At 45.9% G+C, this 142,546-nt stretch overlaps 5 protein-coding genes, 1 non-coding gene and 1 pseudogene across 6 annotated transcripts; 3 read left to right on the plus strand and 4 right to left on the minus strand.

Annotated features, from left to right (window-relative positions):
- Positions 1–29,131: 29,131 nt before the first annotated feature.
- Positions 29,132–36,849, minus strand: LOC132585849 (phospholipase A2 inhibitor gamma subunit B-like). Its single transcript, XM_060257725.1, has 5 exons — positions 36,801–36,849; positions 36,172–36,288; positions 31,374–31,532; positions 29,643–29,786; positions 29,132–29,280 (listed from the first exon to the last, which is right to left on the minus strand). Exons 1-5 carry the CDS (start codon positions 36,847–36,849, stop codon positions 29,132–29,134), a joined length of 618 nt encoding a protein of 205 aa, XP_060113708.1.
- Positions 36,850–47,958: 11,109 nt separating this feature from the next.
- On the plus strand, positions 47,959–58,721 carry LOC132585851 (phospholipase A2 inhibitor gamma subunit B-like). The gene is made up of 6 exons (XM_060257726.1): positions 47,959–48,007; positions 49,436–49,546; positions 51,573–51,722; positions 54,438–54,578; positions 57,549–57,648; positions 58,568–58,721. The coding sequence occupies exons 1-6, from the start codon at positions 47,959–47,961 to the stop codon at positions 58,719–58,721; spliced, it is 705 nt and encodes a 234-aa protein (XP_060113709.1).
- Positions 58,722–63,570: 4,849 nt separating this feature from the next.
- On the minus strand, positions 63,571–74,406 carry LOC132586074 (phospholipase A2 inhibitor NAI-like). Its single transcript, XM_060258017.1, has 5 exons — positions 74,234–74,406; positions 70,550–70,666; positions 69,234–69,380; positions 66,627–66,767; positions 63,571–63,888 (listed from the first exon to the last, which is right to left on the minus strand). The coding sequence occupies exons 1-5, from the start codon at positions 74,280–74,282 to the stop codon at positions 63,665–63,667; spliced, it is 678 nt and encodes a 225-aa protein (XP_060114000.1). The 5' UTR covers positions 74,283–74,406; the 3' UTR covers positions 63,571–63,664.
- An 8,538-nt stretch (positions 74,407–82,944) lies between these two features.
- On the plus strand, positions 82,945–83,630 carry LOC132586085 (membrane protein BRI3-like; annotated as a pseudogene).
- Positions 83,631–84,669: 1,039 nt separating this feature from the next.
- Positions 84,670–106,941, minus strand: LOC132585852 (phospholipase A2 inhibitor and Ly6/PLAUR domain-containing protein-like). Its single transcript, XM_060257727.1, has 5 exons — positions 106,798–106,941; positions 91,515–91,631; positions 90,265–90,414; positions 85,982–86,122; positions 84,670–84,887 (listed from the first exon to the last, which is right to left on the minus strand). The coding sequence occupies exons 1-5, from the start codon at positions 106,844–106,846 to the stop codon at positions 84,670–84,672; spliced, it is 675 nt and encodes a 224-aa protein (XP_060113710.1). The 5' UTR covers positions 106,847–106,941.
- TRNAR-GCG (transfer RNA arginine (anticodon GCG)) lies at positions 97,416–97,486 on the plus strand. Its single transcript has one exon. It is a non-coding gene; the product is annotated as a tRNA-Arg (tRNA).
- Positions 106,942–123,434: 16,493 nt separating the features above from the next.
- On the minus strand, positions 123,435–142,321 carry LOC132586076 (phospholipase A2 inhibitor gamma subunit B-like). Its single transcript, XM_060258018.1, has 5 exons — positions 142,160–142,321; positions 134,626–134,742; positions 132,114–132,263; positions 130,009–130,149; positions 123,435–123,744 (listed from the first exon to the last, which is right to left on the minus strand). Exons 1-5 carry the CDS (start codon positions 142,206–142,208, stop codon positions 123,536–123,538), a joined length of 666 nt encoding a protein of 221 aa, XP_060114001.1. The 5' UTR covers positions 142,209–142,321; the 3' UTR covers positions 123,435–123,535.
- Between the last annotated feature and the right edge of the window lie 225 nt (positions 142,322–142,546).

A 142,546-nucleotide genomic window follows, 5' to 3' on the forward strand; every position in this document is an offset into this window, starting at 1 on the left:
CTTGGAGAAACGTCGACTGCGGGGTGACATGATAGAGGTTTACAAGATAATGCATGGGATGGAGAAAGTAGAGAAAGAGATACTTTTCTCCCTTTCTCACAATACAAGAACTCCTGGGCATTCGATGAAATTGCTGAGCAGTCAGGTTAAAACAGATAAAAGGAAGTACTTCTTCACCCAAAGGATGATTAACATGTGGAATTCACTGCCACAGGAAGTGGTGGCGGCCACAAGCATGGCCACCTTCAAGAGGGGTTTAGATAAAAATATGGAGCAGAGGTCCATCAGTGGCTATTAGCCACAGTGTGTGTGTGTGTGTTGGCCATTGTGTGACACAGAGTGTTGGACTAGATGGGCCATTGGCCTGATCCAACATGGCTTCTCTTATGTTCTTATGGATTTATATCCCACCCTATACTCAGAGTCTCAGAGTGGTCACAATCTCCTTTACCTTCCCCTTGCACCCCACTCCCCCACAACAGACACCCTGTGAGGTAGGTGGGGCTGAGAGAGCTCTTACAGCAGCTGCCCTTTCAAGGACAACTCCTACAAGAGCTATGGCTGACCCAAGGCCATTCCAGCAGGTGCAAGTGGAGGAGTGGGGAATCAAACCCGATTCTCCCAGATAAGAGTCCGCGCACTTAACCACTACACCAAACTGACTCCTACCCTGCCACAAATTTTGTTAGTCTTTAAGGTGCTAATGGAACTCAAACCTTGGTTTGAATATACTTATGAATGGATCAGGGAACCCCATGGTGCAGAGTGGTAAAGCTGCAGTACTGCAGTCCAAGCTCTGCTCACAACCTGAGTTCAATCCTGGCAGAAGCTGGGTTCAGGTAACCAGCTCGAGGCTGACTCAGCCTTCCATCCTTCCGAGGTCAGTAAAATAAGCACCCAGCTTGCTGGGGGGAAGTGTAGATGACTGGGGAAGGCAATGGCAAACCACCCCGTAAAATTGTGCCATGAAAATGTCATGATGTGACATGACACCATGGTTCTTAACAACTTGTTGCTTGCCCAGGGGACTACTTTTACCATTTACCTTTATGAATGGATCAAAATTCCTTGGGGAGGGGTAATGCAGGTATTTATCACTGCACACCGAAGTGCATTGGTAAAACACCATACATACACAAAAAAATCACTGCAGACAGATGCATAGCCACACACGTTTCTTTTTTGCAGCACGTCAGTAGACAAGAAGAAGAAGAATTACAGATTTATACCCCGCCTTTCTCTCTGAATCAGAGACTCAGAGCAGCTTACAATCTCTTATATCTTCTCCCTCCCACAACAGACACCCTGTGAGGTGGGGGGTGGGGCTGAGAGGGCTCTCACAACAGCTGCCCTTTCAAGGACAACTCCTGTGATAGCTATGGCTAACCAAGGCCATTCCAGCAAGAGGAGGAGTGGGGAATCAAACCTGGTTCTCCCAGATAAGAGTCCACACACTTAAGCACTACACCAAACTGGCTCTCACACACCTCAAGGAACTGAAAGAGGTGACATACATACACAACCTGCTATACAAAAGTTGAACATGCATGCTACTAGGGGATTCCCTAATACAGCGGCTCCATTTCAGAAAGACAGCCCATTTTGAACTCCAAATTCCAGGAAGAAACTTAGAGAATTTCAGGAGGATTTCTGGTTTCCATAGATGGCAGTAAACTTACCAGGAATTCTCTAAGCGCTGCTAAGATGGTTTTCAGAGAACAGAGCTGATTCGATGGATCTTTGAGAACGTGCTTTCTTTCTCAGTCTCACGGCCCCACTTTCCCTTTTATACAGAAGAAACATGATCACGTATTTCTCAACCTCCTCCCTTGACACACCGGTTGCAAAAGTTGCCACACCAGTGTTAATTTGCTTCTCTTTTGTGGTGGGATCAGCTGACCTTTTGATAAGGCTCCATGTAACATTTTTTTTTTTTGACGAATTGGTAAAATGTGCTTTGGATCCTGTTACGGTTAGGTTGATCTGTAAGCGGTTGAGTGATCACATCCCAAGAGTGCTTGCGAATGGTTCCTCCTTCTCTTGGAGAGGAGTGAGAAGTTTATACGTCTGAATATCAGAACATCATGGGGAGCCCTGTCAAAAGCTTTACTGAAATCTAGGTAAACAGCACCAACAGCATTCCCTTGATTCAGTAAGCTCGTTACCTGTCAAAGAAGGAAATGAGGTTGGTCTGACCTGTTAGGGACAAATCCATGCTAACTCCCCTGGCATACCAAATTAGAATCATAGAACCATAAAATCATAGAGTTGGAAGGGACCTCCAGGATTATCTATTCCAACCCCCTGCACAATGCAGGAAACTCACAAATCCCTCCCCCTAAATTCACAGGATTCTCATTGCTGTCAGGTGGCCATCAAGCCTCTGTTTAAAAACCTCCAAGGAAGGAGAGCCCACCACCTCCCGAGGAAGCCTGTTCTACTGAGGAACTGCTCTAATGGTCTGCAAGTTCTTCCTAATGTTGAGCCGGAAACTCTTTTGATTTGATTTCAACCCATTGGTTCTGGTCCTACCTTCTGGGGCCACAGAAAACAACTCCACACCATCCTTTTTATCACGGGTGGCCAATGGTAGCTCTCCAGATGTTTTTTGCCTACAACTCCCATCAGCCCCAGCCATCAGTCATGCTGGCTGGAGCTGATGGGAGTTGTAGGCAAAAAAACATCTGGAGAGCTACCATTGGTCACTCCTGCTCTATATGACAGCCCTTCAAGTACTTGAAGATGGTAATCATATCACCTCTCAGCTGCCTCCTCTCCAGGCTAAACATGGCCAGCTCCTTCAACCTTTCTTCATAGGATTTGGTCTCCAGACCCCTCACCATCTTCATCACCTACCTGTGGACCTGTTCCAGCTTGTCTATATCCTTCTTAAAATTTGGTGCCCAAAACTGAACACAATACTCCAGGTGAGGTCTTATCAGTGCAGAGTAAAGCAAAACCATCACTTCACGTGATCTGGACACTATACTTCTGTTGATACAGTCCAAAATGGCATTTGCCTTTTTAGCCACCACATCACACTATTGACTCATGTTCAGTGTATGGTCCACTAAGACCCCAAGATCCTTTTTGCACCTACTACTGCTAAGACGAGTCTCCCCCATCCTATAACCATGCATTGGATTTTTCCTACCTAAATGCAGAACTTTACATTTATCCCTGTTAAAATGCAATGTATTGTTTTTAGTCCAATTTTCCAGCCTATCAAGATCATCCTGGATCGTGTTTCTGTCTTCTATTGTATTTGCAACCCCTCCCAATTTAGTATCATCACCAAATTTAATAAGCACTCCCTCTATTCCTTCATCCAAATCATTTATAAAGATGTTGAACAAAACAGGTCCCAGGGCAGGTCCTTGAGGCACTCCACTTGTCACTCCTCTCCAAGAGGATGAGGAAGCAGTCCCAACCACTGTTTGGGTGCAACCTCTCAACCAGTTGTCCTTTAGGTGCTTGCAGATTCAACCCTTTAAAACCTGCTCCAGTATCTTCTCTGAGACAGTGGTCAGACTGACTGGCCTGTAATTTCCTGGGTCATACCTCCTCACTTTTTTGATGATTGGGATGATGTTCACCATCCTCCAGTCTTGTGACACATCTTCTGTCCTCCAAGAGGTCTGGAAGTTGATTGACAAAGGCTCTGCAAGATCTCTGGAAAGTTCTTTGAGCACCGTTGGGTGTGTACCATCAGGCCCGGGGGATTTGTACTCATTCATTGCAGCCAGGTGCTTCTCAACTACCACTTTGTCCATATTAACCAGCAGCCCGGATGCCGTGCCTTGCCTATTGCTATCTCTAGATGAGCCTGTACTCATCTTCAGGGGGAAAAAACTGAGGCAAAATAGGCATTAAGCTTTTCTGGTTTCTCTCTGTCCTCTGTCAGAATTTCTCCATTTTCACCCAACAGTGTTCTACAGAAGCTTTGCAGAATTTGTCTCCCAACACACATCAGGGAAGTTGAAGTCATCCATAACTACCAGGTGTGACGGAGAGCCCCCTATTTTTCATTTATATGGACATCGTGATCACTGGTTTGGTTGCCAGGATGCCTGGAGATGCAACTCTCACGCATCTGCTCAAAGACGTGGGTTTTACCTACCATTTTCTAAGAGACTTATGTGAATACTAACAGCCTCAGCGTTACAACAGCACTCTATATCTCTGGAAGGGTGCTAGCCAGGAGTAAAGACAAGCTCCCTGCCACTCCGTGCGTGCACAATCTCGGCCATTGCAGTGGAAGAAATCGCACTGCCAGGAACTGCCCAGGCAAGCGGTTTCCAGCCTTGTCCATGAAAGCCATGTTGGTAGGCTAACATCATCAGTGACCATTTTCCTGCACTGCCGGACTCCACGACAGAGAAGCAAGAGGCTCACGTACTCAACAGCTGTTTCAAACATCTACATAAGGCAATTGTGCTTGGCTTAGGCGTGGATCCTGCCGGACCACCCAAGTCTTTGTCAAACGGAACTTTAGACAAAGGACTGTGGTCACCAAAGAGCAAGAAGAGGAAGATCAGCTTCACCCAGAGGCAGAGTTCTTTGTGCAGATCGGGTGTCAGCTTAGGTACCAATTTGGCCCTCTAGTTCACTTTTAAATAAGTTTGGATAGCTAAACAAGCATATCACCTCCACCCATGCCTTGCCCTAACTGTCATTCTAGAACCTCCCCTTTCCCTGAGGTAATACACCATGTGACACCACATCATGCCCCATCTGACCCTGTGTCATAATCCTCTGCCCTCCTGCCCCCTAAGGGCTTAAGGGAGACCTTATAAACTCTGACCCTATACCCCACAAGTGTGCATCTGGCGGTACCCCTGCCCTGCCCCCGACACCTGATCAGTTGAGGGTCCTCCCCATCCATCCTTTTTCGTCGCCATTGGAGCCTTCCTTGAAGACTACGGTGGGTAATTATTACCCTGTTTGTCTACCTGTGTGTATACCCCTGTCTGTTTCAACCCTACTTTTATTAGGACTGTATGTGTGTTGTGTGATTTTATACCCTTGTATGCTTGCCTTTATTCTATAATAAACTCCCCCCCCCCCCCGATTATTAGAGAAATATCTCCTCATTATTGAGCGACTTCCAAAGGAGAAACCTTCTGTGTATACAGATTCTTAAGATCTCGCTAAAAGGCTGATTGCCCACCACGCTAAATTTCCCGGAACCCTATTTTTAGGGCAATTTGCCTAACCCAGGTCACGTTGTTTGAATACCCTGTCAAGCGGTTCAAGCAGGACAGTGTCCATCTCCTCATCCCGGTCAGGAGGTCTGCAGCAAACTGCAACCACAATACTTTTTGTCCTTCCCTTCCTTATCCTCACTCAGACACTTTCCACTGAACTGCCGCCCTCCTCCTCCAGTACTTCCTGACAAACCCACCCTCTCCTCACATACAACACCACTCTACCTCCTCTTTGACCCTTTTGGTTTTCCTTGAACAACTCATATCCATCCACTACTACATTCCAGTCATGAGAATCATCCCACCAAGTCTCTGTAATGCCTACTAAAACATATCCCTCTGTATGCATTAAAAACTCAAGCTCTTCCTTCTTATTGTCCAGGCTTTGGGCATTGGTACATAGACACCTGAAGCCTCAGACCTTTGGGTCCACTAGACCCGGCCCTCCCAGAGAGATCTCTGTTGTTTGGTCTACTTAATTTAAATCGCTATCTTGGTAATCTCCTTCCCTGATGCTGCCAATTTAAAGCCCTCTTGATGAATCTCTCCAGGTTTCTGCCAAACACCTTCTTCCTGGACTTTGACAGATGAAGTGAGTCCCATGGAAGAAGAAGAAGAAGAAGAAGAAGAAGAAGAAGAAGAAGAAGAAGAAGAAGAAGAAGAAGAAGAAGAAGAAGAAGAAGAAGAAGAAGAAGAAGAAGAAGAAGAAGAAGAAGAAGAAAATATTAGATTTATATCCCGCCCTTCACTCTGAATCTCAGAGCAGTCACAATGTCCTTTACCTTCCTCTTCCACAACAAACACCCTGTGAGGTAAGTGAGGCTGAGAGGGCTCTCACAGCAGTTGCCCTTTCAAGGACAACCTCTGCCAGAGCTATGGCTGACCCAAGGCCATTCCAGCAGCTGCAAGTGGAGGAGTGGGGGAATAAAACCCGGTTCTCCCAGATGAGAGTCTGCCCTTTCAAGGACAACCTCTGCAGAGCTATGGCTAACCCAAGGCCATTCCAGCAGGTGCAAGTTGAGGAGTGGGGGAATCAAACCCGGTTCTCCCAGATAAGAGTCCGCCCTTTCAAGGACAACCTCTGCCAGAGCTATGGCTGACCCAAGGCCATTCCAGCAGCTGCAAGTGGAGGAGTAGGGAAATCAGACCCGGTTCTCCCAAATAAGAGTCTGCACGCTTAACCACTACACCAAACTGGCTCTAACTAGTAGGTTATCATGCAGAAAAGGTAGCCTGTGGTCCCAGAATCCAAATCACTCCTGCTGGCACCACCAACGCAACCAGTGGTTCACCTCCATCATCATCTGCTCCCGTTGTATTCCCCTTCCCACAACAAGAAATGCTGACGAGAACACCATGTGCACCCCCTTTCCTTTCAGCTTCGTCCCCAGAGCTTCCAATGATGTTGTTAGGCAAATTGCCCTCAAAAGAGGTTTTGGGGGGATTTAGATTGGTGGGCAATCAGCCTTTTAGCGAGATCAAAAACCTTTTTTATACAGAAGGCGTCTTCTTTGAGAGTTACCCTCTTAATAACGAGGAGATTTTGGTCTAATAATAATAGGGGGGTTTATCATAAAATACAAGCAAACATGCAAGAGTGTAAAATCATACAACATACATACAGGTCTAAGAAAAACAGGTTTGAAATATACAGGGGTAAACACATGGGTAGACAGAGTTATAATTACCTATTGTAGTCTTTGAGGAAGGCTCCAACGGCAATGAAAAAGGGAATGGGGGAGATGGCCCTCAACTGATCAGGTATCGGGGGGGGCGTGTCTAAACAGCAGGATAGGGGTACTGTCAGAGACACACGTGTGGGGAGTTGGGTCAGAGGTTATAAGGACTCCCTTGAACCCTTAGGGGGTAGGAGGTCCAGGGGATTATGACACTGGGTCAGATGGGACATGATGCTGTACCACATCGTACATTACCTCAGAAAAGGGGAGGCTCCATAAGTGACCATTTGGGCAAGGAATGAGTGAGTCCTCTACTCAAATTTATCTAAAAAGGGACAATAGAGAGTCGAATTGAAACCTAAGGTGACACCCGATCTATACAATGGCTCTGGTCTTGGAATACAGCTTCTCTTCCTCTTCCTCCACTGGATGGTACCTTTCTTTGTCAAGAGTTCTGTTTGACAAAGACTTGGGCAATGTGGCAGGATGCACGCCCAAGATAAGCTTGATTGCCTCATGCAGATGTTTGCAGCAGCTGTGGTGTACATGGGCCTCTTGCTTCTCAGTCACGGAGTCTGGCAGTGCAGGAAAATGGTCACTGGTGATGTTAGCCTACCAACATGGCTTTCATGGGAAAGGCTGGAAACTGCTTGTCTGGGCAGTTCCTGACGACGCGACTTCTTCCACTGCAACAGCCGAGATTGCTCTTGCATGGAGTGGCGGGGATCTGGTCTTCACTCTTAGATTGCACCCTTCCAGAGCTGTGGGGTGCAATTGGGAAGCTGAGGCTGTTACTATTGACGTAAGTCTCTTATAAAGTGGTTGGTAAGCCCATGTATACAAGCAGATGTGTGAGAGCTTCATCTCCAGGCATCCTGGCAACCAAACCAGTTATCACGATGTCCATATAAATGAAAAATAGGGGGCTATCCGTCACAATGTTCATGGCTATGTCCTTGGTTCCTGCATTTACCATCCCAAATAGGTAGTGTTCTCTGGGTTTTATAAGTTTTGGGATCCTGTTCATATCTTTAATTTTCGCCTCAGGCAAGCAACACACCTCTCAGGCCAGAGGGTCAGGCCTGGATTCTAGACTTTCCATACCCCTCAGCAGGGAATCACCTATGACCAACATCTTCCACTTCCTGTTGCAAACCAAGGCATTCTTCAAGACTTCCTCCCTCACACACACCCTTTCTACACTGTAGGAATGTAGAAAATTCCAAATTGTCTCCAGAGGACAAAATCTCATCCTTTTAGCATCCCTTTGATGAAACTGGTTAACTTTGCATCATTTTGTAAAGTTTTGTTTTTATTCTTGATTGCTAAAAAGCATTCTACTTTCTGTGTCCAAAGCACCTTCTTTGCACAATGCATTTATGTATTAGTTTACCCAGTGTCGAACACAATGGAATTTGAACCCAGGGCCTTGGATAAACATCTGAAGCAGAGGTCCATCAGTGGCTATTAGCTGCAGGGTATTGTTGGAATTCTCTGTCTGGGGCAGTAATGCTCTGTATTCTTGGTGCTTGGGAGGGGCAACAAGGTGAGGGCTTCTGGTGTCCTGGCCCCACAGATGGACCTCCTGATGGCACCTGGGTTTTTTGACCACTGTGTGACACAGAGTGTTGGACAGGATGGGCCATTTGCCTGATCCAACATGGCTTCTCTTATGTTCTAGAAGGTCAGACTCTTATTGTTACACCATCTGCCCCCTCCCCCAAGACCTTTGCTTTGAAAGGGGAACTGCAGATGGCCATTGCATACAAGTGCAGATCAGCTATTAATCCTCCTTCTCCTGCTAGTCAGGCGATTCCGGAAGACCACTCAAAGGTTGTTTGCTATACAACCCCCCCCCCCCCCAATTGGTTTATTGGCCATTTAAATTGATCAATTGCTTATAGGGTGCAGGGGTGGTGGTGGTTTGCGGGGCTCAGAGGCTCACCTCCCATTTAAAGGACTTGCCCTTTGTGTATCTTAAAAGGAAAGAAGGAAGTAAGCTGTTGACAGGGCTATCTTAAGCAACAGGAAACCACATTCAGTGCTTTCTTGGTAAGGACAATCTGTGTTCAGAGGCCAGCCGCAGAATGCGGCTTGTTTGTTTTTCAGGTCCTCATTCCTCAAAAGAGTTGCCCTTCCTTGAACAGCACTGTGCCTCTTCTGCCTCTTAATCATGGGAGTGTTTAGAAATGCGAGGCTTTGTATTTTCGTCACCTGTGTGCCTATATCAGGGGTGGCCAAACCGCAGCTCGGGAGCCACTTGTGACCCTTTCACATATTGTGTGGCTCTTGAAGCCTCCACTTGGCCAGCTTGGAGAAGGCATTTCTCTCTTTAAATCACTTCTCCAAGCCAGCTGGCAGCTTGGAGAATGCATTTAATGTTAAAGTTGCTTTCTTTCTACCTCTCCCCCCACCTATCCCCCATCTATCTTCCTTCCTTCCTTCCTTCCTTCCTTGTTTTACAGCTCTCAAACATCTGACATTCATGTCTTGTGGCTTTCAAACATCTGACATTTATTTCATGCGGCTCTCACATTAAACAAGTTTGGTCACCCCTGCCCAATTTTATTTGGGTGTGTGTTTTACACTCATATTTTGCTCCCTCTAGTGGCCTCTTTCATATTACTCTGTGTGTCTCCCTGAAGCTTTGAAGTGCCGACCAGTGACAAGTTAGACTAGGCTTTGGTATAAATATATAAGATATATAGAGAGAATTATTAGGGGGACCTCTGGGTGGCTTTGCCCTTCTGAGGCTAGAAAAGTGTGTTCCCAGGGCTTTGCTTTTGTAGCAGAAACTCCTTTGCATATTAAGCCACACTTTCCTGTTGCAGCCAATCCTCCAAGAGCTTACAGGGCTCTTAGTACAGGGCCTACTGTAAGCTCCAGGAGGATTGGCTACATCAGGGGTGTGTGGCCTAATATGCAAAGGAGTTCCTGCTACAAAAACAAACAAAAAAACCCAAAAACCCTGTATGTTCCCTAGCACGGGGCTGCAGAAAGCCATGAATTCAGATCTAAGCCTTACCTTTAGAAGTGAATAGCTGCATTTGTTCTGATGAGGGAAGATAAAGCCCTGTCTTTTTAAACTTATATTCCACAAGTTCTCTCAAGGCTGTTCTGCTCAAGAGCAGTTTCTGTCAGAGCTCTCTCAGCCCCACCTGCCTCACAGGGAGGGCTTTTTTGTAGCAGGAACTCCTTTGCATATTAGACTACATCCCCCCCTTCGATGTAGCCAATCCTGCAAGAGCTTACAGTAGGCCCTCTAAGAAGAGCCTGTAAGATATTGGAGGATTGGCTACGGGGAGGGGGATAGTCTAATATGCAAAGGAGTTCCTGCTACAAAAAAAGTCCTGCTCACAGGGTGTCTGTTGTAGGGAGGGGAAGGGAAAAGGAAAGGAGATTGTAAGCCACTCTGAGATCCCTTCGAGTACTGAAGGGCAGTACTCTTCTTCTACTACTGATGGTCATTGGTTTTCCTGCTGCTTGTTACCCATTTTCCCTCAGAGGGGTAGAGAGAAATCCATCTGGAAGTCAAAGGAGGTCCCAAAGATAGAAACAAGAAGGAAATAGTCTTTGTTGATGAGTTGCATGTTACTGAAACTCTTTAATTCACAAATGCCCAGAGAGAGCTAAGAGAAGACATCCAGATGATTATTTATCCTAGCTGGCTGGCCGACATGGAGCTTTTATGGTAAATGTGTCACATATAATAAGGATTACAGCCAGGGGTAGGAATTCTAGCAGGAGCTCCTTTGCGTATTAGGTCACACACCCCTGATGTAGAAAGAAAAGAAAGAAAGAAAGAAAGAAAGAAAGAAAGAAAGAAAGAAAGAAAGAAAGAAAGAAAGAAAGAAAGAAAGAAAGAAAGAAAGAAAGAAAGAAAGAAAGAAAGAAAGAAAGAAAGAAAGAAAGAAAGAAAGAAAGAAAGATTTTCATATGGTACCATAGAGTTTTTCCTCCGAAATTGCTAGAGCGTCCAGGAAAACCAAAGAGTTTTTCTGGATGCTCCTAAAGCTGCCAGTGCGCAGTGTTCCTGGCGCGATGACATCACTTCTGTGTGACGTCATTTCAGTTCCTCTGCCAGAGGACGCAGGGGACTTGGCCACCCTATTTCTCAACAGGGCTGGCCTGAGACTGTCTGGCACCCTAGGTAAAGCAAACTTCTGCCCCCCCCCCCTCCTCCCCGTGCTCTGATAAATCCTTCTTCACTCTCGAATGACTCTTGGGAATGTGGAAGATTCTAGGACAGAAAGTCTCAGGTTTTTTAATAAGCAGAGAAGCAACAAACATTATGCTGGCTTGTTTCAAAAATCTACTGAAGCAAGCTGTAAGCTGTGATGAAACGTTTCTCAGTGTCAAAGTTTACACTTCCAAAGAATGCTTTTTGGGTTTGCACTCTGCACACGCTCAGAGGCAACAAGGAATGCTTTGCTGGTCAGCAGGACATGGTGCCAGTGGCTCTGCACTAGAGCAGTGATTCTTACAAACCTGCTTCTTTTCATGATTTCCTCCTCCTGTGGAAGCATGCTGACACACACAGCCTTTGCAAACACAAAGCCCTTGACCACACGCTCCTTCTCCATTGGTTCCTCTAGGACTTTTTTTGAGCAAGAACGCACAGGGATGCAGTTCCAGCTGGCTTAGCGTCAGAGGGTGTGGCCTAATATGCCAATGAGTTTGTGCTGGGCTTTTTCTACACAAAGCCCTGTGCAAAACAATGGTGGCATCAGGGGGTGTGGTCTAATATGCAAAGGAGTTCCTGCTGGGCCTTTTCTACAAGAAAAGTCCTGGCTTCCTCTATTCCCCCAAAGATCCTAAGAAACTCACTCTAGTAACTATCAAGACACATTTAACTTGATCAACACATATATGCAATGCAGAAGTAAAAAAAACCACCAACTAAAATACAATATGAGAGATATTGTTCCCTGCATCAGATCTTGGTTTCCAAAATGCAGCAGAGAGCAATGGAAAGGTCATGAGTGGCCACTAGAGTTTCTCAACTCACGTTTGGGTCCCAACCCAGAGGTTGGAAAACACTGACCTAGAAGACAGCAGAAGGTGCTTTGAGTGAGTTCTGCCTTCCAATGGCACATCTACGCATTTCTTCTGCTCTTCAATCTCATCTGTTCCAATAGGAGCCTCAGCACTCCAGAAACATGTTTACTGGATGTAAAAGTGAGATTACCATAAGCACCATGAGAAGACTGCTGACAGTCCAGGAAAAAAAATGGGTCTGGACTATTTTAGTCCCATTGGCAGGGGTTTTTGGGTAGCAGGAACTCCTTTGCATGTTAGTGAGAGGAGTGAAATAATGAAATGAGCTGAAGCAGAAGGAACCAAATGTAATGTCTTAGTGATTGTGACGATGCTGATTGTGAAGATGCAAGAAGCGGAACCGATACAAACAGTTAGTAACCATAGCACAGGTGTATTAGCCATTGTTAAAACGCAGAAGTGGAAAAGAAATAACACGGTTGAACAGGCCATGGCAATAGTAAAGATTAATAGCAATCGAGACTAATAAGTAGTGAGTACACAGGTGTAATCAAGTAATAAATATTAACTGACACATCCCACCTCGGGGAAGGGTAAATTTAAATGCACATGCAATGTATGTAACGGGAGGGGTACATGTCAAGGAGGGGGTATGAAGTAGGCATGCTGGGTAGCCTGTACCTTCCGAATAACTCAGCCTATGGGGAAAGGAGGAGGGACTCATCGGCCGGGAGTAGAGGATAAAAGGGCATGTATGGAACTGATCGTAGAGCTCGTTGCAAAGCGACTCCCCTCTTTCTTGATATCAATAAAGTTGTATATTTTAAAGGAAACTCCCGACTGACAGCTCTTTTTCTTTGAATCTCCTGGAGGGGCCAGGAGAGGCGGACAAATTGTCTCTAACATTAGGACACACCCACCTGATGTAGCCAATGCTTCAAGAGTATTCAGAGCTCTTATTACAGGGCCTACTGGAAGCTCCAGGAGAATTGGCTACACCAGGGGGTGTGGCCTAATATGCAAATGAGTTCTTGCTACAAAGAAAAGCTCTGCCCATTGGTACGCAGGAATCACCCAGCAAAATTTGTTAGAGAATGCAAATAAGCATTCTCGCCTGCTAATTATGTTGCTTGCTTCCTCTTTTGCCCCTATTTCACTACTTAAGAAGTTCTGGGAAATGGCTTCTTGAACATTTTCTTGGCATGTGTTCCTGTTCCACAGTATACTAACTTCATTCTATTGCTGCTACTCAACAATAAATGTTGGAAAAGGCAACATCTGGTGTACAAAGAAGAAGACCCTGAAGGGGGCAGCAAGAATACAATGAGGCTGCTTCTACGCTCAGGGTTGATTCTGATTTTATGAGCACTGACCCCGCCTGCAGAAAACTCCTGCTCAAAAGTACTCTTGCAAAGTGAGGAGCAGCTTCGGGGTGAAACCAGTTACCGTGCCAATTCAAGAAAATTAGTTTAGACAACTTAAGATAATGGAAAGCAAGACAGAAGTGACGGTGGTATGCAATGTAGATGAACATTTTAAACGCACACTGAGAGAGGATCTTCTGTCAAGTGTAGAAACAAACAGTGTTCATTGGAATACTGTGTGCAGTTCTGGTTACTGCACCTCAAAAAGGATATTATAGCATTGGAAAAAGCGCAGACAAGGCCAACTAGAATGATCAAAGGGTTGGAACACTTTCCCTATGAAGAAAGGTTGAAATGCTTGGGGCTCTTTAGCTTGGAGAAACGTCGACTGCAGGGTGACATGATAGAGGTTTACAAGATAATGCATGGGATGGAGAATGTAGAGAAAGAAGAACTTTTCTCCCTTTCTCATAATACAAGAACTCGTGGGCATTCGATGAAATTGCTGAGCAGTCGGGTTAGAACGGATAAAAGGAGGTCCTCCTTCACCCAAAGGGTGATTAACACGTGGAATTCACTGCCACAGGAGATGGTGGCAGCTACAAGTATAGACAGCTTCAAGAGGGAGTTAGATAAAAATATGGAGCAGAGGTATGTGTGTGTGTGTGTGTGTGTGTGTGTGTGTGTATATATATATATATATATATATATATGTATAATTTTGGGGGGGCATTGTGTGACACAGAGTGCTGGACTGGATGGGCCATTGGCCTGATCCAACATGGCTTCTCTTATGTTCTTACTTAGACAGGACAGTGAAGACAGCATCTTCTCTCTCCTGTTGAGTGTCAGTCCTTGTCTGTCTCCAGATTGCTACTCTTAGGCAGGGCTTTTTTTGTAGACAAATCCCAGCAGGAACTCATTTGCAGATTAGGCCACACACCCCAACATCACCATTGTTTCGCACAGGGCTTCTTTGTCGAAAAAGCCCAGCAGGAACACATTTGCATATTCGGCCACACACCCTGACACCAAGCCAACCAGAACTGCTTTCCCATGCATTCCTGCAAAAAAACAAAAACAAAAAACACTCTGCTCTTAGGGAAATTTCCTCTTTCTTCTCAAAAGTTCCATACTTCGGTTTTACCCTCTTTTAAAGCTAGAGAGGTAGTTAAGAACCTATCTCTGGCTGGATTCAGATGGCCAGTTTGAGCTGACATCGACACTTCCCCCAGCCAGATTAAAAAGTCAAGATCAGATCAGACAGGCACAGCTGCCACCCATTGCTTTCTCACACTCACCCCATCCTCCAGCATCTCTGAGACTGATCAAATAGCTACCAGTAGTGAAGTGGTAGCAACATCTTCTGTCAAACCCCTCCCGCATTTCCTGGTGTCTGACTGCAAGGAGGATTGGCGGTATGAATCCACCAATCCACTCTAGGCGCTTGCCAGCAAGCCTTTTTTTGTAGTAGGAACTCCTTTGCATGTTAGGCCACACCTCCATGATGTATCTAATCCTCCAGGAGCTTACAAAGGCTCTTAGTATAGAGCCTCCTGTAAGCTTCAGGAGGACTGGCTACATCAGGAGGGTGTGGCCTAACATGCAAAGGAGTTCCTGCTGCAAAATAAAGCCTTGCTTACCAGTATTCTTTTAAAAAAAAATCACTGCAACGGAGCGCATGAGCACGTAAGTTCATGAACTCATGGCCACTAAAAAGGTAAGGGGGAAAAAGAAACCCAAACTACACTAAGGGGATGGCGTGCAACAATCATGTGAATGCATCAAAACGCCCCTGTGTGATATATGGGCACCTCAGGCAGGAGTGTGTGAACGAGATTTGTCCGCTCTGTTTTGTGGCAGGGTGCGATATGAGATGCCTTCCATGCCCAGGGAGCTGCCCACCTGTACCCAGCCTCTGTCTTTCCTCTTTCCTATCAAGTATGTTAATAACTCAATAAACCTTTATCTACTCTAGATAAAGCTTTATCTAACCACTGCTGCATGAATTACTCTGGCAGCAATAACCATCTTATCAGAACAGGAGATTTGTTTGAGCAGCAGCTGTTCTCAAATCAGCCCAACCACTGAAATATTAAACTGTCTTAATCTTTAGTAGATAATTGTGGTCTGTTGCCAAGTATCCCCTGTGTTTCAGAAGCCAATGTGGGACAGGCTACTGGAGGGGAAAAAAAATGAAGACCACAGAAAGTGAAGGAGTGTGTGACTGTAAACTCACACAGCAATAGCTGATGTGAAATTGGGACTGTACAAGCCAAAAGCTGAGAACAGACAGGCATTTAAAGCTGCCCAGGGGGTGGGAGGCAGGCAGACCAAAAAAAGCAGTGCCTTTTCACTGGGGCACATACAAGGCACTTCCCCGACTGTCTGGAAAGCCAGAAAGAACCCGAAGAGCACCTGGGGAGCTGTGGGTGGGACGCATGAGCATTCCAGACACTCCCCAGGGGCCCATGGCCCATGCCTTTTCTGAGCACCGTCCAGAAACTCTAGGGCACTCTATTTCTGGCTGTCTCTCTTTGGGACGACTTCAAGCTGCCCCGAACCAGCCGTCTGGAATCAGCCAAAGAGTCCCTATTTTCAATTCAAAATAAAGTTGACTATATAAAAGAAGGAAAACACAGGGCTCAGTAAATTGGCCAATCTTTATTTTGATAACATAGCACCGATAGTAAGCTTTATGGCTTTTTAACACTATATATATTTGGCTACTTTGTATGCATTGCAATTGAATTTTGTACAGTTTTCTGCTGTGCAGACTGGAACGAAGCTTTTATTGAGCATTTTGTTCATTTCAATAAACTGCAGAAGACAAATCCTTTTCAAAATCCGAAGAGCAGAATGTAGAGAAGATGGCACAGAACTGAGGGGAAACTCCCTTCCAGGGGTGGAATTCTAGCAAGAGCTCCTTTGCATATTAGGCCACACACCCCTGAGGTAGCCAATCCTCCAAGAGCTTGCAAGGCTCTTTTTTTGTAAGCTCTTGGAGGATTGGTTTCATCAGGGGTGTGTGGCCTAATATGCAAAGGCGCTCCTGCTAGAATTCCACCCCCGCTCCCTTCCATGCTGTATTGATGCACAATGGATGTTAGAAGAAGACCTTCATCGCCAGGAGCCCAGAGAGAACCAGAAGAATGGATCCAGATGCTGGAGACCCCTTGTTAGCTGCTCGGCATCGACCTTTTGCATTTTCCCCTAAACTATTAATACCAGATTGTAACTCAGAACAGACCCGCTCAGAAACGCAGCCCTTCATGGTGTAATCCTTAATATAGAGACCTGAAAATGAAAATCACACATAAGTTCCCTCAGCTCTGGTAATTAGCATCTAAAGAACTTATATCTGTTCATCTGACAGATGCCCTGCTTTTAAATTTGCATGCACAGGGTGGATAACACAATCAAAATAAAGTACTTATACTAGAAACCAGGCCTCATTTTGGGCACGAGCTCACAGGAGCAGAGCTCCAGAACCTCTACATTTTATTATGCTCTTTCTTTCTCACCCCGCCCCCCCCACCAAATACTTGCTTCTGGGCTCCACTGTTCAAACTCCCTGTGAGAATTTTGCTGAACTCTAAGATTTGACAAACTTTCTAATATTTTCCCCACAAAAAAAAATGGGAGAAGAACCAAAACATATATAGCAGAGAGATGGAAATCTTCATCATGCCGCTATGGTCACATTTAAAAAGAATGATGGGAGTAAGGTTTTATTATGACAATTATAATTCAAGAAGCATTTTAAGGTAGATACTGAAGGCCTTTTTTTGTAGCAGGAACTCCTTTGCATATTAGGCCAAACCCCCCTGATGTAGCCAATCCTCTTGGAGCTTACAGAAGAGCCCCGTAAGAAGAGCCCTGTAAACTCTTGGAGGATTGGCTACATCAGGAATGTGTGGCCCAATATGCAAAGGAGTTCCTGCTACAAAAAAAAAAAGCCCTGTCATTTAGTACACTGTCCTGTGGCACATGCCAATGAGTTATGCCAATGAGTTGTGCTAATGAGCTCCAGCACCTCTTTTTCTACAAAATGACCCTTGCTAGCAACATTCTTGTCGTGGTATGTGTGCTTGTGCGCACACTTGGGTACATGTGGGAGGGTGGATACTAGAAAAACCTCTCCAAGATTTCTGACTGAGGGAATGGGAAAACCAGGGGCAAGAGACAAGTTTTGCCTTTACTAGCAACTCAAAATGTGATCATGGTTTTTTTAAAAAATAAAATAAAAAATTAAGAACTAATTTTCTTAAACCTGATTTTTGAAGAATAAAAAATAGTATGACAGCCAGTGTAGTATAATGGTTAGATCAGGGATGTCAAACATGCGGCCCAGGGGCTGAATCAGGCCCCCGGAGGGCTGTTATCAGGCCTCCGAGCAACTGGCTGTCATCTGCTTTCCTCTCCCTCTCTCTTGCTCCCTTCTGCATCACAGCTTGCTTTGCCAGGCTTCCTCCATCACACAGGAGCTACAGAGCAAAACCTCTATTTTCTCCATTGGTTGAGGCTGCTCCCTTGGGGAGGAAGGGGGGAAGGGAGAGCTTGTTTTACCAGGTTCTCTCAATCCCACAGCAGAGCAACTGAGCCAAGCCCAGGCCATTGAGATATGGTCCTCCACATCTACCGGGGCATGGTTTGATATCACAGACTACATGGTCCCATAGCCAGTTTGCTCTTTGTCAGCATGTCAATCATCACTGGGGATAAAATAAACCCAGACAATATTAAGTGGATGGGAGGAAATCCAAAGGCACACAGAAATCAGAATTACCATGCATCAGGGCATCATGTATCCGGGCATCGATGCAGTAGTTCTTGGAGCCAGTACAATATGCCACCTCTGTAACACATGAACTCTCTAAAGAAAAGCAGGCTGGGCATGGGTTTCTATTGGCTGTGTTGTTTATTGGTGGCACTGAAAAAGGAGAAGGTATCAGATAACTTAGTGGGAGAGAGTGCAGGAGAGTGGCTAAAAAGTGAACTATGAATCAAGAAGTTCCTGATGGGGCAGTGTTATCCAATGGGCAAAAGGGGCAGTTGCCCAGGGCCCACCAAAACCCATCTTATCAGGTGCTTCTAGATACCAGTCCCCTCAATGGATCACTGCCCAGCAGGCCTTTTTTTTTGTAGCAGGAACTCCTTTGCACATTGGGCCACACACCTCCAGACGTAGCCAATCCTCTTAGAGCTTACAGTAGGCTCTGTAAGAAGAGCCTTGTAAGCTCTTGGAGGATTGGCTACATCAGGGGTGTGTGGCCTAATATGCAAAGGAGTTCTTGCTACAAAAAAAAAGCCCCGCTGCCCAGCCATTGACAGTGAAGCAAGGTTGAGTTGAATAAACAGCCGTGAATCAGTCAAAGCTTCCAATCTGAACGGAACTTCTGGAAACAGGAAGCAAGAGACGACAAGGGAAAGTTTCGTGGCCCTGTGGCATTATGGTGGTGCCAGGAACTGACTTCCACCAAAAGGGTTTAAGCCACAAGGCATCATGGCCAGGGGTGGAATTCTAGCAGGAGCCCCTTCGCATATTAGGCCACACACCCCAGATGTAGCCAATCCTCCAAGAGCTTACAAGGCTCTTTTTTGTAAGCTCTTGGAGGATTGGCTACATCAGGGGTGTGTGGCCTAATACGCAAAAGAGCTCCTGCTAGAATCCCACCCCTGCTTTCCACCTACTGAATGGCCAACATGGTTGGATGCCATCATCCATGGGCATAAGAATGGCAGGATCTTCCCCAACCTTGTCTCTCCCCAGACCCATTTCCAGTCCCGGGACTTAAGTGCACTAAAGAGGTTAGCTTGGAGAAACAACAATTGAAGGGTAACATGATAGAGGTTTACGAAATTGTGCATGGAATAGAGAAGGTAGAGAAAGAAGTACTTTTCTCCCTTTCTCACTATATAAGAACTCATGGAAGCTCAACTAAAGTAAGGAACAGTAGGCTTAGAACCGATAAAAGGAAGAACTTCTTCACCCAAAGAGGAATTAACAAATGGAATTTACTGCATCGGCAAGTGGTGGAAGCTACAAGCATAGGCATATTCAAGAGGGGACTGGAGAAGCGTGGAACGGATGTCCATTGGTGGCTGTTGATGACAAGGTATAGATAAAACACTCTGTCTGGGACTGTGATGCTCTATATTCTTAGTGCTTAGGGAAGGCTTCTGGAGTTCTGGACCTGCAGGTGGACCTCCTGAGGGCACCTGGGTTTTGGCCACTGTGTGACACAAGAGTGTTGGATTGAATTGACCATTGGCCTGATCCAACATGACTTCTCTTATGTTCATATGCAATCGCTGCACCAGTTGGGTAGCTATCATGAGGAGGGTGAAGGTGTGAGTTGCTTCTTCTTTCCTCTTTATGAGCAGAAGTCCACTCAGGCAACAGACAAGAAGAGGGGTCCATTCTCTTCCCTGCCCCAACTACAGTTACCCATGCAAGCCCCATAAACTTTCCAGGGACTAGAAATAGGTCTGGGGCAGAAAGAAAAGCAGGAACAATCCCTGTTTTTGATCATTATTTGATTTCTGTTGCAAGCCGCCTTGAATCCCATAAGGTGGAAAGGTGGCTAAGAAAGATTTTCAATAAATAAAATAGTAACTAAATAAAACCCTGAATAAAACCCTAATAAAATCCTGAACCATCAGTGTGCTTTCCACTGGTGGTTTTTCGGATCAAACACAACGCTTCAAGATGCCGCAACTCCTGTTGTGTATTTCACTTGATTTGTTGGGTTTTCTATCCCTTATTAGGTTTTATTGTTCCGATTCTCAGGAAGTTTTAGAACCAAACTTTGAACCACTTCGGAGTCAGACACTACTGTATTTTCCCTGGAGACATCATTTTATTTATATATATATATATAAAGAGATAAATAAAAATATATATATATATATATTTTAAAAATTATTTATTTATTTATTATTACTTTAAATTTCTGTCCCGCCCTCTCCGCAAGCGGACTCAGGGCGGCTAACAACATACATTTTTACAATTTAACCAATAAAAACTACCATTTAAAATTGTTTAAAACACTTAAACATTTAAAACATTCCATTGCATTTTTGGTGCTGTATCACTATAATATAATTTAACGTAGATATAAACGTAAATGGTGATCATGGTACTCTGTAATGGTGTAAAGTGGCAGCTCTCTCCCAAATTAGGTTACGTCTCAAAGGCCTGTCGAAACAGTTCGGTCTTACAGGCCCTGCGGAAAGTAGAAAGATCCCGCAGGGCCCTTATGGCCTCTGGGAGAGTATTCCACAATTCTAGCGCTGCCACCGAGAAGGCCCTAGCTCGCGTCTGCCACAACCTAGCCTCCCTTGGTCCAGGGACGGACAACAGATTTTTTGTCCCTGAACGCAGTGCTCTCCGGGAAACGTGTGGGGAAGGGCGGTCCTGCAGATAGACAGGCCCCTGACCATAGAGGGCTTTAAAGGTCAATACCAACACCTTGAAACGACTCAGAACATAATAGGTAGCCAGTGCAGCTCTCTCAGCAGTGGCCGAATGTGCTCCCACCAGGGGAGCCCCATTAGCAGCCGCGTTCTGCACTAGCTGTAGTTTCCGGGTCAATGCCAAGGGTAGCCCCAAGTAGAGAGCATTACAGTGATCTATTCTTGAGGTGACCATAGCATGGATCACCAGTGCTAAGTCGTTGCGCTCCAGGAAGGGGGCCAACTGCCGCACCCGCCGAAGATGAAAAAAGGCGGATCTAGTTAGTGGCTGCTACCTGGGCTTCCATTGTAAGAGAGGACTCTAGGAGCACACCCAAGCTCTTGATCTTGGGGGCCGGGATTAGTGACACCCCATCAAGAGCCGGCAGAGGGATCTCCTCCCCTGGACCACCCCGACTCAGATAGAGAACCTCCGTCTTCGTCGGATTCTTCAACCGACTCAGCCTGAGCCAAGATGCTATGGCTTGAAGAGCCAGGTCTAGATTTTCCAAGGTACAGTCGGACTGACCACCCATCAATAGATAGAGCTGGGTGTCATCTGCATGTTGGTGACATTAATTAAAACTGGCAAATTAAAACATTAATTCAAACGAATACCCACACTGAGGATATGTCCATCCACAAGTCAACCCCGAGCAACAGAGAACACTTCCCCGTGCTTTTCCTAGGCCAAAATTTGCATATATCAGTCCATTTCCGCATGTCTTGGAAGATTCACAGCCCTTTGTCGTAACTAGAATTTTCACTTGATCTGAGAAGAAAAAAGAATGACGTCATTATGATGGAATTCCTGCCACCCTTTGTACACTGAACACAAGATGGTGGATTTCACCATTCCTGGGCTGGTCCCTTCCAGCCACACGGGAGCCCTTATTGGTTTATGATTCCTCTCGCTCACCTTTGTATATTTCAATCAAAGCCACAGCGCAGGTATCGTGGCCAGCAGGACAAGTTGTCAGGCTGCCGTAACAGTTCGTGCCGGTGCCAACGCAAGTTTCACATTTCAAAGAGGAGCCTGGAGGGTGGGGGGATGATATCTAAGTTAAGAGTGGAAGGGGCAGGCGGGAGACTTCCTCATAATTTCCCCGGTTCTCTGTCACAGCTTCAAAGACCAGCAGGGGGAAATGGGGGGAGCACAGGCATTGCAACAGTGCACAATGTCCCTTCTGGCAAAAATGGGAAGTGACATCATGGCATGACTTGATTTGAGCATCACTCCCAACATCATGATGTCACTTCCGGGTTTGGTCTTTTTCTTCTTTGTTGCCAGAAGATATGTTATGTGTTGGCACCCTGCTGGCATACCTTTACCCATTCCTCAAATTCTTTTTGGGTTGCCAACTATGCAATGCCCTGTCATCTCTAGTTAAGAGCCAAAGAACAAGACTGAGCCAGCTACATGGGTGGATTATGTGATGACCATCTGAACTGCCTCTGTCTGTCATTCACACTTGACACCTTGTGTCTATAAGAAGACATTGGATTTATACCCCGCCCTTCACTTGGAGTCTCAGAGCAATTTATAATCTCCTTCCCTTCCTCTCCCCACAACAGACACCCTGTGAGGTAGGCAGGGCTGAGAGCTCTCTCCCAGAACTGTTCTTGAGCAGAACAGCTCTGAGAGAGTTATGACTGACCCAAGGTCACTCAGCAGGTACATGTGAGGAGTGGGGAATCAAACCCGCTTCTCCCAGATTAGAGTCCACACACTTAGCCCCTTTGATAGACAGACATATATATAACCTTGCATATATCTCTCTTGCTCACTTTCTCATCTATCTATCCAGTGCTTTTTTTGAGCAGGAACACATAGGAATGCAATTCCAGCTGGCTTGGTGTCAAGGTGTGTGTGGCCTAATATGCAAATGAGTTCCTGCTGGGCTTTTTCTACAAAAATCTCTCTCTCTCTCTCTCTCTCTCCCCACTGGGAAACATTATTGAGGCACTCAATTTCTGATATTTCGAGAAGCACTGACTACCATCTTCATAGCGCTGAGGACTAGAAACTTTTAAAAAATCTCAGTAAGCTGAATTCTGCATCCCAATGTCAGCAGGAGGAAGTCAACAGTTGCTTTTTCAAGATCATATTTGCAGCCTGGTAATGGAGCTGAGCTAATTTAGGATTTTTTTTCCGGGGGGGGGGGGGTTAACCATTGCCCCCTTGAGTGGTTTCACCCAAAATAATATCACAGAAGTCTTTGCCAGGGATGCATTTGAACGGAGGCATGGTAGGGCTCACCCCCAGAATGAATTTTACCTTGTGGCCTGAAAAAAGTGACTTGAAGTAGGAAGAGTCTCTTGTGAATTTGATGCTTGTTTTAGCATTCTCTAGCTAGGAGCTGTTAATTAACTTGGTTGCACTGTGTACATACAGTGACAACAAATCATTTGTTTGAAATCTTCCTTGGCATCAGGGCGCTTTTTGTAGCAGGAACTTCTTTGCATATTAGGCTGCACCCCTCTGATGTAGTCAATCCTTCAAGAGCTTACAAGGTTCTTAGTACAGGGCCTACTGTAAACCCCAGGAGGATTGGCTACATCAGGGGTGAGTGGCCTAATATGCAAAGGATTTCCAGCTACAAAAAAAACAGCCCTGCTTGATGCCATTAATGTAAGATGCTGCAATCATCCAGGAAGTTCATGGTGATCTTTTTAATAAACATACAGTAACTGCATTCAGGATAAATGAGTGAAGGGACAAAGGGCTAACAAAGTCCTCCATAGCAGTTCCTCTAGCCAGCTTATCTTCAGACATGAGTAATACTTGGACTTCAACTAGGGTTGTCAGGTCCAATTCAAGAAATATCTGGGGACTTTGGGGGTGGAGCCAGGATGTGACAAGCATAATTGAACTCCAAAGAGAGTTCTGACCATCACATTTAAAGGGACCGCACGCCTTTAAATGCCTTCCATCCATTTGTAATAATGAAGGATAGGGACACCTTCTTTGGGGGCTCATAGAACTGGCACCCTCTGGTCCAATCTTTTTGAAACTCAGAGGGTGTTTTGAGGAGAGGCATCAGATGCTATGTGGCAGATTTGGTGTGTCTACCTCAAAAAACAGCCCTCATGGATCAATTTTCCATTATACCCTATGGAAATAATTCTCCATAGGGAATAATGGAGTGCCCAGCAGACATTTCCCCCCCCCCGCTTTCCGATGACCCTGAAGTGGGGGGAGGGCCTCCAAACTGGTGGATCCCCTGCCCCCACCTGGCAACCCTAACTTCAACTGCTCCAGAGTCCAGTGTCGTGGAACTAACAGAAAACATGAAATGGATCTCTGAACATTACAAAACCTCAATGGAACAAATCCCACCCAGCAATGGCGGAAACCACTTTACTCCTTACTTGAAGTTAAAAGTACAGAGAAGAAGAAAGGTTCCAGGAGACCCTTCATGCTTGTTGGAATAGCACCTGTGCTGGAGCTAATGCCGACCTTTCTTTATGAACAAGCAAATTCTCTGCCCAGGAGCAATCTACATGAACGGACAGAGAGAAAGCGCATAGGAGATTCAGAACAGGTCTTGCTACGGTTGCCAGATCCAACTCAGAAAATATCTGGGGACTTTGTGGGGTGGAGCCAGGAGACCTTCCAATTTCATAAAAAAATAAATAAAAATACAGCAGTACAGTTCCCCTTAATGCAGTCTTCATTTCCTTGTTCCCCAGCAGTCACACTTCCGCTAAATGAAAGTGAATACACACTCACAAACTCTCACAAAGCACCACTTTGTTGGTAAAGGTGCCACTGGATTCAAACTCAGTTCTCCCATCTGTTAAGTGCTTTATTATCTGTATACCAATTTACTGCAATTTACACATCTTACCCAATGTGTTATTCCAATCTTAGCTGGATTTATTGCTGAGTTACTTACTCCTCCCTTGCCTATATGTAATACTTGAAGAAATCTGTTTCAGTGAATCTTAAGGAACAGTCATACTAAGCTTCTCAGTTCTCACTTGTACCCATAATGGAATATTATTTGACTTGTAGGTGTCGCTGAACTCAAACCTCATTCTCATATCTGTTTGTTAACTCTTGTATTTGCATGGTAATTTTATGACATTCCCAGATCTTTCTCACATCCAGACACGGCTATAATCACCTAGTATTTATGCATCTTGGCTTTCCTGACAACCACCCAACCCCTGTAAGTAAGGGTAGAGGAAACTGTTTCCAATGTATCTGACAAAGTGTGCCTACACAGGATAGCTTATACCTAGAATAAAACTTCGTTAGTCTTAAAGGTGTCACTGGACCCAAACTTTGTTCAACTTGTTAATGACTGGAGAAGAAATTGGGAGGAAGAATAGCACTGTATTGCATACTTATTTGGGGGTTCTTTTGGTAGATAGATATTTTGTGCCTTCTTCAAGCAACTATTGGGGTGGGGAGGTGGGATGTGGCAGGAGAGGATGCTTGTAGGAGCAGAAGGGGTAATAAGGGACTGGGGAGAATTGTACTGTAATTTCTAATTTGATTGTGCTGTATTTTCTAAAAGTAATTTCTAAAAAAAAGTTTGCATTGTTAATTAAATATAAAGTTTGTATTTCAGCTGTCTTAAGAGCATCTGCTGAAGCCGAATGTGTTTTGCAAGTTGAACCTAAAGTGCAGAAATTTACCGTGTGCAGCAATGCAGTCATTTCCCATAAACTGAATCATGTGATTAAGAAGAAGAAGAAGATGATATTGGATTTATATCCCGCCCTCCACTCCGTAGAGTCTCAGAGCGGCTCACAATCTCCTTTACCTTCCTCCCCCACAACAGACACCCTGTGAGGTGGGTGGGGCTGAGAGTACTCTCACAGCAGCTGCCCTTTCAAGGACAACCTCTGCCAGAGCTATGGCTGACCCAAGGCCATTTCAGCAGGTGCAAGTGGAGGAGTGGGGAATCAAACCCGGTTCTCCCAGATAAGAGTCGGCACACTTAACCACTACACCAAACTGGCTCTCCATTAATGATTTGTTCTGATTGTCTGTGTTTCTAAGGTGGGATTTCTAAGCAATGTTCTAAGAGGGCAAGGTATATAAAATCCCAGGTGGTATAAGTACAAATTTTCTTTGGGGTCATGGCCATGGGCAGTGTTCTAAATTGCCTCAAAATGTACTTGCGCTCACTTGTAGGATATGAGTTCGAAGTGAGGACATTGCCACTACTCTGAACTTTGTACATTGCTCAGAAATTGAGTGCCCAGAAACTGTTTTGCATTCTGCCCTGAGTCAGAAACCCATGAATTTATCAAACAAAGGTATCTGCAATGCCATAGTTTTGTCAATTTCAGTACAATGTTGCCCTTATTAATGAGGCAGAAACAAGACACCTGTAAGTGAACGTACAGGGAAACTTATAAAATGTTCCCCTAAAGCTTTTCCGTACTGCCTTTTACTGTCAAATTTGTGACCATCGGTTTGTCCTATGTGCATGATGTGTATATTTGCAGATCTAAAAGTGAATTTCACAAACAGGTCACAGCAGGAGACCTCTGAGATACCACTATAACCACTGGCCGGCTCCCACTTTTTCCTGGGTTTGGCCCGGTGTCAGGAGTGGGTTCATTGAAGCTCACAAGTAACCAGACTTGGTATTTTGAAACAAAGTTGCATTTATTGGACACTTCAGAGTTACTCCAACAAGCCAGGTATTGGAACTGATGGAGATCAGGTCAAGCTATAGACATTTATTCTTCTGCTTCAAAGCAATCATTTCTACCCCTCATTTCCCAAAACAAAAGGTTGCTTTTGCATGTGAGACTTTTCCCAGCACTCCCCCCTTATCTTTTCAGTTGGTGGTTACTTTGCCTGGAGGCAGGCGCTGTCCTTGGGGCCTCCGGAGAGGAGGTGAGAATCTGGCACATACTGTCTACTTCAAAGGGACCTTGGCAACCTTTGATGTTCCTGGGAAGTTATTCTCTACTCTTCCCCCCTCCCTCCTTGCTACCCAGTTTCTATGTTAGTAGGCATTGCTATGCATTATTGGTTATGGTTAGTAGCAGCTTTTAATAATAGCATGAATGAACAGAGCCTGACACCCGGTCCGTGGGCATTGTTGGGGGGTTCTCCCAAGAGTCTAATAGTATTTTTTTAAAAAACCTGGCAGGGTATGAACTTTTGTGAATCACTACTCACTGCTACAGATACCTTCATTATCTGCAGGGATAATTAGCACAACTCATTTGCATAGCTCATTTTCATATGCTACACACTCTGACATCACCAGAAGGCATACTAAATTCTATCAGCTCTGCGTCTACCTTTTTTTTTTTCTCAATTTAAATTTTATTGTGTGAGAGAGAAAAGGACTGAGAGTTTGTTGCAGGTAGGGAAGGGAGGCTGGGTCTGTCCTCCTCAGCATCGCATTTGGAGAGGGGTGAGTGGGGAGAGATACAGTAAATCAGTTTTGCTAACTATTTGGAAACCAAAGAAGGGAACTACCTGGGGATCCTAAGCTTAAAAGGGTAAAGTCTAACCTAAAGTGCTAGACTAGGGTCTGGGAGACCTGGATTTGAATCCCCACTCTGCCAAGGAAACTTGCTGGGTAACATTGGAATACTCTCAACCTCTGATGGAAGCAGCTTTGGGTTCCCATGAAAGGTAGGATATAAATTAAGATTGCCAACCTCCAGGTGGTGGCTGGAGATGTGCTACTCAACAAATGTTTGAGTAGCAGAAAGCAATGTAAAGAGATAAATTTAAATTTGGAAGGAGGAAGTGACATCACAGGAAGGGAAGGCGTTTGGGTGCAGTGTGCTGAAAGTGACACCATCGAAAGAAGTGGAGCGTGGAAGTGACATCACTTGATCTTTGGCCTGGAAGTGACATCCCATGATATGAAATCACAAAGGTGATGTCATATCCTGCTCCACCCCCAAAGTCTCCTGGCTCCACCCCCAAAGTCCCCAGATATTTGCTGAGTTGGACTTAGCAACCCTACTCCTGCTAGAATTCCACCCCTGCTTAAGGGCCTATCTAGGTGTAATGACATCCCTGGATGCCTGACATTTTAAAAGAGACTTAAAAATATCACAAAGGCCCTCTGCCCTTCCTGAATCAAGAAGATCATACTTAAAGATGGCAGCATAAAACTTAGCCAGGTCCTGACCTGGGAAGCCCTGGGCTAGCCTGCTCTCCTCAGATCTCAGAAGCTAAGCAGGATCAGCCCCAGTTAGTATTTGGATGGGAGACCACCAAGGGTTGCTATGTAGAGGCAGGAAATGATAAACCACCTCTGAACATCTCTTGCCTTGAAAGTCCATGGTCTTCGGATCACCGTGAGTCCTTTGAGGGTTTTCCCCCCAGCTCGGGGGCAGTGTTCCCTCTAAGCTGAGTTAACATGACCTAGCTCACAGATTTTTAGCCTCTAGCTCACACATTTTGGTCTGAGCTCAGGAAGGATGGCCCCAGAGCACACTCATTTATGCAGTAGCTCACAACTTTGATGCCAGTAGCTCGCAAAGCAGAATTTTTGCTCACAAGACTCTGCAGCTTAGAGGGAACATTGCTTGGGGATTGGGAAATATGTGGAGATTTGGGGGGTGGAGCCTGAGGAGGCTGGGGTTTGGGGATGGGAAAGGTGGCCTACATCAGGGGTGTGTGGCCTAATACGCAAAGGAGTTCCTACTACAAAAAAGGCCCTGGGTGGAACCATCCAATTCTTTACCCTAAAGTTCTTTGCTTTATCAATGATGACGACGCTTCTGCAAGGGGTCATTCTGTAGGAAAAGAGGTGCCAGGGCTCATTAGCACAACTCATTTGCATCTGCCACACACCCCTGGCATCCCTGGAAGGTGTATTAATTACATCAGCTCAGCATCGACTTTAAAATGCTTCTTGAATTAGAATTGTCATCATAAAACCTTACTCCCACCATACTTTTTAAATTATTTTCTCCTATGCGGCCACAGTGACGTGAGGAAGCTTTCCATCTGTCTGCTTTATGCATTTTGGTTGTTTTCCTTTTTTTTTCTGATGGGGGAACATATTAGAAAGTTTGTCAAATCCTAGAGTTAAGCAAAAAAAAAAAAAAAAGAGCCCAACAAAATGTAGAGGTTCCGGAGAGCTTCCGCCCAAAATGAGGCCTGAATAATAGTAAGGGAGACAACCTCTCTTCCTGTTATCGATAGATTCACTTCATAAGTTTATCCCCTCATGGAACCAGTGAGTATTACACGTCAAGACCTTCTCAACAAGGAATGCCGTCTACAAAAAATAAAATTGTCCAGATTGCATCATTAATGATTTTTTTATTGACAGAGCGTTAAAGGAACCTGGTCAATTAGGGAGCCAACCAGCACAGTAGGTAAATTTTCAGTTAGCGCAGTATTGGGTAAGAATGGGAGGCACATCTTGATGGAAAGGCTTCGATTAGGTGCGCTGAATTCAGGTATGGAGGATTTGCTGGCTTATGGGGCTGCAGTGGCTGAAGCTGCGGTGCAGTTCGCTTTAGTCACCCAAGTACGCATTCCTCCAAAGACCAAAAAGCCTGTTTTTAAATGGTCACAGACACCTTCGTTAGCACAGCCTTTTGAGGTAAAATCCACGCTGACTAGATCTGCGCAAACAAAGAAAATGGTGGTAGTCAGAATCTCTCCCCTATATTGGTTTCTTATCTCATGACGTATGCTAACCTCATTCTGTCCTTACATCTATATCCCCACCAATTCCCTAGACAGGTTATACATCCTCTATTGTAAGCTCTTGGAGAATTGGCTACCTCGGAGAGGTGTGGCCTAATATGCAAAGGAGCTCCTGCTAGAATTCCACCCCTGTCTTGAGGTAAACATGTCACTCTATCTCAGCTGAGCCTACCTCCTGTGTCTGTCCTATGAAGACACGACTCCTCATTCTATACATTGTATAAACTCAGCAATAAAAGGAAAGCGTAGAATCAAGGCAATACAAAAATCTAATTACAGCTTGTTGTGTTCCCAGCTATTTCGATGCACTTGTTCTGGGATCCAGTGCAGGCAACTCGTTGTTCATAGCATTCAGACGAATACACTCCAAAACATCCAGGACAATGAAGTTTATTGGGGGTGTCATCTGAGGGGGGCAGCTCTGCAAACAGATGTGAAAAGGAAGACTCAGGCAGAATGTATTCCAGGACCCACCAGAAAGAAGATGGGGGTAGAAATATAGAAATATCTAAGTAAGAACGAAACTTTCCCTAGAGACGGTGCTGTCAGGTAACATATAGGGACTGCTTATCTGTAAAGTTTAACTCACATGCAATGAATAGTTTTCCTAAACAGTAAGAAAAGGACAGGTAAAGGTCGTCTCCTGTGCAAGCACCAGTCGTTTCCGACTCTGGGGTGACGTCGCATCATGACGTTTTCATGGCAGACTTTTTACGGGGTGGTTTGCCATTGCCTTCCCCAGTCATCTACACTTCCCGCCCCCCAGCAAGCTGGAAGGCTGACCTTGAGCTGGCTACCTGAACCCAGCTTCTGCCGGGATTGAACTCAAGTCGTGAGCAGAGAGCTCGGACAGTTTTCATAAACAGTACCTCCGTTTAAGTTATCTGTTATGCCTTTAAGAATCCTGCCGTACCCAATGGAGAAAAATATAGATACCTCTAAGTTTTCCCCGCCAGGAATAACTACACATTTGGGAGGCTTTTCCTAGCAAGAGAACAGCAAGGGAGGAAAGTGTTACAGCTCTTCTTTCCTCCTTCCCTCTATAGGCTGTTCTGCCCCTTTGGTAAAGCAATCTTAGAGGGTATAATTGCAATAAAAAGAAAAGGGAGTACCATTTAAAATAAACATAGAAGAAACTGCAACATGCCATTGATCCTTAAAATGTAAGATTGTTGTTTCATAAATGTAAGTGAAGTTCCAGAACCACTTTGAGTGTGTGTGTGTGTGTGGTGGGGGGAGGATTCTCAACAAATGTTTAAAAATTCATGGGGGCACCTGTGTGTTTCTCCTTCATTTCCCCCTTGAGAGTTTTGGCACCTCTTTTTCCAGAACTGTCACTAGCTCAAAGTCTATTATATAGTGAGTTCAGCCAGCTTGAGCTAAGCAAGAACACTTATTGAACAAGAGCAGAACTGAACACAAACAGGCCACCCCACTCCTTATATCCATTTGGTCTGAGTTAAACACGACCCCTTATGTGGGCAGCAATCCACCCTATTGGTCTCTCCAGGATCCTTCATTTGTATTTCCTAAGAGAAACGCCTCGTGTCCCGATTGGCTGGTTCTAAAAAAACAGCCAATCCGAATGTAGGCATCAGGGTCCTGGAAGACAATGGACTTCAAGGTCAACTAACAGACATAACAAAAGCAGCAGACAAAGCAACCAATACACAACAAGGTCATCCAGAAAGCTTACATGGCAGAGTGGAGATTCTCCCAGATATTAGTCCAACCAGAAGTTTTTCTTTTTTTTTGGGGGGGGGGGGGGTTGTAGCAAGAACTTCTTTGCACATTAGGCTACACCCCTCATGAGTAGCCAATCCTCCAAGAGCTTACAGTAGGCCCAGCACTGAGAGCCCTGTAAGCTCTTGGAGGATTGGCTACATCATGAGGGTGTAGCCTAATATGCAAAGGAGTTCCTGCTACAAAAAAAGCCCCGAGTGACACCCTAACGCCTACCACACACTGGCCCAGTACGATCATCCGCACTTCTATTGCATGTACATACCTGATGGTGAGGCTGTTTGACACGAATCCCCAGTGCAGCAAGTCCTGCTCACCCTCATTCGCATCCCTTTCCCCATATTTATCTCAGGGTCAGGAATGTTAACATTACAGACGCTGGAATTAGCACAGTCTTTGGAGACAGTCTGCGTAGTCACAGGAGCTGCAGAAAAGACATAGGGCGTTTTCGCACTTAGCATTTGCTACCGGTATTCCGCGGAGGAAATATGTCCGGATCATTTTCCTCGTTTTCGCACATTGCCTCTTTTGCGCAGTTGCTTTCCATGAAGCCCCGGCTCAAATCGTTTTCGCACTAGCATCGACTTGAGTTCGATGCCCTGTCAATCATTTTTTTTTAAGTGCAAGTCTGGTTGCGTCACTACGTAACAACGTAACAAAGCTTTACAGGCGCTGGAGGTGGGGGGGGCGAGGAAGAAGAGAGCCCGGCAGCTTAATAAATAGACACCCACTTTGGTGGGGAGGGGGAGGAGGAGCGGGGGGGGGGCGAGCTAGGCAGCCCAGCTGGATGTGCGTGGCGGCAACCAGGGCAGCTCCTGCGGCGCCCGGCCTTCCAGTGTGTTGCTCTCCTTGGTGCAGAGGCAGCTAACTACGTAACAACGTAACAAAGCTTTACAGGCGCTGGAGGTGGGGGGGGGGCGAGGAAGAAGAGAGCCCAGCAGCTTAATAAATAGACACCCACTTTGGTTGGTGGGGGGAGGAGGAGCGGGGGGGGGGAGCTAGGCAGCCCAGCTGTATGTGCGCAGCGGCAACCAGGGCAGCTCCTGCGGCGCCCGGCCTTCCAGTGTGTTGCTCTCCTTGGTGCAGAGGCAGCTAACTTTGCTGCCAGCAACACCGCGGCCGCAGCCGGGCGGGGATGGAAGAGCTCCGGATAAAATACCCGTCATTATAAGGTGCGTGCGCGCCTGGGTGTGCATCCATACATCCAGAGACGCATGCATGCACAGATCGCCGTCCTTTGGGATCTCTCCCTGGGCTTGGAGGGGGGGAGTTCTACACACTCTTGGGGAGAGGGGCATGACAGTTTTAGCTCTCGACCCCCTAACCCCCCCCCCAAAAAAAAAGAACGGCCACCATTCACTTCTCTGGTAGAAGTGAAAGGATGTACTCGGGAACACCGCCGGGACGTCGGTGCCTGCGTATGTGGGGAAGGCTCGCTGCCTGTTCCCTGGCCTGGTTTGCCCCAGCTCTTGAGCACTGGCTCGCCCCCCCCCAGATCCCGCCCCTTCATCTGCATAGGCTCGTCCTGGGTTCTTTTCCTTGGTCATGATGAGCCGCTGGGAAGTGGCGTTTCTACCAGGGAAGGGGAAGAAACAGCTGTGACGCCTCATTGTTACATCGCAATAATGCAATTAAAGAGAAGTCGCCAAAAAAATCAAGCAGGCAGCCGCCGCCTAACCGACAATGATGCAGGCTCGCTTCTAACCAACTTATGTGTGATCTGACGCATGTGTTGTGTATGCTGTATGGCACTTCATTGATTTTTTTATTCATTGAAATTGCGAAATTTTGTAGCTGTGAAATATCGCTATTACGCAAGGAACTAAAATGAAGGGGGAAAAAATGGCCGTGCGGGCACTTTGGGAAGCGCCGCGAACGGCTGATGATTGGCCAAGGGGGTGGATGCAGTGGGAGGACGGAAAGGCAGAGGGTGCCGCCCACAAAGCAGTCGATGCGGGGTGGATGAATTTTCCACAGGAAACTCCGCGGAGTGGATCCGGTGTGGATCCGCAGGTTTTCGGAAACTCCGGAAGCCTGTGGATCAAGAAACTCCGGGGTGAAACCCCTGAAGCCCCGGAGCAAACCGCGACCACGGAGCAACATGTGCGAAATCCAGGAAAAGATCCGGAGGTAAACGGGATGCCACCCCGGAGTAAACGCTAATGCGAAAACGGCCATAGAGAAACAGGGATGTTTGTTGCGGCTGGAGGAACAGGGGAGTATCTGGGGTTCTGATGCCAAAGGCTGTTGTTAATAGGATCTTCATCATTAACGAGAAGAATTACCTTGTTGGCTCGCACCAAGGGTAGGATCATGGGAAATGTGCACTATTTTTTTAAAAAAAATATATGTCATTTTTTTTTACTTATGTAAACTTTAGTCCATATATAAGTTTGCTGTTTAGTGGTTCTCAATCTCCATGGCTAATAGCCATCGATGGACTTGTCCTCCATGAATCTATCTAATCCCCTTTTAAAGCTATATATTCCTATGGCCACCGTGACATCTGTTGACAGCCAGTTCCACATTTAATCACTCTCTGTGCAAAGTAGTATTTCCTTTTCTCTATTGTGAACCTACTGCCCATCAGTTTCTAGAATTCATTTTTTGTAGATGCCCACAATTTCTATCATACCCTTTGTATGCAGGCAAGCCGTAAGGAAAAATATTTTGTCTGAATGCGTTCCTCCAGAAGGAAAACCGAAAGATTATTTGCACCATTTCTATTCCTGTCTGGGTATTTTATGTCAGCTTTTGCTTCTTTTATATCGCATTTTACTCCCCAACAGGAACCCAAAACAGTTTATATTCTTTTCCTTTTCTCCATTTTCTCCTCACAATAACAACTCTGCAAGGTAGGTTAAGTGGAGAGCGCATGACTGGCCCAAGGCCATGCAGAAACCTTCCGTGGCAGAGTGGGGATTCGTAACTGGGTCTCCCTGATGCTAGCCCAATGCTCTAACCACTCCACCACACTGCCTTTCTCTGGGACACTTTTCGGCGAATCAGTCCTAAGTAAAGTGACTCCAGTCTAAACCTACTAAAAACAATGAGTGTGCTGACACAACTCTGAAGGCAGTTGTTATTCTGCGCTGTAGTTCTGGTTGTGTCATTGTGAGGAAGGGGAGAATCAACAGGTCACTGAAGCTCTGCCGACTAGAAATGGTTCGATAAGGCTGAGGGACTTGGGAATGTTCAGTCTGGAGAAGAGGAGGTTGAGGGGGACATGATCGCACTCTTGAAGTATTTGAAGGAGGAGGACAAGGAAGAAGTAAGGTACACACAGGAACAACTGAAGTAAAGAAAATAAACTGTGCAAGCCAATATTCAAATTGTTAAATTATACACACTCATCATAGAAATTAATATAATATACAGAGAATTTACACCATACAATCAACAAGATTTACACAAGAATTCATAAACATCCAGCACTCAACATAAATCATAGTGTGTACAAAAAACTTTCCTCCATATTTTTTTTTTTTCCCAGGTCAAAAATCCAGTCCAACCTCAGGATATTGTATCTGTAAGCCTGGTAGGAAATCCACTTCAGTAGCTCTTGTAAGAAATAAATCCAGATCACTTAGAAGTCAATGTAGCAAAGTTCTGCCTATGGAAGAACATTGCTACATTGAATTCTATGCAAATTCTAAGTGCTGGATGTGTATGAATTCTGTGTAAATGATGATATTGGATTTATATCCCACCCTAAACTCTGAATCTTAGAGTCTCAGAGTGGTCACAATCTCCTTTACCTTCCTCCCCCCCACACACACAATAGACACCCTGTGAGGTGGGTGGGGCTGAGAGAGCTTTCACAGCAGCTGCCCTTTCAAGGACAGCTCTGCGAGAGCTATGGCTGACCCAAGGCCATTCCAGCAGCTGCAAGTGGAAGAGTGGGGAATCAAACCCAGTTCTCCCAGATAAGAGTCTGCCCACTTAACCACTACACCAGACTGGCTCTCTTGTTGATTGTATGGCTCTCTTATTGATTGTATGGTGTGAATTCTATTGTATATTATATTAATTTATATGATGAGTGTGTATAATTTAACAATTTGAATATTGGCTTGCACAGTTTATTTTCTTTACTAAAGAAGGGCAGGGAGCTGTTCTGTTGGCAGCAGAGGAGAGGACTCACAATAATGGGTTTAAATTAAGGGCAGGAAGGTACTGGCTGGAAATTAGAGGTGGGGGGGGGACTTTTTACAGTCAGAGTTGTTCAACAGTGTAATCAGCTACTGATGGAGCTGGTGAGCTCCCCCCCACTGGCAGTGTTTAAGCAGCGGCTGGACAAAGACTTGTCAGGGATGCTCTAGGCCAGGGGTGGAGAACGTCAGGCCTGAAGGCCGTTTACGGCCCTCGATATCATTTAGTCTGGCCCTCAGGGATAGTTGGCCCAAGTCTCTCTCTCTCCCCCTCTCTCATGGGCATTGTGAAGGACTGCTGCTGGGGTATGTGGGTGCCTTTAAAGATCTGCTGGAAGCAGTGGGTGGAAGGGAGAGCTGGCAGGGGTGGGGGGTGGGAGCCGGCTATCACCAGTTCAATTTGCACATGATTATCCCAGATGGTGTGGCCTAATATGCTAATATTAGGAGTTGTGGTCTAATATGCCTGGACCTAGGCATTTGCCTAGGACAGCAGGCCAGGTTGTGTGTGTGTGTGTGTGCTGAATTAGGCTCTCCCCATGTGACTTCAAATAGAAAAACCATTATTTGCATTAATTTTGCCAGCCTGAATCAGGCTTCCTCGGCGGAGCACTGTTTTTTAAGTTGATAATTTTTTATGGCCCGTGAATGATGTTATAAAAATCCAAATGGCCCTTGACAGAAAAAAGGTTCCCCACCCCTGCTCTAGGCTGATCCTGCATTGAGCGGTGGGTTGGACTAGATGGTCTATATAGCCCCTTCCAACTCTGTGCTTCTATGAAACAGCCATCTGCCAACTCTCAAAGGTTCTGAGATTTTGTTGCCACAGCGCTTGAAGCATATTGCTATAGCCACAGGAACGAGACACTTTTTAAGAAAGGAGAAAAGCTGAGTGCTGAGATTCTCACGTACGTTGTACAATCACTGTCCGCAGGATCATGCAAGTATCTTCACCGGCTCCACAAGTCATCATGGGACCTTTACAAGTGGTTCCTATGCTATTGCAAACCTCACACTTGAGACAGGTGCCTGGGGAAGGAACAGCAAAAGGTATCAGTATCCATTGGCTCATGGTGTTCTACCCCCTGTATCACCCTCTGGCCCAGATCATGAAGTCCTTGATGTACATCCTTTGATACACAGGGCCATGAAGGCCATGATGTGCATCCAATTTCAGAAGCCATAATGTACTTCCTTTGTAGCAGCATACCATGGAACCAAGATAGGGGTTTGCAGCCTATGCTTAGATGTGTGTGGGGGCATGAAGTAATATACAAATAGCAGAAAGAAGAACATAAGGACGTAAGAGAAGCCTTGTTGGATCAGGCCAATGGATCATTCAGTCCAACACTCTGTATCATGCAGTGGCCAAAACCCAGGTGCTCTCAGGAAGTCCGCCAGCAGGACCAGAACTCAACAAGCCCTCCTACTGTCGTCCCAGGATATCAACTCCAGAGGAGGGTAAGACTGTGAGAATGGATCCCACTGGCTGCAAACAGATCTCAACTGGACAGTTCCCCAGGTGGTTCACGGTGTCTCACCTGTAGCTAGGAGAACTGCAAAGAGGCAGCAGCCTAGAAGAGTCCACATGGTGCACAATGGAAGATGCCCAAAATGGTGACCTAGAAGGGATTTCTGCTGAAGAAGGGATTCGCCTAGGCTCTAAAGGGACAACAGACACAGATAATCCATTCACATTTGATTTATTTTTAACTTTTAAATCACTGGATTACCAAAATTCAAAGCTGAGATTTATTTATTTTTTAATCACAATTGCAAAACCTATTTGAATAAATATTGTTTACCTTTGGGGCAATATACTTCTAGGGAAATTTATTTACTACACTAAGTATCATACTTCTGCGACTGGGTAAAATTCTGCTATGTTAACCAAATAGCCCAATACTCAAGTCTCCTGAATTCTAGCTCAACATACTAACCACTACACCACACTGGCTTTCTGTTTAGTTATGCTTACTTACCGAGGCCTTTGATAAGCTGCGGGTTGAAATAATGTTCTTTTCTTTCTCAGTGTCTTTGGAGTCTCTTGGTATCCCTTTTTATACTGGGGCTGGCATATCGTCATTGTTTAATTGTCACATCTCTTCCTTGTTTATATGAACTGCCAGCTAGGACACTTGTCCTGTTCAATTCAGAAGGAAAACAAAACCAGTTCTGGGTGGGATCCCAACTGTCCTCTTCAAGGAGAGCACAACAGAATGAGTCAGGAAAAGGGACTGTGGAAGGGAAAATTCCTCTTCCTGCTTTGCTTTGGGATCATTTGCTAAGTCACCAGCCTTCCCTTCCTTCATTTAGAAAACTGCAGTTGCTCCACAGGCCTCAGCCAGTGATAGATAGTAAGGGACGAAAGAAAGAAAGAAAGAAAGAAAGAAAGAAAGAAAGAAAGAAAGAAAGAAAGAAAGAAAGAAAGAAAGAAAGAAAGAAAGAAAGAAAGAAAGAAAGAAAGAAAGAAAGAAAGAAAGAAAGAAAGAAAGAAAGAAAGAAAGAAAGAATCAGCTTTCCTTCACTTCATCTTCTCTCAAAATCCCCTCAAGTGATTTGTCATTAACAGAACCTCCAAATCCACTTCAAATGTTGTGCCAAAACCTGGTGGCAAATACAAGATTCTAAAGAGCCTTCTGAGAAGTGTTGCTTGTTTGGCATTATTTGCCCTGACTGTTATAAAGAAAACCACAAATTCCATGTCTTTGGTTGTGAGGGGACCTTAAAGTGACTCACAAATCTAGGGTTCAGGGCAGACAAAAGGAAATACTACTTTGAAACTGTATGTTCCATGTCATGCATTCGTTGGTATTTATTCCTCACTATATATACACGATGATCAAGTAGAATGCATCCTAGTGGTTATTAAGGTGAGTTCTTAGAATCTAAGGAAGAGGGGATTAGAAAGAGATATAAATTAGTACAGGGTGGTCAAAGGCTCCACATGTAACCGCCACATGTAAAGGTTGTGTATGTTGAAATGCCACTTGCTTGGGATTCACAGCAGGGTCAACTGTACATATTGTGTGATGTTTGTTGGCTTCACCAAAACATTTGGTTAGCCATTGCAGAAAATGAAACACTAAACAAGATGGATGCCAAGGTCATAGTTTGCATAGGGCACCCAAAAACATTGGATGCTCCTTTGCTACGTCACCATGCCAAGCAGGGCTCATTTTGGGCAGGAGCTTATCGGAGCAGAGCTCTGAAACCGCTAAATTTTATTGTGCTCTTTATTTCTTACCACCCCCACCCCCACCCCCAATAATTGCTTCTGGGCTCCATTGTTCAACCCCCCCCTGTGAGAATTTTGCCAAACTCTTAAGATCCGACAAACTTTCTAATATTTCCCCTCACAAAAAAGGGAAAATAACCAAAAAATATCTAGCAGAGAGATGGATATAAATATAATAAAATGAATAAATAAATATTAGGCCACACACGCCTAATGTAGCCAATCCTCCAAGAGCTTACAGGGCTCTTCGTACAGGGCCTTCTGTAAACTCCAGGGGGATTGGCTACATCAGGGGTGTGGGGCCTAATATGAAAAGGAGTTCCTGCTACAAAAAAAGCCCTGCTGTAGGTAATATAAATCTTGGGCAATTTATTCAATGCTCTCAGTATCATGCTTCTATGATTGGGCAAAACTCTAATATTCAGGTCTCCCAAATTTAGGATTTCCAGTCCTCTAGTCTGGGTGGGGGTTCCCCTGATTTCGGGGGCTCCAATCTGCCATCTTCCAGCAGGACCAGATCTACATGGGGGGGGGGGGTTTGAACGGGGAGGGGGTGGGAATTTAAAAAAAATACTCCCCCTTGTGGGCCCATTTTATCTTATGAGCCCATATAATATAATGGTCTCCATACCCAATTTAGTGCCCCCCTCCAGGGGCGCCCAGGGCAAGAGCCCCCTTTGCCCCTCCCTGGAGCCGAACCCTGCCTTCCAGTTGGACAGCAGGGGAAAACCTATGCCTGAACAACTTCCTCCTGCATCAACGTCATCAACATGATGACATCCTCCTGAAGTGACATAATCACGTCGAACATGTTGCATGTGGACGCTTTAGCATTTTGGCCAAAATGGACCAAAGAGCCCCCCACTGGAAATAAAGTAAGATCTGGCAATGCTACCCAATTTCTAGCTCAACATACTAACCACTATACCACACTGGCTTTTGGTTTGGCTACACTTACCAAGGCCTTTGAGAAGCTGTAAGCCAGCGCCTGATTGAGGCAGCTAAGAAAACTAGGGCTGATTCCTCACTAACTTTGCTCCACTAACCTTGCTCCAAGTGTAGTGGTTAAGTGGTTAAGTGTGCGGACTCTTATCTGGGAGAACCGGGTTTGATTCCCCACTCCTCCACTTGCACCTGCTAGCATGGCCTTGAGTCAGCCATAGCTCTGGCAGAAGTTGTCCTTGAAAGGGCAGCTGCTGTGAGAGCCCGCTCCAGCCCCACCCACCTCACAGGGTGTTTGTTGTGGGGGAGGAAGGTAAAGGAGATTGTGAGCTGCTCTGAGACTCTTCGGAGTGGAGGGCAGGATATAAATCCAATATCTTCTTCTTCTTCTTCTCCGTGCTTTTCGAGTTTCCTGGTATTCCTTTTTTTTTAATACTGGGGTTGATATATCATCATTGCTTCATTTTGACATCTCTTCCTTGTTGATATGAACTACCAGCCAAGACACTTGTTCCATCCCAGTTCAAAAGGAAAACAAAACCAGTTCCCCTTGTGATCCCAACTGTCCTCTTCAAGGAGAGTATGACACAACGGCTCAGGAAAATTCTTTGTCCTCCTTTGCTTTGAGATCATTCGCTAAGTCACCACCCTTCCCTTCCTTCATTTAGAAAACTACAGTTGGGCCACAGGCCCCGGCCAGTGGCCACTGACAAATAGCAAGGGACAAAAACGTATTTAAAAAGAAAGAAAGAAAGAAAAGACTTGTGGGCCACTAACAGATGGGCAGTTCGGGGTGGTTGGGAAGCACTCCAAACTGGGCCAACTCAAAAAGAGCCACCCTGAAGCTTTCACGCACTCCCCAGTGAGGTGGCCCAATCCTGTCTACAAGACAATGTGGCACATTCAGACGGGGAGCTGCCTCAGAAGCTGGACTGCTCTTTTTCTCTCCTGAAGAGTCAAGCGCTTGTACGCTCATGTACTCAAGTGCTCTGGTTAGGTTTTACACACACACACACACACACACACACACAAAGGCTGAAATGGCTTGGGGCAGCTTGGCAGTTTCATTCTGACAGGAATCTTTCTAATGTTCATTTTCAACTCCTCTGGTGAAATTTCATAGAAGAGGACTTTATCATTGTCCTCTGCCTAAATTTAGATTTTCAGCTCCTTGAGAGAAAGGTCTGATCTTCCTATGTGTTCTTTTGTAAAGCACTACACTCATGGCTCTGTACAGACAGCAGAGGACTGCGGCTACCCACCCCTGTGACAAAATCTGTGGATTTGTTGCCTCCTTGTGTATGTTCATTGGCAAAAGAAATGTAAGGGATAATTACACTGAATGGTGCCAGTGTTTTGTTGCTTGGGGTCTTGTGGTATCTGAACAATCTCTAATGAGAAGAAGATATTGGATTTATATCCCACCCTCCCTCCAAAGAGTCTCAGAGCGGCTCACAATCTCCTTTACCTTCCTCCCCCACAACAGACACCCTGTGAGGTGGGTGGGGCTGGAGAGGGCTCTCACAGCAGCTGCCCTTTCAAGGACAACCTCTGCCAGAGCTATGGCTGACCCAAGGCCATGCTAGCAGATGCAAGTGGAGGAGTGGGGAATCAAACCCGGTTCTCCCAGAGAAGAGTCTGCCCTTTCAAGGACAACCTCTGCCAGAGCTCTGGCTGACCCAAGGCCATTCCAGCGGGTGCAAGTGGAGGAGTGGGGAGTCAAACCTGGTTCTCCCAGATAAGAGTCCACACACTTAACCACTACACCAAACTGGCTCTCCAGTTTGAGACCTGCCCCTCATTCACCTGGATGTGTTCCCATCACAGGATACTGCCAAAATTGTAAGACATCACAACAGATCTGAAGTTATGACATATCTGAATAGCAATGCACATTTCCCTCCCTTCCCTTCCATAATCCTGCACTCTGTATCAGTGCAAGAGTACTGAAAGTGATATATAACCTGTAGCAGACAGTGGTGGTGTGCACTTTTTCTGGTGGATAAGGGACAAAGGGAATGCCCAGAGTTTAGTGTCAGATCATCCACTTTGCATGCAGAGGGGTGGAAATTCAGAAGAACCCCTCTGTGGCCTCTTCGTAAATAGGATGAGGTCATAGCCCATGGAAGAGGTAAGTGCTCAACACACAGCTCCAGAAGCAAATATTGGCATATTCAAAGCTACGAGGTGGCTCATGAGATGAGTTAGGCACGTGGAAACGTCTTGTCGCCAAGGGTCCACTGAAAACGCTCACTGGGTGCAGTCTGTGGGCTACAGGAGCCCTTCTTTGTGACTTTTATGACCTCTCTGTTGGCACCCCATAATGACATTTTCTCATTAGAGTTGCCTTCCCCTGTGTCTACACAGCTGCAATGGCAAGTCATGGGAAATGCAGCCTGCACGATGATGACTGTTTTGCCATTTCTAGTTTTGTTACTGGTATCCTGTGTTTGTGGCTGAACAAATGATGCCAATGGGTTTCTTTGGTTGTGTAGTCTTACTACAGTGCTTAAGGAACAGGTAAATATCTGTTTGCATGAGAAGGTTGCCAGTAACCTTTTGTTCACAAGAGGAAGTTTTGACAGTGTCCTATTCCTTTAAGGAGATTTGGAACTGTCAGAGATTGAGTCACACTTGATTACAGGTGGTACACTGTCATCAAGTGTTCGAAGTAAAATTGGTGAATTGGAATGTTTAGTGTTGGGAGAAAACATAGACATTGTGGGAATTTCAGAAACTTGGTAGAATGCGGAGAATCACTGGGACACGGTGATTCCTGGATATAAGTTATATCGGAAGGATAGGGAGGGAAGGGTTGGAGGTGGGGTGGCTCTGTATGTCAGAGAGGATATATGGTCCAGTAAGACTGACGTCAGAGAATTAGATTCCCTTTTAGAAATGCTTTGGGTTGAAATAGAGGGCCCAAAAGGAAATTTAACTATGGGAGTTTGTTATCGCCCACCAAATCAAAAGAGAGAGGATGATTATAATATGATGGAAGGCTTAAAGATAGCGGCTAAATGTAAAAACTGTGTCGTAATAGGTGATTTTAACTACCCGCAGATTGATTGGGTCAATATGTGTTCTGGTCGAGAGAAAGAGATTGAGTTTCTTGATGCTCTCAACGACTGTGCTTTGGAGCAGATGGTCTCAGAACCTACCAGGGGTGGGGCGATCCTGGATTTGGTCCTAAGTAATGCCCAAGACTTGATGAGAGATGTAAAAGTGATTGCGCCGCTTGGGAGCAGTGACCATAATGTTATTGATTTCACCGTTTGTATAAATAGGGAGTTGCCCCAAAAGACCGCCACAACTACATTTAACTTTAAAAGGGGTAAATTCACTGAGATGAAGAGGCATGTGAGGAGGAAACTGAAAGGAAAGATAAATACGGTCAAAACCCTTGGGGAAGCTGGAGACTATTTAAAACTATAATCCTAGAAGCTCAGATAAAATACATACCACAAGTTAGGAAAGGCACAAACAGGTATAAGAAAAGGCCTGCATGGTTAACAAACAAAGTAATGGAAGCTGTAAAAGGTAAGAAGGACTCCTTTAAGCGGTGGAAAACCAGTCCAAGTGAGATTAGTAAAAGGGAACACAGACTGTGGCAAATCAAATGCAATACTGTGATCAGGCAGGCAAAAAGGGACTATGAGGAGCATATTGCAAAAAACATAAAGACCAACAATAAAAATTTCTTCAAATATATTAGAAGTAGGAAACCAGCCAGGGAGGCAGTGGGGCCCTTGGATGACCATGGGGTCAAAGGATTACTGAAGGAGGATAGGGAAATGGCTGAGAAGCTGAATGCATTTTTTGCCTCCGTCTTCATTGTGGAAGATGACAACTTTTTGCCCGCCCCAGAACCACTAATTTTGGAAGGGGTGTTGAAAGACCTGAGTCAGATCTTTCATTGAAATCTGCCTCCGTTCCTGAGGACTGGAAGGTAGCAAATGTCACCCCCATCTTTAAAAAGGGTTCCAGAGGAGATCCGGGAAATTACAGGCCAGTCAGTCTGACTTCAATACCGGGAAAGTTGGTAGAAAGCATTATCAAGGACAGAATGAGTAGGCACATTGATGAACACGGGTTATTGAGGAAGACTCAGCATGGGTTCCGTAAGGGAAGATCTTGCCTCACTAACCTGTTACATTTCTTTGAGGGGGTGAACAAACATGTGGACAAAGGAGACCCGATAGATGTTGTTTACCTTGACTTCCAGAAAGCTTTTGATAAAGTTCCTCAACAAAGGCTCCTTAGAAAACTTGAGAGTCATGGAGTAAAAGGACAGGTCCTCTTGTGGATCAGAAACTGGCTGAGTAATAGGAAGCAGAGAGTGAGTATAAATGGGCAGTCTTCGCAGTGGAGGACGGTAAGCAGTGGGGTGCCGCAGGGCTCGGTAGTGGGTCCCATGATCTTTAACTTGTTCATAAATGATTTAGAGTTGGGAGTGAGCAGTGAAGTGGCCAAGTTTGTGGATGACACTAAATTGTTCAGGGTGGTGAGAACCAGAGAGGATTGTGATGAACTCCAAAGGGATCTGTTGAGGCTGGGTGAGTGGGCGTCAACGTGGCAGATGCGGTTCAGTGTGGCCAAGTGCAAAGTAATGCACATTGGGGCCAAGAATCCCAGCTAAAAATACAAGTTGATGAGGTGTGAACTGGCAGAGACTGACCAAGAGAGAGATCTTGGGGTCGTGGTAGATAACTCACTGAAAATGTCAAGACCGTGTGCGTTTGCAATAAAAAAGGCCAACGCCATGCTGGGAATTATTAGGAAGGGAATTGAAAACAAATCAGCCAGTATCATAATGCCCCTGTATAAATCAATGGTGCGGTCTCATTTGGAGTACTATGTGCAGTTCTGGTCGCCGCACCTCAAAAAGGATATTATAGCATTGGAGAAAGTCCAGAAAAGGGCAACTAGAATGATTAAAGGGCTGGAACACTTTCCCTATGAAGAAAGGTTGAAACGCTTGGGATTCTTTAACTTGGAGAAACGTTGACTGCGGGGTGACATGATAGAGGTTTACAAGATAATGCATGGGATGGAGAAAGTAGAGAAAGAAGTACTTTTCTCCCTTTCTCACAATACAAGAACTCGTGGGCATTCGATGAAATTGCTGAGCAGACAGGTTAAAACATATAAAAGGAAGTACTTCTTCACCCAAAGGGTGATTAACATGTGGAATTCACTGCCACAGGAGGTGGTGGTGGCCACAAGCATAGCCACCTTCAAGAGGTGTTTAGATTAAAATATGGAGCAGAGGTCCATCAGTGGCTATTAGCCACAGTGTGTGTGTGCGTGTGTGTATATATATATATAATTTTTTTTGCCACTGTGTGACACAGAGTGTTGGACTGGATGGGCCATTGGCCTGATCTAACATGGCTTCTCTTATGTTCTTATCAGGTGTAAGCCACTTAACCAATTTGTAATGTGATTGGCTAAGACCACGAGAAATGCAGTAGCCAGCTACCAGTTCAGTGTGGGATAGGAAAGGAAGATACCAGCGTGTCATACTGTTTGGATGGATATTGAATTGATGACTTTGGACTGTGTATTGACTATTCTCTTGGACTCTGTACCTCTGCCTGGCTCTACTTGTGTGTAAGTGTATGACTATTGGACTGCCTATTGACTCTGTTACCTGCCTGAACCCAATACAGTTTGTTTAACCTGCTGTCTGTTTTGAGTGTCTTCCTTGGGACTGCTGCCTGTGACTGGTCTGACCAGTGGGAACTGCTTCTACAACTCCAACAAGTTTGTTGTCTCAACAGAGGGGGCAGGTGGACCAGCAGTTGGATCCTCCTTCAGCCGGGAGTCAGCTGCTCCCTGAAACTACAACACAGGGAAGAGCTGGGAGATCACAGCCTGACCCCCCCCCCAATTGGTCTTCTGACCCACAGGACAGCTGCAAACCTCTTTTCTGCAGCTATTTGAGTTGCTTAGTGTGAGAGGAACATAAGCTGGATCGCACCATTAAAAGGTAAAAAGGTAAAGGTAGTCCCCTGTGCAAGCACTGAGTCATAACCAAACCATGGGGTGATGCCACATCATGACATTTTTCTTGGCAGACTTTGCTACGGGGTGGCTTGCCCTTGCCTTCCCCAGTCATCTACACTTTGCCTCCAGCAAGCTGGGTACGCATTCAACAACCTTTTTAATAGAAAAAGCCCAGCAGGAATTCATTTGCATATTAGGCCACACCCCTGATGCCAAGCCAGCTGGAACTGTTTTCCTGTGCGTTCCATGCCCATCCCTACTCACCCCCTTTTCTGTCTACTCAAGTTCAGTCCCTGGAGTCCACAGAGATATATCTCAGCGAAATAATTACAGAGGGATGTGAAATGACAACAGAGGGCAGGGTAGAAATCTAATCTGCTCCTCCTCCTTTTTCTTCTTCTTCCTCCACCATTCTGGACAGCCTATTTTAAAAGGGGCTCCGGGGGGGGGGGGGGATTGACAAATGGCTATTCCTCCAGAGGAGGAGGTGGAGGAGGAGAAGAAGAAATTGGATTTACATCCCACCCTTCACTTTGAATTGAGTCTCAGAGTGGCTTACAATCTCCTATATCTTCTCCTCCCACGACAGACACCCTGTGAGGTGGGTGGGGCTGAGAGAGCTCTCTCAGAAGCTGCCCTTTCAAGGACAACTCTTACAAGAGCTATGGCTGACCCAAGGCCATTCCAGCAGCTGCAAATGGAGGAGTGAGGAATCAAACCTGGTTGTCCCAGATAAGAGTCCGTGCGCTTAACCACTACACCAGACTACACTGTGCACTTAACCACTACACCATGAGAGGAGGCCAAGGCAGCAAACTTTCCCCGTAGTGACCAGGTGCCGGGCATCAGGAGACATTAGGGTTGCCAAGTCCAATTCAAGAAATATCTGGGGACTTTGGGGGTGGAGCCAGGAGACTTTGGGGGTGGAGCCAGGAGACATTGGGGGCAGAGCCAGGAACAAGGGTGTGACAAGCATAATTGAACTCCAAGGGAGTTCTGGCCATCACATTTAAAGGGACAGCACACCTTTTAAAATACCTTCCTTCCATAGGAAATAATGGATAGGGGCACCTTCTTTTGGGGATCATAGAATTGAACTCCCTGGTCCAATCGTTTTGAAACTTGGGGGGTACTTTGGGGATAAGCACTAGATACTATACTGAAAATTAGGTGCCTCTACCTCAAAAAACAGCCCCCCCAGAGCCCCCGAAACCTCCAGATCAATTCCCCATTATTCCTATGAGAATTGATCTCCACATAGGGAATAATGAAGTGCTCAGCAGACGTTTCCTTCCCCCCCCCCTCGTTTCCGGCGACTCTGAAGCGAAGGAGTGGCCTCTCTACTCACGAGTTGCTGCCAGCTTCTCCACAGACACCCCATCCCAAGAAGAAGCCTTTCAATCGGAGACTGAAGCCTCCGGAGGTAGAAAGGCACATGGTCCTCTGGGGGCGGGGCTTCCCCCCCCCTTCCCCGCCGGCCAGCTGACTGGGGGAGGGAAGGAGCCTGGGAAAGCAGAAGAACTCCCGCTGGGACCTGGGGATTGGCAAGCCTAGGAGACATTGAGGCAAGACCACTGACCTTGGAAGGAACCTGGGAGTCCTGATCCTCCCAGAAGGAAATCCCACCCATGATCAGATGGTGGTAGTGGGCTATCTTAGAGAGAAAGATAACTCCAGGGAGCTGGGAACCCCTAGGTGGGCACAGCAGAATATGGGCTGCCAGCCAGAGTAGGCATGCTCTACCACATCTCCTATCCCTTCTCCCTTTGAAACCCAACTATCTTTTTTGTTCATTGGTTGTTGACAGTTAAACTCCTCCATTCCCCCCCATCACTTCAGCAGTCTATCCAGCCTTTCAAATCTGATTGGCCCGTGCTGAACAGGGAGAAAAGAAGATGGGATTTTTTTCCTTCCCATCACACTTGGGTGCACCCAACTGGCATCCAAAGAGCAAACAGGATGCCCATATCTCACTTTTTCTAGGGAAAGAATTTGGTTTGGTTGCCCGTGGTTTGGTTGCACGGGTTTGGTTGCCCGTGGCATCAAAGAATGCACAGTTTTTCCGGTGATTTATTCAGATATTGGAATCAGCATGCAGGAAAAAGCCATAAAGCATGCGGTCAACGCAATATCTACAACACTGCTGTTTCAGATGGATCCTTGTTTTGATAGTTCACTTGCAGTTTGTCCAAATTTGGTTAAAATTATGCTCAAAACAAAACAAAAATGCTGCATTCCTCTCTATGTTATGGTGGAACCACACCCTTAGGATTGATGAGGTCTATTAGGGGTCAGGCTGGGAAGGAAGAAATCATTCCCATTCCCCCTTGTCTTTACAGGGCCTGTGTTTTCTCATGCATGACAACCACAACTGTATAAGAAGAACAGACTTTGCGGGTGTCTCTCTTCATTTCTGGGAAGTGGTTCCGTACTTTCTTCTGGAGAACAGCCACAGTCGTGGTTGCTGCACTCCAGAGGTCTCATCTCAGCAAATGGCAATATTTTCAATGATGTCGGGCTTTCTTACCATCTGCCTCTTGGCTGCCTTCATAGCTACAGGTGAGGATCATGAGATCTGACTTTGGGGACCAGTGGGATCCAAACTTCTTCTCCCCACCCCCACCCCCCAGTTTTCTGCAATTTAACTGATTTATGGGTAGGGTTGCTAATCCCCAGGTGGGAGCAGGGGATCCCCCAATTTGGAGGCCCTCCCCCCATTTCAGGGTCATCTGAAAGCAGGGGGAGAGGAGGGAAGTGTCTACCGGGAAGTCTACTATTCCCTATGGAGACTTATTTCCGTAGGAAATAGTGGAGAATTGATCCATGGGTATCTGGGGCTCTGGGGGAGGCTGTTTTTTGAGATAGAGGCACCAAATTTTCAGTATCACATCCAGCACCTCTCCCCAAAATACCCCCCCAAGTTTCAAAAAGATTGGACCAGGGGGTCCAATTCTATGAGCCCCAAATGAAGGTGCCCCATCCTTCATTATTTCCTAAGGAAAGAAGGCATTGTGCGGTCCCTTTAAATGTGATGGCTAGAACTCCCTTGGAGTTCAATTATGCTTGTCACACGCTTGCTGCTGTCTCCACCCCCAAAATCTCCTGGCTCCACCCCCAAAGTCCCCAGATATTTCTTGAATTGGACTTGGCAACCTTATTTATGGGTGCTTCTCAAAAAAAAAAAATGGTGGTCTTGCACAGGACAGGGATGCACTTCTGAATTAACATTAGATTATGATCTGTAGCAGTAGATTTCAATGGGAGTAGACTCTATTGTACAATATTATGATTCTCTTCCCCCCCCCCCCCACCAGCTCTGGTGTAGCTTAATACTTTTTTTTATAAGAGCACTATAATTTTTAATGAAAATTGATCCAGCCACGGGAAAGAGAGATCTATTTAGGCAGTCTGATAATTGAAAGCTGTATAATACTGGAGTTAATTGTGTAACAGTCACTATCGTTAAAACTTTTAAAATGAACCAGATCTTATAGTCAGGAAGCTAGATAAAAGTACAGCGAATTATAGGTAAATAGATTGATGCCACACACCTTCCTTCCTTCTGTATAGAGAACCAAATTGCTTAGAGTGGGTAAAAAACACACTAATAGGAGTTTAAAAAGCAAAACTAAAAGTAGAAAGAGCAAAAAGGTGAGACTATAGCCAACGGCCTCTGCAGAGAGCTTAACCCTCTAGCAATGTAAAGGGTGATTTAAACGGGGAATTATGCAAAAAGTTCAATGAGGGAAAAACCCCAAGGAGCTAGCAGAACAAACTCTCTCTCTCCTCCCTAAGCCCCTACAAATATATAAAGATCACTGTGAATAGACAATACTGTCCTTGATGGACCAATGGTCTAATTCATTATAAGGCAGCTTCAGGTCTTAATGAGGGCTTGGTTTGGTCAGTCTGGCTGTAACCTTTGAAATGAGTATATGTCAAGAATGGATGAGTTCGTTTGCCACTTCTTCTTTCCTCTGGTCTTAGGGAAGTCTTTATCGTGCGAGAGTTGTTGGAGCTTTGGCCATACCTGTGAAGGACATTTGGAGGACTGTCCTCCTGATAAAGACATATGCGGCATCACACAGATGAGAAAGGGTAAGTCCAGAAGCTTCCAGCATTGTCCGGTGAAGGTCAGCCATGATCAGAAATTCCAGGTTCCTATTCCAGGAAAAGGGTTGGTTCAATCATAAATTTTACCCAGCAATGCTCTAACAATTGGTGGTAGGGTTGCCAATCCCCAGGTGGGGGCAGGGGATCCCCCGGTTTAGAGGCCCTCCTCCCACTTTAGGGTCATCAGAAAGCGGGGGGAGGGGAGGGAAATGTCTGCTGGGAACTCTATTGTTCCCTATGGAGACTTGTTTCCCATAAGAAATAATGGAGAATTGATCCATGAGTATCTGGGGCTCTGGAAAGGCTGTTTTTTTTGAGGTAGAGGCACCAGCTTTGCAGTATAGCATCCAGTGCCTCTCCCCAAAATACCCCCCAAGTTTCAAATGGATTGGATATGGGGGTCCAGTTCTATGAGCTCCAAAAGAAGGTTACCCTATCCTTATTTCCAGTGGAGGGAAGGCATTTAAAAGGTGCACGATCCCTTTAAATGTGATGGCTGGAACTCCCTTTGGAGTTCAATTATGCTTGTTACACCCTTGTTCCTGGCTTCACCCCCAACATCTACTGGCTTCACCCCCAACATCTACTGGCTCCACCCCCAAAGTTCCCAGATATTTCTTGAATTGGACTTGGCAACCCTAATTGGTGGCAGCAGGAAGCCCAAAACTCAGTGGAATATCTGGCTGCCCATGGTTGGGATCAGCCTTGTTCATGGGGCCACCTTCTTTGGTATAGTGCTGTGCTAAATGGAAGGCTATATAAATGGTATAAAACAGACGTGTCAAACATGTGGCCTGGTGGCCAAATCAGGCCCCCGGAGGGCTCCTATCAGGCCCCCAAGCAACTGGCTGTCATCTGCTTCCTTCTCTCTCTCTTTCTCTCGCTCCTTCTGCATAACAGCTTGCTTTACAAGGCTTGCTCAATTCCACAGGAGCTACGGAGCAAAACCTCTATTTTTTTCCATTGGCTGAGGCTCCTCCCTTGGGGAGGAAGGGAAGGGGAAGGCAGAGCTTGTTTTCCCAGGCTCTCTCAATCACACAGCAGAGCTACTGTGCCAAGTCTCTCTTCCTTCTATTGGCTGAGGCTCCTCCCCCCAATGCCCTGGGAAAGGAAGAAAAGAGCCACAGCTTCCTTTGCCCTGTTCCCTGGATCCCATGGGAAAAATACAAAGAAAGCACCTTTAAGACCAACGAATGCTAGTGTTTTAAGCATGTTTTATTTTAAGGGTTGTTTTTTTAAAAAAAAATATTTAATTGTGTTTGTCTGTGTCCTTTATAGATTTTATATCTCTGCTACCTAATCTTAAATAGGTACACATACGGCCCGGCCCACCATGGCCTGGCATGACAAGGTCTAATTTATGTCAGATCCAGCCCTCATAACAAATGAATTAGACACCCCTGAAGAACCTAAGCAAAACTTTTAACAATAAATCATTCTGAAGAGAAATTCTGTGGACATTCCCACATGCGAGGTATAGCAAGATGTCATTTCATGAAGCAAACACTGCAGTGTGAAGGAGCCTAGATTCTGTATGTAAAAGGACCCCAATGCAAGTCCCAGGACCTTGCCCTCAAGGATTTTGAGTAGCAGATAAATCTGATGGGCCAAATGTCTGACTTGAGACAAAACAGCTTTGTGTGGTCCTCTGATGCTCCCATATAGGGCTGCCAAGCCCCTGGTCCAGGTGGGGATTCCCCTGCCCGGAAGGTTCCCAACCCACCAGCCCACATTGGGCCGGTGGGGGGAACCTTCCATGATGTCATCTGCATGCTGATGTCACCCGGAAGTGACGTCATCGCGCCGGTGCATGGCGGCTGCTCTAGGTGTTTCTAGGAAAATTCTATGGGTTTCCCTGACGCTCTAGCCATTTGGGAGGGAAACTCTATGGTACAATAGGTCCCCTAGTGGAGAGTAAAGGGGACTTGGCAACCCTACTCCCATAGGCTGCTGGGCTGTTCATCCAATGTCCATCTGTTTTATTTAAACCCCCTTCTTTTCCTCACTACAGACTTCGGTCATGATGTCACTGAGAAGGCTTGCTTCCATTCTAGAGATTGCAACAAACCCCTCCTTTCTATCGCGTATCGCATTGGAAGACAATTCTGGACCAGAACAACCTGCTGCGTGGGAAAGGAGTGTGAGAAAGTCGTTCCACCCTGTAAGTCACTGCTGTACCCACCCTTTCCTCCTAACCAGAGTCAGCACGTCCATTAGGCAGCATGAGGCAGCTGCCTGGAGTGTGGCTGTGGGGGAGGGTACCAATTTTGATGCTCCTGCCCACCCTCACTTCCTCAGCAAGGGGAATAGCAAGCTCAGCAGCAGCGCACATGCACGCTGTTCGCTCACTTTGCTGCATCCCTCACATCTGTGCTTCCAAGCACAGATGTGAGGGTCAGAGCGATGGCGGGCACACATGCATGCATGCTGAGGCCAGAAGCCCCAAGGAAGTGAGGGGCAGCAGGGGGCATCTGGCCTGGGGCGTCAGTCTTGTGCCGGCTCCCCAGTGCCAGCACTGCTCCTCACACTCCCTCCTAGTGCTTCAAGGCCCTGGAAATTAAATGCAAGTCTGCACCACTAGGGATGGGCACTACCATGGGTTTTTTTTTTGTAGCAGGAACTCCTTTGCATATTAGGCCACACACCTCAGCTGTAGCCAATCCTCCTGGAGTTTACAGTAAGCCCTGTACTAAGGCCCCTGTAAGCTCTTGGAGGATTGGATACATCAGGGGTGTGTGGCCTATTACGCAAAGGAGTTCCTGCTACAAAAAAAGCCCTGGGCACTACAGTTCAAGCATGAACCAGGCCAGTTAGGGGTTCTCCTCTTCATTTGGTTAAGTCATTCCCAGACCACAAAACACCACCTTTTCCCCATGCAGGTTTGGATGGTTTGTTTTTGTACTTCATTCTCTCGGCAGCCTGGCACTGATTCAGTCAATTCCTAGGCAACGCTGGAGGTGGATTTGTGGAGAGCCCTCAAAACATCTAAGGCAGTTGTCCATAGCTTGATTGGCAGATCTGGGAGCCAACCATGGAGCTCCCATTCTGCTCTACGGTACAATACCATACCCTTACTCAGCTGCTTTCACTTTGCAGCAAAAAGAGAGGAGAGTTGTTGTGAGAACAGAAGAATAATTGTTGCTGTGTGTCTGATTTGGGGGGGGGGGGCTTTGAGGGATTCCTTTTCCCCCATACACAGTGGGGAAATTTTTTTAAAACACCTCTCCCAGCTGGGAAGGTGTTCCTTGTTGAGGTTTCAGGGGCCAAACTTGAAGCTAGAAGTGAGCTTTCCTGCTTTGGGGAGCTATAACTCGGACATCCCAAATCCAATTGTTGCCAAACTTGGAGGGCAAGTGGAGGGGAGAGCTTGTTGAAGACTCCCTGTGGGGTTAGCATCTCTGACTCATGAGGGGTCTGGTCTACCACCTCCTGAACCAAACAACCTCCCCCCCCCAAAAAAAGACCCCACCATGAACTAGTTCAGGAAAATGAAAAGATCGTGTGAATTTGTGGTATGTGCAATCAAACAAACCACCATTTCCTTGTTCATGCCCATCCCTACTCACCACCTTTGCTGTATGTTCTAGCCCTGTTCATAGAGCTCACAGAGATAAAAGACTTTATCGGTGAAATAACAAGAGAGGGATCTTTAACTAGAACCTCTACCTGTGCCATGCACATAGTTCCTGAGTTGGTAGTTGTCAATACTCCCCTGGGAATAAAGAGCCTGAAAGTGTCAGAATTTAATCTGGACCTTCCAGTTCAGAGTCCCTGAGTTCAGTTGGTGGGTGGTTATGCCAGTCCTGCCAATCCTGAGGTTTCTTGGCTCCTGCTGTTCACCAGGACAGGGATATAACTGACATCCCCTCCTGCATGACAGCTGGGAGGCTAGAAGACAGGCAGTCAGATGAAGTCCCCAGTCATAGCCCCTGAGGTTGTGCAGAAGAAGTGGGTGTGGCTTGGATTCAGCCACAAGTGGGTGTGGCTTGGATTAAGTTCCACCTCCCGGTAACCGTGGATACTTCATATTTGATAGAAAAGAAGGAAGTGGCTGCCTTTGTCTGTAAATGGGCAGGGGCCATGCAAGGATATGCGAGGCATGCACGTTCAGTCCATAATATCTCCTGTTAAAAAGACCAGGTAGCAGATGATGTGAATGACCTCTGCCTAAGACCTTTAGAGCCAGTGCCAGTCTGAGTAGACCAAGCTGACCTGGATAGACCAAGGGCATATTGCTCTGGGGTCACTCTAGGATTCATGGTGAAACTCTATGGAACCATAGAGTTTTTACCACAAATCCTAGAGCGTCATGCTGGGGACACTCTAGGATTTTCAATGCAAAGTGTTTTATTGTGAATCCTAGAGTATCCCTGGTGCAATGTACTCTGTGTGATGACATCACTTCCAGGTGATGTCATTGTGCCATGCATGCTATGTGCACATGAGAGAAGAGTCCCCTACCACAGCAGCGGAGGGACTTGGCAACCCTAGGGGCGTATGAGAGTGCCAGACTGTGCCATCACTGCCATCAACCAAATGCCTGGTGGAACATCACTGCCTTGCATGCCCTGCAGAAAGATAACAGGCTGCACTGGGCACAGATATTCTCCACCAGGTAGTTACCCCAGGCTGGTGCCAGGGCTGAGAAGGCTCTGGTCTGGTTGAGGCCCTCTCTTGGACTCGGGGCCACCAGAAGGTTGTTATTACCCAAGAGTAATGCACTTCTTGAGGCATACAGAGAGAGGCAGTCCCAAAGGTGTGTGGGTTTCTGACCACTAAGGGCCTTAAAGGTCAGAATCAGCACCTTAAATCTAATCCAGTGCTCCATGAGAAGCCAGTGTACAGGTCCAAACTCATGCTTTTCTCTTTCACGCAGTGCCACGCGACAACACCAACCTCAATGGGAAGAAGTGTCCAGCTTGCTATTGGTCGAACAGTCATAAGTGCAAGGATGAGGTTATAGAATGCATGGGAGACAACATCTATTGTGTTGATTGCACAGCGACTGCAAGCTCTGGTGAATAAGCATAGATTTGCACATGTAGATTTGTTTTCAAAGTAATATACTACCCCTGGTTGGGTGTACATCTAGCCCATCCCCTCATGGCTATTGCTGCCCATGCTTGTCTAGTAGGAATCCACCAGCTTCAGTGAGGTTGGGAAGAGGGGGTTAGGCAGCATCCCGGCCCTCTATCTCCACCCCAGCCAAACTCAATGTGGGGTGGAAGCATGGCTTAGTGCTAGTTTTGCATGGCGAAGGTCCAAAGTTCAATCACCAGAATCTCCCGTGAGAAGGACCAAGCTGGAGGTTATGTGAAAGATCTCTACCTGAGACCCTGGAGAGCCATTGACCATGAGAGTAGACAATACTTATCTTGAAGCTGGTCTTGATGTGGTTTATCTCCTCTTTGTCCAGTCCCCTGCTAATTCAGAAGCAAGCTTGAGCGAGTCCTCCTTCACTGGTTCCTCTCCTGTCTTAAGCAGCATGCAAATAAAACAATAATTGTAACCAACACTGGGCAACAATTAGAAAATAAGAACATAAGAGAAGCCGTGTTGAATCAGGCCAATGGCTCATCCAGTCCAACACTCTGTGTCCTACAGTGGCAAAAAAAAAGAAGAAGTCCCATCAGGAGGTCCACCGGTGGGACCAGGACACTAGAAGCCCTCCCACTGTTGCCCCCCCCCAAGCGCCAAGAATACAGAGCATCACTGCCCCAGACAGAGAGTTCCAACGATAAACTGTGGCTAACAGCCACTGATGGACCTCTGCTCCATATGCTTATCCAATTCCCTCTTGATGCTGTCTATTCTTGTAGCCGCTGCCACCTCCTGTGGCAATGAATTCCATGTGTTAATCACCCTTTGGGTGAAGAAATCCTTTTATCAGTTCTAACCCGATTGCTCAGCAATTTCATTGAATGTCCACGAGTTCCCGTATTGTGAGAAAGGGAGAAAAGGACTTCTTTCTCTACCTCCTCTATCTCATGCATAATCTTGTAAACTTCTATCATGTCACCCCTCAGTCGACGTTTCTTCAAGCTAAAGACTCCCAAGCGTTTTAATCTTTCTTCATAGGGAAAGTGTTCCAACCCTTTAATCATTCAAGTTGCCCCTTTCTGGACTTTTTCCAATGCTATAATATCTTCTTTGAGATATAATATCTTTTCATTAATTAATAAACATTCATTCCACACTGAAGTTCTGTTAGCCCATGAGCCACAGTTGGGCCACCCCTGTGTTAGCTCATGAAGTCCAGATGAAGACCCCGGATGTTTTTTTTTTTTTTAATTTCTCCATTTCAGTTGTTAGAAAATCTTCCACAGTCGTGACAAGCTTCAGAATTGTATTTGGATGCCAAAGGAAGAATAATGTCGGCTACAAAATACAAATACCTTCTTATCATCCTTTCCATAATCACTAAACACTCCTATGGACTCAAGCCTTACATTGGTTAGAATACAATACTGAAGCTGGCACCACTGTTGAAGATTTTCTAAGAATTGAAATGGAGAATCACAGAATCATAGAGTTGGAAGGGACCTCCAGGGTCATTACAAACACCTCCCCCTAAATTCACAGGATCTTCATTGCTATCAGATGGCCATCTAGCTTCTGTTTAAAAACTTCCAAGGAAGGAGAGCCTACCACCTCCCGAGGAAGCCTGTTCCACTGAAGAATCACTCTAACTGTCAGGAAGTTCTTCCTAATGTTGAGCCGGAAACTCTTGATTTAATTTCAACCCATTGGTTCTGGTCCTACCTTCTGGGGCCACAGAAAACAATTCCACACCCTCCTCTAGATGACAGCCCTTCAAGTACTTGAAGATGGTGATTGTATCACCTCCCAGCCGCCTCCTCTCCAGGCTAAACATCCCCAGCTCCTTCAACCTTTCCTCATAGGACTTGGTCTCCAGACCCCTCACCATCTTCATCGCCCTCCTCTGGACCTATTCCAGCTTGTCTATGTCCTTCTTAAAATGTTGTGCCCAAAACTGAACACAATACTCCAGGTGAGGTCTTACCAGAGCAGAGTAAAGCGATACCATCACTTCATGTGATCTGGACACTATACTTCTGTTGATACAGCCCAAAATTGCATTTGCCTTTTTAGCCACCACATCACACCGTTGACTTATGTTCAGCATATGATCCACTAAGACCCTTGGATCCTTTTCGCACATACTACTGCTAGGACAAGTCTCCCCCATCTTATAACCATGCATTGGATTTTTTCCTACCTAAATGCAGAACTTTACATTTACCCCTGTTAAAATTCATTTTATTGATTTTAGCCCAGTCTTCCAGCCTCTCAAGGTCATCCTGTATCCTGTTTCTGGAAATAAAAAACACCCAGGGTCTTCATCTGGACTTCACGGGCTAACACAGGGGTGGCCAAACTGTGGCTTGGGAGCCACATGTGGCTTTTTCACACATATTGTGTGGCCCATAAAGATTGTCCTATAAAGATCATTCTCTCTTACATCCTATCTTTTCCTAGCTCTTCGGTTTCCAGTGGGTCTGAATCTATGCTTCTTGTCTCCATAGCCATTCACTTACTCTCCTATATATATATATGCTTCTTGTCTCCATATATATGCTTCTTGTCTCCATAGCCATTCACTTACTCTCCTATATATATATGCTTCTTGTCTCCATATATATGCTTCTTGTCTCCATATATATGCTTCTTGTCTCCATAGCCATTCACTTACTCTCCTATATATATATGCTTCTTGTCTCCATATATATGCTTCTTGTCTCCATAGCCATTCACTTACTCTCCTATATATATATGCTTCTTGTCTCCATATATATGCTTCTTGTCTCCATAGCCATTCACTTACTCTCCTATATATATATATATATATATATATATATATATATATATATATATATATATATATATATATATATATATATGAATTGAACGGGGAGGATGTCAAAGGACACTTGCAATTCTAATTATGATTTCCATCTCTCTGCAGGTAATAGGACTACGCCCTTTGTCCTGAAGGGTTGCACCAACCGCAATGTCCTCAAAGATGTTCGTGTGGGTACCTCTTCAGATTTCTTCACTATTGATCAGTGTGTAATTTCTCCTGGGCTTCCTAATGCCATTCCGGGATCTGGGCTTCCTAGAGGCAATCCAGGATCAACTCTACGCTTTCTCCAAACTTTTTCTGGGCTCCTTCTGCTCAAGATCCTTCTCTGATTTCCTCCAAGGCAGACGTATGCAGATGTTGCTTAAGCAACCTCTTCTTGCCGCTGGCCTTCCCTCAAACGCAGAATGTATTTTTTTTACTTTCCACCACAGGATGTGTAGCAGTAATCTTACCATTTAAATCTCTCCCCCGTTTTTATGGGAGCTATGGTTCGATTATGGTTTTTCTGCAAACCTGGCAGTTCCTTCGAATTAACACAGATCCCTCCCAAACCTGTTCATGGCTCCATAGTGCGTATTTTTTAATCGGTATGCTGGGGCCAGATTTAAAAGGGTGCATGAATGGAATAACTATGTTCTTTGAGGAAGGAATTCATAGCTGCTGGGATGGCCTTGGGTCAGCCATAGCTCTCGCAAGAGTTGTCCTTGAAAGGGCAGCTTCTGTGAGAACAGTTGTCCTTGAAAGGGCAGCTCAGTGAACCACAAACCCTCCCCTTGTCTATTAGCCACCAGAAGAAAGAGCATGCAGCCACTGTCTGTTGCAGGGTATGCATCGCTTTTAGAAGAAGAAGATGTTGGATTTATATATTTGTCCTTTTCAGGACAGCTCTGGAGAGCTACGGCTGACCCAAGGCCATTCCAGCAGCTGCAAGTGGAGGAGTGGGGAATCAAACCTGGTTCTCCCAGATAAGAGTCCACGCACTTAACCACTACACCAAACTGGTTTTCTTGCACTGGTACAAAGTGCAGAACAAGGGCAGGGAAGGAATAAAAATGACTTCTTTACATCTGCTGCAGAACTGACCAGATATGTCATAACTTGGGGCACCTTTTGCTCTCTAGATCCAGTGATGAGAACTCATCCGCTGTCCAGGACAATGATGTGCCTGTCTCGTTAGAGAAACTTACCCAAGCCTTGTTCAGATACGATGAGGGATGGGCACGAACAGGCTCACAAACTAAAGTTCATCACAAATCGCAAAGGCAAGAGCAATAGCAGGTCTCTCGGTGCAATAAGGGGAAGGAGGGCACAGCACTGCCTTTTTCAATGCAAATTCCTCTGCAGTCCACGAACAGTTGCATTAGCAAGTCCACAAGGCTGTGCTGTTGCTGCAGGTTTGTGAAAGGAGCCAGATGTATGGACTAATCCATAAAGTGGTGTTGCTAAAAAAAGCATATGGTTGTCACAATCAACACATTGTTAGATCCAGGTGGGTTGCCATGTTGGTGTGTAGCAGTAGAGTAAAGTTAGAGTCCAGTGGCACCTTGAAGACCAACAAAGTTTTATTCAAGGTTATCTGAAGAGATGTGCATGCACACAAAAGCTCATACTTTGAATACAATTGTGTTGGTCTTAAAGGTGCCACTGGACTCTAAGAGCGTTTTCGCACTGACCTTACTCGGGAGCGACGTCCCTCTTCACCGCGCAGCGTCTGCGCGGATTTCGCACTAATTGCTCCGCAGAACCCGGAAGAGCCGCAAAGTCCCGCGGCTTTTGCGTAGCAAATGTAAACTGGCCAAAAACCAGTTTACATTTGCGACGCAAAAGCCGCAGGACTTTGCGGCTCTTCCGGGTTCTGCGGAGCAATTAGTACGAAATCCGCGCAGACGCTGCGCGGTGAAGAGGGACGTCGCTCCCGAGTAAAGTCAGTGCGAAAACGCCCTAAGTTTATCCAGCACATGGTTTTTACAGCGTCTTGCTTAAGACTGTGTGTTGGAGGAATGGGTATTTTTGCCAGTCCAGTAATAGATTTTGACAGGTTTTGGTTTCTTTTAAAGAAAACCGTTCTATGACCAATTTCTCTTCTTTGTGGGGCTTCCGTTGGATTTCACACTATCTGCCCCGGGGGCTGAAACTAGCTTCGCCTTTTTTGCAGGGCAAACAGAAACTGGTTTTTAGAGGATCTTGTTTGCCGTGTGAAAGAGGCAGAGCAAGTTGCAGCCTCTGGGCAGCTTGTACGAAATCCTATAGAAGCCCCACTGAGAAGAGGAGAGTGAGAGGGACGCAAGGCTAGTGGGAAATCGGTCAAAATGTCCCCTTTGCAATTGCGGGATGAAGGGGAAAATATTCCTAGATCTTTTGAAAATCAGGTTTCACTCCAAAATGGGAAAAATTGTTATGCTTCTTTTAAGTAAGGGGAGGAAGAAATGCAAAACGAATCTATTTTTTCTGAAAGAAATTACGAAACATAACTCTAGAAGAATATTTTGAGATCAATATGCCACATGGCCATTGCCATTATCGTTGACTGCAGTCTGCTGAATACGACACATGTTTTATAGTAGAGTATATGATTTTATTGATGCGTAATTTTAATATCGATTTTGATATTGTTGGAAGCCGCCCCGAGCTATTTCAGGAGAAGTGGGATATAAAGGTACAGGAATAATAAATAAATTCATATGGAAATGTTGTATGTTTGCATAAAAGAATGTATTTTATAGATGCTCCTATTTCTTAGGAAATTGGTTTGAATTTAAATAATTAAGATACAATGAATTAGGAGATTGATAGTAATAGCAAGAGAAAATTATGATAACAATAGAATCAAGGAAATAATGCTGTTTAAATTGTGTTTAAGAGAAATCAATGGGTTAGAAGACTAGACTTGACCTATAATAATTGAAAGCATTGTTAGTGTTATGTGTGAGCTGCTTTGAAATTGTAACTGTAGAAGGGGGGATGTCTATGTATATACATATATATTGCTATTTCTTATTTACTATTTTCAGGGGATTTTTGTAGCAGGAACTCCTTTGCATATTAGGCCACACACCCTTGATGTAGCCAATCCTCCAAAAGGTTACAGGGCTCTTCTTACAGGGCCTACTGTAAGCTTTTGGAGGCTTGGTTACATCAGGGGGTGTGGCCTAATATGCAAATGTGTTCTTGCTACAAAAAGTCTTTTTTTCCCCTTTTTCTTCTTTATTTCTGTCGTCTTTAAAATAAAAATAAAAATCTTTGAGGCTGAAAATCAGGTTTCACTCCGAGAAGTAATCAGTTATGCGGGGAATGCAAAAAAATCAAATGTGGAATTAAGTAGAAGATTTTAGCATCACCTAAATATAGATTTTCAACTTATCGAGGGAACGGCCTACTCTTCTATCAAGCACCAGAAACATGGATATTGTTTTTCCACAGGGTCCCACATGGAAAGGAATTCCCTGAAACACAGATTGCAAGCAGCTTTTGTTTTCCTTCTCCAAGCATCTGTCTTGCACAAGAAATTGCTCTGATGGTATGTTGCAATGGGACAACCCGGAACTGTATGGCTGGAGAAAATATGGAAATGGAATAGCCACATACAGGGCTTTTTTTGTAGCGGGAACTCCTTTGCATATTAGGTCACACCTCCCTGATGTAGCCTATCCACCTGGAGCTTACAGTAAGCCCCGGACTAAGAGCTCTGTAAGCTTCTGGAGGATTGGCTACATCAGGGAGCTGTGGCCTAATATGCAAAGGAGTTCCTGCTACAAAAAAAAGCCCTGGCCACATATGCGAGAGCCTCTGTTTCCATGATTTCATTCAACTGGAGTCCATATGGCTGCAGAGTTATTCCTCAGTGGGTGTGACGGCAGTGAGATCCCAGCCACCCAGAGGATGGTAGATTTATGGGGCACCAATGGGATGGGAGCTAAGGTTTGATGCACTGCATGGCTCCTTTTCCATCATAGCAGAAAGAGAACAAAGATGGCACTGCACACAAAGTTATGCCGGACCTTATAAACTGAAATGCAGATCAGGAGATTTTAAGCAAAATAAGGCCAGTGGGGATGTCCTTTCAAATAAGGCCAGAAGAGATGTCTTTCCTGCTTGGTGGGAAGCAAAGGACCATAGAAGGAGTAAGAACATGAGAGAAGCCATGTTGGATCAGGCCAATGGCCCATCAAGTCCAACACTCTGTGTCACACAGTGGTCCAAAAACCAGGTGCCATCAGGAGATCCACCAGCGGGGCCAGGACACTAGAAGCCTGCCAAATGTTGCCCCCCCCACCCGAAGCACCAAGAATACAGAGCATCACTGCCTCAGAGAGTTCCATCAATACGCTGAATTCCACATGTTAATCACCGTTTGGGATTCTAACCCAACTGCTCAGCAATTTCATTGAGTAGGAAAAGCCACAGCCGGATGGATTGATGGATTTTCCAATGATATTTCTCAGTGTTGTGTATTGGTTGTTTTGACTGCTGGTTTGTTATGTCTGTTGCTTGACCTTGAAACATACTTCCTCACCCTCCTGGACCCTGATGCCTGCATTCTGATTGGCTGTTCTTTAGAACCAGCCAATCGGAACGTGAGGCAGTTCTCTCAGGATCCTGGAAAGACCAATTGGGTGGATTGCTGCCCACATAAGGGGGCGTGTTTAACTCAGCCCAAATGTATATAAGAAGTGGGGTGACCTGTTTGTGTTCCATTCTGCTATTGTTCAATAAACATTCTTGCTTACCTCAAGCTGGCTGAACTCACTATATAATACTCAGGCTCCTCACCTGGGCTGCATGGGAACCCCCCCAGGTCTGCTAGCGCCATAAGTGTCCAAGGACTTAAAGGCCTCATGAACAACCTCCAAGCATCAGGGATTCATTCTGATGATATGTTTTCACATAGGGCACTTCTATTGCCTTTTATTCAAATTGAATTTGGATTACAAGGAAAGCTTTAAAACCGATGGTGACGTCTTATGTTACAATATAAATGTGATATCTTGAAAAGTTATATAAACATATTCTTTGGTCGCACAGGGAAGCAATTTCAAATCAGTAGTCCCATTGCAGTTGCAGTTCCAGGATTCCAGTCACTCCGATTCAGCAGGGCTCCCCCACCAAGTAGACCGGGGTTACACATGGGAGAGACTTATCTCCATCTTTACTCCTCCACTTTCTTTGCCCAGTACATTATGGGAAAAGTACTCCTTAAAACACCTGCCATTAATGATAAAGGAGGGGAGGTGGGTAAGATCTTTAAATCCGAAAGCACTGATTCAGGTAGTAAAAGATTGATTCCATTTTAATAGTTGGAGGAATAAGCCAAATCCCACCCTCCAATGTGTGGCTAGTCCAGCTCCACCAATAACTTCCTCCCCCACAACAGGCTGAAAGAGCTCTGACAGAAGCTGTCCTTTCAAGGACAACTCTACAAGAGCAATGCCTGACCCCAAGCCACTCCAGCAGCTATGAATTCCTTCCTCAAAGAACATAGTTACTTCATTAATGTACCCTTTTAAATCTGGTCCCAGGATACTGATTAAAAAAACACACTTTGGAGGATTTAATGCACCTCCCGCCTCCTCATTTGTGCCTGGATCCAGCTCCACCGAACACTCTCCTTTCTCTCTTCAGCTCTCTCCTGACATAGGTAGGATCACCCATGGAAATGCAAGAGGCACACAGCTGCGAATTCCTTCCTCAAAGAGCATGGTTCTTCTATAGACGTACCCAATTTTAAACCTTATCGCAGCCTGCATGTAAAAAAATGCACACAATAGAGCCCTGTACAGGTTATGAACATATGAAGCTGCCTTATACTGAATTAGACCCTCGGTCCATCAAAGTCAATATTGTCTACTCAGACTGACAGCGGCTCTCCAGGGTCTCAAGCTGAGGTTTTTCACGCCCACTTGCCTGGACCCTTTATGTTGGCGATGCCAGGTATTGAACCTGGGACCTTCTGCTTACCAAGCAGATGTTCTACCACTGAGCCACCGTCCCTCCCCGGTTAGGGAGATGTCTGTGCAAATTTGGAGAAACTGCCAGGTTTGCAGGAAAAAAAATCTTAACCAAACCATAACACCCACCCTCTCAAAAGGATGGGGGTGCATTTAAATTGTAGCATCAGTACTGCACATCCTGTGGAAAATTTGTATTTTGTATTTGAAGGAAGGGAAGCAGCAAGAAGGAATCACTCAAGCAGCTGTTACATATCTCTACAGCAGAGCTTATCAGAGAAAGATCTTGAGTAGGAGGAGCCCAGAAAAGGTTTGAAGGAAGAGTGGAGGTGATCCTAGAAAGGCAGTAGGAGGCCCAGATCCTGGGAAGGCAATCGAAGTTCCAGAAGATGCCACACAACGTTCCAAGGTGATGAGATCTGAGGAACCCAGAAACTCATCGTTGCAGACATCATAGTTGGTACAACCTTTCAGGACAAAGCTGATGTTCAGATGTCCTGTAGAGAAATGGCAGTCATAATTAGAATTGCAAGTGTCTTTTGACTCCCAATCCACCCTACCCAATTGTTATATGAGAGGGGAAGTGAATGCCTATGGAGGAGGAGGAGATTGGATTTATACCCTGCTTTTACTCTGAATCTCAAAGAGGTTTATAATCTCCTTTACCTTCCTCCCCCACAACAGAAACCCTCTCCCAGCAGCTTCTGGGAGTAGACAACTCTACGAGAGCCATGGCTGACCCAAGGCCATTTAAGCAGGTGCAAGTGGAGGAGTGGGGTGTCAAACCCAATTCTCCCAGATAAGAGTCCGCACACTTAACCACTACACCAGACTGACTCTCGCGGAGACAGGAAGCATAGATTCAAACCCATTGGAAATTTAATTTTTAAAAAAAAAAACTAGGGGAATTTAGGATGTAGAGGAGGCTTCAATGCATTACGACATTCTGTGGGTTTCGTGAAGGGAGAGGAGATGGCTATTGCAACAGTGCATATGAAGGGTGGAGACAGGAAAAATGAAGAACAGAAGCAGCTTAGAACCTCCAAGCCTCGAACAGGCCCATATCTAAGGCTTTTTTTTTCCCCTAGAGGGGTGCCAGGGACGATAATTAATGAAACAGAATAAAAGGAGAGGGGGGCTGGGGGACCAGGAGAGGTTATGTCTGGGAGATTTAGGAGGGGGCGCTGCCTCCATCCCCCCCGCCTAGTTACGGCCCTGGCCCCCAAAGAAGCCAAGAAATATGTTGTTGTTTGTTCCATCAAGAGTATGGGTTCAGTATGGAGAGAGGCCTGTGGCTACGCAAGGGGTTGGCAGGGAAGCGGAAGGGGCAGCAACTTGGCCAAGATTCTTGGGAACGATTGACAAGCTGACCGTTCAATTCCCTGCCCTTCTACAAGTGATGGAAACGTTGCTGGAGGACTGGCGAGAGCAGGCACAAACCAATTAACCAGGGCTTTTTTGTAGCAGGAATTCCTTTCCGTATTAGGCCACACACCCCAGATGTAGCCAATCCTCCTGGACCTTACAGGGCTCTTATTACAGGGCCTACTGGAAGCTCTTGGAGGATCGGCTGCATCAGGGGTGTGTGGCCACTGACCTAATATGCAAAGGAGCTCCTGCTAGAATTCCACCCCTGATATAGCCAATCCTCTTGGAGCTTACAGGGCTCTTATTACAGGGCCTACTGTAAGCTCTTGGAGGATTGGCTACATCAGGGGTGTGTGGCCTAATAGGCATCGATTTGAATGGTAATATATTGAATCATGTTAAATGGTGAGGCAAAATACAGAAAAGCAGTTTTATCCTGAGTGGATATAAACCATGGCAGAAAGTAGCATTCACAGCGTTAGAAGCCATTGATACATTTGCCCTGGCCCCTTCCAGCAAATGAGGCATGAGGTAGTATTGATCTGGGCTGGAAATGTTCCAGTTAAGGGGAAGAGGTGGTGGCATAGCTACTTAGATAAGCGACACCCTTTTCAAACAGGCATTTGGTGCTTACTGCTGAAAAGAGCGGTTGCCACACCTTGTACAGTTTTCCAGGGCTTTTTTTGTAGCAGGAACTCCTTTGCATATTAGGCCACACACCCCTGATGTAGCCAATCCTCCTGGAGCTTACAGAAGGCCTTGAACTAAGAGCCCTGTAAGCTCCAGGAGAATTGGCTACATCTGGGGTGTGTGGCCTAATATCAATGGTCCATCGAGATCAGTATTGTCTGCTCTGATGGGCAGTGGCTCTCCAGGGTCTCAAGGGGAGATCTTTCACGTAACTGCTGCCCTGGTCCCTTTCGTTGAAGACTCTGGCAATTGGACCTGTGACCTTCAGCATGCAAAACTACCACTCAGCCATGCTTGCACCCAGGGCTTATTTTGTAGCAGGAACTCCTTTGCATATGAGGCTGCACTCCCCTGATGTAGCCAATCCTCCAAGAGCTCTTAGTCCAGGGCCTACTGTGAGCTCTTGGAGGATTGGCTGCATTGGGGAGGAGTGGTCTAATATGCCAAGAAGTTCCTGCTACAAAAAAAAGCCCTGCTTGCACTCCACATTGAGGTTGGCCTGGATGGAGACAGTAAGCCTAGATGAAGAAGAACTGCAGATTTATACCCCACTCTTCTCTCTGAATCAGAGACTCAGCGCGGCTTACAGCCTCCTTTATCTTCTTCCCTCACAACAGACACCCGGTGAGGTGGGTGGGGCTGAGAGAGCTTTCAGAGAAGCTGCCCTTTCAAGGACAACTCTTGCGAGAGCTATGGCTGACCCAAGGCCATTCCAGCAGCTGCAGGTGGAGGCGTGAGGAATCAAACCTGATTCTCCCAGATAAGAGTCCACGCACTTAATCACTACACCAGACTGGCTCTAGACGCTGCCTAACCCCCTCTTCCCTACAATACTGAAGCCAGTGGATATTTGCTAGCCAGGCAAGGGCAGCAACAGGCATGAGGGGATGGGCTCGATGTACACCCAACCCTGGGTGGTATATTACTTTAAACACTCAAGTAATGGCCTATCTACCAGTGTTCCCTCTGAGCCGAGTTAGCATGACCTAGCTCACAGATTTTTAGACTCCCTTTTGGTCTTCACTCAGGAAGGAGGACCCCAGAGCACATTATTTGATGCATTAGCTCACATTAGCTTTAATGCCAGTGCCTCACAAAGTATAATTTTTGCTCACAAGACTCTGCAGCTTAGAGGGAACATTGCTATCTACATGCACAGGCCTATATGCTTATTTACCAAAGCTTTTATCCACCATGAGCTCGGTACAATAGGTGTTGTCTCCCGTGCATTCTACAACCACGCCCTTGCAGTCACGTTTTCTCATAGAATAGCAAGCTGGACACTTGTTCCCATTGGGGATGGCATTGATGGGTGGCACTGCATGAAAGAGAAAAGTGTGAGTTTGGTTCTAGGATTGTCAATTGCCAGGTGGGGCCTGGAGATCTCCTGGAATTACACCTGACCTCTAGATTACAGAAGTCAGTACCCCTAGGGTTGTTTTGGATGGTGGACCATATGCAGGGGTGGAATTATAGCAGGGGCTCCTTTGCATATTAGGCCACATACCCCTGATGTAGCCAATCCTCCAAGAGCTTACAAAAAAGAATCTTCTACGCTCTTGGAGGATTGGCTGCATCAGGGGTATGTAGCCTAATATGCAAAGGAGCTCCTGCTGGAATTCCACCCCTGATCATATCGAACTATATCCTGCTGAGGTCTCTCCCCCTACCCTGAAACTTCCAAGCTTTGCCTCCAAATCTTCAGGAATTTCTCAACCTGGCGTCAGCAGACATAAATGGCAGTACTGGGGACTTAATTTTGGAAACCCAATCAAGTGAACACAAAACCAAATAATTTCGCTATCTGTATTTTCAGACCTCTCTCACTGCTAACTCTGGGGCAAGTTTTTTACAACCTCATGATCAATCAAACCACGAGTGTGTAAGCACATGGACACAAGAAACTGCCCCTCACCGAATCCAGCTCGTGGTCTACCAGGACCAATTTTGTCTACTCAAACTGGCCTTGGCTCTCCAGCGCGACGCTCTAGAATTTGCGGTAAAAACTCTATGGTACCATAGAGTTTCACCACGAATCCTAGAGCATCCCTGGTGCAATGTGCCCTTGGTCTATCCAGGTCAGCTTATTCTACTCAAACTGACATTAGCTCTCCAGGGTCTTAAGCAGAGGACTTTCACACATTTGCTACCTGGTCCATGTAACTGAAGAGGCTGGAGATTGAACCTTTCCATTCCTACCATATCCTCTCATAGCCCCTGCCCATTTATTGACAGCACAAGGAATTATAAAGACAGGATAAAATACGATGTGAAGGTTGCACTATGCAGGGAAAAAATCACTGTGGCTGCGATCAGACACATTAAATAATGCACTTTCAATCCATTTCCAATGCACTCTTCCGACTGGATTTTCCTGTGTGAACTTGCAAAATCCAGTTGGAAAGTGCACTGAAAGTAGAACGAAAGTGCATTATTTTGTGTGTGTGATCGAAGCCCGTGTGCCTCAAAAACAATTCTTGTGCATGATATACTTTTCTATGAATAAAACGGTTCTATTTAAATAGGAATGTGTGCGATAACACTAAACAATGTGCTACAGATGCAATACACACTATCTGCATGTGGCAAAATCCAGAAAAGCTCCACAGGTATACGAAAAATATCCGAATCTGAGTATTCAACTGCAGGAATTCATTTGCATATTAGGCCACACACCCCTGATACCAAGCCAGCCGAAACCGCGTTCCTGTGGATTCCTGCTCAAAAAAAGCCCTGCCAGTAGCTCACAAAGTAGAATTTTTGCTCACAAGCAGGGGTGGAATTCTAGCAGGAGCTCCTTTGCATATTAGGCCACATACTCCTGATGTAGACAATCCTCCAAGTGCTTACAAGGCTCTTTTTTGTAAGCTCTTGCAGGATTGGCTACATCAGGGGGGGTGGCCTAATATGCCAAGGAGCTCCTGCTAGAATTCCACCCCTGCTCACAAGACTCCACAACTTAGAGGAAGCATTGGCTGCATCTGCTGTACATCGTTTAGTGTTATCACACGCATTGATATTTAAATATGAAAGTTTTATTATTAGAAAAGTATAATGTGTACAAGAATGTCTTTTGAGGCATACAGTGATTTTTTCCCCTACATAGCTGCAACTTTTACTGACATCAGCAGTCCCTTTCTTTTTTTCCATCAAAAGAAAAGAAAGAAAGAAAGAAAGAAAGAAAGAAAGAAAGAAAGAAAGAAAGAAAGAAAGAAAGAAAGAAGGAAGGAAGGAAGGAAGGAAGGAAGGAAGGAAGGAAGGAAGGAAGGAAGGAAGGAAGGAAGGAAGGAAGGAAGAAAGAAAGAAAGAAAGGAAGGAAGGAAGGAAGGAAGGAAGGAAGGAAGGAAGGAAGGAAGGAAGGAAGGAAGGAAGGAAGGAAGAAAGAAAGAAAGAAAGAAAGAAAGAAAAAGAAAGAAAGAAAGAAAGAAAGAAAGAAAGAAAGAAAGAAAGAAAGAAAGAAAGAAAGAAAGAAAGAAAGAAAGAAAGAAAGAAAGAAAGAAAGAAAGAAAGAAAGAAAGAAAGAAGGAAGGATTCACGGTTACCAGATGGCCATCTGCAGCAATGCAGATCCTGTGAATTTTATGGAGAGGTGTTTGTGAATTTCCTGCATTGTTCAGGGGGTTGGACTAGATGACCCTGGAGGTCCCTTCCAACTCTATGATTCTGTGAACCAGAGCATAGAGCAAAGCTGGTGTGCAGTATAAATTCTTGGGTTCAATTTTCAGAAGCTTGAAGTGGTAAGAGGGAGTGGGAGGAGGAAAGAAGGGAAGCAGCAGGCACTTACATGGCGGAATGACCTCACACTCCTCTCCCACGCAGCAAGTTGTTTTGACCAGTATCTGCTGCATGATGCCAAAATCAAGATAACGGATGGGGTTGTTGCATAATTTTGAATGGAGACAAGCCTTCCCGATGGCCTCTTCCTCAAACACTGTAGTGTGGGAAAGGTTGGTGTTTGAATTAAGAGATCCAGTCTTAGGATAGAGACCTCCCCCTGCCCCAGCCACACCCCCAGCATCCCATGGGAGCATCAGAGGACCACACAAAGCCGTTTCATCTGGAGTCAGATCTTTGGTCTGTCATGCCCAGATTGACTTGCAACCCAAAAGCCTTGAGGTCGAGGTTCTGAGACTTGCATTTGGGGCCTTCTTTGTGCAGAATCTGTGCCCTTCAGGATGCTGGGCTACCTTCAGGAAATCAAATCATAGAATCATCATCATCATCATCATCATCAACATCATCATCATCATTTAAACTTGATGGATCAGCTGGTGCTGATACAGGGCTTTTTTGAGCAGGAACACACAGGAATGCAGTTCCAGCTGGCTTAGCATGAGGGGTGTGTGACTTAATATGCAAATGAGTTCCTGCTGGACCTTTTCCTTTAAAAGCCCTGCGCAAAACAATGGTGTCATCAGGGGTGTGGCCTAATATGCAAATGAGTTCCTGCTGGGCCTTTTCTACCCAAAAAAGCCCTGTATATATATATATATAAAATCAGTTACATTAAAAAAAGATTACAAACCCTGATGGTATCTTTAAAGTGTTCTTATTCCGTCATTACATCGCATCAGGGGTGGAGGGATCCCCCCAAGAAGGGGCGGGGAAAAGAAGGTGCCAGCATGGCAACCATCGCTGTCCTCATGCAAAGGCTTGGTGGAACATCTCTGCCCTACAAGCCCTGCAAGACTGTAGAAGATCCTGCAGGGCCCTGATATCTTCTGGCAGAGCATTCCACCAAGCTGGGGCCAAGACTGAAAAAGTTGAGGACAGGTGGACCTCTTGCATAGAGGCTCCGGCTTCTTGGCAGGTGTTAGAGCATCCCTTGGTAGCATTCCTGAGTAAGCCAGTCCTGGAATAAGAATCTGAAGGGCTTTTTTTTTGTAGCAGGAACTCTTTTGCATATTAGGTCACACACACGATGTAGCCAATCCTCCAAGAGCTTACAGGGCCTACTGTAAGCTTCAGGAGGATTGGATCCATTGAGGTGTGTAGCTCAATATGCAAAGAAGTTTCCTGCTACAAAACAAGCCCTGGGAATCTGTGATTTTGGATCTCGGTTCGCCTTCACCGGACCCTGATGGCAGCTGCTGGACTTACCTCCCGAGGATCTTAGCTGTATGATGCCACATGTGTCTGTATCAGAAGAACACTCCCCAAAAGGTCCCTTACAGGTGGGGCCCACGGAGAAACAATGCTCACACGAAAGAGACTCTCCTAAGAGTTGGAGAAAGTAGAAACAATCACCGGATTGATCTTTCAGGGACCTGTTCTCATGTCCAAGGTTACCACCCGAGGTGCAATTAATGCCTAGGCATGGAGAATGTGGGACAGGAGCCCTTTCTGGGGAGACTCATGGGACGCATGAATGGCAGGGCGCTTCAGAAGAAGAAGAAGACTGCAGGTTTTTCCCTGCCCTTCTCTCTGAATCAGAGTCTCAGAGCGACTTACAATCTCCTATAACTTCTCCCCCCAACAGACACCCTGTGAGGTGGGTGGGGCTGAGAGGGGCTCTCACAGCAGCTGCCCTTTCAAGGACAACTCTTTCAGAGCTATGGCTGACCCAAGGCCGTTTCAGCAGCTGCAAGTGGAAGAGTGGGGAATCAAACCCGGTTCTCCCAGATAAGAGTCCGCACGCTTAACCACTACACCAAACTGGCTCAGAGGGGGCTCATCACTGAGTAATCGTGTCCAACCAGGGTTATCGAGTCCAACCCCGTGTACAATGCAGAGACTGGAACAGGGAGTGTTGGGAGAACTGGGGAAATCCACCAGCCCCGCCTGTGCTGTTGCATGCTATAAATTTTACAGCAAAAACATCACTGCTTGAAGCATTTACTGACGGTAGGCCTTCTAGCAGTAGAGAGGATACATCCAAGTTATAGGTGTGGGAGAAGCACAAGAAGAATCAAGGGAGATTCTTCATTTTGAAAAGGTAAATCACAGCTTCTCTAGAGTCCAGTTGGACTGAACATACCCTGCACTGCTCAACATAACCCAAGTCCCTCTCTGAAAGGTGATCTTCACCAGGAGAGGTGTTTGTAAGAACCAAAGATTGCCAAGTACAACTCAAAAAATATCTGGGGACATTGGAGGTGGAGCCAGGAGCAAAGGTGTGGTAAGCACAATTGAACTCCAAAGGGAGTTCTGGCCATCATAGTTAAAGGGAGCACACTATTTTTAAATGCCTTCCCTCTATTGGGAATTATGAAGAATAGGAGCACCTTCTTTGGGGGCTCAAAGAATTGGACCCCCCAGTCCAATCCTCTTGAACCTCAGGGAATATTTTAAGACTCACCAGATACTATGCTGAAACTTTGGTGCCTCTACCTCAAAAAACAGCCCCCCCCCTCTAGAGCCCCATGGATCAATTCTCCATTATACCCTATGGGAACTGGTCTCCATAGGGAATAATGGAGTGCACTGCAGACATTTCCCTCCCCCACCTCCGCTTTCTGATGACCCTGAAGTGGTGGGAGGACCTCCAAACTGGGGAATCCCCTGACTCCACTTGAGAATTGGCAGCCCTAGTGGGCATAATGGAGCCCATGGATGCCATATTGCATTTAGTTAGTTAGTTCAATTTCTATCCCACCCTCCTTGCAAATGGGCTCAAACTGGGCATCAGGCCTCAGATTCAGCAGGAGCTCACAGGATCACAGCTCCCGAACCTTTCTGAGGATTCCCCCTCCTCCTCCCTACCTACCTTGTCCATTGAATAGTAGGTGCAGCTGCATAACAATCTCTGGATTAGGAGAGCGGGCAGCCAGCCAGACACCAGGAGCTTTGCCACGCCCCCAGCACCCCTCATTAACCCCTGATGATGCCCACACCACCCTTTCTCCACTTCTTGTGTGATTTTGGGCAGTGAGTGACTTTCTGGCCTTTTGACTGGGGGGGAGCGGCCCGGGAGAGCCCCACACGAGCTAGACCTGCTTGGGCTGACTGGATCTCTAGCCAGCCCAAGCAGGCCTTGCTCGCTTGGGTCTCTCCTTTCTTGCATTGGGCTGCTTTTGGCATATGCGAGTGAGTTATGCTAATGAGCTCCATCACCTATTTTTCTACAAAACGACCCTTGCTGGCCATCCTTGATCTGCAGAGTCCATAGAGAAGCTAATGGCTGCCAATCAAGCTAATGGCTGCCAATCAATCTACAAAACAACCCCTGCTGGCCATCCGTGATCTACAGAATCTATAGAGAAGCTAATGGCTGCCGATCAAGCTAATGGCTGCCAATCAATCTACAAAACGACCCCTGCTGGCCATCCTTGATCTGCAGAGTCCATTGAGAAGCTAATGGCTGCCAATCAGTTTGAATCACCAGGGTCTCTGCCCATGTGCTGTTTGGGTGGAATCTGACACAAACCAGTCTGGCAGGGAGGCGCGGACATTCAACATGTGCCCAACAGACTGATCCCAACCTTTGTATATGATATGGCTGACAGTCGCACATGTTCGTGTTGATACGGGCAACATCGCTAGCTCGGGCCCCCCACTGCTTCCCAAAGTCCCCCATTGCAAACTCCTTACAAATCTTTACCTGTAGTTGTAAACTGAATTAGAAAATGTTCTGCTTGGAGATAATGAAAAGTTGATTTCAAAATTATATAAACTATTACTGAAATGGTCTACTGAAGATGAAGTAGTAAAATCTCAAATGATAAAATGGGCAATTAATGTTAATAAAGAAATACAGGTGGAAACATGGGAATACTTGTGGAAGAACTCTATGAAAATTTCGACATGTTATAATATTAAAGTTATAAAATGATGCACAGGTGGTATATGACTCCTAAAAAGTTAGCAAAAATGAACAATAAGATGCCAGATAGATGTTGGAAATGCAAAAAGCATGAAGGTTGAACATGAACATATGAAACTGCCTTACACTGAATCAGACCTTTGGTCCATCAAAGTCAGTATTGTCTTCTCAGACTGGCGGCAGCTCTCTCAAGCTGAGGTTTTTCACACCTATTTGCTTGAACGTTTTTTTGGAGATGCCAGGGATTGAACCTGGGACCTTCTGCTTCCCAAGCAGATGCTCTACCACTGAGCCACCGTCCCTTTCTACCATATGTGGTGGACTTGTGAAAGAGCAAAAAAGTTTTGGCAAATAATTCAACAAGAAATCTCTAAAACGTTGGGATATGAACTTAAGAGAACTCCAGAGACTTTCCTATTGGGATTACAAATGGAGAAATTTCCAAAAGAAGATAGAACTGTAAATTGGTATTTGCTATCAGCTGCTAGGACATTATATGCGTAGTTATGGAAGCAAGATAAAATACCAGAAAAATGCGACTGGATTGTAAAAGCCATGTCATGGAGTGAATTGGATAAATTTACAAGAATCTTGAAAGACTATGATTTAGAGGGATTTAAAAGGGATTGGGATAAATTCAGAAGATATATAGAAAAAGAATGGAAAGTAAAAGGACATTGGGCGATTTTCGAGAATACCACCTAGATTTTTAGGAGAAGAAAAAAGATGAACTATAATAACTGGGTGGGACTTTATAAAGTATAAGAAATGTGTTTATTTCTCAGCAAAATGATATATATATATTTCCTTTTTAAATTAAGATTCTTTTAAAGTTAAAAATACCTTTTGATATTAGAATTTTAGGTAATTGGCACCGGCGGAAGTCAAGATTTGGGAGGAGGGGAGATGGGGACAGTGTAATGTATGGGGAAGGTAGTAAGTGTTTATTAATATTTTTTTTAGTATTGGATATGATTACCATATATTACCAAATAAAATTGTTTAACATGAAAAATCTTTACCTGTAGCTATGAAGGTGGCCAAGAGGCAGGTGGGAAGAAAGCTCTGCATTGTTCCGGAGGTTGCCTTTAGCTGGGACGAGAGCCGGGCTGGAACTCTTGAATTCAGCAAAGTCTCTGCTTCTGTCTGATATAACTGTGGCTCTTCGCCAGAATGCCCAGCCTCTTCCCGGAAAGATAGGCTGGATATCTGCAAAAACCTCCTCCTCTGGTCTAGCTGCAGATCTTGCATAGAAGGAAACAAATGTCTCCCAGGAGGAGGAGAAGGAGCAGGAGGCATCATCAAAACAATTCTCCCGTTCTCTTCCGTGCTCCCAAAAAAGGAAGTCTAAATCGTTCTGGGTAAGACCATACCTTACTGAGGAACACAGTGTGATGTTTTGTTGATTTAGAACTAGCCTGATCTCTTTTTCCATCCATTTCCCCTTCGAGGTAAGGAAATTTGATTTAGACGCCATCTGGAATGGTTATTGTTGTCATTTACAGGGCTTTTTTTTTTTTTTAAATGTAATTTAAATTTGACTCCTCCTGATAAATATATTTTGAACTGGAAGGAAACAGCAGTTTCAGAGGGTATGCTTCGAGCTGGTGCTGCCTGGACTCCACGCCAGTCTCGGGTGCAACATTTTGGGGACAACATGGAAAGTCACAATTGGCTGCTCCCAAACTTACCCCCATAGTCCACTGAAGGTTTTAGAGGGGATGCGAGAATATCCACGTTCGTTAAGTACTTCTAAAACTTACAGCAGCAAAGATGTGCTTCAGTTTGAGGAGGAGCAGCGACACCCCGCAAGCTCAAAGGATGGGAGAATAACAGGTCCGGGATGGAACGGGATGGGGGGGGAGACTCTGATGCACCGCAGTGTCTCTTTTTCCATCATAGCAAAACGAGAATACAATATGCCTAGTCATGACACTGCCCAGTGGATGATTCAAAACCATATAAATTATGCAAATCCAGACAGCTTAAGTGAAAAGAAGACAGTAAAAATGATCTTTCAACTCAACATCCTGCATTAGAGATCTGTTCTGATTAGATGCTTCCATCGGGGATACATTCCATTGAGTGCTTCAGAAAGTTTCCTTTTCCAGAATTTTGTCAGCAAGTCAGATTTGCAAATGATCCAGCAATACTTTGCAGAAATAATTTTTAAGAAACCTACAGGATCTATATCTCGCTTTAATCCAGAGAAACAATGTCCTTAAGAGCTGCATTCATTCCCTGGTGGGTTCAACTCATACTGTGCTTAACATTTGCAAACAGGGGTTCCAGTCCTTTTGTAAGGTGCTTGGATACATTCAAATAGATTTAGGCCCATTCTGCACTGACAGCTTTCTCCGGAGAATCCCAGCAGCCAGTGGTTTAAAGCTTGATTTTGGATTTGCATGTCTTCCCTCTGCACTATTTTTTTTTTTATCCTCTGGTTTATTTATACTGTATTCTGAGCAGGGCTTTTTTTGTAGCAGGAACTCTTTTGCATATTTGGCCACACACACCCTGATGTAGCTAATCTTCCTGGAGCTTGCAGTCGGCCCTGTACTAAATGCCCTGTAAGCTCTTGGAGTATTGGCTACATCATGGGGTGTGGCTTAATCAAATGTGAAATTCTAGCAGGAGCTCCTTTGCATATTAGGCCACACACCCCTGATGTAGCCAATCCTCCTGGATCTTACAGTAGGCCTTGTACTAAGAGCCCTTGAAGCTCTTGGAGGATTGACTACATCAGGGGTGTGTGGCCTAATATGTAAAGGAGTTCCTTCTACAAAAAAAGTTCTGATTCTGGGTATGAATTCTGCATCAATAAACAAAAACCCATATATATAGGTGGACATGTCACTTGTCACATGTGGGGGTGGTGACCAACAGGGTTTTTAATTGATATAGCCATCCTAATGCAGCTGTGCAGTACTGCCCAGCAAACACTTTTCATTTAAATCTTCCTGATTCAGGTTTAGGGCATGCCTTTTAGCATTCGTTCTTTGAATAAAAGGGACCTAAAAGGAACGCAAGCAAAAGGGGGGGAAACCCGCTCTTGAAAACCACCAAACTTTTACAAGCCCCATTTTCTGTATTGCTGAGGACTATGGGATTCTCTGCTTCCAAACGCAGAATCATAGAATCATACAGCTGGAAGGGACCTCCAGGGTCATCTAGTCCAACCCCTTGCACAATGCAGGAAACTCACAAATACCGCCCCCTAAATTGTCAGTCTTTCTGCGGGAGTCTGAATTCCCCTCTCCCTTGCCTTTATTTTTGCTGAATCCCTGAGAAGGGGCTGTCCACCGATGGTGGGAGAACAAACAAAGCTCCGAAAATGCAGAGTACTTTTATGTTATTTCAAGCTGTTTTTAGCCTGTTCTCATCTTGGTTGAAGAACTGAAAAATTCCAAGAACTTGGGACCAATTTCCCAGTCGCCTAACACCGCTCTCAAGCTCCTCTTCTCAGCAAGGCTTCTGTCCAATTTCACACGATCTGTCCCAGGATTGCAATTTGCTTCGGCTTTTTCACAAGACAAACAGAAACTGGTTTTTAGAGGCTTCTGTTTGCCTTGCAAAAAGGCTGAAGCTAGTTGCAGCCCCAGGGCAGATAGCATGAAATCAGATGGAGAAGAGGAGGGTGAGAGTAGCGTAAGACGAGTGGGAAATCTATTTTAGTTGCAGGAACTCCTTTGCATATTAGGCCACACACCCCTGATGTAGCCAATCCTCCTGGAGCTTGCAGTAGGCCCTGTAAGAAGAACCCTGCAAACCCTTGAAGGGTTGGTTACATCAGGGGTGCGTAGCCAAATATGCAAAGGAGTTCCTGCTGCCCAAAAATAAAATAAAAAAGCCCTGGCACTTTTTATATTTAGCTTTATCCTACTAATGAGGAGCTGGTCGTTAGCAGCTTAAAGAAAGCTTCCAGTTGGCTGGTGTGATTCATTAAGATTTAATTAGCTTTGAAGATTCAGAGTCCTCTAAAGTTTTTTTTTTAATTTGGCGGGTTTCCACCCCCCCTCCCAAGCTGTGAGAGGCTGTGCAATTTTTACTGCTTATTCTAAATACCCACGGGAAAGGACTGCAGAAAGATAAGAGCGAAGATCATTATTGATAGCAATATTCTTATTCTTATCCAACTTACTGTTTCCTTTAGGGCAGGGGTAGGGAACAGTGGCTCTCCAGAAGTTTTTTGCCTACAACTCCCATCAGCCCCAGCCATTAGCCATGCTGGCTGGGGTTGATAGGAGTTGTAGGCAAAACACTTCTGGAGAGCCACTGTTCCCTACCCCCACTTTAGGCATCCTACAGTTCTCCCTACATTTCTTATCTGAGTATCGCTTACTTCTGGCTTCCACTCCTGCAAATCATTGGGGGGGAGGACTTATCTTTTTTGTAAGCCACCCTCCCCTCACTCAAACAATCCCAACTAGAAGCGAGGCTGCCCACACTGGGGGCAGAGAGCATACTGCTTTCTTCTCCCCCTCCCTCTGCCTCCCCTCTTTCCTATCCCACCCACCCCAATCTTTCTCTGCAGGGCTTTTTTTTTGTAGCAGGAACTTGTTTGCTTATTAGGCCACACACCCCTGATGTGGCCAATCCTGTAAGAGCTTTCAGGGCTCTTAGTACAGGGCCTACTGTAAGCTCTTGGAGGATTGGCTGCATCAGGGAGGTGTGGCCTAATATGCAAAAAAACTCTGCTTCCCTGGGCTTCTGTTGCTGCAGCCGCAGATTACCAGTTGGGCAGGAAAGAGATGCCCTGGAAATGGAACTCCTGGGCAGCTCCTGTGAACATAGGGCTCGGCATTCACCCTTTGGGCACTCAGAGCAGCCCATTTCTTATGGGGGAAGCAGCATCAGGGGGAGAATAAAACCTTGCACAGCTCATTGTAAACTCCCCTCCCCCCAGTCATTTAAAGGGCTTCCCCCCCCCTGCAATCTGTCTAGCAAAAATCTCTGGAACTGTAGTCTTTGTGATCGTGGTCCAGCGAAAGTCTTCTTTTGGGAGACTAATGAGCTTGTAAAAAGTAATTTTTCAAAAGGCTACCCGAGAGTACATACAGATTGAAGGATCTCCTTTCTAAGAACGAGCCCAGCACGGAACTGACCAATAAGGAGTGGGAGGAATGACCTCAGTGTATGTGGGGGAGGGGGCGGCAGGGAGTGACCTCCGAGGGGCTAGAAATGGGTGGGAGGGGAAATCTGAGATGAACGTGTCAGCTTTTGAATTAGCTTCGGCTTGGGAGAGAGGGGAGGGGAAAACTGGCTGAAACACTGCTCTCAAATAGCCAGAGCTAAACAGTGGACGGAAAGTGAACTGAGTGCTGAAGGGAGGAAAAACAATGCAGAAGCGAAAAATCTGGCTGCATGTGCACAGTGAATGTGGTGGCAATGTAGAACCACAAAGAAAACCAGACTGACATGCAAGGAAAGCCCCTTACTTTTCATACATATGGACATCATGATCACCAGTATGGTTGCCAGGGTGCCTGGAGTTTTGACTCTCACACATCTGCTCTAAGAAGTGGACTTTGCTTACAGTTTCTAAGGCTTATGTGGATACTATAAGCCTCAGCTTTGCAGCAGCATTCTACATCTGGATGGGTGTTAGCCAGAATTACAGATGAGCTGCCAGCTACTCCATGTGTGCCCAGTCTTGGCCACTGCAGTGGCAGAAGCCACACCACCATGAACTGTACAGGCAAGCAGTTTCCAGCCTGTCTCCATGAACCAAAGGCTAACACCACCAGAATCCATCTTGTTTTCCTGATTCCATCTCCAGCATCTGCTTCAACTTTTGCATAAGGCAATCAAGCTTATCCAGGCATGGATCCTGCCAGACCACTCAAGCCTTTGTTTAATAAAACCCTGGACAAAGGCTCTTAAGATAGAAAAAGAGGAAGACCATCTCCTGCCAGAGCCAAGTCTTTGTCTAAGCCGGGTGATACCTAGGTCAATATTTGATTCCCTATTGTCACCTTCCCAGATAAGTCCATCTAATCTTAAGTGTTCCCCACCCAGTGTCCACTTCCATTATTCTCCCCGTTTGACACCTTGGAGCCTGCCCCCATGGCCTGTTTCAATCTGAAAGTTCTTTCAGGTACACAGGACCCAGGCAAGTTCATTGGTCAAAAGCAGGTACCCAATGGGGCACCACCAAGGAACTTTCTATTGGCTCTGCAGTAGTCCAGCCTTCCTGGTCATTGCAGAGCCTCCCCTTTCTCCTCCCTCCTACTTTCCAGGGTCTAAAGGTAGCCTATTTAACCTCTGACCCAACTCCACTCATGTGTGCTTCTATCAGCAACCCAACTTCCGCTGCATAGATCCATCCCCAATTCTGGCCACAGTTTTGGGTCCATTTCCCCCGTCCTCTTTTGTCACCATCGGAGCCTTCCTTGGAAGCTACGAGAGGTAAGTATTACCCTGTGTGTCTACCCTTATATGTTCCCCTATCGATCTATCTGTATTTCTTAGGACTGTGTGAATGTATGATTGTATGTGTATTTTTATCTTGTATGGAAGACTATATTTTTCTTAATAAATTATAATTGGTGTTATTAAATTAGAGTCCCAAATATCTAAGCATTACTTTTCTGGACGTGTGTTCTTGTATACATTGGTAAAAGATTCCTAGTGAGCCAGGTGCCCACCTAACTAATTCCCCAACCTTGTTTGGAGGGCATTTAGGCTTACAGACACTCACAGTGAAAGCAAGGCCAAGCACCTGTGCAGAATAGACCTTAGACATGCTCACAGCTATGACTTTTCTTCATGCAGTTAGACTGTCTTACTATCAACACTGTCAACCTCCCTGTCTTTTACCGAGGCCCATTTCTTAAAAGGGCACGGTTGTGGTCTCTGTCACACTGTTGGGCAAGACTAGCCACTGTTTTGCCCCATTTACTTTGGTGCAAGGGAAACAGAAGCTTGATTCTTCCATGGGCTGAGGGTAAGTGCTGAATGGGTAGGGTTACCAACCTCCAGACAGAGTAGGGCTGCCAAGCCCCCGGTCTGGGTGGGAAAGGTTCCCAACCAGCCAGCCCACATTGGGCCAGCGAGGGGAACCTCCCCCAATCTCGCCAGTGCAATCACATCACCCAGAAGTAATGTCATCGCGCCAGCAACTGTAGGCGATTTCGAGAAAACTATGGTTTTCCCAGAGCCTCTATCCCTTTCAGAGGGAAAACTCTATGGTACAATAGGTACCATAGAGTTTTCCCCTCCCAAATGGCTAGAGCATCTGGGAAAACCATAGAGTTTTCCTGGAATCGCTGGTGTAATGATGTCACTTCCGGGTGATGTCATTGTGTTGCATACGCATGCTAGCGCAAGCATGAAGACAGTCCCCCGCTGGGGGATTAAAGGTACTTGGCAACCCTAAAACAGGGCCTGAAGATCTCATAGAATTTCTGTTGATCTCCAGATTACAGAGGTCAGTTACTCCAGAGAAAATGACTGCTTTGGAAAGTGGCCTTCTATGGTATAATAGCCTACTGAGGTCCCTCATCTCTCCAAACCCTGCCCTCCTTGGGCTTCACCCTCAAAACTCCAGAAATTTCCCATCATGCAGTTTTTTGTAGGACCTTGTTTGCATATTAGACTCCACACACCCCTGCTGTAGCCAACCCTCTTGAAGCTTACAGTAGGCCCTGTACTAAGAGCCCTGTAAGCTCCAAGAGGATTGGCCACATCAGGGGTGTGTGGCCTAATATGCAAACGAGGTCCTGCTACAAAAAAGCCCTGGCCACCCCTATGAATGGGGTGTGTCTGTCTGTAGCAAAATGCTTGACGTAACTACTTCAGTCCATAAGATGATGTGACCTCTAAGCCCATAACTGGTGAGAAACCCATGACTGAACTCCAGAGACCCTTCTGGGCATTGCTTGTGACATGGTGATGTCACTTCTGGCATCCACCAGAAATGATGCCACCACACATCCAGGTGACACTGCTATTTGGACAAGAATTCTATGGTAGAAGCCATTTTTACCATACAGCTTTTGCCCAAATCCCGGCACATCACTGAGATATCACAACTCGATGATGTCACTTCCTATGTGCACCAGAAGTGACATCCCCACATCACCAGGATCTTCCTCTCCCTCCTGGTGATTCCCCCTCATCTCCCACCAGTTGCCACGAAGGACCTGGCAATCCTAGAAGCAGAGTGTCATGGGTACTGGGGACCCTGCAGAAGAAGCTGAGCCTGCAGAAGAAACTGTGCCCCTGCCACCTGCACCAGTGCCCCTGCCTCCTGCTGGAGAAGATCCAAGCCCCCCTGCCTCGCCCTCTCAGGTGGCTCGTGTGCGTGACCGCCTTCGTCAGGACATCAGGGATCGGAGGAGGGCGGCACGCTCACGAGCAAGACGCTCCCTGAGCCCTGAGTTTTGTAAGGATTCTGGCCCTTCTATGAGTGAGGATGCTTGAGTCTCAGCAGGATCCTGGCTGCCTCTCTGAGCCAGCAATTAGCCCAAATGGGCAACAGACATCAGAGTGTTATATAGCTGTGGGCTTTGGGAGGAGGCTTTGTGGAAGCAACTAGTCACTTACCTGATGTTCTAGCGGCCACTTTGGCTTTTGACTTTGGCTTCTGGACCCCCTGACTTTGGCTTTGACTTCTGGACCCCCTGACTTCAGCTTCTGAACCTCTGACCTGCGATACCTGGACTGTGATTCGATTGGCGCCTTGGACCCTCTTTGCTCACCAGCCACAGACCTTGGACTGCCCCTGGACTTTGCCTGACCCGGCCCCAGCCCGTGACACAGAGGTGGTTTGTCATTGCCTTCCTCTGCAAAGTCTTCCTTGGTGGTCTCCTACCAAAGTACCTACTCCTGCTTAACTTCCAAGATCTGATGAGATTGGGCTGTACGATACCATTCCACATCCCTGTAGATTTTATATTGACATTTTATTCAAAGGTATATTTAAATTACATTGAATTATTTTAAATAGATAGTAATAATTTGTACTACATTTTGAAAATATGCACAGTTTTGGGGGGGCTGTTATTCCGGAGTGGTGCCATTTAAGACAACAAAATATAATTTTTATCAGGGGGCAGGCTCTTGGGATAGAAAGGCAGATCCGAATAAATAATACAAAGAAGATCAGCCTAGTATTTATTACCTCTGATTTAGAAACGTTGCCTTTTTCCAGAATTGTCCTTGGGTGAGGTCACACTTACATTAAATCCATCAGCAACCCATCTTTAAAGCGCCGTTATTTCGTCTGTCAGATAATCCGCCGCATCCTGTTTCCCGATCAGACAGCTGCTGTTCCTTTACAGTTCTGATGGTATGCCGTGTTGATCCCGTCCCCTGCTCGATCACACAGCGCCCTCCGGAACTTCTTTCAGATGGCGGCAATCCGCATTAGCGCAGGCGCAGTGCTGGGCTAACAGAGGGTGTGTTTCTGCTGAGAGCATGCGCGTTTGCAGTAGCGGGGTTTCCGGCTATTTAAACCTTTTTTTTTTTTGTTTCCCCGGCAGCTCTATCGATATATCGTTGTGTCGAATTAGCGTTGCCTCTGCCTTGCGGGGCGTGTGCGGGGTGGGATCTTTTTGCAAGCGCCGGTTATTATTTTATTTTATTTTATTTTGCAAGCTCTCCAGCTCTAGCGCTGCTCCCTGGGCGCCTCCTGCCTTTCCTCCCGTTGCAAAAGCCGGGTGCAAAAAGTTGGCTCAGCAACGTTTGCCGATTCTCTGGCTTGGGGAGGGCGGCTCGCCCTGCCTGAGCAATGGACAATAAGCCCCTCTTGCAAGACAGACCCCCCGCCTACAGCCCGGCCGCCCAGGGAGGCGGCTACGAGTATGGGCAGCAGGGGGGCTACGGGACCATCCCTTCAGTCCAGCCGGGCTTTCAGCCGCCGCCCTACACGTACCCCATGGGGTCCCCCGCAGCCTACGCTGTTCCTCCTGCTGCTTCTCCGCATGCCTACCCCAACACCACCTACACGATAATCCAACAACCTACAACCACTACCTCGGTTGTAGTAGTAGGTGGCTGCCAGCATGCAGAGTCGGAGTCCTGGAAGACACACTTTCACCTGTCTCGGCGTCTTTTGCGCGATTGCCTTTTTCCCTATCGGAATTCTTTTCTGCCTTGCGTTGAGGCAACGGAGATGCCCTAACTGCGGGGCGACGTTTGGTTAAGGGCTCCATCGACGACACAGACGCACAGAGGCTTTTGGGGAGCTGTAACTGTATTGTAGAACCTTTTCTCCCTCCCTGCCCCCCCCCCATGTAAATGCCATGTACAATCACGTTGATGCTTCAGAGCTGATTTTGTATAAGTGTGACGAAGTGAAATCTTTTGCATGCAAAAGCTGTTCCAGGGGCATGTCTAATGCAGGGCGCGAAATCCTTACCCGGCTTCTTGTTTAAATGCACCTTTTGAAAAAATTTAAATAAAAATGGCTCTTTTTTTTTTTTGCACTACTTTTCGGAAAAGATCGCCTCACATGCTAGAAATCTCGATACTCGCATATCGAGATTTCGATATATCGCTATTACGCAATAAACTAAAATATATTTTTAAAAAAAGGCCGGGCACGCACGTTTCGGAAGCCCCCCCCCCCAATTAAGCTTAGGAATACAGCCGCTAATAAGCAATTTTTTCGAGTTCCTTCCTTCGATGGCGCAGTGATATGCATTTTGTTTGTGGCAGGAAGCTGGAAGCGGGAAGCGCTGCTGTGACTCAGCAACGATTGCCCGTTCAGATGCTCCAGAGCACTCAGGAAGCGCTCAGGAAGCGTCTTGTTCCGGATTAAAAGCAGTAGCAAATTAATCCGCGAGCAAGGCGCATCAGCGTGGAACGGGCACGGGCTAAGCACGCTTCACAGATGTGGACGTGTGAACGTCCCGGTAAAATCCGACATGCTTGCGGGCTCAACTCATGCCCGTAGCGGGGTTTTTTGGACGTCTGACCGCACCCCTTGTGAAAGCGAACACATTTCAAATATTCTCCCATTGGATTTTTCAGAACCTTTAATAAATTGCGTTCCGGGATTGTTCTTGCTTATCCCTCCCCGTTAACATGGCAGTTTCATACATTCAAAGTGATATAGTGCAAGGTAAGCCATGGAGGCCACACCCATTATGTCTCCCATGTGCTGATACGCGATACCATCAGTGACTCAGCCTGGGCACCGCCGACCACCTTCTTTCTGGGTATTGAAACATCTGAAACATACAGCTCCGGCAGACCCACTTCATCCATCCAGTACCCACCACTGCTATCAACGAGTGAGCACCTCCAGATCCGATCTTCTTCCGTCACTGATGGGATGCCTCGCCCAAATGCCCCTCCTCTTCTTGTGCACACAATGGTTCTGCCAGAAGCCATGATGGGATAGAAGTTAATATTTTGTTCTGTAGAGAGCTTGATAAAATCTAAGGCCAGTTGTCCACCTAAGAGCCACAAGCGATTGGCCAGGAGAAACTGCTGTAGTGGAATACCTGCCCTAGGAAATCATTCCAGTGCTTTGGCAAATCAAAAGCCCAACAAGAATCTGGGGGAAGAGTACAAACGGTCCTGGAACAATACCGGCAATCCCAGAGGTCAGTGTGCAATTTGCTGTTATGACATTATGGATCCCGTCAAAGAAGGGATGCTCCTGTATGTTGTTGCAGTATGCGTTGTTTGCACATCCCTTTATGATGACTGGAACTTTTCTTCCACCTGCCAAGATAATTGCAAAAGGAGTCAGTCAGAATTAGAATTGCAGTGCAGTGCCCAGTGATTTCTAGCCCGATCTCATCGGATCTTGGAAGCTAAGAAGGGTTGGTCTTGGCTAGTATTTGGAAGAACAACCTTCAAGGAATACCAGGGTCATGATGTAGAGGCTGGCAACAGCAAACCACCTCTGAAATGTCTCTTGCCTAAAAAAAAGGTCCTAGTAGTACATAATGCTATAAAAGAGCTAGAACATCTGGCTGCCAGACAGTACTAGGATCTCCCGACTCTACTACCCACAATGCTATATGATAATATGTTTATTTTTTTACTGGCAATCTGGGGAAAGAGCTGTGGCTCAGCGGTAGAGCATCTGCTTTGCATGCAGAAAGTTCCAGGTTTGATCCCCAGCTTTTCCAGTTGATAAGATCAGGTTGTAGATGATGTGAAAGACCTCTGCCTCAGACCCTGGAAAGTTGCTGTCGGTTAGAGTAGAGAAGACTGAGCATGATAGACCAATAGTCTGGCTCAGCAGGAATCAATTTTATGTGTCCTGAGCATGAAAATGAGTGACTGATTGTTCAGTAAATAGATCCAATTTTGTTCGAGTTAAAAGAACAGGAAGAAAAGAAAAATCAGGGAAGGCTTTGCTAATTCTGGATATTCTCTATGTAGGAGGTGGGGCGTAGATGAGGAGGCTATGCCAGAGGAGGAGGAAGAAGAGAGGAGGAGGCGGAGAAGAGGAGGAGGAAGAAGAGTCAGTTTTATACCCTGTTCTTCACTATCTGAAGGAGTCTTGGAGCAGCTTACAATCTCCTTCCCTTCCTTTCCCCACAACAGACACCATATGAAGTAGGTAGGGCTGAGAGAGCTCTGAGAGAACTGTCACTGACCCAAGGTTACCCAGCTGGCTGCATGTGGAGAAGTGGGGGATCAAACCCAGTTCTCCAGATTAGAGTCTGCTGCTCTTAACCACTATACCTCGGCTGGTTGGCAGAGGTAGGACAACGAGAAGAAAGATGCCAGTAGAATGGGACAATATTGGTTGGCAAACCTAACTTAAAGACCAGGACGTGCATTTATGAATAGAGGTAAATTACCAAGGGTTATACTCCCAGATTTCTTAAGGCAGTAGAATTGGTCTCCAGTACATTTGATGATCTCCTCCTCACATGCAAGGCTGTTCATGGAGTAGCAAGCAGGACATGTTTTCCCATTAGCTGTGGTGTTCAGGGGTGGCACTGCATGAAAGAGACAGTAAGGTTTGTACCAAAAGAACAGTCCTTGCAGGGCCCTCTTTGCCCCAGTGGGAGTAGTGGAGTGACATCACCCAACACCACGATATCGCTTCCAGTTATTCAAGGAAGTGATGCCATGGTGCTCTAGGAATGCTGCAGTCTCTATGGTAGAAAACTACAGAGAACTGAGAAATTCCTAGATCTGTCATGACATCACTTCTGGGTACAACCAGAAGTGATGTTATGGTGTAATGCAGCGTTGCTTCCTACCCACCCCATTTTTGCTCCTACTGGGAATAAAGAGGGGCATCATGGGCTAGGATTCAGGACTGAACCAGCTTGCCATGTTAGGGGAAGGGATAATATGACTCAAACACAAATGAATTCTTCACTCAGCAACTTCCTAAGCTCCTCCCATTCTACAGAGTAGCTTAAAACTTTAGGATACATTTTCTATTAACCCACTGAATTTATTTAGGACTAGCTGAACAAAGCAGGAGTCAAGTTTCACCTTTAAGACCAACCAAGTTTTATTCAGAACGTAAGCGCGCTTCATCAGACGAGAGTCAGGACACATTTCATTACTACAGTCATCTCTACTGGCAGCAGCCCGATGTCCTGCTGCATGAAGAACATGTTTGCAAGAACAGGGGGAGGAAGCAATGTCCTCCGTATTGTCTGATGTCGTGATATCGTCACAATGCCTTTGAAAATGCAGTCTTCAAAGACTCTGCACTTTGAGTCTGGGTCTTGAGACTGAAAGGGGTGGTTGCATGTATTCAAGACTTCAAAGCCATGTAAGTGTAGAATAGGTCTGTGCAACAAGAAGCCTCATGATTGGCCTGGAACTATCAAGTCTCTGGATTGGCCAAGCCTGGTATAACCACTAAAAACCTGGTCTTCTCTCTCTCTTTTTTGCATTTAGCTTTTTATTTTCACCAAATAAAAAACAAAAAAAATACATCAACAACAAGACAAACACACAAAAAATAAGATGGAGAATGCAGTTTCCATACATAGCAAAACCCTAACATACAACCACATATCCTTTTCACCATTGTTTTAACTTCTCTTTACTCTAGATACTACCTCAGCAGTCCCTTTGCTGGCTTCACTCTTTAAAGTAATCCGTTATTTAGATTTATATATCCAGTCATTTGGCAGTAATCAATTCCATACCTCAAGCTAATTCTCTTCTATTTCAATATATTTGACCAAGTATCTATCCCTTTCCTTTCCTTTATTTTCTTCTCTTTCTCTCTCTTTTCCCTCCCTCTATTATACCCCTTTATCTCCCTCTCTCTCTTCCTTGTTGGGTTGGAGTCATTTATAGAGGCTAGTGTTGATTTTAGTCTTCTCTTCTTCATCAGCCATGGAGTTTCTCTCAACCGCTTAGTCATTCTTTCGGTAATTTTTAATGGTTGGTCCATAAAAATTTTCCAAATCATCTCCTTAAGTATTTTTCCATTAATACTTCCATGTTTACCCCTCTGAAATAGGTACTTTCCAATATCAACTAATCTGTCCCTCCGTGAATCATGTTGCTTTCTTCGTATCCAAAGACTCAATTTTCATTATCACTGCCCATACATCACTTGATGTTTGTATTGGGACCTCTTGGGCTCCAAATGCCAAGGCCTCACTCAATACACCAGATAAGCCTTCCTCTACCTGCTGCCCTGGTATATATGCTGTCTGCTCTGTCTCCAATCCAACCAGTTTCTCTTCTGATTTTTGAATTGTTTCTATGACTTCCTCCTTTTGGCTCATTTCCTTCATCTCCAAACCGTAAGACTTAACAGTTCGACTTGAACCAAACACTTCCACTTTTAAATCAATTATCTTTCCCTGCAGATCATCGACTTTTGAATTTAGCCCTCCAATCTGATCCATTAGATTGGCCTGCATCTGACTCAATGCTGTCACTAGGTACATTTTCATACTGGTTTGCCACTCTTCAACAAACTCCTGTGAAATCACAACATGCGCCCGGTTCAGGGATCCCTGGTAAGGGTGTCAATCTCTCTGTCTTACTCATCTTAGACGGGCTTAGTTTATCTCCTACACCTTAATTTACTTATTTAACAAAAGTTTTATATCTCCCCTGTGACAGACTCAGGCCCTTAGTCTAAGTAGCTGAGAAACAGACTTGCAGCGATTGGCCGGAACGTTGCCTGAGCAATGAAAAAGTATCCTTTTGAGGTTTGCTCAGCAGAAAATTACCTCAGGATTTTTAGTCTTAGCCAGAGGGTCTTCAAGAGAAGTCTTCAGTATACCAGTCTGAAGTGAAGACAGTGGGCTTAGGCCGGGCAGTGGTAAAACCAACTGGACGAGGGGCAGAGAGCAGCCAGAGTGGCTGAGTTCCTTGTGGGAGACAGAGCTGAGTGGACTCTGTCTGGAAGAGGGAGTTTTCAAGTGGTGTGAAACTCTCTGAGGGAGATTTTGCCAGTGCATCAGGCAATCTACAAGTACAAACAAGATCACACAAATACACACTGAGGGGAGAACTGGATTCTGGTGGTCAGCAGGGTTGCTCAAGACTCAGACCAGAGGACTAGCTGTGGGGCTGAGATGCATCGGAATTGAGAGGTGCGAGTCCTGGAAGATAGCTAGTGTGAAAGGGTCTGTGAGGGAGAATACCGACACCAGTCAGGAGTTCTCTATGTGTGTGTGAAAGAGTGACTGAAGTTTGTTATTTATATGATTTGGCACTGTCTAAGTTAGAGTAAAACATCTGAAAAAACAGCATTCTGAGTGCCCAGAAGGCACAGACAGCCTGTGTGAAGTAGAGCCTAGCAGGACTCTGAAACCTGCCTGGTTTATTGTTTATTTGAAGGATCTTCTGCCAAAGTCTTGTTATATTTTTACCTCAGCCTGAAAAAGTCTCTACTCTCTGTAATTATTTTATTCTGCCAACCAGCTGCCAACTGATTTGCCTTTTAATATTGAACAGTTATAATCAATATTATTTCATCCCCCTCCTTGCCTTCCTTGGAGGTTTTTAAACAGAGGCTAGATAGCCATCTGACAGCAATGCTGATTCTGTGAATTTAGGGAGAGGTGTTTGTGAGTTTCCTGCATTGTGCAGGGGGTTGGACTAGATGACCCTAGAAGTCCCTTTCAGCTCTATGATTCTATAGGAGCAATCAGGAATGCAAATTATCTCATAGTCTGAGCACCTGCCCAACTGCCCACCACCCCTGCTGCCAGCCCCTTTTACTAAGCTGTGGGGGAGAGGCAAAGAGAGTCAAATTTGGTGACAACGCCAGCAGCAGCCACACCAGGCAAGTTGGGCAAAGAGTAGCTCAGTTGCTGGCTGCATGTGCAGACTAGGAGGGCTGCAAGCAGGGGGGAAACTGGGGCAGGGAGGAGCTGGCCACTCCAAACAAAAAGACGCCAGCAGTCTGTGCTGGGCTCATGAGAGTATTGCAAAGGCAGCATTGTCCCTCAAACTATGTAATTAGGAGCACGCATGTGCCTGAGGAAGCGATTCCGGGAAACAAGGTCTTACCGGTGTCCTGTTGCGCAAGACTTCCACACAAGGGACTTTTGGACTCTTGGACTGAGGCATCAACAGTGGAAGCTCTACAGAGCCATTATAAAATGCGCACAAATTTGTATGTGTCCTTAAGGGTCCTCAGGAAATGAAGCGAATGCTTTTCGTGTACCGCTTCAAGTATTTCGACTGAGACAGCACGCAGGATTAAAACCATTGATGAATTTATAGAAGTGTTTTATAAGTATTTTATAAGTATCTGCAGCACTACAGGCTGTGCGCCCTGCATGGGTTTATTGTTCTTTTTTGCTAATTGTCAATCCAGCTCTGACTATAGGAACCCTGAAAGAGAAAGTCCAGATTAAGGCATGGCCATTCCACCACCGCTGTGGTCCAGTCCTGACACATACAAGCTTTTTTATTCCAATGAGAGAAATGATGAGACCCAGAGAACATCTGTGCAACAGAAAATGATTTTGTGATGTGGAATTCCCCTTTTATTGTCTAATTACGAAATGGATGTATCAGTCATAATCTATTGAACTGGATCCTTTCGAAGGATACGGAAGATGCATGAGGACTGTGGGGGTTACCAAAGAGCCAAACTTGTAAGGGAGGGAAAGGAAAGAGGAACGTAGCAGCGGCTTACATGTGGGAGTGATATTCCGGCACTCGTCCCCCGTGCAACAGGTAAGATAGGTCCTTGCTCCTCCGGCCTTGCCTATGCTAACAGAAGTGAAGGGTTCGTCACAGGAATTCAACGGGACGCACGTTTTTGCAATGCTCCTCAACTGCAGCTCTGAAAGGATTTTTTAAAAAGACAGAGCATCTGAATAAACAAGTCAGGCTCAAGGGAAGCACGTATTACACAAACACTGTATCGAAGCTGCCTTATCATGACTCAGCCCTTCGAACACAGAGGGTGATTTGTTGTTCAATCACACAGTCGAGTCTGACTCTTTGCAACCCCCTGGACCAAGTCATGCCAGGCCCTCCTGTCTTCCACCATCCTCCCATTCGTGTTAGTTATGGTAACACTGTTCGGCCATCTCATCTTTTGCCATCCCCTTCTTCTTTTGGCTTCTGCCTCTCCCAGCATCAGGATCTTCACCAGGGAGTGCTGATTAACAGGGCTTCATTTGTAGAGAAAGCCCAGCAGGATCACATTTGCATATTGGGCCACAACACCCCTGACACCAAGCCGGATGGAACCGCATTCCTGCGCGTTCCTGCTCAAAAATTGCCCTGGTGATTAAAATGTGGCATTTGCAGCCAGAGGATATGGTGAAGGCCACAGGAATGAACAGCTTCAAAGGGGGATTAGATGGATTCACAGAGGAGAAGTCTATCGATGGCTACTCGCCATGGTAACTGAGGGGAACCTCCCCATTGGGTAGGGCTGCCAGGTCTTTTCGCCATGGCGGCGGGAGGATTTGGGGGATGTTCCAGTGAGGGAGTGGGGATCATGTGATGTGCTGACATCACCCAGAAGCAATGCCATTGCATCAGTGATACCAGGGGCAACTCTCTAGTTTGGGGCAAAACTTTGTAGCAGGGGCGGCCAAACTGTGGCTCTTTCAAACATATTGTGTGGCTCTTGAAGCCCTCGCCACCCATCAGCCGGCTTGGAGAAGGCATTTGTCTCTTTAAATCACTTCTTGAAGCCAAGCCAGCCTCAGCTTGGAAAATATATTTAAAGTTGCTTTCTTTCCACCTCTCTTTCCCTCCTCCCCATCTATTTGCCTGCCTGCCTCGCAGCTCTCAAACATCTGACATTCTTGTCTTGTGGCTCTCAAACATCTGACATTTATTCTTTGCGGCTCTTACATTAAGCAAGTTTGGCCACCCCTGCTCTATAGGAAAGACCAGCCCTGCTAGCATTTGGTCTTTGGGACTCACCTCCTGTGCCCTCTAGCAGAACGATGCCACATTTGTCTTCCCCCGGCGGGCAAAATTCTAAGGACCCATTGCAGGTATTCCCAATACCTCCACAAATCTCACAAGTCAAAGACAGTCCTAAAAGGGAGACAAAGAAGAGCAAATCTCTTTTTCCCCCCCAATACATAACATTTTAAGAATTTTTAAAAGGCTTTCAGCACAAAAGGAGAAGTGCAGTTCTGAAGAAGGGGGTTCCGTTGCATTGTTTTCATGTTGCGACACACAAATGCTCTTTTCTCAAGATTCCTCATGCTCAGAGTTGCAGAAATACAAAAGATAAAGTTTTATTCAAGGTATGAGCTTTGTGTGCATGCACACTTCTTCAGATACATTAAGAGGAAGAAGAAGACTGCAGATTTATACCCCACCCTTCTTTCTGAATCAGAGACTCAGAGCGGCTTACAATCTCCTTTATCTCCTTCCCTCACAACAGACACCCTGTGAGGTGGGTGGGGCTGAGAAGGCTCTCACAGCAGCTGCCCTTTCAAGGACAACTCCTACGAGAGCTATGGCTGACCCAAGGCCATTCCAGCAGGTGCAAGTGGAGGAGTGGGGGAATCAAACCCGGTTCTCCCAGATAAGAGTCTGCCCTTTCAAGGACAACTCCTGCGAGAGCTATGGCTGACCCAAGACCATTCCAGCAGCTGCAAGTGGAGGAGTGGGGAATCAAACCCAGTTCTCCCAGATAAGAGTCCGCACACTTCACCACTACACCAAACTGGTTAACTGAGATGCATAGTCTCAGTTAATTACCTGCAGCATTTCACAGTTAACAAAGCTCCATCTGCCCATCAGTCTCTGGTTTTGATTTCCTTCGCTATGTTTTCCCCCTTGGAATTCAACCCAAACAAATGGTGACCATATAAACTAAGCTTGTTATTCCAGTTTGGTCCTTGCATCTGTCAAACACCTTTTTTCTGCCATCTGCTAATTTGCTGCTCACCCACTTCCTATATGTGTGGACTGGCAACTTCCATTTCAATGTATCTGAGGAAATGTACTCACACACGATAGTTTATAACTTCAATAAAACTTTGTTGGTCTTAAAGGTGCCGCTGGGCAGGAACATTGTTCTACTGCTTCAGACCAAGATGGGTCCCCTCTGTATTCTAGAAATATGAAACTATATGATCTATCATGGGGAGGGGGAGGATAAAAAAATAACCCCCAGAGTGCCAACCTCCTCTGATTCCTCATTGTACCTTCCATAGATCAGGTATTGATAACAGGAACTGTCCAAGGTGGACAGGAAGAAATACTTGATTGGGAAATCCACCCTAAAAGATCCAGGTGGGCAGCTGTGTTGGTCTGAAGGAATAGTCCAGCGGCACCTTTAAGGCTGACAAAGTTTTATTCAAGGTGTGAGCTTTTGTGGGCAAGCACACTTTCTCAAAAATCATTGGCAGGTAGGGTGACCATAATGTCTGAAGGCCAGCCAGGGACACCTTGGGGGGGGTGGAAGGTAGGGGTGCGTGCGCGCGAAGCGCGCGCGCCGTCGGAAACAGGAAGTGACGTCACTTCCGGTGACGTCATGCCACCGCCGGAAACAGGAAGTGACACCACTTCCTGTGACATCATTTCCCTGCATCACCTGCCGGAAACGGGAAGTGACATCACTTCCTGTGACATCACTTCCCCCAAATGACATCATTTCCCCCAAATGCCACTGCCGGAAACAGGAAGTGACTTCACAGCACTTCCTGTGACGTCCCCAAAAATCCCCCAAATATCACCGCCGGAAACAATTTTGTTCTCAAATCCTGTATATACTTCATCAGTATATGGGATAAGGCACTTTCTCAACTGTGCTGCATAATGCAGCCTATATATTTTGTCCTGTTTGCTCTGTTGGCTCTATCTGCTCCACCTTCATCACTTTCGGGGTGTGGATCCCCCAGTGGGGTGGTCTCGCGACTCCCTCCGCCGGCTGTTTCTGATAGCCCTGCGCCCCCTCTTTCATTTGATATGTGTCCCGTGCGGGTGCCACCCTCCCGCCGGGAGATGCCGCAAAATGAGCCCCCTTGAGGCTTATGGCGGCAGGGCTTGGGGGAAGCGAGCTAGACTGCTGTTCTTTTGAGGGGTTATAGAGTGTTTCGAGCCCGTCCCTGTGGCACCGGTCCCCATCGTTGTGGGACCCAGGGGGCCGGCGCAGCGGCCCGCCGAAGCAGCCTGTCACTAATAACACAGGTCGAGATGCAGGACAGGAACCCGGAAGTGACCGACAGGCTGCTTCAGCGGGCCGCTGCGCCGGCCCCCTGGGTCCCACAACGATGGGACTGATGCCACAGGGACGGGCTCGAAACACTCTATAACCCCTCAAAAGAACAGCAGTCTAGCTCGCTTCCCCCGAGCCCTGCCGCCATAAGCCTCAAGGGGGCTCATTTTGCGGCATCTCCCGGCGGGAGCGTGGCACCTGCACGGGACACATATCAAATGAAAGAGGGGGCTCAGGGCTATCAGAAACAGCCGGCGGAGGGAGTCGCGAGACCACCCCACTGGGGGATCCACACCCCGAAAGTGATGAAGGTGGCGCAGATAGAGCCAACAGAGCAAACAGGACAAAATAAATAGGCTGCATTATGCAGCACAGTTGAGAAAGTGCCTTATCCCATATACTGATGAAGTATATACAGGATTTGAGAACAAAATTTTTTCCGGCAGTGATATTTGGGGGATTTTTGGGGACGTCACAGGAAGTGCTGTGAAGTCACTTCCTGTTTCCGGCAGTGGCATTTGGGGGAAATGATGTCATTTGGGGGAAATGATGTCACACTGCTTCCGGCAGGTGGCGCGGGTGAAATGATGTCATAGGAAGTGATGTCACTTCCTGCTTCTGGCAGGTGGCACGGGGAAAATGATGTTACAGGAAGTGATGTCACTTCCTGTTTCCGGCAGTGGCATGCCGTCACCGGAAGTGACGTCACTTCCTGTTTCTGGCGGCGCGCGCACACACACATTCCTTCCCTCCTCAAGGTGTCCCTGGCTGGCCTGCAGATATTATGGCCACCCTACTTGCTGTGGATCTCCTGATGACACCTGGGTTTTTTTGGTCACTGTGTGACAGAGTGTTGGACTGAATGGACCACTGGCCTGATCCAACATAGCTTCTCTTATGTTCTTATGAAGGGAGGGGTTACTTTTCACCTAAACCCCAGGAAAGCATAATTTGTATGAAATGGTTTTGTGGAGCATGGACAACCCTCATATACCATATTGACCTGACAGAACCCCTCCCAGCTGAGGAGGAAAATGTGCATCTCCTTCAGGGTAAGCAGCTGTGAGACAAAGCACACTGATCCCTCTCAAGGGTTAATGTTTATCGTAAGGGGTCTGTTCCATCTCGCAGGTGTTGCTAATGGTGTCTCTCTGCCTACACAGCTCTTATCATTTTTAAGCCCAGAGTTAGGAAGCTGGTAATTAACTTTCCATGAGAATCAGGAGTAATCTTCCAGAGGTTTCCATGGAGAATTGATCCTGATTCGGTCTCGTCATTTCCTGAGGCTGCTCGGCCAAAGAATTATAATTAAGCCAAGGGAAAAGCTCGCTTGGATTCTGATGAACAAAAGGCTTGAGCTATGAACTGCTTTATTGCAATGGACAAAGAAGGAAAACGCAATGGGAGACCATAAAAAAAAATTCTCAAAAACTCACAAGTACCGTTAGACATCAGTCTGTCGAAACCTAATCATAATAAAGACAGATAATGAAATAGAATCGGGTGTCACAATTCAGATACATGTAGTAAGAACTAAATATCTCAATTCAAGAAACATTCTTCAGTAGTAAACATGAATCCAGCAAGAGACTCCTGTCTGCTCCTTCATATTATAGTGTCCAAAAGTTCTCCTAAAGTCCAAAGAGAAGGCAGAGGATGTCCCAGAGAAATTTCTACAGCCGATACATCCTTCTCAGGCAGGAATGGCCAAACTTGCTCGACGTAAGAGCCACGTAGAATAAACACCAGATGTTTGGGAGCCAGAAGGAAGGAAGGAAGGAAGGAAGGAAGGAAGGAAGGAAGGAAGGAAGGAAGGAAGGAAGGAAGGAAGGAAGGAAGGAAGGAAGGAAGGAAGGAAGGAAGGAAGGAAGGAAGGAAGGAAGGAAGGAAGGAAGGAAGGAAGGCAAATAGATGGGGAGGGGGGAGGAGATGTGGAAAGAAAGCAACTTTAAATATTCTCCATCTGGTTTGGCTTGGAGAAGTGATTTAAAAAGACAACTTCTGCAAACTGGCCAATGGGGTTGGGTGGGGGGTTTCAAGAGGCGCACAATATGTATGAAAGTCACAGTTTGGCCACCTCTGTTCTCAGGTATACAAGATGTTTCAAAACAAATCTTCATTGGTTATACGGCTGAAAAATGGAACCCAATTTCCCCAGTACTTGAGGCACAGCTCATATCTCAGATGGAATCCACCCTGTGAAGTTGCCATATCCTTCCGGGGAAATGAACTGGAGAATAGCTGTAATTCGGGCACAACTCCAGTCCCCATCCAGAACCAGGGCTGCAAATCTCCCAAGCAGGGTGGGGGTTCTCCCACTCTGGGGGTCCCCACCCTGCTGGCCTACAGTGGGCTGGTGGGGGGATCCCCTCCCGACATCGCCGAGATGATGACATCACTTGTAAGTGACATTATCACGCCAGTGACGTCAAGAGCCGGCCGCTCTAGGAGCTTCCAGGAAAACTCTATGGTTTTCCTGGAAGCTCCTAGAGTGGCTGGTGCGTGATGTCACAGCCCGCACACAAAAAATTCCCCCCAGGGACTTGGCAACCCTATCTTGAACATGGTAACCCTACCAGTAAATTGTGAAGCATTCTATTACTCTGTGAAGAGAAACTGAGCTAAGAGAAGAAGGGTCAATTAGATGGACAATTATGGAATGCCCATTAACAGTTTTGTTGTTGTTTTACACACACACCCCTTTTATTTTCCACTGTGTCATTCTGGCTGGAAACTTGTCTGGCCAAGTGTTTCTTTTACAACTCCTACAAAAACATTCGGCGGTGTGAGCACATCATATTTAACATCCCCATGGGTCTAATATGAATCGAGCTGGAGGGATAATGGAAGCTTTAGTCAGACTCCTAAAATCAACGTTAAGTGCTGAGTCACGGTCTCCTCTCCTCCCCCCTCCAGATACTTTCAGATGTAAAGCTCTAGCTGATCCTGTAATTATCCAGCGCAAAAGTAGCCGGTCTGGTCTGCAGTGGAACAGCTAGATTCAAGTCCTGTACTGCCATAGGGAGAGATGTGGAATGCTATAGCACAGAGGTGTCAAACATGCGGCCCAGGGGCTGAATCAGACCCCCGGAGGCCTCCTATCAGGCCCCTGAGCAACTCGCAATCATCTGCTTCCTTCTCCCTCTCTCTTGCTTTCTTCTGTGTCTCAGTTTGCTTTGCAAGGCATGCTCAATCACACCGGAGCTACAGAAGAAATCCTCTATTTTCTCCATTGGCTGAGGCTCCTCCCTTGGAGAGGAAGGGGAGGAGGGTGAGCTTGCTTTGCCAGGCTCTCTCAATCGCACAGCAGAGCTACTGAGCCAAACCTCTGCTCCTTCTATTGGCTGAGGCTCCTCCCCCTCTTGGTTCCCTGGGAAGGAAGGAGAGAGCCAGAACTTCCCTTGCCCAGCTTCCTGGATCTCATGGAAGAGATAGAAATATAGGACCTTTAAGATCAATGAGTGCTAATGATTTAAGCATGTTTTATTTGAAGTTTTTAATATATATATATATATATATATATATACATACACATACACACACACACACACATATAGATATACATATAGATATACATATACATATATATATATTTCATTGTGTTTGTCTGTGTCTTTTATAATGTTTATATCTCTGCTATCGGGGAGGGACAGTGGCTCAGTCGTAGAGCATCTGCTTGCGAAGCAGAAGGTCCCAGGTTCAATCCCTGGCATCTCCAAAAAACGGGTCCAGGCAAATAGGTGTGAAAAACCTCAGCTTGAGACCTTGGAGAGCCGCTGCCAGTCTGAGAAGACAATACTGACTTGGATGGACCAAGGGTCTGATTCAGTATAAGGCAGCTTCATATGCTCATATGTACCGAATCTTAAATAGGTAGACACACGGCCCGGCTCAACATGGCTCAGCCCAACAAAGTCTCATTTATATCAAATCTGGCCCTCATAACAAATGAGTTCAACACCCCTGCTATAGCATAGCCCGGTCTCATTAGATCTTAGAAGAGAAGAGGAGTTAATCCTGCTCATAGGCAGGGTCGGCCCTAGACTATCTGGCCCTCTAGGGAAGGCTAACTTGTGGCACACACGCACACACACACACCCTCTTGCAATGATAACCAGTTTTCAAAAACCGATGAATTGTGAGAGAAAATGAAAAGCACAAAACTTGAAATTGCTCCCTGACCTGGATAGCCCTGGTCACTGAGTCACGTGGGAGGCACCCAATTCAGCACCCCCAGAAGGCCGGCGCCCTTCTATTGCCTAGTTTGCCTAATTGCTTGGCCAGCCCTGCTCATAGGGTTGCCAGCCTCCAGGTGGGAAGGATAGAGGTTCCTGTGATGAACCAGCCTCTAAAAAGTAAAAACAGGGCTTTTTTTAAAGCAGGAACTCCTTTGCATATTAGGCCACACACCCCTGATGTACAATCCTCCTAGAGCTTACAGGGCCTACTGTAAGCTCCAGGAGGATTGGCTACATCAGGGGTGTGTGGCCTAATATGCAAAGGAGTTCCTGCTACAAAAAAGGCCCTGCGAGAATGTATCTCTCAAGTTACAGAGCATCCTTGATCAGGCTCCTTATAGCGTTGCATGAGAGGAATCGGGTCCTTTCACAGAAAAAGAGGTGTCAGAGCTTGTTAGCACAACTCATTTGCATGTGCCACACACTCCTGACATCACCAGAAGGTGTACTAAATTAAATCAGCTCAGCATCTACCTTAAAATGCTTCTTGAGTTATAATTGCCATCACAAAACCTTACTCCCATCATACATTTTAAATTACTTTCTCCTATGTGGCCACAGTGGCAGGATGAAAATTTCCATCTGTCTGCTTTATATGTTTTGCTTATTTTCCTTTTTTTTTTTTGGGGGGGGGGGGATTTAGAAAGTTTGTCAAATCTTAAGAGTTCAGCAAAATTCTCACAGAGGGTTTGAGCAATGGAGCCCAGAAGCAAGGATTTGGGGGTGGGGGGTGTTTAAGAAAGAAAGTACTGCAGTCCTAAGCTCTGCTCACGACCTGAGTTCGATCCCCGGCAGTAGCTAGGTTTTCAGGTAGCCAGCTCCAGGTTGACTCAGCCTTCCATCCTTCCAAGGTCGGTAAAATGAGGACCCAGCTTGCTGGGGGGAAAGTGTAGATGACCGGGGAAGGCAATGGCAAACCACCCCGTAAAAAGTCTGCCGTGAAAATGTGAAAAGTCACTCCAGAGTCAGAAACGACTGGTGCTTGCACAGGGGACCTTTCCTTTCCTTTTCTGGAGCTCTGCTCCTGTGAGTGCCTGCCCAAAACGAGGCCTGACAGGAAGAAAAACCAACTGCAGTTTGCAGCTTTCTCAAAACAGAGAGCAGGCAGTGCTACAAGTGAGGAGAAAGTGTCAAGTGTGCGACACATTCCAATCCTCCAAGATCACCCATAGACTGTATTATTCATTCATTCACATTTTCTTTTATTGCTTTTATTACATTGTATATAGACAGTACAAGATTGTTAAAGTTGGGGCCCACCCAGTGTGGTCTGGAGTTGTCCCAGAATTACCGTAACATCTGATCTCCAGACTACAGAGCTCAGTTCCACAGTGGAAACGGAAGCTTCCGAGCAGGGAAAGCCAAACTGTGTCTTCGGAGCCACATGTGACTCCTTCACACATATTGTTTGGCTCTTAAAGTCCCCACTGTCCTGTCAGCTGGCTTGGAGAAGGCATTTCTCTCTTTAAAACACTTCACCAAGCCAAGACAGCTGGCAGTTTTGAAAATGCATTTAAAGTTGCTTTCTTTCCACCTCTCTTCTTCCTCCCTCCCTCCCTTCTTTCAAACATCTGATGATCATGTCTTGCCAGTTTGGTGTAACAGTGAAGTGTGCGGACTCTTATCTGGGAGAACCGGGTTTGATATCCCCTCCTCCACTTGCGCCTCCTGGAATGGCCTTGGGTCAGCCATAGCTCTGGCAGAGGTTGTCCTTGATAGGGCAGCTGCTCTGTCCTCTCAGCCCCACCCACCTCACAGGGTGTCTGTTGTGGGGGAGGAAGATAAAGGAGATTGTGAGCCGCTCTGAGACTCTAAGATTTGGAGTGGAGGGCGGAATATAAATCCAATATCTCCTCCTCCTCCTTCTAGCAGCTCTCAGACATCTGATGTTCATTTCTTACAGCTCTCAGACTTCTAACATTTATTCATGTGGCTTTGATGCTAAACAAATTTGCATTTAATATAAAACATATACAAACATGAATTTTAAAACATATTGTTTGGAGAGCAGATTGCATAACATTTGCAAACCACATACAATCTCACCTTTGATGGACTTCCAATCACCACAATAACCATACACGTTTTGGCCCTTAAGGGCCTTCCTTTGTGGTCAATATATAAAATGTACGAAGACACACATCCAGAAATAAAAACGATAGAAAGCCAGGTGCTGCTTCCTATATGATGTGTGGTTACTTAAAATTATATAAAGTATGTCATAGCTGGATAGTCCTGAAGACTTTCCACACACATCAGAATAATCACCCTTATGTTCCCCTGGTGCTACTTTTGATGGTGTTACCTCACATCCAGTGATATTAGATACTCTGCACCAGAGAACCATAAAGTTCACTTCTATCCGTGAGCCTCACTCTAGTTGCCTACCAACAGGCTTTTTTTGTAGCAGGAGCTCCTTTGCATATTAGGCCACACACCCCTGATGTAGCCAATCCTCCAAGAGCTTACAGGGCTCTTAGTACAGGGTCTACTGTAAGCTCCAGGATGATTGGCTGCATCAGGGGTGTGTGGCCTAATATGCAAAGGAACTCCTGCTAGAATTCCACCCCTGATTAGGCCACACACCCCTGATTTAGCCAATCCTCCAAGAGCTTACAGGGCTCTTAATACAGGGTCTACTGTAAGCTCCAGGATGATTGGCTGCATCAGGGGTGTGTGGCCTAATATGCAAAGGAGTTCCTGCTACAAAAGAAGCCCTGCCCTACCAACATGAGGATTGGCAACCCTAGCAGGTATATATACGAACAGGTCAATTATTAGTCTGTAATTATTCAAATGTTCCAGTATATATCTGTAGGGGCCTAAATTGCCAGTGAATGTACTCAATCCAAACTTTCAGTAGATTCATTCCACAGTACAATAATTATTTCAAATATGGATCAAAATAATCCCATAGACCTGAACAAAGAATGGCGGGATGCTGGCTCTTCACTCGTTTCGGTAAGAATCTTCTTCATAGTCATGCGATATCCCACTTACATATTGAAATGATATATAATCACCATACCATACAGACATCTAAGATGTACAACTTGACAAAAATCAAATGAATTATAAATTGTTTCCAATATATTTGAAATGATTATTGGACTGTAAAATCTGTTGGAAGTTTGGCTTGAGTATACTCATTGGCATTTTGGGCCCAAATATATCCTGGGTCATCTAAATGAGTGTGAGTATACTGGGAAAGCTGCATAGAAGTAACAATTGTTAATACAAGTCTTAGTTTGCTACTCTGTATTTTGAAACAAACACTTTAATTTCAGTATTATTAACACTAGATGACAGAATTTAACAACAATTGGCAAAATAATAATATTGAATTCAATGGATCTGATGAAGGGTAACCCCTAACAGAAGACTGTTGATCTCTGAGGCTCCAAGTGCAATTATTTATACAGCAGCTGTAAAAGCTGGAGAGCGTCCTAAGCATACAGTTGAAGGAAATACTGGGTATTCAGGGCTTTACCTAGTGTACTGGCAGCCTGAAGAAGGCAAATGAAATGGATAATTATCCAGGCAATCCATTGCTGCTGTTGCTGTAATATCAACCTCCTATTGTAATGTTGCCAATGATTGTTACATCCTGGCATCTAGTGCTTTTTTTTGTTAATAATACTGAAATTAAATTGTTAGTTTCAAAATACAGAGTAGCAAGCTAAGACTTGTATTAACAATTGTTACTTCTATCCAGTTTTTCCTTTGCTACAATATCACTTTTCTGTATAGCGATCTTTTTCTGTATAACTCACCTGGTCGGTGGCAATTCTACCTCACACCAACCCTCTTAGGGTTGCCAATCCCCAGGTGGGGGCAGGGGATCCACCAGTTTGGAGGCCCTCCCCCTGCTTCAGGGTCATCAGAAAGGGGGGAGGGGAGAGAAATGTCTGCTGGGAACTCTATTATTCCCAATGGAGACTTATTCCCATAGAAAATAATGGAGAATTGATCTGTGGGTATCTGGGGCTCTGGAGGGGCTGTTTTTTGAGGTAGAGGCACCAAATGTTCAGCATAGCATCCAGTGCCTCTCCCCAGACTACCCTCCAAGTTTCAAAAGGATTGGACCAGGGGGTCCAATTCTATGAGCCCTAAAAGAAGGCGCCCCTATCCTTCACTATTTCCTATGGAAGGAAGGCATTTAAAAGGTGTGTGGTCCCTTTAAATGTGAGGGCCAGAACTCCCTTTGGAGTTGAATTATGCTTGTCACACCCTTGCTCCTGGCTGCACCCCCAATGCCTCCCAGCTCCACACCCAAAGTCTCCTGGCTCCACCCCCAAAGTCCCCAGATATTTCTTGAATTGGACTTGGCAACCCTAAACCCTCTACAGCAAGTTAGGTTGAGAGAGAATGACTGTGTCAAGGTCACCCGGTGAGACACAGGATTTAGTCTATCTGGAAGGCCACACTAGCTCTGAAAAAAATATACCAGCCAAGCCAGTGTTCCTTCTCAGCAGCTGGTGATAATACAGGCTAGTTAGCGCAGCCTTCCTTTGAAGTCTTTCCAACGCATCGCTGATGTTCACTCAAAGTGCTTTGAACCCAAGGAGACCTTATGGCAAACGGAAAACGTTTGACACTAATCAAAGCTGCAGCTGGCCAGATTTTTAAAAAAAAAATGGAGAAAGGAACTTTGGTGCTATTTTTCCTACCAGAAACAGAAGATCTAAATAAAGGGACGCTGATGCCATACTTGCCAAACTTAGATAAAGCTGTTTATAGGAGGGCATTTACTCTCCTCAGGTTGGATATGCTACTGTCAGTCTTGGAGGATAAATACATGAGGCAGCCACATGAGGAAGGACTGTGTATTTGTGGGGACGGGAAGCTGGAAGCCGGGGAACGTGCTTTGTTTGAGTGTAAGTTTTACCAAAATATTAGAGCCGCCAAGGGCTTTTTTTGTAGCAGGGATTTCTTTGCATATTAGGCCACACACTCCTGATGCAGCCAATCCTCCAAGAGCTCACGGGGCTCTTTGTACAGGGCCTACTGTAAACTCCTGGAGGATTGACTACATCAGGGGGCATGGCCTAATATGCAAAGGAGTTCCTGCTACAAAAAAAAGCCCTGGAGCCGCCTATATAACTCCGATCTTTAATTACTTTCCTGGGAGAAATACCAAATTTTACTTAGATGAGCTTCTAGCTGATAGAGACAAAAAAAAAATCACCCTAAATATGACAAAATTTGCTATGCAAGCTATAAGATCCTGGAAGCACATCGGGGGGGGGGGGGAGTACTTATCTGGTTTATTAATTTGGAGGCTTAAAAGCTGGCACTCAATGTATATAATCGGGGTAGATTTCATCCCACTGAAAATAGCACCTTTAATTTATTATGGTTTTATAGTTTTTATGTAACTTTTAAACTGTATTTTAACTGTATCTTTTATGAATTGCATAATTGATCATGGTATACCATGTCCTGTTAGCCGCCCTGAGCCTGCTCCGGCGGGGAGTGTGGGATACAAATAAAACTTATTATTATTACTATTACCTATATGTTTTATTTTAAATGTATGCTTATTTAGAATGTATATCCTATCTGACTGGTCCTTGACCATATTAAACATCTCTACTACATGGGGGTGATGTTTCTTCTTCCCTCGAGGCAAAGTATCCTGTAGATATTTCTTCTTCCCATGAGGCAACTTTCATCCTTTGAATAAGAGAGCCTGCTAGAAGGGGAGAAGTAACCCTGTAGTGTTACCAACTTCCAGGTGTGGCCTTGAGAGTTCCCAAAATGATAGCTGCTCTCCAGACATTAGAGATCAGTTCTCTTGGAGAAAATGGCTGCTCTAGGACATCATGGCTCATTCAGGCCTCTCCCCTCCCTAAACCTCACCTTCCCCAGTCTCCACAATGAAATCTCCTGGAATTCTCCAGCCTGGAGCTGGCATCCTTAATGGAGCTTGCAGCCAACAAGCTCAGTCTTTCCAAGGGTCACCTACCAAGTTGCAGTGCCAGATTGAAGACTTCACTGCTTGTCCCACCTGATTCAAAACAAGGGTTGTGTTTTTTCCTCATTAGCTCACAGTATTCATGGCCAGAGTGATGATTCACCTCGGACTCCATTTGGTACCCAGCTTCTCCCTCACAGCCACGCAGTCAGTCAGCCAAGTGACTGGGTGATTTAAGAAATAACAAGAAGGAGGAGGAGGAGGAGGGGGAGGAGGATTGGGTTAATATGAACATATGAAGCTGCCTTATACTCTCAGTCCATCAAAGTCAGTATTGTCTACTCAGACTGGCAGCGGCTCTCCATGGTCTCAAGTTGAGGTTTTTCACGCCTGTCTGCCTGGACCCTTTTTTAGTTGGAGATGCCGGGGATTGAACCTGGGACCTTCAGCTTACCAAGCAGATGCTCTACCACTGAGCACCATCCCTGAAGTTATTTTTTTTTAAATACCTTTTTAAAAAATAACTTTTTATTTATAACATTTGAACAATAACTATACATAATAAATTCTCAGGCTTCATATACATACTATAAAAACAATTATAACAATAACAATTTGAGAAGAAGACTATATATTAATCGACTGTTAACAAAATGAGAAATAACCTGTTCTTCGCTACCTAAAGGAGTCTAGAAGTGGCTTGCCATCACCTTTTCTTCCTCTCCCCACAACAGACACCCTGTGAGGCTGAGAGAGCTCTGACAGAAACTGCTCTTGAGAAAAACAGCTCTGACAGAACTTGTGACTGACCCAATATCACCCAGCTGGCTGTATGTGGAGGAGTGAGCAATCAAATCTTGGTTCTCCGGATTAGAATCCACCACTCATAGCCACTACACCACAGCTGGCTCTCTGTGTTTTTTGCCACGTTCTACATCGCTCACAACGGGTTTCAAGCCAAGGTTTTTCCTGGGCTCGTTTCCTTTGTGAAGATAACAGGCTGGAAAAGCAAGGTGTTTTTTTTTTCTCTATGTTTACAAATGTATACTGCAGATGAGGAAGAGAGGCCCCAGCCGATCAGCGCGAGAGAACTTCCTAAACAGCATTTCCAATCGAAAGTTTTGGCCTGACACCGAAAACCAAAACTTCCAACTTGTTCGGCTTCCTCGGACCGCTTCCCCAAAATCCCAAGCTGTTTTTCTCCGGCCCCACCCAAACCAGTGCAAATCCTTCAGCAGCAGCAGTAGCTGTGTGTGTGGAAGTGTCAAGCACCCTCAAATTGCAGCCAAATTACGGCAACCCCAACAAGGGGCTCGCGAGGCCAGTGAGAAGCAGAGGTGGCCGGCCATTGCCTTCCTCTGCAGAGCCTTCCTTGGTGGCCTCTCATCAAAGTGCTGACCCTGCTCAGCTTCCGAGATATGAGGAGACTGGGCTATGCCAGGCTGCCCTCCCTCCCCTTTCAGTACCTATCAGTCATTTAAAGCATCAAACTTCAACCACAGTCTAAAAGTCCTCTGGTCATGAGACGCAGCTCCAAGAGGATGTGCTGTTACGAGACACTGGTGCAGATTGTCAAGGCTTTTTTTTTTCTGGGGAAACGCGGCAGGAAGGGGTTCTGGAACCCCTTTGTGGAAACAAAATTCTCAAATACTGTTTAAAAATTCATGAGCAGCACCGGTGTGTTTGTCCTTCACTTCCCTTTTGAGAGTTCTGGCACTTCTTCTTTCAGAAAAAAAAAGCCCTGCCGCAGTGTTCCCTCTAAGCTGAATTAGTGTGAGCTAACTCAGTTTTTTAGCCTTTGGCCCATACATTTTTGCCTTAGCTCAGGAAGGTTGGCCCCAGAGCAAACAAAGTGATGCGGGAGCTCACGGCTTTCACAGTCCCAAGCTTTTCCAACTCTGTAAGAAAATGCTGAAGGCTGCTTCCGTCTGTTTCTATTTTTGTAATGTACATTTTGTCAAGCATGGTAAAATTCCATTGAGAATTGATTGTTTGAGGGTCTTGCCTAAACCTGGTCTGTGAAGCGTCATGGTAGACCTAATATTGTTAGTTTGTTATTCTTTCCCTTTCCCCTTCTTGCTTTATGGCTTGTAATCAGAAGTAGTGAGAAAGAAACCAAGTAATCAGCACCTTCCCATACATTCTTGCAAGGGAGTACGAGACATCTGGAGAAGCAAGGACGATGTCCTGATAACACTATGGGAAAGTAGACATTTATGATAGTTTATGTGTGAATACTACCCCGCAACCCCCTCCCTTGTAATCCTTTTGAAGTAAGCCTTAAAAGTATTGTTTCAATGTATTGGAAGCATTACTGGCAAGAACCTGTTACACCAAAGTATCGGTCTATCAATAAACGTAGTCTTTGTATCAACTTCGACTCATCATTGAACCCTCATGCTTGACACAGTTGAATACTCAGATGTGGATATCTTTTGTATGCCTGTGAAGCTTTTCCAGATTTTGCAACCCATCGATGGTATGTGTTGCATCCAGTGTTCCCTCTCAGCTGAGTTAGTGAGAGCTAGCTCACGATTTTTTAGCCTCCGGCTCACATGTTTTTGTCTCAGCTCAGGAAAAACAGCCTCAAAGCAAACTAATTTATGCAGGAGCTCACAACTTTAATGCCAGTCGCTCACAAAGTAGAATATTTGCTCACAAGACTCCACAGCTTAGGGGGGAAATTGCCCTGCGGATATTAATCACTGAGAAGCCCAGACGTCTGCTTCCCCCCAGCACTGGGCAGGATGACAATTAGGCCTGCAGAGAATTTGAGAAGACAAGGAAAGCTTGGGGCCTCTTTGGCTATACAAAATACACGCTGTCATCATTTGAGGCCCCAAATCTACTTCCAAAACTGCCCCGGACACTTACCCAGGTCTACGACAGCGGCCAAGAGGCAGACGGCAAGCAATGTATGCATTGTTCCAGATGTGGGCTGCCTCCGGGACCCAAGCCAGGTGGGAAACGTTGAACGCAGCAAAGCTTTTGATCCAGCTGTGGCTTTTCTGCAAGGGGGAGGGGGAGCAGAGTGCAACTTCCTAGGAAGCGGAGGAGGAGGTGGCGCTGAAAGAACTCCTCCAGTCTCTCTGCCCTGCCTCCGAGGTCAAAGGTAATCCAGGCATAATGAGAGAATAACAGCTTTCCCCGAGGAGGCCTGTCCTGGGGGTCTGATCCGGCGCTTCCTATCCTTTAATCATAATGTGCGTGAGATCTGGAGAAATTCCAACAGAGGAGCCATCCCAGTTTGGGTGGAGCAGCCGGAACAGGAGACGCGGCATAGAGAGTGGCAAGAATAACACACAAACCCCCGCCTCTGGATCAAATATCTGTCTGGAGTCTCCATTGATTTCTTGTTCGCCATTCATGAGAGAATCTGGGGGAAGCCCCCTACCTTTCTGACAATTCCAAGCAACGCCGCAGACTTGACAGCGGCCTGTTTTGACACCCTTTTCTACCAGTCGAATCTCTGCTTGGCTAGTTGGCTTCCTAGAGATTTTAGCAATTTGTTTCTCTCTCTCTGTCTCTGCTCGCCCTCCCCTGCCAAACACTGGCTCATGCCCCCAGCGTTTACAGCGAGCGACGTCCCTCCCATTCTCACAGGCAAGCTCTGGGGAAAGAGATATTAATTCTGTACTGGTTTTTCTTACCGTTGCTGGGTAGCAGTGCTGGCCAAGAATGCAAGGGCCTGTTCAGTATAATCCCGTGTTCTCAAGTAACAGTCCTCCCTGATGGTCGTTGACCAAGGGTTGCCAAACTGAAAATATCTGGGGACTTGGGGAGAGAGCCCGGAGACTTTCACATTCCCTAAAATAAATAAGTTAAAATACAAAAATGCAATTCCCCTGAATACAGTCTTCATTTCCTCATCCCCAGTCAGTTGCACGTCCTGTGTCCTGTGTGTTCTCTCTCTCTCTCTCTCTCTCTCTCTCACACACACACACACACACACACACACAGAGCCAGTTTGGGGTAGCAGTTAAGTGTGCAGACTCTTATCTGGGAGAACTGAGTTTAATTCCTGACTCCTCTACTTGTAGCTGCTGGAATGGCATTGGGTCACTCATAGCTCTCACAGGAGTTGTCCTTGAAAGAGCAGCTTCTGCAAGAGCTCTCTCAGCCCCATCCATCTCACAGGCTGTCTGTTATGAGGGAGGAAGGTAAAAGAGATTGTGAGCCACTCTGAGTTTCAGAGTGGAGGGCGGGATATAAATCAGAGGGGGAGGGAGAGAGGTGTGTGAGGGGAGAGAAGCCAAAATAAACAGCTTGCAATCCCACACTTGTGTGGTCTCACTGGGGCAGTTTACTCACAAGTTGCTGAAGTTCCAAGTTCTTCAGACTACCACAGGGAAACCAAAGGTTCTAGTTTACCCTGAACTGTGCAAACGACTTCTGAAAAAATTGTAAAACCACGGCCTTTTTTTGAGCAGGAACGCACAAGAACACAGTTCTGGCTGGCATGGCATAAGTGGCCCAATATGCAAATGAATTCCTGCTGGGCTTTTTCTAGAAAAAAGCCCTATGTGAAACAATGGTGACATCAGGGGTGTGTGGCCTAATATGCAAAAGAGTTCCTGCTGGGCTTTTTTAAACCAAAAAAGCCCTATATAAAACAAATGGAAGGTCTGAGCTGCTTTCTTCCTTTCTTGCAGTTTCAGAGCTACTGGCAGCAGCCATGTTGTTCTGCCGGCTCACCCCGCCCCCATTCATCCTGGCTTCTAGATTTGAAGGCATAGACACACCATCTAAAAAGCAAGCCTTTCCAAGCTTTTTCTTAAGCCTTCCAAAGTGGAAAGGCAATGGGGGTTGTGGGGGGGGGAGGCTTCCACCCACCAGCCAGCTGACCAGGAGATCCCCAAATGTGACCAGGAAATTGCCAAGCTTACATTGACCTTTGACATTCAGAGTGGGTACAAAAATTGCCAGAAAGGAAAGCCCAAAATGGAAAGGGTCTTTGACTCCCATTGCCCAGATCTCTGGCTTTCTCTCTCTCTGACCATTTGGGGTATTTCCAATTGTTGTGTTAGGGTGCGTAAACGCACATGGTCTATGCATGTCCCAGGTGTACAACTTCCTTCTGTGTATTGAGAAAGAAATTATTCTACTTATGATAGGGTTGCCAGGTCTGGGTTGGGAAATACCAGGAAACTTTGGAAGTGGATCTGAGAGAGGGTGGGATTTGGGGAAGGGGTGGGGGGCTCAGTGTGGTACAATGCTATAGAGTCCACCCTTCAAAGCAGCCATTTTTCTCCAGGTGGGAGATCTCCAGGCCTCACCAGGTGGGAGATCCAAGTGGGAGATCTCCAGGCCTCACCAGGAGGCTGGCAACCCTAGGATTGCCAGGTCCCCATCATGCTCTGGCAGGGGTCTTTTGTGCACTCGCAAAGCACATGCATGATGGAACGATGTCACCCAGAAGTGATGTTATCGCGCCGGCGATGTTGCTCGCAACCACTCTAGGCATGTCCAGGAAAACTCTATGGTTTCCCCGGACACTCTAGCCATTTCAGAGGAAAAACTCTATGGTACAATAGGTACCATAGAGTTTTCCCCTCCCAAATGGCTAGAGTGTCTGGGGAAACCATAGAGTTTTCCTGGAAATGCCTAGAGTGGCCGCCGCGCACTGTTGCCGGTGTGATGATATCGCTTTCGAGTGATGTCATAGTGCCAACGGCATCTGAGAAGGTTCCCCCTGCTGGCCCAATGTGGGCCAGTGGGTTGGAAACCTCCCAGGTGGGGGAACCCCCCACCCAGACCAGGGGCTTGGAAGCCCTAGGCATCCCTAATTTTAAAAAAGATGTGACCCATTCTGGTAATGGGTTTATAGGCCTGGCTGGGATCCCCTGAAGCTTGGCATACCCTTCCTTCTCCCCACCACCAAGTGTGGACTCTTCCTTGACTTCCGCTGCTGCTTTGGCCTTCATATCAGTAGGATAAGTTGAGTACCCCCAAGGGGATGCCCAGTAGAGGATATTGGTTTTAATCAATCCACTCACCGAGAAGCACAAATGCTTACTTCCTCCAGCACCAGGCAACCCTGGATTCCTTCATTATTAGCCCTCCGTGTGTCGGGGGAGCAAGCATTCTTTAAAAAAAAAAAAAAACTAGAGGGAAATGTTTTTCTTCATACCAAATGCTACTCTTGAAGGGGCTTGTGATATCATTTGGCTGCTGTGTCATACAAGAGCTGCTCCTCACAGGAACCTTCAAAAACTAAAGCTTGCTCCATCTGTCTTTTCCTCCATCCGTCTGTCTGTCCCTCTCTCTCACACACACACACACATCTATCTATCTATCTATCTATCTATCTATCTATCTATCTATCTATCTATCTATCTATCTATCTATCTATCTATCTATCATCTATCTATCATCTATCTATCTATCTATCTCACACGCACACAATCGTCTGTCTGTCTGTCTGTCTGTCTTCACTGATACCCCGCCTTTCTCCCCAGTGGGGACTTAAAACTGCTTGCATCATTCTTCTCACCTCCATTTTTATCTTCTCAACAACCCTGTGAGGTAGATGGTGTTGACAGGATGCAACAGATCCAGGCTACCCCATAACTCTTTTGCCTGACCTGCTGTGCCTCTTGCTGAGGAAAGACTGAGACAGCAGAGAGCAATGCCCTTCATTCGCTCCAGGTGACACAAGGGGAGGCTACAGTTCCATAGTGGTTGTGAGAGTGAAGCCTATGTGCTCAGAGGCAGTCTGGTAATTCAAAATAGCATAGTTATACCCAGGGCTTCTTTTTTTTTTTTGTAGAAGAAGCCCAGCAAGACACCTGATGTCAAGCCAGCTGGAATTGCATTCCTGTGCATTCCTGCTGGACAAAATCCCTGGTTATATATTGTGTTAATAGTTATACTGTTGTGTTTTGTTGAGTGCTTGACTCACACAGGGCATGCAGTAGTCCTCTGGCTCTTTGAGTGGACAGGACATGCAAATATGGTGTGCCATGAACTGAGTGGCTAGGGTTGCCAGCCTCCAGGTGGGACCTGGAGATCTGGAATTACCACTCATCTCCAGACTCCAGAGACCAGTTCTCCTGGAGAAAAAGACTGCTATGGAGGCTGGACACTGTCATTCTACCCCACTGAGGTCCCCTTCCCTAAAACCCACCCTTCCAGGCTCCACCCTCCAAATCTCCAGGAATTCACCAACCCAGAGTTGGCAACTTGAGGGGATAAATAAGCGGTTTGTTTGGGAAGAATTTCCCTTTGCTTCTGTCGCTCCGTTGCAACACAGAGACAGCGATGTCCCAATGAGGAAACTGGGGTGGGGCAAGGGAGATTCCACAATTGCAACAGCCGTCGGATGGCTCATTAGAGAGCTGGGAAGCTGGGCTCAGAGCCAAGGAACTGTCTGGAGGGATTCCATTATGAAAATCCCCAGTTAACAAAATGCAAAAACAAACCCACAGGTCATGGGCCAGCAAAAAGATTTCCTCCCTACTCCTGGGAAGAAACTTATGGTAAACTGGAAACAAGGCTGTCCAGTGTCCACTGAGTGAGACGTTTTGAACTTTTCCTGTTTGTTTCGACCTTGAGAATCTTTAGGGTTGCCAAGACCAATTTAAGAAATATCTGGGGACTTTGGGGGTGGAGCCAGGAGACTTTGGGGGTGGAGCCAGGAGACATTAGGGGTGGAGCCAAGATCAAGGCTGTGACAAGCATAATTGAACTCCAAAGGGAGTTCTGGCCATCACATTTAAAGAGACAGCACACCTTTTCAATTCCTTTCTTCCGTAGGAAATAATGAAGGATAGGGGCACCTTCTTTTGGGGCTCATAGAATTTGACCCCGTGGTCCAATTGTTTTAAAACTTGAGGGATACTTTGGGGAGAGGCACTAGATGCTGTACTGAAAATTTGGTGCCTCTACCTCAAACAACAGCACCCCCCCCCCCCCCCAGAGCCCCAGATACCCACGGATAAATTATCCATGATTTTCTATGGGAATAAATCTCCATAGGGAATAACAGTTTTCAGCAGACATTTCCCTCCCCTCCCCCCGCTTTCTGACGACCCTGAAGCGGGGGGAGGGCCTCCAAACCGGGGGATCCCCTGCCCCCACCTGGGGATTGGCAACCCTAGTGTAGAGTCTGGGTTTCTCCACCACCCCCCTCACTTAACAAGAGAATCTGGAAGAGTCTCATGTTTTGCTTCTGAATAACCCTGCAGACAGCACACAGCAATTTTGTAGCAATACAGCCCCTCTGGACACATTCATTCGGTTTGGCTGCAAACCGGGTAGGGGTTTTTTGGGTGTGTTCTCCCCCCACCCCTTTTGCAACTGTCTTCTTTGACTCCAGTTCAGTTCAATTCAGTTTGCTTTATTACGGTCCATAACCAAACATACAGCAAAATGCAGGCCAACAACAACCACAGAAAAATTGTAAAAATCAAGATGGACCTAAATAGATAAAACATAAGATATTTAAAAAATACACGTGAAAGTAAAATATAGGACATTAGTATGAATAATGAGATATGACAAATAATACAGTAGTGGTAAAACATCTTCTAGATTAATAGATACAGTATATATAATAAAAAATTTAAAGATTATACAGCTCCAGAAAAATATTAACTAGAATACACTGGTTAAGATTACAATCTGTTACCTCGGCATTGATTTATAAGAACCATAAAATGCAATTTGATTGCATGGGAACAAAATTTGGCAACTTTATGCACGGTCTCTGTATTTGTATCGGTTTCAGTAGCATTTGTGATGGTATACAAAGTACTCAGGCATTTAAGAAGAGATAAAATACAAGCTTGGAAATATTCAAAAAACAGTCAGTTCAAGACCCCTTCTTTACATAATCCTCACGAATTCTCCTAGCTGCCGCCATAAATTTGGCACAATTAATTGTGAATTGGGGGTTAAAATCCGATAACAGCATATTTCTGATTTTGAAATCAGAGAAACCCGCGACATCCCTCCAACAAAGAATAAATGTACCTGGCTCCTATGCCTAGGTATGTTGGAATAATTAAGGCCAAAGGTCTGGCTCATTCAGAAAAGCCCCAAATGTAAATATTTATATATATATATTGGAACTTTTGATGGCCTGTTATATCTGTGCACATAGGGAGTTTGGCTCTGATCTGGGAAAAAGTGTAACTGCCTGGACAACTGCAAAGGTGAAAAGTTTATGCAACGGAGAGTTTGCTAGGGTGGGAAGTGTTATCTATCTAGCTGGGCAGAAGAGGCCCTAGCCAATTAAGCAAAATGAGGTAATGTGCTCAGTACCTGTCTGTGCTTTCATGTAAGGAAGGGAGGAGGGGGCTGCTGCTTTGCGCTTGGGAGAAGTCTTAGATTGTGAATCCTCTGGCTTGATTAGTCACGGGGGCAGAGAGAAGGAGGGGAGGGGGGAAATGCTTTTAAAACTAGCAGCTTGTGCTAACAAGACTTTGAGAGAGAGAAAAGGACAGCCTAGCCTAAGATCTCTCTCCCATTTGCAAATGATCTTTTCTTTTCTTTCTTACCAATAAATCTTTGGACTTCTGAGCAAATGTCTCTGCCTGGTGATTGTTAAGGGGTCAAGGGCCCCCCCTGGCCCTCAAAACCGGTTGACAGGTATAGGCCACACCCGAACAAAACATGGTCAATCGTTTCAACTTTATCTGCACCGCAAGGACAAACCCGCTCAGCCATAGGCACCTTTTTGAAGCGGCCCTCAACGACTGCTGAAGGAAAGATATTGCAACGGGCCCTAGAAAAGGCCCTTCTGTGGGATGGTATTGTTAGATTTGAGAGATAGGGGGCTGGAGCTAGCACATATCTCCTTTGAAGGGGAGCTGGATAATCCGGGACCTTGGCAATATCATTCTGTCTCTCAATGTCGTGTAGTCTCTGTTTGACTATGGCCCTGGCTTGATCCAGGGCCATTATCTGGAGAGATTCAAGTGAAAAGCTAAGCGAAGACAATTTCTGATGGATGGCTCTAACCCAAGAGGAACAATATCTACAGAAGAATGCTTTGCACGCTCCAGTCACGAGCCGTAGGCATGCAGAATCAGCTGTGTGTTTCCTGGCCACCAAGACCTCACCCTCCTTTGCTCCAAACATATGTGAATGGGGAAAAGAACTAGGGTTGCCAATCCCCAGGTGGGGGAGGACAAGCAGGTTAACAAACTTCCGCATAAACCAGCCTCAGAAATTATACAAACTTGAATTTACTAAGTAACATATAAAATGAATATTCCATATTGAACGATGTCATTTCATAGAAAAAGTGCATAAGGAACATCATCCTCTCACCCAAAGTCACTTCAAAGGCAATTAATGTCCAAATTCTTTAGGAAGTGGGTGCAGGCAGTAATTCCACAGGTAGAGTTTTCCACGGAGACCAACGCCCCTGATGATCTCTTCTGCACAGCAAGGCATAAAAAATGGAACCCGATGTGGCTGTACTTATTCCACGTTTCACGATTGCTTCTACGAGCTTCCAAAACTATTCAACGTATTTTCTTGGAAATTGATCATACTAAATGGAAATGATTGTAAGCATCGACACTTAGCACTTGAAATATGTTGAATACCTTTGGAAGCTCGTAGAAGCAATCATGAAACGTGAAATAAATACAGCCGCGTGGTGCTTCATTTTTTCATTTTTTATAATTTTTATTGATTTTAACTACAAAAGGAAGAAGAAGAAGCATAGATACATAAAGGGGGGGGAGGGCATATACAGAACGGGAAAAACAGAAACATTTTTTCTGCCTTGCTGTACAGAAGAGATCATCAGGGACGTTGGTCTCTGGGGAAAGCTCTACCTGTGGAATTACTGCCTGCACCCACTTTCTAAAGAATTTGGACATTAATTGCCTTTGAAGTGACTTTGGGCGAGAGGCTGATGTTCCTTATGCACTTTTTCTGTGAAATGACATTGTTCAATATTAATTTTATACGTTGTTTAGCAAATTCAAGTTTGTATAATTTCTGAGGCTGGTTTACGCGGAGGTTTGTTAACCTGTTTGTCCTGCTCCACTAACTGCATTGCTCTTCATTGGTTGCACAATCCCCAGGTGGGGGCAGGGGATCCCCCGGTTTGGAGGCTATCCTCATGCTTCAGGGTTAGCAGAAAGTGGATGGCGGGAGGGCGGGGAGGGAAATGTCTGCTGGGCACTCTATTCCCTATGGAAACTGATTCCCATAGGGTATAATGGAGAATTGATCTGTGGGTATCTGGGGCTTGGGGGGGGCTGTTTTTTGAAGTAGAGGCCCCAAATTTGCTGCATTGCTTCCAGTGCCTCTCCCAAAAATACCCTCCAAGTTTCAAAAGGATTGGACCAGGGGGCCCAATTCTATGAGCCCCAAAAGAAGGTGCCCCATCCTTCCTTATTTCCAATGGAAGGAAGGCATTTGAAAGGCACGTGGTCCCTCTAAATGTGATGTCCAGAACTCCTTTTGGAGTTCAATTATACTTGTCCTGGCTCTGCCCCAACCTTGTTCCTGGCTCTGCTCCAATGTCTCCTGGCTCCACCCCCAAAGTCTCCAGATATTCCTTGAATTGGACTTGGCAACACTAAAAAGAACATATATATCTGCCCCGGCTTTTCTTCCTGTCGATAGGCAGCAGCACGAGTCAAAAACGCTTGGGCAGAGATGAGACACCGGTGAAGCTAAATTTAACTGCACTCTTGCTCAGGAACTTTTCCCTAAACCAGGGTAGCCTCCAGCGGCGGAGAGTATGAAGTGGCAGCGATCCAAGGACACTGGATGCTGCCATTCAACCCCCACACTGACCCATCTGCACAGAGGGGCAGATTAACAATTAGGCCAAGTAGGCCCCCATGCCTTTCGGGGCCCTGAGCTGGCTTCCCCCTCTGCTTGCAGCCCTCCTAGCCTGCATGTGCAGCCGCAACTGAGTCACCCTTTGCCCAACTTGCCTGGTGCGGCTGCTGTTGGCATCGTTGCCAAGTTTGCCTCTCTCTGCCCCTTCCCCGCAGCTTTTCCAAAGGGGCTGTTGAAAAGGTGCCTGCAGGCTGCAGTGGGGGCCACAGGTGATGGGGCAGGTGCTCTGACTTTGAGAAAACTTGCAAGGGGGGCCCTGCGATTTTCACTGCCTAGAGGCCTCCAAAGGGTCTGCACCGGTGTTCCCTCTAAGCTGAGTTAGCATCATTAGGGTTTGTAGAATCTTTCGGGCTCAAGTGCCGTATTCTACTGGAGAAAGTTTTCCTTCCAGACGTTTCGTTCTCAGCTGCGGAGAACATCCTCAGTGGCGTTGCAGCCGGAGCAGGCGCTCTGACCTTCTTGGCTGCTGTGCATTGAGTGGGGCCAGGGCTGCTGGAGAGCTGCTATTTCTAGGCTGAAGGGGGTGTGGTGAAAGGGCAATTGGTTTGTGGATGTGCCCATTGTTTGGTGGGGCTTCCTGGAAGGGTAGTGATAAGGAAACTGGCTGTTGAATGTGACCATTGTTCTGTGTGGGTTGGAAGGGGTTTGAAGATAAGGAAAGTGGTTGTTGACTGTGCTGATTGTTCTGTGGAATGTACTGGTTGTTCTGTGACTTTCTGCAATTTATAGTCTGTAGGGTGTTTTGCAGAGCTGGGTACCAAGATTGGTGGATGAAAATGCCTTCTTCCTTTCTGTTAAAATTGTGCTGGTGTTTGTAAATCTCAATAGATTCTCTGTTCAGGCGGATATGATAATGTGAGACCGTAGAAAGGACTTCAGTTGAGTTAGCATGAGCGAGCTCACAGATGTTTAGCCTCTAGCTCGCATATTTTTGTCTTAGCTCAGGAAGGATGACCCCAGAGCACAGCACTTTATGCAGTAGCTCACCACTTTTAATGGCAGTAGCTCACAACTTTAATGGCAGTAGCTCACAAAGTAGAAATTTTGCTCACAAGACTCTGCAGCTTAGAGGGAACATTGGCATGCGTTTAGCCCTCTTAAGAGACTATTGTTCACATGAGCAATAGCCCTCTTAAGAGACTATTGTGCACATGAGCTGAATTGCTGAGTTGATATACTGGAGAGCCAGTTTGGTGTAGTGGTTAAGTGTGCGGACTCTTATCTGGGAGAACCGGGTTTGATTCCCCACTCCTCCACTTGCACCTGCTGGAATGGCCTCCTTGGGTCAGCCATAGCTCTGGCAGAGGTTGTCCTTGAAAGGGCAGCTGCTGTGAGAGCCCTCTCCAGCCCCACCCACCTCACAGGGTGTCTGTTGTGGGGGAGGAAGGGAAAGGAGATTGTGAGCCGCTCTGAGACTCTTCGGAGTGGAGGGTGGGATATAAATCCAATATCTTCTTATTATTATTATTTGGTATCATGGGTGTAAGAAATTCAAGTTGTTTGTGGGTTTCTGTCAGGGAAGGGAACTGTATTTAAGGAGCGGATGAGAGGCCTCCAGAGAAGGAAATGGGCGGTGGCCGTTCAGACTTTTAACTGAGATGCATTCTGAACAATGGGAGTGCCAGTATAAGCCTAGCCACCATAAGACTTATTCCATTGGGAAGACTCGCATGCCTCTGCTCCTTGCCAGCAGGAGTAATTGGCCAAGAAAACAGAGATTCTCAATCAGATAACAGAGATTAAGAGCTTGCAGCCAAGACAGGGTGATAGTACAATGTGGTATAACGCTGTAGAAAAAGGCCAGGCCAGAGCTGTAAAAAAGAAAAAAAAAATGTCTGCAGATCCTTGATGCTTAGGCAAAGTGATCAGAAAGAATGCTAGACCCTTCTTGAAACTCCAAGGGTGAAAAAAGATTGCTACCCGCCCTAAGTGCAAGTAACTTAGATCAGATGACCCTGCCAGAAGAGGACCCAATCAGAACCAGGCTAAGAGAAGAAGTCAGGAACAAGCAGGGAAGGGCAAGTGAAAAGGAAAGTCAACCATTCATCTTAAGCTCAGATGACATTACTTTAAAGCCTGCAACAAACTCTGACATCAAACCCCACAACACAACAGAATCCAGAGAAGGAAACCTTCCCCCCAACATGAGGCAGATAACCTGTTTGTTTTATAACTCTCTGATATACAAGTAGACAACAAGCAAATATCTACATATAGTCACCAGCTTCTTTTTCATGAACATATGAAGCTGCCTTCTACTGAATCAGATCCTTGGTCCATCAAAGTCAGTATTGTCTACTCAGACTGGCAGCGGCTCTCCAGGGTCTCAAGCTGAGGTTTTTCACACCTCTTCGCCTGGACCCTTTTAAGTTGGGAGCCGCCAGGGATTGAACCTGCTTATCAAGCAGATGCTCTACAACTGAGCCACCGTCCCTCCCTTCTTCTTCTTCTTCTCAGACAGACAAGAGATGCTGAAAGGCTGGTTTGTCGGCTGATGGAGCAGCATTTCCATTTGCAGGAGAGAGTCATTTTTATTCCTTCTCCCTTCTGACATTGCTCCCCACCCCCACCCCCAATCTGTCCACTGATCCCCAAGGAGCAATTTCAGCAGGAGTCACAGGAGGCAGGAAATCTCCTTCCTTTCCTGTGACACCAAACCACTCTCTTTTCAGTGAACTTTGACACAATTCTTCTTTTGTCTTTAAAGAATTTAATCCTCTATAATTTGATTCTCCGTTTTGTGATGCATAAAAAAAAAATCAATAACATTATAGGTGTAGAAGAACATGTAGAAGGATGGCAGATTCCAAGGTAAGACAGAACTGCCTTTGGTGAGCCAGAAAATGTACAGATATTTGGGACTGAACTGCATCCTCCAATTAATAAGAACATTAGAACATAAGAAGAGTCCTGCTGGATTGCTGGATCAGACCAGTGGTCCATCTAGTCCAGTATCCCATCTCACCCAATGACCAAACAGTTCCTCTGAATGGACAACAGGGCAAAAAAGTCAAAGCCTTCATATGAACATCAGAAGAGCCCTGCTGGATCAGACCAAGAGTCCATCTAGTCCAGCATCCTGTTTCACACAGTGGCCAACAAGTTCCTCTGTATGGCCAGCAACAGGGCACAGAGGCTAAGGCCTTCATAAGAACATCAGAAGAGCCCTTTTGGATCAGACCAGGTGTCCATCTAGTCCAGCATCCCATCTCACACAATGGCCAAACAATTCCTCTGAATGGACAACAGGGCACAGAGGTCAAGGCCTTCATACGAACATCAGAAGAGCCCTGCTGGATCAGACCAATAGTCCATCTAGCCCAGCATCCTGTCTCATATAGTGGCCAACCAGTTCCTCCGTATGGCCAGCAACAGGGCACAGAGGCTAAGGCCTTTATAAGAACATCAGAAGAGCCTTGCTGGATCAGACCAGGTGTCCATCTAGTCCAGCATCCTGTTTCACACGGTGGCCGACCAGTTCCTCTGGAGGGCCAACAACAGGGCAGGGAAGCAGAGACGGGCTATGGAATTCAGGGACTTAGTTCCTCTGAACATGAAGGTTTCCCTCAATCACCATAGCTAGGAGCCCCTGAGAGACTTATCCTCCATATATCCCTTTTAAAGCTGTGGGTATCACTATATCCTCTGGCAGTGAATTCCACATTTTAATTATTCTCTGTGTAAAGAAGTATTTCCTTTTGTCCACCCTGAGCCTACTGCTCATCAGTTTGTTTGGATGCCCTTGAGTTCAAGCAATTTGGTAGAGGCAGAAAATTTTTCTCTATGTCAACTCTTTCCATCCCATGCGTAATTTTATGAACCTCTGTTCATGTCCCCCCTCAGTCATCTTTCCCTATGAGAAAAGGCTGAAATGCTTGGGGCTCTTTAGCTTGGAGAAACGTCAACTGAGGAGTGACACGATAGAGGTTCACAAGATTTTTGGCCACTGTGTTGGCCTGATCCAACGTGGCTTCTCTTATGTTCTTATCAAGAGGAATACCTACTGATTGCCTATACCAGAAAGCACCTTCTGGACTCAAGACTGAAATAAATCTAAAAGGAATTTAACACAGAGGAATATGTAGGAGAAAAGAGATCCACAGGGTTGCCAGCTCTAGGTTGTGAAATACCTGGAGATTTGGAGGTGGAGCTTGAAGAGGGCAGGGTTTGGAGAGGGGAGGAACTTCAATGAGCCCGATGCCATAGAGTCCACTTTCCAAAGCAGCCATTTTCTCCAGGTGTAGACTGATCAAAGCCACCAAGTTTTTCAGTTTGCAAAAATATATTACAAGGATTGAGTACAACACATAATAAATACAATAATATTATTATAAACAATACAATAATGATAGAGGCCAGCGGTGCTAGGACCTTTTAAAGTAACAGAAACACCAAGGGGCCAAAAAAACAACCCGTCCCCAAATGGATAGATATACAGTAAGTCTAAACTTGAAAATAGCCCAACTGAAATTCACAAGGTGGGTGCTCCTAAGGAGCATAGCTTCAATACAGCCGCTTTCTTAAAAAGGCGTCTCTCTAGATCTTGAGGGAGTTTCAATTCTTTCTTCAGTTCAACGGCTCAATTATTTAGGAACCCCGTTCTGCATTCTCTAATCACAGCATTAAGCTTCTCATTTCAGTGTGAACATCCGATAATTGAGCCATTAAACTGAAGAAAGAATGGAAATATCAAAATCTAGAGAGATGTCTTTTTAAGAAAGCGGCTGCATCGAAGCTACACTCCTCAGGAGCACCCACCTTATGAATTTCAGTTGGGCTATTTCCAAGTTTGGACTGATATCTATTCATTTGGGGATGGTTGTTTTTTTTTTTGCCCCTTGGGGTTTCTTTAAAAGGCCCTAGCACCGCCAGCCTCTATCATTATTGTATAGTTTATTCTGTATTGTACACAATCCTTATAATATATTTTTGCAAACTGAAAGTGTATTACTTGGTGGCTTTGATCAGTCTACTAATTACACCAAGTGTCCTTCAAGCAGCACATTTTCTCCAGGGGAGCTGATCTCTATCTCCTGGGGATCAGTTATAATAGCAAGAGATGTCTTCTGGGGGCATGGAACAGGGGCCACTGCGGGTGTGCAGGGGGGAGGTGTTTGTGACTTCCCTGCATTGTGCAAGGGTTGAACTAGATGACCCTGGAAGTCCCTTCCAACTCTATGATTCTAGGATCTCTCCAGCTATCACTTGGAGCTTTTGTAACCAAAAAAGAGAATCATGGCAAAAAGGATAAAGAAACAAAAGTGCCTGCTACTGTGAAGTCCAGCCTCAAAAAATCAATAAAACACAAGAAGTACAACAAGAAGTAGTAGCTCCTTTGGGAAAGTTCCGGTGAAATTGACAGTAGTTCAACACATTCAGTAATCTTACAACTGTGCAGCCTACAATTCATAAGGCTGTACAGCCAGCAGTCCAGAGGCAACAGGTTTGTACTATTTTCCTGTTTCGCATGTGGCTTCTTCAAGCTCCGTACTGAAAATTTTTTAAGCACTGGGTAAGAACGCCATCAATTTTACTCAGGTCACTCTCTGAACGTGTTGAACTATTGTCAACTTCACCAGAACTTTCCCAAAGGAGCTACAACTTCTATGGACGGAAGAAGATGGGGTTGACATTCTGGTGTAACTGTTCCTTATGTTCCACAAGAATTCATGTTGTTTGGATATTTAATATACAAGACTTCTTTTGATTATTGATTAATTTTGTGATTTGTTGACTTTTTGAGGCTGGACTATACGGTAGCGACCACCTGGAGCTTGGCAACCCCAAGATCCAATCCAGCATTATCATTCAACTTTTGTGGAGGTTTTAAGACTCTTTCGATCATGCGCACCTATCAGAAGGGCTATCTGGGAGTTAGAATCGATGCGGAAAGGGAGGATGGAAATGACGCGGGGGTTGAAGCTCCTTTCCTGTGAGAAGAGAAGAGTCTTTGGCTGTTAAGTATAGAGGGAAGCCAGCTAAGTACGCATTAGATAGAAGATTAGGCGATTAGGCCAGTATGGAGAATGTGGATACAGATCATTTGGCACAGATAGTAATATCCAGCAAAGTTCACCGCATACAAAATTCATCCAAATATATTAGACTACAATGAATTCAGTACAAAGTCCACCGACACAAGAATAGCGATTTCCAAACTATATGTATATAAAGGTGCCAGAGTTTCTTTTCCGGAAAGTACAATTTGTGACACACTTCCGGTAAAAATAGGGGTGTTTCGAAACACACCCCTGATGATCAACCTCCAAGAGCTTACAGAGCTCTTCGTACAGGGCCTATTGTAAGCTCCAGGAGGACTGGCTACATCGGGGGGGGTGGTGGTGGCCTAATATGCAAAGGAGTTCCTGTTACAAAAAAAGCCCCACTTCTTCATACAATCCTTAATGACCTCATGGCACCCGCTGCCACAAGATATAATGATGGCTGCTAGCTGATTATGGCTTCAAAAGGGGATTCGATAAATTCATGGGAAGAGAGGCCTATCGATGGCTATTGATGGCAGGAGCTCTGTGGAACCTCAGTGGGTTGGGAAACTCCCAGATATTCAGGGACTGAAGTTGGGGGTGGGGGGAGGGTTGGAAAGGGAGTTTAGCAGGGAGGTGATGCCAAAAGAGTCCACCCTCCAAAGCTGCTATTTTCTCCAAGGAAATTTGTAGTCTGGAGATCAGTTATAATTCAGACCCACCGGGAGGCTGGCAACTAGGGATACCTGGAATAGCAGCTCATCTCCAGACTACAGGGATCAGTTTCTCTACAGAAAAAAATGGCTGCTTTGGGGTTCCTGTTCCTCCCCAGGCTCCACCCCCAGATCTCCAGGAGTTTCCCAACCTGGATCTGACAACCCTACCCCCCATCCCCCACCAGTGGTGGTGGTGGGCTGGTGACCAATACTCCCTCTAAGCTGTGGAGCCTTGTGAGCAAAACATTTAACTTTATGAGCTACAGGCGTCAAAGTTGTGAGCTCCTGAATCAATGAGCTTGCTCTGGGACCATTTTTCTTGAGCTAAGACAAAAATGTGTGAGCCGGAGGCCCAAAAACTGAGTGAGCACACCCTATGTCAGCCTAGAGGGAAGTGCAGGGCTCTTTTTCTAGCAGGAGCTTATCTGCATATTAGACCCCCCCCCCCCCCCCCCCCGATGTAGTCAATCCTCCAAGAGCTTAATACAGTAAGCTCCAGGAGGATTGGCTACATCAGGGGAACGTGGCCTAATATGCGGAGGAGCTCCTGCTAGAAAAAGAGTCCTGGAGGGAACACTGATGGTGATGCTATTGGCCACCCGAAAGCTCCACGCTGTGCATGGTTGCTGGCTGCAGCATCTGTCATTCACAGGTACAGCCAGTCCCCCCTCCCAAGACATTTGCTAGTGTGCACAGCAGACCTTCATTCCCTTATTTGGTGGTGAGCTTCCATGGCACCAGTCGGGATTTGTATCTGGGTCTCCTGGTCTTTTTTGCAGAAAAAGCCCGGCAGGAACCTATTTGCATATTAGGCCACACCCCTGGCATCAAGCCAGCTGGAATTGCAGTCCTGTGCGTTCCTGCTCAAAAAAAGCCTTCTCAGTCTCTCAGATCCTGGTCCGACACACTTAGGCGTCATCACTCAAAATCTCCCACCTCTCCTGGAACCTCAGCCACCAGGCCTCTCCTTCGAGAGCTCCATGACACACTGGCTGAGTGGTTTATATTTGACAAAGCGTGGTTTATATTTGACATAGCAGGTCGCAAACAAGCGCTAATTGCTCAAGCGGGTTCCCTGGATCTCCGTCTGGGGAAAAGAGATCAGCTGAGAGCCTTCAGAAGGAGAAGTCCCATGAAGGCTTGGAGGAGGAGTCCAAAGGAGGCCTGCACAGAGCTGGCCGCCCCCAGTGCTGGTGTACAAGAGCTTTTGGAGACAAACTGGAATGCTCCTAACGAATCACTATCCAGCGTTCTGTTACAGGAAGTTTTGCTGGTGCAGCCCTTCATGACCATATCCGCGACCGCTCCTCCTGGTGAGAGAATTGTGGGAGAGTGCAGTGAGAACGAGAAAGGCAGCAACTTGTGACAACTTTTCTTTCCTCTCTTCTGTTTCTGTTAGGGTTTCTGGCCCCAAGGTAGGAGTGGGGGAACCACTGATTTTGTGGGCTCCTGCCTGTCACTAGCCAGCTGGCCACCAAGTGGAAGTCCCACCCCCAACAGCTGCAACCCAGTGTGACAACCCCAATGTGATGACCTCAGTTCCGGATGACATCATCACACTGGGGACACGCACAGAGACATTGCCTTGCTCCCTGTTCCCAGAAAGCTCCCTCCCACCCCCTACCATCAAGAGCTTCGGAGCTGGAAACCGTATTTTCTGTGTAGATGGCAACTGACAAGAGTTATTGACTACAGGCTGAGAAATTCCTGGAGGTTTGAGAGTGGAGCCTGGGGAGAGGAGAGCTTGGGGATGGATATGATACCATAGAGTCCCCCCCTCTGAAGCTGCCATTTTATCCAGTGAAACTGAGCTCTGGAATCTGGGGATCAGGTGTAATTCCAGGAGAACCCAGGCAACCCTGTGAGTGATTATTTAGCAAACTGGAAGCCAGATTTAGTTATTGGATTTAGGGGAAGAGAAGACCAGGGAATGGTTTAAACACTTCCCAGCAGTATTGGGGGCAGCAGATGACGCCATGGGCCTATATATTAAACTGGGTGATACAGAGAGTTGAAAGCGGGAGAGGAAGAATTACGTGTCCCACTTACCTGTACAGAGCAGTCAATTCCCCATGCTCACTCACAGTTTTCCACCCCGGAGAAATGGACACGCAACAGAAATGATGGCTTCCACATAGCAACACTCTAGGAAATTCCTCTAGTCTCTGTGGTAAAGACCATAGAGACTAGAGGAGGCAGCCTAGAACATTGTCTGAAAGTGACACAAGATCCTCCTCCAAAATTCATCTGCCTCCCCCAATTGCCTGGCATTTGTCGAGGCAGTGCTGGGAACTCTACTTTCAATCAAAGGTCCTGTGGTAGAAATTAGGATAGGCAAGCCTCTCCATCAGGTTGGTTTTTTTTGGGGGTTTTTTTTTTTTTGTAGAAAAGGTCCAACAGGAACTTCCAACATGATTTGTCTGTAGGGGGTGCTAAACTATTCATCTAGTTCAGGGATTCGACCTCTCTGAGCCTGAGAGTATCTTTGGCAGGCCTCAGATTCAGTGGGAGCTCACAGGAGCGCAGCTCCTGCACCTTTCTGAGAGTCCACCTCCTTGTCCATTGAATAGTATGTGCAGCTGCATAACAATCCCTGGATGAGCTCCACCACCTATTTTTCTACAAAACGATCCCTGATCTTTGGAATGCTGATAGAGCTTGGTAGACAGAACCACAAAGTGGAAGCCACAAAATGGCTGCTGCAGGAGGCATGTGAAGCCACAAAATGACTACCCCGTGAAGATCCTTGTGCTGTGGTAAGAAGAAGAAGAATTGCAGATTTACACCCCACCCTTCTCGCTGAATCAGAGACTCAGAGTGGCTTACAATCTCCCATATCTTCTCCCCCCATAACAGACACCCTGTGAGGTGGGTGGGGCTGAGAGGGCTCTCACAGCAGCTGCCCTTTCAAGGACAACCTCTGCCAGAGCTATGGCTGACCCAAGGCCATTCCAGCAGGTGCAAGTGGAGGAGTGGGGAATCAAACCCGGTTCTCCCAGATAAGAGTCTGTGCACTTAACCACTACACCAAACTGGCTCTCTCTTTTTTGAAAAGACAACCCTTTTCACAGCGGGTCCGTGGTTGAGCCAGGCTAGCAGTGTGAATGGGCAATCACTGGCCGCTGCCAGGATCCTGCCACTTCCGCAGCGGCTGGAAATGGTTCAAACTGAAGCAGATTTTTTTTCACAACAGGATCAAATCATGTCAATTTCACAGTGTGAAACCAGCCCATGTTTTAATCACCCTTCGGGTGAAGAAGTAAGCAGACACTTACTTACGTGACACAGGTTTTTTAACAGCAATGTTTTTTTAAAAAATCTACACAGCCTATCAAATTGCCAGTGTCCAATCAGAAGCTAAATTGACCAAAGTCCAATCTGGCACTGGCCACTTTTTGAAAATACTTGGTGGGCACCATGTTGGGATTTAGGTCACCAGGTACTGCCAGAAAATGTTAGTGAAACCAGGGTAGAACCCATCAAGCCATGAGACTAGAAGTTAAAAAAAATGTTCCCAAAGGAAACACATTCTGAAACAGGATTCTGAAACCGACACACTAAGATAAAAAACCATGTCACGAAAGTGTCTGCTTACTTCTTTACCCAAAGGGTGATTAAAGGTGTCTTTACACTGGCAGTTTGCGACTCTCTATCTCCGCATTGGAAACTCACCTTTTACATTACCTAATGTTCTCACAACTGTTTTGCATCGTTGCTGCCTGAAGCATCTACATTTGTTTCAGTGAGATGAGTTTCCGAGCTGCTGCTCCAACGTTTTTCTCCGCACTAGTTTTGATCTGGTCTTTTCTCTACAGGCGTTTCAAACTTGTATTGTAGAAAGTTTTCATGAGTTTTAAAAGACTCCTCCAAAAGCCACCACAAGGTGCAGTAATGTGTTCCGGGTTATGTCACCTTGAGCTCAGTGGGGGTCTGCGGAGTTTGTCTCTAGCAGCCGCCCTGAATCAGGCGGTTGGAGAGGTGCCACAGACGTGGCATCTCCAGGGAGACCCTGAAGGGGTTTCCTTTCGGCATGGGGTTTTGCAAGAAGCCAGGGGCATAGCAGCGGCTGTTCCTGTCCTTCTTGTATGCCCCAAAGCTCCGCCGCCATGATCGCCATTATGGCAGTAAGAGGTGAACACCCGACCGCTTGCTCTTTTTTTTCTTAACAAGCTTCTGATGCATTGCTTTTCTACCTCAAGCATGGCAATTCTACTCGGCAAGTAAATTTGTTTTCAATACCACTGGCTAATGGGTTGCTTTACATAACAATAAACGGGACAGTTCAAAGGAAGGGAAAGAGGCGGATTCCCCCCCCCCCCAACTTTCCCATGAATGCGGCTTTGAAAAGACAAAGAACAACTTTGAGCATTGGCAACAATTTGAATTAGACTGAATATAGATACTCAAATTGACCCGGATTATAATTGAATATGTGTTAATGAGACTATTATCTGGCTATAATATGGTCTGAACAAAAACAAGATATATTTTAGAGAGATTTGTCTTTGCCGCCTGAGTGCAGCTGAAATGGCAACAATCCAAACACACGGCTGGAGGAGATTTGGAGAGACAGACTAACTGGGTCTCTGAGTCACTTTTCAACTTGGATTAATAGACTGAGTTTTTTGGTAGAGAAAAATGGCATTACCAAGTGAAATGTTTTATAAAAAAAGATATAATGGTTACCATAACTCCTCTAAAGCAGGACCGTGGTTCATTAACAGAGTTGATAAAAAAGCAAATGGGAGCTTTTATGTTGAAAGCTAGCGAAATCTCAAATCTACATGAGCAAAGTGTTAAAGAGATCTCAGTGACGTCTGTGGAATTGGAAATGGAGAGTGATCCGCTGGGAAACGAACAGAAGAAAACCAAAATGGAACCTTATTGCGCAGTTAAATAGAAGGACTGGAAATCGAGACTAGTTGAAGTTTTTTCAAGAGGAACAAGTGGCGTGGGATCCTTACTATTTTTACCGAGAGGGATGACTGCACTAAGGAGAGAGAAGGTACATCTCAACAAAAAAATCAAGACGTGGAAAATTTTCAGGAAGAAGGGTCTTTGAACTGTTTCTCTCTGTGGGTAATTGGATATGGAATTCTCAACAAGAACTGACATGTGATTTTAAAAGGCCAAGTGAGATTTTGGGGTCATATCAAGTTGTTCCTCCTAGAGCAATATGGATATAAGAGTTAAAGGATTGAAAAGTTTTGAAAAGAATTTTATATAAATAAATAGTTGACGTGATCAATTTTTAAGAAGGCAAACACAATTATTCTGTAATCTGGTAGATCTGCTCTTAATATGTTTGTTTGGAGAAAATGTTTATACTGAGACAGATAAATTACTATGTTTTTTTCTGCTTATTACATTTTTTCTCTCTCCTTTTATGATATTTTAAATCTGATTTTTTTTCTTTCTGTTTGAAATAAGTAAGTTAGGATAAAGATATTTGTTTCTTATGCTCATTTTAATGACAACATTGTTAAAATAACAAGCTAGTCTGTATTTTTAATATGGTTAAGCTTAGCCAGTTAGTTCTGTGTTGAGACTTCTCTGACTTTTTTATACTTATATGTGCTGAAGAAGAATAGTTTAGACTTGTATTTTAAGCAATAATTTAGTAAAAAGTATAATGAAAGATAAAGATGGTAAAAATAAGGGGAAAATTTAATACTTGCAGGTAGGAAGAATTGGGTATTTCATTTGGAGGTAGAAATGTAACTGATATATTTGCATTTTTCTTTGTTTCTGGTCTCCTACTCTGTATCCACCCCTTCCCCTCTTTAATGCTTCTGTATCTATGCTTATGCTTTTTTCTTTTTTATAGTTAAAATCAATAAAAATTATAAAAACACAAGATGCAGTAATTTGCATGAGAACTGACAGCACTTGAAATTTTTATATATCATTGCTTGCATCATCTAGTATTTAAATTTATATTGTTTTTGCAGTGTTGACACAATTTCCAAGCAATCGTATACATTTAACTAAGCACTGGTATTCCGGCTGCCCTCTGATCAGAGACACCCCCCCCCCCCCAAATTGAAACGCTTAAATATAAAAGGAAAATAATTAAAGTGGAACAGTGGCAGGCGATTTGAAGACTCTAAAACTCTGGATCAAACTGAATGTAAAAACATCCTAAAACAAGGACTGGTTTCACACTGTGAAATTGACATGATTTTATTCTGTTGCAAAACAATCCACTTCAGTTTGAACCATTTCCAGCCGCTGCTGAAGTGGCAGGATCCCGGCAGCAGTCAGTGGTTGCTCATTCACACTGCTACCCTGGCTCAACCACGGACCCGCTGCGAAAAGGGTTGTCTCTTTTAAAAAGGCCTCCATGTGTGCGCTCAGTTGGAGAAGCACACATGCGCACCTTGGAGAGGGATTAAGGGGAGAAAACAACCCTGACCTTGCTGGAAAAGGCTGGGCACAATCACACAACTCTTTCACTTATGTGTCACCCCAGGGCATTCAAAGAGCATCCGATTATGTGACCTACATCTGATTCAGGGGAATGGTACCTTGCTTTTTGATGCGGATAGGAGGCATCTGGAGATGGGGTGAGTAAAGGTGCGGCTCGAAGGGCAGATGTGCTCAAGTGCTTGTGCACTTTTAATCTGAATGGGAGGTGGGGTTAGGTTGGGGCAAATCTCCTGTCTGAAACCATCCATGGAATTCACTGCCACAGGAGGTGATGGCAGCGAAAAGCATAGCCAGCTTCAAGAGGGGGTTGGATAAACATATGGACTAGAGGTCTGTCATGATCCTGGGTGTAGTGAGGCCTGCAGGTCCCAGGGAAGCCTGCTTAGGAGTTACTGGGAAGAGCCTACATTTCCCAGGATCCCCTCTGCCCCTCTGATTGGGTAGCAAATGTTTTGGAGGGAAACAGGCCCAGAGAGGGGTGGGGTCTGGGAAGAGAATATAAAGGCCAAGCCCAGGAGGTGGTGTTCTTTCCCTGGAAGGCTGAGCTGGAGGTAGGCTGTGCCTGAAGAGCTTGAGCAGGGGAAAGCTCCCTCACCCAAGGGAAGGGGTGAGTGCTGGTTAGTAGTTTAGGGACTGGAAGTTCAGCCCCTTTGGGACTTTTGTTTATTTTCCTTTCACCCTTTTACTGGTTAATGCACTTTGTTAATTTATATTGCACTGCAATAAACCTTTTTGTTGTTGTCCACTCCACCTGGTCCTCACGCCTATTATTTGGCCTAAGCTACAAGAGGCCTGAAAGGCTTGGGAGGGAACTCTGGGCCTTTTCAAGGGGAACCCTTAACTCAGAGTGGTGGCAGCAATTGGTTAATACCCCCCTGAGACGTGACAAGGTCCATGAGTGGCTGTTAGCCACAGTGTATTGATGGAACTCTCTGTCTAGGGCAGTGATGTTTTTTATTCTTGGTGCTTGAGGGGGCAACAGTGGGAGGGCATCTAGTGTCCTGGCCCCAGTGATGGACCTCCTGATGGCACCTGGTTTTGATTATTTTTTTTTTTCGGCAGCTGTGTGACACAGAGTATAGGACTGGATGGGCCACTGGCCTGATCCAACATGGCTTCTCTTATGTTCTTATGTGATTAGTTACCAATGTTTGCAGTTCCAAAGACCTCAAAGCAATAGTTCTCATCTCCAGCACATTCCGCCATTTCCTCTTTACATTCGTGACTGTGCACAAGGTAGCAAGACGGGCATTTCCTCCCATTGGGGGTCGTGTTTATGGGTGGCACTACAAGAAAGAGAAGACATTAAGATGAGTCCTCAAAGAACAGTCTGGCCAAAGTGACCAGAAGTGGGGAGAGTCCCATATGGATCAAAGGCAGATGATTTCTCCACTAGGTCTCTTTTTAAGCCTCTCCCATTTGGCTGCCTGGCTGCTGAATCTGGACCACATCTTCTACGCACCCACCTACTCACCACCACAGGCAAACTGACCGTTCCTTCCTGTATTTACTCTTCTGCCAGTGCCCCCTTTGAAATGTAGATTGTGTTCTCAGGGACAACTTCCTTCCTTCATGTCACTCTCTCAGACGAGGCTTCCCTTTCTCCCTACACACACGATTAGGGTTGCCAAGTCCAATTCAAGAAATATCTGGGGACTTTGGGGGTGGAGCCAGGAGACATTGGGATGGAGCCAAGATCAAGGCCGTGACAAGCATAATTGAACTCCAAAGGGAGTTCTGGCCCTCATATTTAAAGGGACGGTACACCTTTTCAATTCCTTCCTTCCATAGGAAATAATGGATAGGGGCACCTTCTTTGGGGGCTCATAGAATTGGCCCCCCCGGTCCAATCTTTTTGAAACTTGGGGGATATTTTTGGGAGAGGCACTAGATGCTATACTGAAAATTTGGTGCCTCTACCTCAAAAGATAAATTCTCCATGATTTTCTATGGGAATAAATCTCCATAGGGAATAATAGAGTTCCCAGCAGACATTTCCCTCCCCTCCCCCCGCTTTCTGATGACCCTGAAGTGGGGGGAGGGTCTCCAAACCGGGGGATCCCCTGCCCCCACCTGGGGATTGGCAACCCTACACACGATTCAGAGATTTTCTGTAGCCACCATGACTCACAACCATTGATAGACTTATCCTCAATGGATCTATCTAAGTGCCTTTTAAAGCCACCCAGGTGTGTGGCTATCACTGCATCCAGTGGCAGTGTATTCCACAATTTAATTACTTGTTCAGCAAAGCTGCATTTTCTTTTGTGTGTCCTGAGCCTATTTTCCCAATTTCTAGTATAATGGGAGAGGGAGAAATAGCACTGTCTATCAACGTTGTCTACCCCATACATACCAGCTGGATCAGGGGTGTCAAACATGCAGCCTGGGGGCCAAATCAGACCCCCAGAGGGCTCCTATCAGGTCCCTGAGCAACTGGCTGTCATCTGCTATCTTCTCCCTCTCTCTTGCTTCCTTCTGTATCCGGCTTTGCAAGGCTTGCTCAGTCGCACAGGAGCTACAGAGCAAAACCTCTATTTTCTCCATTGGCCAAAGCTCGTTCCTCGAGGATGAGGGGGGAAGGGCTAACTTGCTCACCATAGCTACTGAGCCAAGCCTTTCTCCCTTCTGTTGGCTGAGACTCCTCCCCTAGGGAAGAAAGGAAAGAGCCAGAGCTTCCTTTGCCCAGTTCCTTTCTTCACCTACAAAGAAAACACCTTGAAGACCAACAAATGCTAATGTTTCAAGCATGTTTTATTTTAAGGATTTTTTTGGGGGGGGGGGGAATCTTTAATTGTGTTTGTGTGCTTTATAATGTTTATACCTCTGTAGGGCTTTTTTTTTTTTGTAGCAGGATCTCCTTCGCATATTAGGCCATACACCCCTGATGCAACCAATCCTCCAAGAGCTTACAGTAGACCCTGTACTAAGAGCCCTGTAAGGTCTTTGAGGATTGGCTACATCAGGGGTGTGTGGCCGAATATGCAAAGGAGTTCCTGCTCCAAAAAAGGCCCTGTATCTCTGCTACATTTTATGGCGTTACATTTTATGACACACATGGCCTGGCCTGACAAGGTCTAATTTATGTCAGATCCGGTCCTCCTAACAAATGAGTTTGACACCCCTGGGCTAGATGGAATTCAATGGAACCTTTGGCAAGAGCTGTGGAGAAGAATAACACTTCTCCTTAGAGAGCTGGTTTGCTACGTGGGAATGGGGAAGGGAACTAGAGACAAGAGGAGGGACGTACAGGCAGGAGGACTCTTCTGGCACTCATCTCCTGTGCAGCAGGTAATCCGGGTGAGCATCTGTCCTGCCCTGCCCAGGTTAAGAGAATAGGGGAGTTCTTCGCAGTCTCTTGATCTGATGCAGGTCTTCATAAAACTCTTTACCTGCATAACTGCAGGGATTTAGGAAGAAAGGACAAGGAAGTAAATTAGACAGACACAAACCATGCGTGCTTTAGAAACCCTTGGTTCATATCCTACTCAACACAATCAGTGGTGACAATCCCCCTACATCTTGGGTGGAGTCTGTCCTAGATCAGGTTTCTAGGGTTTGTTTAGGGAAAGATACCGCCTGAACTGCATGCCAACCAGTGATCTGTCACTGAGCTTCCATTTCCTCCTTGGCAAAGGATAGTGACCTCCCAGTCAGCTTTCTTCACCCAAAGGATAAAGCAAGAAATCTCTGAATGAGGACTGACCAATTAGGGGGCCATCAGCAAGGATAAAGCAAGACATGAAGGATCTATTTGAAAATCCCGTTGCCAGGTTTCTCTTTCTACTATAGCTTCTTCCTAAATACCAGAGCGTCATTGCTACACCGATGACATTATGTCATTTCCTGTATGTGCCAGATATTGCCGCATAACTGGCAAAAGCAACCTAGGCCTCCCACCCCTGCTAGTAAGTCCCCCCATCGTTTGGGCCTGGGGGCAGGGGATGCCCTTGGCACCTCCCCAAATCCTCCCCTACAAGGTTGTCTCAGGCGTGATTCTGCCCTCCTTGCATCTAGCAAACACAGGGCTTTTTTGCAGCAGGAACTCCTTTCCATATTAGGCTACACTTCTCTTATGTACCCAATTCTCCAAGAACTTACAGCGCTCTTAGTACAGGGCCTACTGTAAACTCTTGGAGGATTTGCTACAGCAGGGGTGCATGGCCTAAGATGCAAAGGAGCTCCTGCTTCAAAAATAAAGCCCTGATCAAATATCCTTATCGTGCTGTATATTCATTTGCTGCTTACCTTCTACCTGTATGTACAGACTGACAACTTCCATTTCGGTGTATCTAAATAGGTATGAAAGCACATGAAAGCTTATACCTTGAATAAAACCTTGATGGTTCTGAAGGTGCCACTGCATTTGAATTTTATCCTTTCTCCTTTGACTAATATTCAACATTTTTCGCTACAGTAACTTCGACTGGTTTGAAGGAGCCTTAGAATAGGGATGGGAAATAAAGGCAGCTGGGTCAAATTTTGGAAGAGAGCAGGGCTTTTTCTGTAGCGGGAACTCCTTTGCATATTAGGCCACACCTCCCTGATGTAGCCAATCCTCCAAGAGCTTAGAGGGCTCTTAGTACAGGGCCTACTGTAAGCTCCTGGAGGATTGGCTACATCAGGGGTGTGTGGCCTAATACGCAAAGGAGAGTTCCTGCTACAAAAAAACACCAGAGGGGAGGTATTAAATGAGTGTGGTTCAAAGAGAAAGGGTAGGGTTACAAAACTTAAATCAATAAGTTCTGAAGGACAGTGGGTGGGTTTTCTGTGTTAATCCCGCTTCGAATATTCTCACCCTCTCTATGACCAGCTAATCATTAATCTTAATTTACCTCCATTTGGAGGTAAGGCACACCTGCTTCCTTAATATATGATAAGAAAACCTTGCATAAACCAAGAACTTCAGGAACATCCAGGGAAAGTACCTGAATGAGAGAGCTTTTGTGTAAAGCTACCTTATACTGCATCAGAGCATCATTCTACCAAGGTCAGTATCATGGCAGGTGCGTGGGAGTAGGCCAGGTAGGTGGCCACCTAAGGTGCCACCTGGCCTATGGGGCACCACCAGGTACCCTCTCTCCCCATGTGCAACAGGTGTGCTCCTTGCAGCCTGCCTTCCTCAATGGAAAGTAGACTCCATGGAGCACAGACGTTGCCCTGCCAGTTTCATGTTCCCCGAGTCTGTTACAGCCAAGCTCTGAGCAGCCTGCTGCCATGTCTCTCCCACTTCCTGCTGGAAGTTGGGTCAGGGGGCGGGGCTCAGCCTGTGGCTACAGAACCCCCAGTGCCGGACCTGGTCAGTGTTGTCTACTTAGACTGGCAGCAGGATTCCTAATCTTTTTAACTGGAGATGCTGGGGATTGAACCTGGGACCTTCAGCTCTCCAGGTAAAGGTCCTTCACATCACCTAATTCCTAATCTTTTTAACTGGAGATGCTAGGGATTGAACCTGGGACCTTCAGCTCTCCAAGGCTTCAGGTAAAGGTTCTTCACATCACCTGATTCCTAATCTTTTTAACTGGAGATTGAACCTGGGACCTTCAGCATGCAGAGTGGATGCTCTACCACTTAGCCACAGCTCTCTGACAACTGAATAATCCAGATAATTAGGGCCCTAATTTGGCTGGACACTTTTTCCATAGAGTAGCTAGCATGAACAATTCATTGAGACCTTCCCATGGAAGTGAAAGCAGCATGGATTCAGAAGACATTCTCATTCACTGTACTTCTGTCAGCAGGTTTTGGTCTTTTGAACTTACGCCCTGAGGCTTCCATCTGGATGAAGCTACAAGAATTCTTCTCAGGGGGACAAGTTTCCCAATTTCCAGTGCAGGTATCCATAAAGGCGATGCAAGTCTCACATGACAAAGACAACCCTGAGAGGAAGGAAAAGAAGAATGATTAATCATCTTTTTTCATTCCTCCCCCCCCCCCCCCCCAGTGTTAGTACGGTTGCCACAAATTTCATCTATTGCTTGGTGGTGGCTGTAACGGACTCAAGCAAGTTAGCCTGGAAACTGGGAACAACCTTGCAACGATTGGCTGGGCCACAGCCATGGTAACTAGAATGTAGAGAATTGAAGGGGCCTGCAGAAGGAAAAAAATGCCTCAGAGTTCATATTGCTGGAGCATGACATGACTAATCTGCACTTGACCCTGAATGAGACTGCAGATTGAAGCCACAGAACTCCAGACTGTTCCATCGCAAACTACATCCTTTCAGGCTAAGTACTCATTAATGTTTCCTCAAGGAAGAAAAAAAAAATATTCCCCTTGAATGTAGAAAACTAGCACTTCAGGCAATAATTTTACCAATCAGAAAACTTGTTTTTGACAAGGTAACTACTGTAACCTTTGGCTCAAGAAGCCAGAAGACTCCAGATGGTTCCCAGCTGGCTGCCAAATAATTTAAGGTACGGCCCATGCTCTAAGTGAGATTGTGCTCAGGCTAGCCTGATCTCATCAGTGAAGAAGAAGATGCTTTGGATTTATACCCCGTCCTTCACTCAGAGTCCCAAAGTGCCTTGCAATCTCCTTTCCCTTCCTCTCTCCACAACAGGCACCCTGTGAGGTAGGTGGGGCTGAGAGAGCTCTGAGAGAACTGCTCTTGAGAGAACAGCTCTGAGAGAACTTGTGACTGACCCAAGGTCACACCAGCAACTGCATGTGGAGGAGTGGGGTTCTCCAGATAAGAGTCCACTGCTCTTAACCACTACACCACACTGGCTCTAAGTGAAGCAGGGTCAGCCCTGGTTATCCAAGATGGGAGGCTACCAAGCTGAGGCGGGGTCCCCGCGCAGAGAACATAAGAACATAAGAGAAGCCATGTTGGATCAGGCCAATGGCCCATCCAGTCCAACACTCTGTGTCACACACTGGCCAGTATATGTGTGTGTATACACACACTGGCTAATAGCAACTGATGGACCTCTGCTCCATATTTTTATCCAATCCCCTCTTAAAGCTGGCTATGCTTGTAGCCACCACCACCTCCTGTGGCAGTGAATTCCACATGTTAATCACCCTTTGGGTGAAGAAGTGCTTCCTTTTATCCATTTTAACCCGACTGCTCAGCAATTTCATTGAATGCCCACGAGTTCTTGTATTGTCAGAAAGGGAGAAAAGTACTTCTTTCTCTACTTTCTCCATCCCATGCATAATCTTGTAAACCTCTATCATGTCAACCCGCAGTCGACATTTCTCCAAGCTAAAGAGCCCCAAGCATTTTAACCTTTCTTCATAGGGAAAGTGTTCCAGCCCTTTAATCATTCTAGTTGCCCTTTTCTGCACTTTCTCCAATGCTATAATATCCTTTTTGAGGTGCGGTAACCAGAATTGTACACAGTATTCCAAATGAGACTGCACCATCGATTTATACAGAGGCATTATTATACTGGCTGATTGGTTTTCAATTCCCTTCCTAATAATTCCCAGCATGGCATTGGCCTTTTTTATTGCAAACGCACACTGTCTTGACATTTTCAGTGAGTTATCTACCACGACCCCAAGATCTCTCTCTTGGTCAGTCTCTGCCAGTTCACAACCCATCAACTTGTATTTGTAGCTGGGATTCTTGACCCCAATGTGCATTACTTTGCACTTAGCCACACTGAACCTCATCTGCCACATTGATGCCCACTCACCCAGCCTCAACAGATCCCTTTGGAGTGCCTCATAATCCTCTCTGGTTCTCATCACCCTGAACAATTTAGTGTCATCTGCAAACTTGGCCACTTCACTGCTTACTCCCAACTCCAGATCATTAATGAACAAGTTAAAGAGCATGGGACCCAGTACTGAGCCCTGCGGCACCCCACTGCTTACCGTCCTCCACTGTGCAGACTGCCCATTTATACTCACTCTCTGCTTCCTATTAATTAGCCAGTTTTTGATCCACAAGAGGACCTGTCCTTTTACTCCATGACTCTCGAGCTTACTAAGGAGCCTTTGATGAGGAACTTTATCAAAAGCTTTCTGGAAGTCAAGGTAAACAACATCTATTGGGTCCCCTTTGTCCACATGTTTGTTCACCCCCTCAAAGAACTGTAACAGGTTAGTGAGACAAGATCTTCCCTTACAGAACCCATGCTGAGTATTCCTTAATAACTTGTGTTCATCAGTATACCTACTCATTCTGTCCTTGATAATGGTTTCTACCAACTTCCCCGGTATTGAAGTCAGACTGACTGGCCTGTAATTTCCCGGATCTCCTCTGGAACCTTTTTTAAAGATGGAAGTGACATTTGCTACCTTCCAGTCCTCAGGAATGGAGGCAGATTTCAATGAAAGATTACATATTTTTGTCAGGAGATCCACAAGTTCAACTTTGAGTTCTTTCAGAACTCTTGGATGTATGGCATTGAGAGGAGTGAAATAATGAAATGAGCTGAAACAGAAGGAACCATAATATCTTAGTGATTGTTAAGGCGCAAGGAGCAGAACCGGGTACAAACATTTAGTAACCATAGCACAGGTGTAGTAGCCATTGTTAAAACGCAGAAGCAGAAAAGAAATAACACAGTTGAACAGACCATGGCAACAGTAAAGGCAAATAGCAATAGAGACTAATAAGTAGCAAGTACACAGGTGTAATCAAGTAATGAATATTAACTGACACACCCCACCTCGAGGAAAGGTAAATTTAAATGCACATGCAATGTATGTAACGGGAGGGGTACATGTCAAGGAGGGGGTGAAGTAGGCGTGCCGGGTAGCCTGTACCCTCTAAGTACCTCAGCCTATGGAGAAAGGAGGAGGGACTCATCGGCCGGGAGTAGAGGATAAAAGGGCATGTATGGAACTGATCAGGGAGCTCGTTGAAAAGCGACTCCCCTCTTTCTTAATATCAATAAAGTTGTATACTTTAAAGGAGACTCCCGACTGACAGCTCTTTTTCTTTGCATCTCCTGGAGGGGCCAGGGGAGGTGGACAGATTGTCTCTAACAATCTGGACCTGGTGACTTATTAGTTTTTAATTCGTCAATCAGTTGTAGGATGGAGCCAGGAGACTTTGGGGGTGGAGCCAAGAGACTTTGGGGGTGCAACCAGGAGACTTTGGGGGTGGAGCCAGGAGCAAAGTTGTGACAAGCATAATTGAACTCCAAAGGGAGTTCTGGCCATCACATTTAAAAGGACCACACACCTTTTAAATGCCTTCCCTCCACTGGAAATAATGAAGGTAGGGCTTTTTTTCTGGCAGGAACTCCTTTGAATATTAGGCCCTGCCCCTTGGTGTAGTCAATCCTCCAAGAGCTTACAGTAGATCCGGTCACCATAGGGAATAATGGTGTGCCCAGCAGACATTTCCCTCCCACCACACTGAAGTGACCCTGAAGTGGGGGGAGGGCCTCCAAACCGGGGGATCCCCTGCCCCCACCTGGGGATTGGCAACCCTACTTGCAAGTTCAAAAGCCTGTCAGAGAGACACATGCAGCAACCTCACAACACCCCCTCCATCTTTTCCAGGGCGCACTGTGCTTCACTTCTATCTATATCCTTTAACTAAAACTGAGACACTCATAGAATCATAGAGTTGGAAGGGACCTCTAGGGTCATCTAGTCCAATCCTCTGCACAATGCAGGAAACTCACAAACTCCCCTCTAAATTCACAGGATCCTCATTGCTGTCAGATAACAACACAACAACAACACATTTTATTTATATCCTGCCCTCCCCGCCGAAGCAGGCTCAGGGCGGCTCACAACAAAATTCATTTAGTTATACATTGAGTTAAAATACATTAAATTATAACTAACAATATAAACCAACAACAGATGGTCATCCAGCCTCTGTTTAAAAACCTCCAAGGAAGGAGAACCCACCACCTCCCGAGGAAGCCTGTTCCACTGAGAAACCGCTCTAATGGTCAGGGAGTTCTTCCTAATGTTGATCTGGAAACCCTTTTGATTTAATTTCAAACCATTGGTTCTGGTCCTACCTTCAGAGGCACCATTCCGCACCATCCTCTAGATGACAGCCCTTCAAGTACTTGAAGATGGTGATCATATCACCTCTCAGCCGCTTTCTCTCCAGGCCAAACATCTCCAGCTCCTTTTGCCTTTCCTCATAGCACTTGGTCTCCAGACCCCTCACCATCTTCGTCGCCCTCCCCTGGACCTGTTCCAGCTTGTCTATATCCTTCTTAAAATGTGGTGCCCAAAACTGAACACAATACTTCAGGTGAGGTCTTACCAGAGCAGAGTAAAGCAATACCATCACATCACGTGATCTGGACACTATACTCCTTAAACACCTGAAGCTACCTCATTGATAGGTCATTGCTCTATTGATATCAGCACTGTCTACTCTCACTGGCAGCAGCTTTAGGGTTTTCAATCCCCAGTTGAGGGCAGGGTATCCCATGGTTTGGAGGCCCTCTCCCCACTTCAGAAAGCAGGGGGAATTGAATGTACGCTGGGCACCCCATTAGGTATAACTAGGGTTGCCAAGTCCAATTCAAGAAATATCTGGGGATTTTGGGGGTGGAGCCAAGAGATACTGGGGGTAGAGCCATGAGCAAGGGTGTGACAAGCATAATTGAACTCCAAGGGAGTTCTGGCCATCACATTTAAAGGCACAGCACACCTTTTAAATGTCTTCCTTCCATAGGAAATAATGAAGGATAGGGGCTTCTTCTTTTGGGGATCATAGAATTGGACCCCCTGGTCCAATCGTTTTGAAACTTGGGGGGTACTTTGGGGAGAGGCATTAGATACTATACTGATAATTTGGTGCCTTTACCTCAAAAAACAGCTCCCCCAGAGCCCCCGAAACCTCCAGATCAATTCCCCATTATACCCTATGAAAATCGATCTCCACATAGGGAATAATGAAGTGCTCAGCAGAGGTTCCTCCCCTTCCCCCCCCTCCCGTTTTCTGGTGACTCTGAAGTGAGGGCTTGGCCCCTCTACTCACGAGTTGCAGCCAACTTCTTCCAAGTAACACAGACACCCCATCCCAAGAAGAAGCCTTTCCAATTGGAGACTGGAGCCTCTGGTGGGGAAAAAAATCACATGATGGCTTTGGGAGCAGGGCTTCTCCCCGCCGACCAGCTGACTGAGGGCGGGAAGGAGACTGGGAAAGTGGAAGAACCCCTGCTGAGATCTGGGGATTGGCAAGCCTAGGTATAATGGTTCCCATAGGGCAGTGGTGTCAAACCTGCAGTTTGGTGGCCGAATCAGGCTCCCAGAGGCCGCCAAGCAACTGCCCCTCTTCTCCCTATATCTTGCTTCCTTCCGCATCACAACTTGCTTTGCAAGTCTTGCTCAATCACACAGGAGCTACAGAGCAAAGCCTCTATACCCTCCATTGACTGAGGCAATGGGGAAGGGGTGGGAAGGATAGGTTACTTTGCCAGGCTCTCTCAATTGCACAGCAGAGTTACTGAGCCAAGCCTCTCTTCCTTCTATTGGCTGAGGCTCCTCCCCCTCCTAGTCCTTTGGGGAAGGAAGGAAAGAGCCAGAGCTTCCTTTGCCCAGTTCCCTGGATCCCATCGGAGAAATACAATGTAAGCATCTTTAAAACCAATGAGTGCTAACGTTTCAAGCATGTTTTTAGTTTTATATATATATATATATATATATATATATATATATATATATATATATATATATATATATATATATATATATATATATATATATAACTAAAAACATGCTTGAAACGTTAGCACTCATTGGGGCTCGGGGGCTCGGCTGTTTTTTGGGTAAAGGAAAAGGAAAGGTCCCCTGTGCAAACACCAGTTGTTTCCGACTCTGGGGTGACATTGCTTTCACAACGTTTTCACGGCAGACTTTTTACAGAGTGGTTTGCCATTGCCTTCCCCAGTCATCTACACTTTCCCCCCAGCAAGCTGGGTACTCATTTGACTGACCTTGGAAGGATGGAAGGCTGAGTCAACCTGGAGCCGGCTACCTGAACCAGCTTCTGCCGGGATCGAACTCAGGTCATGAGCAGAGGGCTCCGATTGCAGTACTGCAGCTTTACCACTCTGCGCCATGGGGCTCTTTGTTTTTTAGGCAGGGGTACCAAATTTCAGCATAGCATCTGGTGCCTGTCCTCAAAAAAAAAAAAGTTTCAGAATGATGAGAGAGAGAGAGAGATGGATGACAGATTGAGAGATGGATGGATGTGTCTGCCTTTGAGCCCTCACAGATTAGTTTCTGTTCCCTTTCCCAGGTCTCTATGGGAGGACTCTCACTGAGGTCACTGTGTGTGGATTGTAGTTCCAAGTGTGCAAGAAACAATTTAGAATCCCATTGTTGAAGCTGACAGTCTTCTGGATATGTAAACTTAATCCTACACACCGGACCCAAAGGATACTACACTTTGCCTTCACACGTGCTCAACAATGCAATTTCAATCCACTTCAGGGAATGTCTGCAAGCAGGTTTTGCCATTCTACACAGTAAAATCCATTTGCAAAGTGCATTGGAAGTGTATTGAAAGTGCATTCTTTAGTGTGTGCAAAAGCACCAAACCCTGGGTTCAAGGAGATAGGGAAACTGCTGGGCTGTAGTTGAGTTGCTTGTTCCAGGTTGAAAAATAGCTGAAGATTAGAGGGGTGGAGTCTGGAGAGAATGGGGGTTGGGGAAAATGAGAGACAACATGGTTCAATTGCCAAGTCCACCCTCCATTTTCTCCAGGGCAACCAATCTCTGTGGCCTGACAATCAGTTGCAATAGCAGGAAATCACCAAACACCGCCTGGAGGTTGGCAACCCTAGACCTTCAGTAATTACTACCAGAGCAAGAGTGGCCAAACTTGCTTCAACTAAGAGCCATGTAGAATAAATGCCAAATGTCTGAGAGCCACAAGACATGAACGTCAGATGTTTGTGAGTCGCAAGACAGGGAAGAAGAGAGGGAGAGAAGGAAATCAAATAGATGGGGGAGGGAGAGGTAGAAAGAAAGCAACTTTAACTTCAAATGCATTCCCCAAGCTGCCTGTTGGCTTGGCTTGAACAAGTGATTTAAAAGAGACAAATGCCTTCTCCAAGCTGGCCAACCGGGCAGTGGAGGCTTTGAGAGCCACACAATCTGTGTGAAAGAGCCACACGTGGCTCCTGAGCCACAGTTTGGCCACCCCTGTACCAGAGCTTAGAAACAAAGGTGTTTCTTTGTGGGCCAGTGAGTAACAATCCCCTCTTTCAGAAATCGCCTGTTTGCAGCGGGGAACCCGACAGTTCTACAGCAAGGTCTGTTGAAATGAATTAACACTGGCAGAGGATTATCTAAGGCACAGCCGTCAGCCCCAAAAGCTTTCCCCTTCCCCAGCCACCCCCAGGTACTCACCCAGAGTTATGTAGGAGGCCAAGAAGCAGAGGATGAGAAGGAAGTGCATCCTTCCAGATGCGACTTGCAGCTGGGGCCGAAGCTGGGCTCAGAAACCTCGAATTGTCGCAAAGTCTCTGCTTCTCACACAGCAGCGGGTGCTCTGCAGAAGAAAGTGGATGTGCACAAACACTTCCCAGCAGGCGGAGGTGGAGGCATCAGGACAACTCCCTTAGGCTCGCCCTCCCTGACCAAAGAGGTGGGGCCGTAGCTTGCTGGAACAGGAATCCATCTAGGGTTTCGTCCTCCCCCCCCCCCCCCATTCTTGCATAAATACCGTCGGATCTGCACGCATCCAGGGAGAACCACTTTGCAAGGACTTGAGAACTATTCACCCCCCAAGGGGAA

The sequence above is a fragment of the Heteronotia binoei genome, chromosome 17 (assembly GCF_032191835.1).
Source record: "Heteronotia binoei isolate CCM8104 ecotype False Entrance Well chromosome 17, APGP_CSIRO_Hbin_v1, whole genome shotgun sequence".
NCBI classification, from domain to species: Eukaryota; Metazoa; Chordata; class Lepidosauria; order Squamata; family Gekkonidae; genus Heteronotia; species Heteronotia binoei.

Bases quoted from the DNA above. Each gene is read 5' to 3' on its own strand.
- LOC132585849 (XM_060257725.1), bottom strand. From the start codon at position 36,849: ATGTGGACTCTTCTAGGCTGCTGCCTCTTTGCAGTTCTCCTAGCTACA. The intron at 31,533-36,171 runs GTACGTGAGAAT...TCTTTTCTGCAG, and splicing joins GCGGACAGTGATTGTACAAC to CTCCTGTGACTACGCAGACT. The intron at 29,281-29,642 runs GTAATTAGATTT...TTGTTTGCGCAG, and splicing joins AGCTGGGAACACAACAAGCT to ATCTAGTCAGCGTGGATTTT.
- LOC132585851 (XM_060257726.1), top strand. From the start codon at position 47,959: ATGTCGGGCTTTCTTACCATCTGCCTCTTGGCTGCCTTCATAGCTACA. The intron at 48,008-49,435 runs GTGAGGATCATG...CTCTGGTCTTAG, and splicing joins GGCTGCCTTCATAGCTACAG to GGAAGTCTTTATCGTGCGAG. The intron at 49,547-51,572 runs GTAAGTCCAGAA...TCCTCACTACAG, and splicing joins CATCACACAGATGAGAAAGG to ACTTCGGTCATGATGTCACT.
- LOC132586074 (XM_060258017.1), bottom strand. From the start codon at position 74,282: ATGCAGAGCTTTCTTCCCACCTGCCTCTTGGCCACCTTCATAGCTACA. The intron at 66,768-69,233 runs GTAAGTGCCTGC...TCTTTCATGCAG, and splicing joins GTGTGAGGTCATTCCGCCAT to TGCCACCCATCAATGCCATC. The intron at 63,889-66,626 runs GTAAATAAGCAT...ATTTCTCTACAG, and splicing joins CATGGTGGATAAAAGCTTTG to GACATCTGAACATCAGCTTT.
- LOC132585852 (XM_060257727.1), bottom strand. From the start codon at position 106,846: ATGCATACATTGCTTGCCGTCTGCCTCTTGGCCGCTGTCGTAGACCTG. The intron at 86,123-90,264 runs GTAAGCCGCTGC...TCTTTCATGCAG, and splicing joins CCGGAATATCACTCCCACAT to TGCCACCCCTGAACACCACA. The intron at 84,888-85,981 runs GTAATTTACCTC...TTATCTTGGCAG, and splicing joins ATCTGGGAGTATAACCCTTG to GTGGAAGAAAAGTTCCAGTC.
- LOC132586076 (XM_060258018.1), bottom strand. From the start codon at position 142,208: ATGCACTTCCTTCTCATCCTCTGCTTCTTGGCCTCCTACATAACTCTG. The intron at 134,743-142,159 runs GTGAGTACCTGG...CCTTCCTCTCAG, and splicing joins GGCCTCCTACATAACTCTGG to GGTTGTCTTTGTCATGTGAG. The intron at 123,745-130,008 runs GTAACTAATCAC...TTCTCTCACCAG, and splicing joins CTTTGGAACTGCAAACATTG to GAGGAGCGGTCGCGGATATG.